Source organism: Semicossyphus pulcher, unplaced genomic scaffold (genome assembly GCF_022749685.1).
Source record: "Semicossyphus pulcher isolate SPU_LCO1_2020_fin unplaced genomic scaffold, fSemPul1.0.p SCAF_22, whole genome shotgun sequence".
Classification (NCBI taxonomy): domain Eukaryota; kingdom Metazoa; phylum Chordata; class Actinopteri; order Labriformes; family Labridae; genus Semicossyphus; species Semicossyphus pulcher.
Window position 1 is genome coordinate 12152329 of NW_027211696.1, and position 141967 is coordinate 12294295.

At 40.9% G+C, this 141967-nt stretch overlaps 9 protein-coding genes across 19 annotated transcripts in view; 6 read left to right on the top strand and 3 right to left on the bottom strand.

Moving 5' to 3' along the window:
• Window positions 1-262: 262 nt before the first annotated feature.
• grp (gastrin-releasing peptide) lies at window positions 263-1428 on the bottom strand. The gene is made up of 3 exons (XM_069672960.1): window positions 1272-1428; window positions 511-737; window positions 263-395 (listed from the first exon to the last, which is right to left on the bottom strand). Exons 1-3 carry the CDS (start codon window positions 1426-1428, stop codon window positions 342-344), a joined length of 438 nt encoding a protein of 145 aa, XP_069529061.1. The 3' UTR covers window positions 263-341.
• A 7009-nt stretch (window positions 1429-8437) lies between these two features.
• znf532 (zinc finger protein 532) lies at window positions 8438-19372 on the top strand. Of its 3 annotated transcripts, XM_069673765.1 has the most exons (10): window positions 8438-8464; window positions 9704-9764; window positions 11448-13830; window positions 14043-14224; window positions 14832-15008; window positions 15646-15808; window positions 15946-16254; window positions 16459-16571; window positions 16815-16953; window positions 17074-19372. In XM_069673765.1, the coding sequence occupies exons 3-10, from the start codon at window positions 11479-11481 to the stop codon at window positions 17575-17577; spliced, it is 3939 nt and encodes a 1312-aa protein (XP_069529866.1). In that variant the 5' UTR covers window positions 8438-8464; window positions 9704-9764; window positions 11448-11478; the 3' UTR covers window positions 17578-19372. The 3 variants fall into 3 exon arrangements, with proteins under 3 accessions (XP_069529866.1, XP_069529867.1, XP_069529865.1); XM_069673766.1 differs by lacking the exon at window positions 9704-9764 and having other exon boundaries at window positions 8444-8464; XM_069673764.1 differs by lacking the exon at window positions 8438-8464 and having other exon boundaries at window positions 9541-9764.
• Window positions 19373-21367: 1995 nt separating this feature from the next.
• On the top strand, window positions 21368-26822 carry oacyl (O-acyltransferase like). The gene is made up of 15 exons (XM_069673866.1): window positions 21368-21524; window positions 23087-23220; window positions 23315-23393; window positions 23486-23621; window positions 23724-23926; window positions 24012-24221; window positions 24301-24403; window positions 24507-24608; window positions 24717-24882; window positions 24963-25042; window positions 25708-25818; window positions 25943-26066; window positions 26217-26403; window positions 26479-26621; window positions 26718-26822. The coding sequence occupies exons 1-15, from the start codon at window positions 21368-21370 to the stop codon at window positions 26820-26822; spliced, it is 2040 nt and encodes a 679-aa protein (XP_069529967.1).
• Window positions 26823-34335: 7513 nt separating this feature from the next.
• On the top strand, window positions 34336-43075 carry alpk2 (alpha-kinase 2). The gene is made up of 10 exons (XM_069673868.1): window positions 34336-36183; window positions 37404-38952; window positions 39039-39186; window positions 39557-39684; window positions 39782-39826; window positions 39933-40231; window positions 40425-40513; window positions 40603-40820; window positions 41553-41601; window positions 41683-43075. Exons 1-10 carry the CDS (start codon window positions 34336-34338, stop codon window positions 41888-41890), a joined length of 4581 nt encoding a protein of 1526 aa, XP_069529969.1. The 3' UTR covers window positions 41891-43075.
• A 4629-nt stretch (window positions 43076-47704) lies between these two features.
• Window positions 47705-103465, bottom strand: nedd4l (NEDD4 like E3 ubiquitin protein ligase). 6 transcript variants are annotated; one of them, XM_069672929.1, is made up of 32 exons: window positions 103158-103465; window positions 100362-100435; window positions 93134-93215; window positions 91586-91624; window positions 90215-90268; window positions 80116-80151; window positions 79397-79447; window positions 76379-76440; window positions 75946-76048; window positions 74795-74949; window positions 73433-73568; window positions 73131-73319; window positions 72905-72982; window positions 70233-70292; window positions 68154-68291; window positions 65775-65975; window positions 62325-62522; window positions 60366-60443; window positions 58734-58788; window positions 57112-57170; window positions 56701-56766; window positions 54704-54933; window positions 53199-53320; window positions 52987-53057; window positions 52668-52763; window positions 52515-52588; window positions 52341-52401; window positions 52084-52143; window positions 51841-51948; window positions 51266-51362; window positions 50807-50879; window positions 47705-49669 (listed from the first exon to the last, which is right to left on the bottom strand). In XM_069672929.1, the coding sequence occupies exons 1-32, from the start codon at window positions 103200-103202 to the stop codon at window positions 49567-49569; spliced, it is 3054 nt and encodes a 1017-aa protein (XP_069529030.1). In that variant the 5' UTR covers window positions 103203-103465; the 3' UTR covers window positions 47705-49566. The 6 variants fall into 6 exon arrangements, with proteins under 6 accessions (XP_069529030.1, XP_069529029.1, XP_069529033.1 ...); XM_069672928.1 differs by having other exon boundaries at window positions 93122-93215; XM_069672932.1 differs by lacking the exon at window positions 80116-80151.
• A 9040-nt stretch (window positions 103466-112505) lies between these two features.
• prlra (prolactin receptor a) lies at window positions 112506-119428 on the top strand. Its single transcript, XM_069673268.1, has 8 exons — window positions 112506-112575; window positions 113415-113547; window positions 115218-115387; window positions 116192-116358; window positions 116516-116657; window positions 117875-117971; window positions 118056-118125; window positions 118228-119428. Exons 1-8 carry the CDS (start codon window positions 112506-112508, stop codon window positions 119308-119310), a joined length of 1932 nt encoding a protein of 643 aa, XP_069529369.1. The 3' UTR covers window positions 119311-119428.
• Window positions 119429-120588: 1160 nt separating this feature from the next.
• LOC138602086 (alanine--glyoxylate aminotransferase 2, mitochondrial-like) lies at window positions 120589-129332 on the top strand. Its single transcript, XM_069673477.1, has 14 exons — window positions 120589-120690; window positions 121645-121733; window positions 121885-122075; window positions 122191-122314; window positions 122406-122500; window positions 122880-122973; window positions 123227-123320; window positions 124043-124143; window positions 124385-124477; window positions 124806-124938; window positions 127178-127266; window positions 127417-127566; window positions 128360-128458; window positions 128854-129332. The coding sequence occupies exons 1-14, from the start codon at window positions 120594-120596 to the stop codon at window positions 128953-128955; spliced, it is 1551 nt and encodes a 516-aa protein (XP_069529578.1). The 5' UTR covers window positions 120589-120593; the 3' UTR covers window positions 128956-129332.
• Window positions 129333-130885: 1553 nt separating this feature from the next.
• Window positions 130886-139949, top strand: LOC138602126 (alanine--glyoxylate aminotransferase 2, mitochondrial-like). 3 transcript variants are annotated; one of them, XM_069673524.1, is made up of 14 exons: window positions 130886-130920; window positions 133618-133706; window positions 134637-134827; window positions 134935-135058; window positions 135157-135251; window positions 135330-135423; window positions 135538-135631; window positions 135912-136012; window positions 136157-136249; window positions 136338-136470; window positions 137490-137578; window positions 137907-138056; window positions 139387-139485; window positions 139740-139949. In XM_069673524.1, the coding sequence occupies exons 2-14, from the start codon at window positions 133671-133673 to the stop codon at window positions 139839-139841; spliced, it is 1401 nt and encodes a 466-aa protein (XP_069529625.1). In that variant the 5' UTR covers window positions 130886-130920; window positions 133618-133670; the 3' UTR covers window positions 139842-139949. The 3 variants fall into 3 exon arrangements, with proteins under 3 accessions (XP_069529625.1, XP_069529624.1, XP_069529623.1); XM_069673523.1 differs by lacking the exon at window positions 130886-130920 and adding an exon at window positions 130945-131016; XM_069673522.1 differs by lacking the exon at window positions 130886-130920 and adding an exon at window positions 132532-132678.
• A 1158-nt stretch (window positions 139950-141107) lies between these two features.
• The window catches only part of dnajc21 (DnaJ heat shock protein family (Hsp40) member C21), a 5812-nt gene continuing 4952 nt past the window's right edge, over window positions 141108-141967 (bottom strand). For both annotated transcript variants that reach the window (XM_069673526.1, XM_069673525.1), the window contains exons 11-12: window positions 141906-141967; window positions 141108-141763 (exon numbers count right to left, since the gene is read on the bottom strand). The exon at window positions 141906-141967 is cut by the window's right edge and continues 26 nt beyond it. In XM_069673526.1, coding sequence (XP_069529627.1) covers window positions 141602-141763; window positions 141906-141967 — 224 coding nt within the window. In that variant the 3' untranslated portion in view covers window positions 141108-141601. The remainder of the gene's footprint in view (window positions 141764-141905) is intronic.

Consider the following 141967-nt stretch of genomic DNA (forward strand, 5'->3'; position numbering starts at 1 on the left):
TTTACATGACTGGTAAATGTACCACCATGAAGCAGAGAAACGACAGACGCGGCTCATGTGCACCATCTGGTGGTAGAAACTGGTAACTGCATATGTAGAGTTAACTACATATTTTTTTAAAGGAAAAAGTGTGTAAAAAAATAAATAAAAAGCCACAATGCAGTTATCACAATGTTGCATTTATTCAGCATTCTTATTTTATGTAACATAACTGTGCCAAGTCAGTCAGAAATTATTGTTAAATAAACTTATATTGTGTGTTTATACAGCAGAGAAAATATAGGATGTGACAACAGGGGACGTGTCCAGTAGATAATGATGGATTGTAATGTGTCTTGCATTCAGTTGGAGTTATTGTCTTGCAGTTCCAAAGCCAGCAGAAGCAGCTCTGACATCTATAAACAGAGATAAAAAACATGTATTAATAATATCATATCCAAAAAAAAGTATAATCAGACGGTAAGACTCTGATAAAGAAGTTAAAGAAGAGGTTAAGATCCCCGAACTGACCTCTCTGAGATATTTGTCTCTGTCCTCCTCCCTCCAGCCGCTGCGCAGTCGAAGCATCTTGTCTGCAATCATCTGTTTGTGGTTCTTGTGCTGCATCCGAGCCTCCATCAGACGCTCGTATCGCTCCGTCTCCGTGACCCCGGCCGCTTCTGAGGGTGTGAGGTAGTCGCTGTCTGTCTCTTGCAGCTCAGGCAGGCTCTCTGTGCTCTTCTTTCCCATCAAATGACCTGGAAAGAAGGACAGAATGGAATTACATGTTTTCCCCCTGGAATAAAGCCGTTTGTGGTCTATTTACATTAGGTTTACACAACAACATGATTGGTCTCAATTTGTAAATAAAACCCACAAGTCCTATGGGTTTGAAAACAATGTAATGCAATACAACAAATTAAGCAGGCTATATTTCTTCAATATAACAGCCAACAAGAGGTTTGCTTTATTCTCTTTTATTGTCCTTTTATTGACACTGATAAATATCTACTTGTTGTATAATATAAGAAGGAAACAAATAAGTAAATAAAGTTGAAGTAAAGTTGAAAATTAAACATTATTATCGTTATTAGTGAGCAAATATAGGTTCCAAAAGGAGTTGTAAATATGCTAATTATGTAGTTTCCGGCAAAACAGCTTTTTTAAAAATAGCAACCGTAGCAAAATATGATACATATGTACAAATTAATTCAAGATAATACAACACAACATGTAAAAAATGAAATTCAATATTATTATTTTTCTTATAATATTAAAAAAGTCCCTCTTACCTACTGCCCAGTGATTGCCTCGTGGATACATCTTGCCCACACCTGCAGCAGGTTGACTCTCTGAGCCGTGCAACATGCAGGGCAACGTAGCCAGAATAATAACAAGTGGCCACACCGGTCTGCAAGTCCATGAAAAGCACATGCACTCTCCTCCCATGTTATCAGAGCAAAATGTCAGATCTAAACAGCAGCCGGTTGCTATATTAGTCCGTTAGTTGCAGTTAATCGGTTTGATCTAACTTTAAAAACTCTCCTCCATCGTCGATATTTATGTGAGCAGAAACCGCGCAGTTGTGAAAGGTCTCCTGTTGCTGACTTGTTGAACTTCCTCTCCCGATGCCTTTAGTACAAGTGACTAATGGAGAAAGTTAAGACCCCTCCTGATCCAGCGGTGCGTCAGCGGCTGCTTTTAAGAGTAGCACGGTGCCAGCAGCCGCAGCAGGATGGGAACGTGATGGTGACAAATGATCATATGAAGCCTGTAATTATTATTGCGGCTCGTTATTGTTTGTCCAGAGATTGCAGGGTGACTACAGGAGGTGTCAACGTCATTTGATTGCTTCCGTGTCACTGTGTGTTGAAAATGTTATATCAGCGAGGAAAGTCAGTGGGCTCTTTGAGTTGAAGCTAATTTTTACGACTTTACTGTTGGGCAGTTTAATCAATAGCAATCCATCATCAGAGAGTATTAAAGTACCTAAAACTACTTTAAAGATAAATATTTAACAATATCAAACTCACAAGAGATAGTATTGGGGAAAAAATAAAATTTGATGCAGCAGTACATCTCAGATATTTGTATTACACATATCATTCGTTCTTGTCAACATTTCACGCTCACATTACCCACAATGCAACACGACTGCCAGAAAGTTCGGTCCGTGCGAGTAAGAGCTAATGTAGCCTTGACCTGCTAGCCTTAAAGAGAGATATGGAAGTGATGGCTACAAAATTCTAGTAACCTCAGTTTTTTTTATTAGCTATCTTTGATAACTGGTAACATTAGCATTTAATCACTTCCTAGCTAACTTTACATTTTGGTAGTGTTACAGGATACAATAGAAATGGTGTACATTTCTAGCTAACTGTAATTTAAGCAAGCTAACAGCAATATTAATGCTAACGAGTAATCAAGTATGTTGTTTAACCTTAAAATATCAGAAGCTGGTTAAGATTAAATACATAAATAAGCTAACATAACATTCCTTACTAACATTATAGCATATACAGCATTATATTTTCTTACTTTATAATTATTGTTAAACCAATGTGTGTAATAAGTCTACTCAAACTTTTGCATAAATATGTACACTACGTACGTACACTAGTTTTATTTTTATTTTGAGAACTTGACTAGTTTAAGTTTAGTTTTTATTAAGAGTTAGTGTTAATTTTAGTTTTTCAGGTATTATAAGAAAAGCCTTGATTCTTCATCACGATATATTTACTTTTGTCTACGACGTCCACTGCGTCGTAGTCAAAGTATTTCCATATAAGACTGTGTCGCTTTCTGCCTGCTACTAGTATCATCTTCTTTGGAGTTTCTACGGTAGCCGACGTCCACTATGTTGCTTTGCTGCCACCTTCTGGAACTAGTTTGTAACTGTGTCATCTTCACTCTAGGTTCTTATTATTAGGCCGAGGTCTCTTGTCAAACAGAAAAGGACAAAGTGGTTTCGCAATGAAAACTAAGCTGATTTGACATCAGCAATTCTATTTAGTTTTAGTTTGCGTTTCACTGTTCATTGTAGTTTATATATTTTTTGAAAACTGTCATTTTTATTTTTATTTCACTAAATGAAATTATTTTTTCACTGCTAGTTTTAGTCTTGTACCCCTCTCCCACCTAAATTTAGCATGTTGACACGGGTTTTTCGGACCCAAGAAGACCCACTTATAGATGCCGATTGTCTCTGTTCCCATTGCCAGTGGAGTATACTCCTGTCAGTCTCTTTTCTGCTGCGTCACCGTCTGACGCCACCAATGCGCCAGAGACAGGGTTAGTTAACAGTGAAGGTGTTACGGTGGTTAGGTCTTTATTGTATCTATTACTCATTCAGTCTGTTTATCAAACTGTGGGGTTTTTTGACCAGTGGGAAATGGTCTTTGGTCTTAGTTTTATACCTGCACTACATACACAAAGGTGTAAGTACAGGAGCAATATCTGCAGATAATGTATCAAAAAGTACTTATCATGTACATTGACCACTTATCAAAATGCAATATTAGTATATGTTATATTTTAAGAAACTTACTGATGCATTGGAATGTCACCAATGTTTCTGAGTGATGAATTAGCATAAATGTATTACTCAATTATAGAACAAACGCCTCAAAACTGAACTCACTTCATTATTAAATGTACATTTGTACTACAAGCTGTAGTCGAGACTTATCTAATGAAAAACAAATCAAAGGCTGAGGGGAAACCTGAAGATAATGAATTAGAAAAAAACGTAATAAAGGAGAAACATTAACGTTTGAGTATCCCATTGTGATTTTTATGGTGATTATCTCTGTCCGGCTATAATCAAGATGCACTCACTCCATTGTACCCGTGCAGTTCTCAAAGATAACTTTATCTCAGCGCAGAGGAAATGATGCAACAAAAAAAAAAAGCATGATTCCAAAGGAACAAAGGTCAAACAAGATGTCAGGGACGATGATGATGAATATTTTTGCTGCAGAAAACACCTGCCTTCTATAATATGACAATAAACATATGTATGATTATCAGGACAGTTAATTACAGTGTATTTATCCCTCTGGAAAGGTCAACAGTGTGAATATGGAAACCTCAAACACAACGAGGCGCCCGTGTGAAGTCCTCATACTTGATTGATCCCGTTAATGGCTGTATTGATGGACAGGGAGCTGGAGGAGGATTACACATGAGGACAGATGAGGAGTCCACAGTCTATGGTCCATGCAGGTAAGTAACATTTTGTACTGAAAAGGTTGAGGGTTTCCTCCGAGTAACCTCAGGTCACAACACCCTCAGACACACACATACACAAACACACACATCCCAGCCGGATATAAGAGGGTATCTCTGGCTCGCATCATATCCCCGTACAAGGATGACCTTAACAAAACAGGATGAGTCACTGGTGGTCAAAGAGCAGTATCAGGTAGGACACACAGGCTGCTGCCATCTGAAATATATGTTAGTTTACTTTTATGCAAGATAACAACATCCTGCGTGGGATCCTGTACCAAGCATTTGTCCAGAGAAATTACTAAATACCAGGGATATTAAAAGTACAACTGAAAATAAGAACGTAGTAAGTAAATAAGAAAAATATGTATGTACAAGTAAAAGATCTATCTTGTTTCATTTACCCTGATATTTCCGGCCACGGTCTGAGTAACAAAATCAACAAAATCAAAGTTTAAAATTACCGTATGCTGAGAGGTAAAGGAGCTTTTAATCAATCACCTGCCTGTTTAAGAGGTAATTATAAGCCACTCATGTCTGATGGTCCACTCTTAACCACAAATAATTTCAAGAAACAATCAAACCAAATCAAGTTTCTTATTAAAGGTTGAATAAGTGTGATTAGCTGAGTCACTCTGTAGTTTATTGGCTGCTAATTAAAGGTGTTAGTTAAATAAAATGAGCTCAGGCACATCTTATACGTGTGCTCCCTGCTATGTATACACTTAAAGAATATAAGTTAATAGTATATATAGTACAATAACTCTAATGCAGATTCACTTATATTATTTGTTTGGAGCACAAACAGCAGATGGCGCTGTGGGGTGAATTTAAGGGGAACTAATGCATGTTTTTTTATGATGAGTCATGTGATGAGATGAAGTCAATAACTTTGGTTTTGTATTATATAATGTATACAGATGTATTTATACCCTAATGTGCAGTAAGACCATTGAAAGGTAACACTGCTGATGTTACTGCCTGTTTGGAATATCTTTGCCTATCTATTCTTGCTGTATTATACTTCTTATGAAGCTATTTTAATACATAATTCATGTATTTTAATGCTTAATTTTTCTTCCTGCAAAATTGACAGATTTCCTGTACAACAAAGTGAAAAATAAGTGATCTCATGCTGAAAATCTCTATTTTAAAGTGGTGAAAATAACACCCTGTCTATGTTCTATTCATTCATTTCATTATTTTCAAATGTCCCGATACATTAAACTAAATGTTCTGACGGTGGTGTCACGGCTGTGATGATACTGGCTCTATAAAGAGAAAAGCAGCACAATGAGGGCCTTTCAGCGGGAAGTGTCAATTAAAAAGGACAGTTTGTTATTACGAGTCCTTTGCTGTCCGTCACAGTTTGGACTTAATCACCAGGCAGCTGACCAATCAGAGACCGCAAACGCACCGCTGGGATTTATAGAAACATAATGTTTTACCCTCATATTGTTCTACGAGAGACAAACAGGGAGATCAAGTATAAATGATTACTTCTTTTATTTGCTACATTGATACAAAATGTGCAACTATTCAAGCAACAACAAATGCCTTGCTGTATCAATTTGCATAGAACTTTCATTGTTAATCCTTTTAACCCTTTACAATCCTGTTTTCCCTCGATTTTTTCCCCCTTAAGCTTGGAAAAATTAAGCTCTTATTCTTCACTATCTGATAATATTGCATATATTTCCTGAAGCAACTTGTTCCAACTCTTCAGCAGAGGTAAAAAAAAAAAAAGAAACATTCAAACATGACACTCCATGTCTACTAGAAAAATATTTTCTGCATAAGTTTATGCACCTTTTCCCAAAAACTTGACCATTTCGGTAAACTTTGGGATCTCACATAGAATATATTATTAAGTTTTGTGGGTTTCAACATATTTGGCCTCACAACTTTGGTTTGTACTTATTAAACCATGAAGGAGTTTGGTCTTGATCTTGAAGATCTCAGTTTCGTTCTCTTTGGCGGCACCTGTGGCGATAAACGGTAATTGTGGGAGCACAGTTCCCAGATATTCCATGTCGCATGTGTGACGTCCACGGTTGGCTCCGATTGTCACTCTTGATTTTCCTCGCTGACGGTCGCTTTCCTTTTTAGACTGTCTGACTTCATTTGAGCGTCCAATTTGTGTCTTTGTAGTCATCTTTGTATCTGTAGTCATCAATCTTTTCTTTGTTTGTTCAGCCATAGAAGATTACCATTTACTCACAGTGACCGGAAAAGCAGTCGCTTACGTTGCGTTAGCTCCGCCTACCCTCTCTGGCAGACCAGCCACTGCTGGGAGATGAAAAAAGCGTCACTAACTGGCCACTGCTTGTGATTTTTTTCCGCTAAAGTCGCCAGACTCGCCACAGACACCCAGTCTGTAATCCTGCAGATGCAAAGGCTTTCATCAGTGGGCCATAAGCTCAATCGCCATTGTGTTACCTCATTCGGCAATAGATAGAGATTTAACAGAAATTTATTAACATGAAAATCTTCCAGATTATTACTTTAAATCAATATTTTTTTACCTGGGGGTCTGGACAGCCCCCCAAATGATCAATGTGGAGTCACAAGGGGATAAGAAACACAATTAGATGCTGGTTAGAGCAAAATTGTTGTATTTTTGAAGAGTTTTTTTCTTGTGAAATGGATGCATTTTCATCTTATCTCGAAAGGTCCCTCATATGAAACAGACCATGAAGATGGTCTTTGGTTGAACTGCCTTTCCACGGAAAGGCCATGATGAAGGTCACAAGGCAAAAAGAATGCAAACATGTGATTTAAATGGAGCCTAAAAGCAAACAGGACAAAAAGCTATCAGAGCTTTGTCTTTACATTAACCATTTTCCATCAGGGCAGATGATACGTCTTATACAAATATAGCGTCATATTCTGTTATCAAGATCTGTAATAAGTTCACAACAAAACAGGACTACTTGAAAGATCTCATGCAGGAAATTTGGGGGAAAAAATGAGACGGTAAGCTCTCTGCAGCAGCTCCTCTTTGCAGCTTCGCCAGCTTAGCCGCCACGAATGGAGCAAAGCGTGACGTCATGTGTCTCTGTTTGGGAGGGGAGCAGCCTCAGCTCCTCTCCTGCACCGTAGAGAGGCAGGAGGCACCATGAGGGGCCTTTATGATCTGTATGCACAAATCAATCTGCCATGCAGTGTATAACATGCATTTGTGTGGTGCTGATGAATAAATCTGGCATGGTTCCTTCATAATGAGGGCTAATTAGCTGCAGAATACATGGTTTCCTTTGAGAGGTCTGCCAGATGTATGACGGACTGTTAGCAGGCCAAAGAGAGGCAGCGTTATTCAGCTGAAAGTCTCACTGCAGCCTCCTGGGTAGGTTATGAAAGACTTGATTTGATTGTGTTTTGTTTACCAGTTTATCACACGTAATGTAATCTATGCCTTTTTCACGGATGTGTCTGTGCATCGCTGTCTGCGTTTGCAAAATAACAGATATGAGTTGCAATTCTTCATGTGTTGGGGAAAAGTTATGCTATTATTCGATGGTTTGTAATACCATTTTAAATGTTAAATGTGTGCATTTGTCTTGGCAGCTGGATTTCATTAAGCTCACCTCTTCTTAAGCAACAAAACATGCAGAGACAAGACTCCATGACCTTGGCGTATAATCTATGTAAATAGGCAGTTAGGCCTCAGCTAAGGCCTCTGCTTTCTGTTATATAATGTAACTAATCAATAAAGACACGTACAGCATTAAGGCTGCTTCGTTAGCACAATCCCAAATTTCCCCCCTCATCATACACGGCTATGCTATAACACAGGCCTAAATTATAAACATATTCAAGCCCTCTCCATACTGCTCATTTCCTTTTCTTCCTCTCCATCTCCCCCACCTCCCTCTGTCTCCCTCTCTCTCTCTTCTTTCTCTGCACCAGCTGCTGCTGCTGCTCCAGAGCCAGAGTGAAGAGTCCCCTCACCCCCCTGCACAGACTGAGACAAAAGGCCTGCTTCGCCTGCTGAACACTGCCCCCTTTCTCCATCCGTCCCTTCATGCAAGGCTGTAGAGGTGGTGGTGGTGGTGGTGGCTTCAGGAGAAAACGAGGCCTGGACTGGGACTAAAATCTAGGACTGACCCAGTGAAGGAGAGGGGGGAGGGGAGGAGGAGGAGGATGATGAGGAGGATGGAAGGGTTGGGGCTGAGTAAAGGCAGGTGCTGAGGCCTCTACAGGAAGACTATCTTTATCCTGAATATCTGTCTGAGTGGAGAAAAATCTGACAAGGGTATGCCACATTTAAATCTATATATGCATGAACGTGCATGCTTATGTGTGTGTGTTTCTTTATTACAGGAAGTGGCATGTGTTTGATGACAATCTGGGAAGGGAGGTGCATGAATGGCCTGTGTTTGCCCATGTCAGTGTGTCTGCTGTTACATACCTTGTCTTTATATCACTGTGATGCATTTAATCCTGCTAGGAGCTGCAGAAACGTTTTAAAGGGAAACTACCAGCGTGTCTGGGGGTGAAAGCACAGGGGGATCTGAGTGAGAAACAGGCCAAGGTACCGGATTGAGCTGCTACTACCATCATGGTCACCTAAATATCCTCCATCTTTCAATGTTTAGTCATCAGTCATCAATCATTTTACATAAAATGTTTTGAATCTTACCTCATGTTTTAGTTTATATTGTATGATTCACCTATCGTCTTATCTGTTGTCCTGTTTGATCATCTTTTCCTGCACTGTTGTTTGCATTTTGTGGCCTAATTTCACGGCAATGGGAGCAAACAGTGTATTAAATCGCCTTTAAGTATTTTAAAATATTGTTACACTAAATCTATATTAATACTGGCATGTAGTTTGGTTTAAAGTGTCGCAGTGCTTCCTGGGAGGTGGGCACACTGCTTCTGCCTGTGTGTTTCTGAGGCCGTATTGCAGCAGAGGGCTTTATGCTGGGTGACCGGAACCAGCTGAAACCGGTTTGAGGCAGACGGAGGGCTGACAGGAACAATGCCGTCTCTGTGCTCCACTGAGGGATAGAGATAGCCCAGGCTACTCCATGGCAGCCATTGACGGGCTCAGCCACTGGCTGCCATGGCACACAGGCACAGACCCTGCTGCTGCTGCTGCTGCTCGCTGCTTGTCGGTGTGCTACGCGGCACACATCATAGCGAGGGGGGCAGGGAGATTTGGGAAGGGACGAGGACAGGGGGACGTGGCTGGCTGGGAGTCTGTGAATCTGCAGCCTACAGCCTCACACGCACACACACACACTCACACACATATACAGGAGTATGATCCATCTGTCTGTTTGTAAGTCATTGTGCCGGTAGTGGTGCAGGGAATGACTAAGGAGAATCCTTACCAGGACCACCACCACTCACCAGATCCCTGGATGTAACCTGACCCTGTGTTCTGGGCCTTCGCCTGGTTGGGAAGAAACAGGACTGTTTTTTTCCAGGCAGGGTGGGGTTGATGGCTTTCAGTGGGTTAGTAGTGTTGTGACTGTGTTTGTTGCAGGATGGAAGGAAGGAAGGAAAGAAGGTTTGGCTAGTGGCTGGAGAGGGACGGAGGCAAGAGGGTGAGGAGTGGCTGATTAACTTGCATGTTTCCACCATTGTTATTTTACATTCATTTCACTGAGATTTTGGTAATCTTTTAAACAGTTTGTGCATTTCAGGTGGTAATGATGCATGTGTATTAAACTGCTGTTTTTGAGAGGTGTCCTGTGTTGTGTATTTTTCATATTTGTCTGTATTAAACCTTCATTTAGTGTCTACGTCAGGCTGCTGCTGCTCTGGCTGTCATGGCAGTGACTAGCTGTTCTTTCCACCAGGCCTTTCTCTCTCTCTCTCTGCTGCAGCTTCACTCAGCTCAGCAGCCATTTTGCCCCCTTCACTGCCTTTTTCGCCTGCCCTCTCCCTCCATAACATTTCTCCCTCTCCCTGTCATTTTGTTAATGCTTACCTCTTTATTAAAAGTATCATCTGGATTAAATCTGAGGATTGCTGTTTCTTTTTGAAACAAAAGATGAGTCTACAGGGTCTGCGTGGGTCTGTGTGTGCAGATGTGTTTGCCATGCTTTTGGATCAGAGAGCAGTGCTGGTTGAACTGCACGTACTGTAAAAGCAGAGCAGCTTTATGGATGTGCTTTTTGTCACATTAACATACATAAACATATCTCATTCCCATTATGTTTCATCTACAGTGCTCATGATTAAAACATAAAAACAGTCTGTTTGTGAGGAGTTCCAACTTTTATAAACATGTTGTCTTTGCTCGAACGAGTGACCATCGATAGATCGCCTTATCAACTGTCTTATCTCTTGTCCTTACTAATATGTCACGTTTCATTTAGTTGTGTTAATACGATTTATACCAGATTATGAGTGCCAATCCACTGAAAAGAAAATTGCTAAAATTAAATCTACACTGTAGTTTAATTACTTAGACCAGATGATTATGATTATGATTGCACATCCACAAATATCGATTCAGAAATAGAAACTCTCTGACACAGTCAGTACATGATGCAGGTAATTGCCTCGTTCAACCAGCAGCTTTTCTATAAAAGCAAAATTGGTTTCATTAGCACCCTGGTATTCTATTGTTTTCCTCCCTATTTAATTTGAATAATTACAGCAATCCTGAGTGATTGAGGAGGTTTTTCTGAGTACTAAGATTTAATGTCACCAAAATGTCACATCTGGTGTGGACCAGTGTTTGGTTTCCTGTTGTTGTCCATTGAAACAATTCAATGACGTAACCCAATGTAAGTCAAATGGGGCTTAAAAAGGACATACTTGTATGATTGCGATGTACGTCAGCTTGCTGTTTTATCAGAAGGTGGAGAGAGGGCTAACACTGTCTTAATGGGTACCTCAATACAACATAGAATTGCCCTTAAAATCATTGTCTTAGTATGAATGGCCTAATCAAGAGAAAGGGTCTCATTTGGGACTGATGATCGACTTGTCAGTATATGCTTCCATAACTGCTTACCATGCTTACCAATACAATTTGATGGTTTAAAATGTTCACTTGTATTACCAACACTAAGATCTGGAGGACAGTTTGCGATTCCATTTGAGGACAAAATTAAAAACAATGTCAATGAACTTTACATGCAAGACATCCCATAATTTAATAACCAGATAACACCACTTAATCTGATACAAGCAATACACAAAGAGAGTTTCATGGCAAAATGTGATACCTCACAGCTCATAATATAACACTGTTCTATTGAATCTGTGTTCCCCAGGTGAACTCCTCATCAGAACAGGAGCAGGACCATGGGAGATATGAAGACGCCAGACTTTGATGACCTGCTGGCGGCCTTCGACATCCCTGACATGGTGGATCCTAAAGCCGCTATTGAATCTGGCCACCACAATGACCACGACGGACAGCTCAAGCAACCCAGTAGCGTTGCGACTACGAATGACGATGAGGCTCAGAACTCTTCAACAGGACACGACATTGGCGTTAGCGTCATTGTCAAGAACACCCGAAACGCGGACACCAGTGACCATAGTGGAACCAAATCAGAGAACGATGGACATTTACACTGCCATGCCCAGCCCCATTCTGTTGGCACTGGTAATGTACATCAAAATGGCCCGTTGTCTACTATACCACCAGGTAACCATTACAACAAGAATGGATGGAAAGCTTTCAGAGAAGAAGGACAGCTAGTTAACCACCAATTGTCTACCTTTAATCAGTTCAGCCCTATATCCAGTGCTGAAGAGTTTGATGATGATGACAAAATTGAGGTAGATGACCCCGTGGGCAAGCAGGGAGGTCAGTCATCCTCGAGGTCTACTACTAAGAGAGAGGAACAGAATCCCAAATCTCCCGTATCAGTGGACAATGTTTCTAAGATCAGAGGAAACAGAGCCCAAAAACCCGATGAAAACAAGAACACCAATGGCACTCTTGGAGGTTCAAGGTCTAATGATCTTCCCCCATCAAGTTTACCAAAAGAAGAACCCATGGAAACTGTCCTCAAGACTCAAGGACAGGAGTGTAAGGAGGCTGAAGAGACATCAGGGCTTGTCAATGTGTCCAGTATGTCTCAAGTCAAAGCCAAGTCCTCTACAAAACTTTCATCTTGTATAGCAGCCATTGCAGCCCTCAGTGCCAAAAAGGCTAGTACTACAGACTTAGGTGTTTTGGATTCTTCTACAACACAGAAAGAATCCATAGTGTCCAATGATAATCCCAGAGCTCTAGAGAAGACACAAGAACCAGAGTCTGCCCTAGAGTTTGCAAAGAGGCTGCTAACAGGACAACCAGAGAGCCCCTCTAGCGTCACCAGTGAGGGTAGCAGCAAAGGATGCCCTGACTCAGGCACAGTGGTGTCTGTCATTCCAAAAGTCAGGATCAAAACAATCAAGACCTCATCTGGACAGATAAAGCGTACGGTCACCAGGGTTCTACCAGAGTTTGATTTTGAAGGTCTAAAAAAAGGAGAGAATAGCCCATCTATCATAGCAACCACGAGTGCAATTTTCTCATCTGCCTCAAGGCCCTCTATGGCAACCACAGTACTAGCCACGACTGGAGGCCCTTCACTGGAGATAACTAAGCAAATGACTATTAAACCTGTGGCGACAGCTTTCCTCCCGGTGTCAGCAGTCAAAACAGCTGGTTCCCAAATAATCAACTTGAAGCTCTCCAACAACACCACAGTCAAAGCAACAGTCATACCCGCTGCATCAGTGCAAAGTGCCAGTAGTGCCATCTTGAAAGCTGCTAATGCCATCCAGCAAAAGACTGTCATGGTACCTGCCTCCAGTCTGGCAAATGCCAAACTTGTGCCAAAGACAGTTCATCTTAGTAATCTCAATCTTCTGCCTCAGACCATATCCTCTGCTGTCTGTGATCTGCAACAGGTCCTGTCCTCCTCCAAACACCCACAGCATCAAAAATCACCACATGTCAAACAGCAGACAGTTCTCGCTGGCCGGGCCTCAAAGAAAGTCTCTAGGGTTCAAGTGTTCGCCAGCTCTCAAAGCTCTGTAGTGGATGCTTTTAATAAAGTCCTGAGCAGCATAAATCCTGTCCCTGTGTATGTCCCAAACCTCTCTCCACCCACCTCAGCTTGTATTTCTCTACCATCACGTGGCTACAAGTGCCTGGAGTGTGGAGATTCATTTGCTCTTGAAAAGAGCCTGTCACAGCACTATGAACGTCGCAGTGTGCGGATCGAGGTCACCTGCAACCACTGTGCCAAAAGTCTAGTGTTCTACAACAAATGCAGCCTCTTGTCCCATGCCAGGGGCCATAAGGACAAAGGGGTTGTTATGCAGTGCTCACATCTAATACTTAAACCCATCCCTGCAGATCAGATGATAACCACATCACCCTCATCAGGCCCACCAAACATCATTGGCAAAAACTCCAGCTCCCAAGTACAAACAGCCACTAGTCAAATCCCTGGGAAAGTTGCCGGTGGGGAGTCACAAACTGCCGTGATTTCTGCTCCTTGCAGTGCTCCTCTTGTGGCAGCCATGCCCTTGGAGGACGATGCATCGAAGCTCTGCAGGCACAGCCTAAAGTGCTTGGAGTGTAACGAAATGTTCCAGGACGACCGCTCGCTAGCTATGCACTATCAACAGGCACCAGAGTCCAGTGGGCAGGTTTGTTTATGTAATTTGTGAACATACTATGGTTCAATTCAATTTCAAATTTCTGGAAGTCTAAATATTCTGCTAAGATAATTGTTGAAATTTGGATGGATTGAGCCATATTTAGCACACAAACTCAATGACCAAGCGTATAAAACTTTATATCAGCGTCATAATAACATGTAATTAATGGTTTTCTGCATCTTCCCTTTTCTGTGCCATAGAAAACATGTACCATCTGCCAAATGCTTCTCCCAAATCAGTGCAGCTTTCTGTCGCATCAGCGAATTCACCAGCACAAGTCTCCTTACATCTGCCCGGAGTGTGGCGCCAGTTGCCGTTCTGTCCACTTCCAGTCACACGTCACCAAGAACTGCTTGCATTACACCCGTAGAGTCGGTTACCGGTCAGTATACCTTGACTGAAATCGTGACATTTTTTATTTGCATTGCTGTTTAGTGAAAGACCGTATTTCCAAGTTTGAAAGAAAGTTGTAATTTCAAATTGAAAACAACTTCAAGTTATTTACCACTTACGAGTGTTCTTCCTCTGTAAATGGCTTAACTCAGACTTCAGTGTCTCTTACTCTTGATTTTCTTCCAAATTGCTTCTTACAGTGTCATTTCTAATTGCAATTATTTGAACTTTATGTTTGCCGCAGTTTGACCATCAAATATGACGTGAAATTACTCACTACGAAATTCATCGGGACAAAATTGAACAATTACATTTTTAAGATTAGTCATCCAAGATACAAGCTATCAAAACTGACTCATCTGACCAACTGTGTTCAATTATGAGCCCGGTTGTTAAAAATGTCATGAAAAGAACTTTTTGTCTCTAAAAATCTTAAATAACATATTTGCATTCCTGACTGATCATATTTATATACATAGTATTTATATACAAACATCAAACTATAAGAAAAGTCTCTTAGTGTTGACCCCATGAGTCATATACCTAAATCTTAAATAAGACATGAATCTGACTTCTATTTATCCTTTTCCCTACAGCTGTGTTCACTGCAGCGTGATCTTTGCTGATGTTGCTGCTGTAAAATCCCACATCCAGAGTTCTCACTGTGAGGTTTTCTATAAATGTCCCCTCTGCCCCATGGCCTTCAAGACTGCGCCGGGGACGCACACTCATGTGCACACACAGCATCCAGGAATGAAGGCAGGAGAGCCCAAGTAGGTCTTCCTGTGCTGTTTCTATAATTACAAACACTGTGAACACTTGTTCATGATTTCAATGTCAGACAAATTGATTTTGGTTTATAGTCCATTAAGGACAGAATTTTGTTAATTATATTGCAAGCAAACTTTAGAAGAACAAAACATTTTCATGCACATATGAATATTTGAAAAATCAATATGCAGTTAAGAAAACATATTAATCTCAACACATTCTTACACTCTGCCTTTCACACAGGCATACACAAATGTAATCTAATACCCATGTCTAATTTGCTTTTCTAGCAAAAATAATCATTGCCGCTACACCAGTAGCAGGATTTGTGGGTTTTAGACATGGTGGCTTAAGTGTGGTTTGTTTTTCCCATATGGAAACCTTTCGCTGACCAAGCTGAGCGTCACCAAAGCAAATGATAATTGTTAGGAGCAGGTGTTTGTATACCATTGTGTGCGTTTAGCCCTGGTTGTGCCCCAAGCTTAAAGCTAAATAAACATGTGACACAATCTACCATTTATCTTAGAATGAACAATTATTTCTTCATATCACAATCCGTCCAAACCTTCCTTTAGAGATTCACATATTGGCTGCATGAGTGCAACTTTAGTAAGGGCCTTTTTTTCCTCTGTCTTTCAGGATGATCTATAAGTGCTCCATGTGCGATACCGTGTTCACTTTGCAGTCCCTGCTCTACACGCACTTTGACCAGCATATTGTCAATCATAAAGTGTCAGTATTCAAATGCCCCGACTGCTCCGTGCACTACGCACAGAAGCAGCTCATGTTGGACCATATCAAGGTGGGCATAAAAAGCTGTTATTTTAGGCATTCTTCACTTTAGTTATAGTCTGTTTTAACTATTTCAGGAAGTAAATAAGTATGTACACAGTATCAATTCTTTGTCATAATCTATCTTCATATGCTGATCATTTCCAGGCCATCCATGGAACCCTAAAGACCGTCGAGGGTCCACCCAACTTGGGCATCAACCTCCCTCTCAGCACCAAGCCCACGAACGCAAACTGCACCAACAGCCCGAGTAAAAATAATAAAGACGTTGGAAATATCAATGGTCGAGAAAAGGGAGAAAAGAAGCCTTCGCCTGCGCCCCCAAAGAAAACAAAAACGAACCCCTCAGCTGACCTCAAGAACTCTACCGCCTCAGGATACACATGTGGAGACTGTAACAACCTCTTCAGTTCAAGGGAGGTTTTTGTGGCTCACATGAGGCGCGAACACGGCAAGGTAAATGTTTGAAACCTTCTCGAATATTTATGTTTAGTCACAGGGTCCTTTTTTTAGATTCTGCTTAGAGTGGCGTAGACAACACGCATTAATAAGTAACTTGTAGCTATAGCTGGCAGACAATTGTAGTCAAGTATAGACAGACATGAGTTCCCGAGTAGAATCATGATCAATATCATGTATGTATGTATTCTCCGGATGCAGATATTGAAGAAACATCCATGTCGACAATGCGACAAGTCCTTCAGCTCCTCCCACAGTCTTTGCCGACACAACCGCCTCAAACACAAGGGACTAAGGAAGGTCTACACCTGCCCGTGAGTACACACATCCACTGTGGTTCTTCTCACAAGTCTTCAACATCTAAAAACAGTGTTTCAAGAGGCCCGTGCTGGGTCCTTGAAGCATCCCTAATTAAGTAAATCAGGAAGTGCAACCTTTCTTACAAACAAATCAAATTGAAGATCTTGTTTCCCTTTTCAAAAATACAAGCAAGTTTTAACACAAGACAAAGGCAGCTTACAAAGGTTTATATTCTTTATTGTACTGTATTTTGACAGGCACTGTCCAGCTCTCAGTCAGCCGTTCACTAAAAGAGTGCTGCTGGATCAGCACATTCAGCTGATGCATGAAGTCAAAGACCCAGAGGGGAAGACTGTCAGCTCTGATAAAACGGGGGCTTTACCTGACAAGAAAAAGGTACTTAGCGTATACATTGTGGACAAGGAAGTGCTTCTTGTGCACCTTTTTTTCTTACCAATTTTCTTATTTTCCTGATTCTCCATTCAGTCCTTACTCACACTGTGATCTCCTCTACAGACCATCAGCCCTAAGAGAAAGCCGGAAGAAGATGAGGGGCCTCCGGGGTTGAAGTCCAGGGGCTCTGACTCACAGCCGTTGAAGAGGCTCAAGGTGAACATCCTCAAAATCCTCAAGTGTGCCGTCTGCGGCTTCACCACCGAGGACATCACGGCGTTCCACCAGCACATTCCCCAGCACAAGTCCGACGGTTCCTCCTTCCAGTGTCGGGAGTGCGGCCTGTGCTACACGTCCCCGCGCTCGATGGCCCGACACCTCTTCATCGTCCATCGGCTGAAGGAGCCGCAGGCACTGGCTCGATACAACGGACGAGGCAAGGACGACGATGAGAATCAGAGAGAGAACCAGATGGACGTAACGGACGAGAACAACGACGGGACACCAAATACCAAATGCAAAGTTTGTGGGAAGATGTTTGAAACGGAGGGAAACCTGAATACTCACATGAGGACACATGGGATGGCGTTCATAAAGGCAAAGAGACTGAGCGCTGCAGAGAAGTGAGAGGAAAACACTCTAAATCATTCCATCTGAAGATAAAACTCTTTTTAACAAACTGTACAAGTTTAAAACTTGTGACCGACAACATCGCCACAGTATTGCCTGTGGTTAAACTGCATGTACATAATGTACATGTAAGGTACTACTATAAGTATGTATACACAAAATATGTAATATATGTCAAAGTCACTTTATGTGTCTTACAGTAAACTGAACATAGTTTTTTGTACACACTTAGATGTTTCTATAGATCCTTTTTATGGAAGAGCTTTTTTTATTTTGAAACGTTTCCATTGTTGTCTTCTCACTATGACTGTGTAATGTATGGTTACATTGTTTTCATGGGATAAATCCAGTCTGCAGTGTTCTGAATCTTCAAAGCTGCTAATGTCCGCCGAATGTCTAAAAGAAAAAACACACATATATAAAACGTTCCCCGGTACAACACGTTACCTCGAGCTCAGTTTCTATTATTATAACTTAAAAGTTTAGTAGAAGGTAAACATTCCCTACATTTACCTCTTTCTAATTTCATGGATAAGTAATATTTCTCTCTGAGACCTCCTTTACCCGTACACTAAATTCATCCTGAAACGATTGATAAAAACAAAATCTGAACATGAAGTATCACACGATTTCAGACAATCATACAAAGATATAATGTATGGCCTTCTCAAGTTAGCATTTTACATGATGCAACAAAAATCGGAAATTGGATAAGTTCAAGTTTGGGAATCATTATGTCACACATTTCACATGGTTCGTTTTCTGGAGACAAACATACAGGCCGAACTTAATTTTCTTTTATAGACATATATTTTTAAAGGATTGTCAAACTTTTTACTGCTTTATTCCCGTCTTAATATTTACTATATGGCAGCTCTTTGTGATTACAAATCAACTATAAAAAGTTACATATCTGATTATTAAAAAGAAAAAAAACGATGCAAAGCACTTACCTTTTATTTAACAGCTTGACAACAAGGCTCATCTGTTGTTACAGGACAATAAAAAAGTAAAGGCAATGTCACATATCTTCAGTTTGTGGTTTTTGGTTAATGTGAAATGAATGTATGTTGATTGAAGGGAAAAACACTGGGAAAATATCTATAAATGTAAACTTTGCTGTGAAATTCAATAATTCATACAAGACAACCAGTTTCATTAAAGCTCCTGTGAGGAACTTTTGGTTTGTGTTGATTCTGGCGCCCCGACAAAGCTGTACCTCGACAAAGCTGCACCTCTTATCTCTTTGCTGATTTTTTCCTGTACATGCTTAAGCTGTGTTTTTCATCCTGCTTTCTTTCATATGTAAACAAAATGTAAACAAAGGCAGCGTGCAGTTAATCACTTACTAACACCTTCCCCCACCAGTGGTTTCAGGCATTAAAAATAACTATATAGAAATAATCAATCTTGTCGCCGATAGTCTGGTTTGATTTTGTAGGTGATATAAAGGCATCAGAATTGTTTGTTTCATAACCAGCGAAAAACTCCTCACAGGAGCTTTAAAAGAACAAGGACTGAACGTTTGGAGGTTTTCTTTGTTACAAGCATTCCTAAAAAATATTCAGTTTTAGACAGTATTTTTTTTGTAATCTGACAATGAGACTTTCTCTGTCTGGCGCTGTAAAACTGCATGTGAGAAGCAGTCTGTGAAATGTCTGTTGATTAGAATGTGTCTTTCTGCTGCTGCTGTTTTTAGACATTTCTGATGCTTGTGTAAAAAGCTGTTGTTTATGTCAATAAATGATGAAACCTGCCAGGGGCGGGATCTGATGTCGACTGCACATGAGACATCTGGACATATATCAGAAATCCTCTTGTGATCATTCATACTTAGGGATGCACGATATTGGATTTTTTGCCGATATCCAATATTTTACAACTCATTTAGCCGATTACCGATATTTTTTTCCCGCACACCTAATTGCAGAGATCATCAACTCTCTTCTGTATTGGAATTAGCGTACAGTATAATGGTGATACTCTTTTGACACATTTGTTACAACGGTCGGGGTGACGGGTCTTGAGATGGTTAATCAAGTTTGTAGTGTTGAAAGACTTTGCCTTGGCTCCTCCTCGCATCACCGAAGCTGAGCAGTCATTGCAAATAGCAGTTTTGCTTTCTATTTCAGACACTTTGAAAAACTTCCACACCACGGACATTTTGGCTTCTAACTCTCTCATGCTGCAGGTAGACACACGTGACGTCATCACGCTGCGCTGCGCAGGTCTTCTTTGCGCTGGGGACATTGCGCCGAGGTCGGGCATTTAATCAAGTATGCAGCAGCCCATTATTTTATCGGTTAATTATATCGGCGTGTTGGCCGATATCCGATAGTTCATTTTTAAGCCAATATCAAATGATACCGATAACGTGCCGATAATATCATGCATCCCTATTCATACTCATGCTAGGAGAGCGCTGTTTGTGCCATGAATCATTATAACTTTGAAGTCTCAATGATACATTTTGCAACCACGCATCTAAATTTCACAATGTCAGTGGAAGTCTCAGTGGTATTGAATTATATGTTCCTTATGTTAAATGCCAACGTATCCTAAAACCTTGGTTATCAATGTACCTATTTTAAACAGAAAAAAAGTTTTGGCATCAGCAGAGGAGCAAAATGACAACCAATGTATTTGTTTCCCTGCGACATCCACATGCAGAGACAAAAAAATTAAACTAACTACAGTTTTGTTTAGGTAACTTGTGGCACCTGGATATCGTAAAAAATCTGGTAATTTTTTTTACATCCAAACAGCAATCAATAAATCTACCAAGCTACCTGCCTACCAGAACTCTTTACACATGAGCTAAGCTAAACCTAGCGAGCTAATAGCACAAGAATGACAGAGAAAGTTTGTTCGATACAGTTAACAATGACAACAATGCGCAGCGCTCATCTGCCCAACGCTCTTGCATACAGGTCCTGCGCTGTGAGTGAGGCAGTGCACGTTTGGGGGGTTTCGCTTTCCCACTTTTCAAGTTGAATAATGCTGGTTTCTTCCTCTAGTAGACAAATATTTGGTCGGTTTATCAACAGCCAGACCAAAGCACGAAATAAAGAGTTACTTTTAGCATGTTTTTACTTCACCAAAAGGCAAATGTTTCAATCATAGTAAGCGTCTACCTCTTTCCTTCATTCAGAGGCAACATATATATTTCACACTATGGAGCGAAATGACTCATGAGTATCTGATGACTTGTAATCAGTTCAAGTGATTGAAAATAGGGGATCAAGGGGTGCTCCCTAAAAAAAAGTCATGGAACCCCGTGTTTTTAGGACAAGCTCACCCTCTAGTGGCCATTGTTGAAATTATTTCAATTACTAGACTTTCATTGATTTGACACAAAAGGGGACTAATAGTACAAACAAATTCAGAAAAGAAATGTGATGTAATGATTGGAAAAGTGTATCTAAGGTTATTCTGAACAAACAACCAGCAATCCCCCATGTGATTAGTAAAGTATACAAGTTCTATTGTAAAACATCTGTTGTTCCAGTGGTAGAGATGAGAGTACTTGCATTTTAATTATCTTGATCCTATGTGATGACATAATCGCAGCCTGATACTTCTTCTGTTAGTCTCTCATCCTCATGTAACCAAATCCTGGTCACACCTGACGTAGAAAACCAGGTGGGGACAACCTGCAGTTGCCAAAACAGATTTTCATTCCATCCCATGTAAAATGAATTTCACGCTACCTTTGTGATGACGATGTCTCCCCTACTATGTTATTTAAGCACCTTCTCCTCTAAAAAAGACACAGTCAGTCCTAAATATGGCCCTGACCTGGGTGGGGTTCCTGTTGTTTGCGGGGTGTAGTGCAGCGCTGGAAAACATGCAGGGCTTCACTGTGTCTCAGAGATGTATGGAGGATACCAAGTCTTTCCTCTTGGAAATTAACCAGGACAGGCCGAAGGAATATGCTGTTCTCAGTAAGTGTTGCTGACTTCTGACAGGTTTTTTCTTACTGTATTTTAAGTTGTAGAGCCACTTGTCCTGAAGCCATCTAAGGGATTGTTATTAGAAAAGGTAAGGCAATATGAGATCTGTTGTACTGTTCATATTTGCAATACAACAAAGCACATAAAAGTTAATATACACTACAACAAACCTTTTATTTTCTGACCAAATGTATCAGTGCATGAATCAAATACACAACATACAGTCTTATTAAGTACAAAATCTCAGACAAATATGAATTAATATACCTAGGTTGAGTGCCACCTTGTGTGTTACCCTGTGTTTTATTTGGCATATATTTGCACACGCAAGTCAAAAACTAATTTCTGCCTTTTGCATGCAAAACGTAGACAGTTTTTTCTATTTTTTTCTATTATTAAAAGGATTACACTTCTTAATATGCTGATAAATATGATTTACATACTTTGTTATTTTAAAGCATCTATTTTGAACTGTTTATTTTATATTAGCTTTTAAATTGTATTTTAATATGTTGAGTGTTCTTTAAATGGTCTGCTCTTTCCTTTTTATTTTGTAATGCATTTGAGCTCAATTTTGTGCTTTTAAAAGTGCTTCACAAATACTATTAATACACAGAACACCTTAAAACATTTTTAATTTTCACAAGTAACTAGCTGACCTTCTGTTAATGCTTATTAATTATTACCTTACACGCAAACCAACAGGTAAATAAAAAACCTGTTTATGTAGCCTAAAATTGAAGACATTTGCAATTATTAACAGAACTGCAAGCTCTATGCCTGCGTGTTTGTAGACAGCACACAATAATAACACAACGGCAAGCAGGTTAATTTAGTATAAAACATGTTACACAGAACAACTAAACAGAACAAAGGTACGAAAACACACAGGCAGCCAGAGAGACGTTTAGACACGGAATATAACGGTGAGAAGAGACACACAGGCAGACAGAAAGAGGGATACAGAGGATGTATCTTACTTACGTAATTTACGGAGAAGAGGAGTTGTCCATTTCCATGCAATACATTGTACGAACACTTGTTTCTCGGATGGTATTTTTGTTTTTTTTAGCTAACGTGTCTCTTGTTTTGCTAGCTGCTAACTAGTCACAAAAATACTTAGCGTTAGCTAGCAACACTGAAAAACAAGCTAACTTTTGTGTCGTTTCAATATTAACTCTCTGTTGTTTGTCGTAGGGTTGAGTATGACTGGCATGAAAACTTTGTTTTAAGTTTCTTTACCTAGACCTCTCTCTTAACACTTTTAAAGCGGATTCATACGGACTGCATCTGGTTGTTTGATACTAAATTAAAGTGTGCTAACTTCACCTGTCGTACCTTCGTGAAAGATGCAATGCCGTTTATGACCACACTAGCCTGAGGGGGCTCTGTTTCACCTAATTGTGGCAACTAGATGAAAAAGGGAAAGACAACTAAATAATGTGTATATAACATTGGTCTATTTTGAAATCTATCTTTTTTTATTAAAATAAGAACGAGCCAATATATTTTTAAATATGCAATAATTCTACTTACTTGGTGTATGTTCTCAGTGTATGATTCATTTGGAAAGATGGGCAGTAATTTTGAAGGAGGTAACGCCAACCAGCCCGGCTTGCTGCAGCAGTGTCGCTCTGCGCACGGCCCAACCTTCTCAGGACAGTACTGCCAGGTGTTCCTGAGGCAGGTAACAACAATAAATGCAATTATAGAAGATGAAATAACATCTTGACAGATAGTGGGATTAGTTGTTCTTGAACAAAGTGTTTTTAACACTGCAGGGAACAGCCCAGTACTTTGTGGGTACTTGTGTCCCCGACTCCTGTGGAGAAGAGGATGTGCAAATGCTGGTGCTGTACGGTAAGTGATTCTGTTATATCTGGGCTCACTGCTGTCACGTTCAATCACTTTAATACTTGTTCTGATTTACTTGTGACTTGTTCTTTTAATAGGGAGACTTCAGTATGGTCAGACATCCCTCATTCCTCCTTTACCGGCGATCCTGGTCAACGAGTCTACTCAGGAAATGATCATGACCCACTGTTTGTCCAACACCATTTCCCCCGATGCATCAGATATCACCTGCCTGTCAGTATATGATCAGACTCTTTTTCTTTACCGTCTTATCTGCATGTGAAATGTCTCAATACATGCACCACACGAAATCACTGGACATCTCTCCTCCTGCAGGTTTGTGTGCTGTGTTATGGTGGCAATTCCCCTTGCTGCCACCCTGTTTACAGCTATAATAAGATGGCAGCGGAGCAGAGAGGTGAGTCCAGCAGCAGAGTCTTCCTGTTTAAACACTGGCCTCAACCTTTATGGGACCCTGAAGACCAATGGCTCCTCCAGAAGTGAAATTAATAGCAGCACTATAGAGGAAAATAATAATGGTGAGTACAATTTGCATTGGTGTCAGTAGATTGATGCATTCGTACTCTGCAAACATAAGATGTTAATTGAACATGTCTTTCCTAGACAGTACCAGGACCACTTCGCTGTGTTTTCCTAGAGGATGTGTGTCCCGGTGCCTTCAGGTGTTCTCCATACAAACTACCAGCCAGGGTGTCTTTAGCACCTCCTCGCCCATCCCAGGAGGCTTCTCATCCCTGAATGGCATCCGTGTTCTCAGCCTGTTGTGGATCATATGTGGACACTCGGCACAGTTCCCTGTAATAAACAACTTGGGTAAGAGAAGACTTACTGCCGCTTGCTCATTCAGTTTATTAATGACTTCTATATTCTTACACCACGTTGATTTTATCAGATAACTACAAGAACTGGAGGAAAACAGTTGAAAGCAACCCTCTGTACGTGCTCACCATCAGTGGACCTGTGTTTCTAGCTGTGGACACATTTTTACTGCTCGGGTGAGACTGAAACAACATGAATTTTAAAGCAGAAGTTTACTTCTTGTACTGTGTCTGTACAAAAATGTTGTATAGTCGTTTTAGCAGCAGTTTTGTGTTGTAGGGGTCTGCTGAGTGCGAGGTCTCTGCTGGGCTCCATCGACAGGGCCGAGGATAAACTGAGCCCCAGTTTGGTGGCAAACTACCTCTTCAGGAGGATAAAAAGGTGCTTTATGTTGATCTTTACGCCAAATAAAGTCATGTATAAAAAGGATGTGGAAGCCTGTCATTGTTTTTGTGATCTAAAACCAATGATGTCTCACTTTTTCGACAGGATTCAACCTCTGCATCTGTTCATCATGTGTCTAACCATGGGCCTCATCTCTCTGGTCCAGTGGGGACCTTACTGGTTCCCACTTATAGATACACTGATGGATTGTAAGACGTACTGGTGGGCTAACTTACTGTTGATTAGTAATCTCCTTCCAGTCCATGAGATCGTAAGTTTAATCAGTAATTCAGAGCTGTGCCATCACTCTAAATCTATTCTGACACATTTTATATCCTACTCTCTCCTCAGTGTATTCCTTGGACATGGTACCTGTCTCTGGACTTCCAGTGTTATGCCACCACTCCACTGCTGGTCTATTTTTACAGGCTGTAAGTCTTTAAGAAAATAGGGAAGTTTCAGTCCTTAAAATGGTAATCTCGAAGATCTCAATTTCATTCTATTTGGCGGCACCTTATGTCAAAAAATGGCTGGATGGTTGGCTCCATTTGTTACGGATGTAACTTTTGATTTTCCTCGCTGATGGTCGCTTTCCTTTCGTTTGCCTTCATCTGAGCGTCAAATTTGTTTCTTTTTCTTTGGATTTTCACTGATTTTTGAAGTTGTATCTGTAGTCATCCATCTTTTCTTTGTTTGTTCAGCCATAGTAGATTACTGTTTACTCGCAAGGCTAGCAGAGACCGGAAAAGCAGCCGCTTAGCTCCGCCTACCCTCTCTGGCAGACCAACCACTGCTGGCTGATGGAAAACGCGTCACTAACTGGGCGCCGCTTGTGATTTTTTCCGCAAAAGTCGCCACAGACACCCAGTCTGTAATAATACTATAGTATATACTGCAAATGCAAAGGCTTTCATCTCTAGGCTCAATCACCATTGTGTTACCTCATTCGGCGATAGATCGTGACTTAACATGACATGTATTTACATGAAAATCTTCCAGATTATATCTGTGACCATGAAGGAACCTCATATATGAGAATCATTATCCACAATAACAACTAGCTGTTGATCTTAATCATGCTGTCTTTGTGTATCAGAAACAGAGGAGTGTTTGCAGTTGTTGCTGGAGGCCTGCTGCTGACGACCACTTTGACCAGTGCTGTAATAACTGCACTCTTTCATTTGCCAGTTTTTCAGCCATCCACACTGTAAGAGTTGGTGATGATGCTCTAATGAAAACAGCTTATAAACAGACTGAGAGAGTACAGACTGAGTAGCCATTGTCATTGTTTCTGTAATATTTAAAACACATATTTGTTTATCATTTTGCAGGACGTCTGAGAATTACGTCCTGTATTACTATGTGAAACCCTACACACGATACGGGCCTTTTTTAATAGGAATCTTAACTGGAATATATTTGACAACAAAGAAAGATCAGCTGTTAAAGAAGAAGGTGAGAACCTAAGATGACCGGCCACAATCACACAGCTCGTTCTCTTTGATTTGAACACACCATTTGCTCTTTTGTGTTATTAACAAGCCAAACAGACTTACTCAGCTGTCATCACAATTATCTAATGATCACATGTTGCTGTTGTTCCAGTGGCAGGCAGCACTTGGCTGGTTCTGCTGTCTGTCTCTTATGGCTGTGTTGGTTGGATTGGCCTACATCCTCAGGGAGACCCCAGCCTACCCATCTGTGCCACATGCGGTCTACCAGGGGCTGCACAGGCCGCTCTGGGCTCTGGCTGTGACCTGGATCATAGTGGCCTGTGAGGAGGGCTACGGAGGTATAGATACAAATACTTTAATGACAAGTCGGCACGCTTCTGGTTAAGTAAAATAATGTGTTAATGTTTCTCCAGGTTTTATCAACCGCCTCTTGTCATTGGATGTCTGGGTTCCTCTCTCCAACATTAGCTTTGCCTGCTATCTGACACATCCTGTCTTCATCATCCTCTACATCGGCTTGCAAGAGACCCCGATCCACTACTCAGACATCAACTTCGTAAGCACTCCAAACAGCACAGTCCAGTTTACATTATCTGGCTCTGTTTCTCTAAGCTTCTTTAAAAAATGCGTTGTTTTCCCCTCTCTTCTGTAGATGTACATGTTCCTCGGCCACCTTGCACTCACACTGGTTGTGAGCTATGTGCTCACTGTGCTGGTCGAGAAACCCTACCTCCACCTGAAATGGAGCAGCACATGAGACGGAGTCAGCACACAAAAGATTTTTCCGATTAACATTCATCTTTGTTTGTTTGTGCCTGTAAGCTATGCCCGTGCTCTCTGTAAATTCTGCTTTTGTTGAAAATAAACCTGTTTGTTTCTAAGAAAGAAACCAGAAGGTGTGATGTTGTTACCAGTAATGTTCCTGCAGATCACGGAAAAACAAAGTGAGGTTATTGAAATCATTGAAACAGACGTCACTCTGAGTGAGTCTGAATTTACAAGTGACGCTGACTCAGCTGATGAGAGCATGACAAAGGTTTTTAGTTTCTTATGACGCGAAAACCCACAGCTACGTTTCCATTCCATCACTTGAGTAACGCAGGGCATGTGCACTTCAGAGTAATCCTCCGTGAGCAGCCTCAAAGGAATACTTCGATCCCTCTGCCGCTGTACAAACTCCTTATGTGGTGATTTTCACTGGTGTGGTGTCTTTGAGTTTAAAAGCTGTTTATAATATGTCTGTTTAATTTTCTGAACCTCCTCTGCGTATCATGTTGGACACCAAATTTAGGGTTTGATTTCCAGTCTCAGAATAAAATTAAATTTGCGTAAATCAAAGTTTTGGCTGGACTACTATGTGCTCTGTGGTCTTGCGTTAATGCCAAATTCGGTGTGCTATTTCTTTGGCATGGTAAAGATGTGTCTCATATCTATTAATCGCCTACTATGGCCTTCCTGCCTTAATGGGGTCTGGAAAAGCATCCTCCAGCCGACTCTCTCACGCACCCGTACAAACAAAACGTAGTCGTGACGCACACTTCTTACATGTGCAGCACCATTTTCCACCTGCTGTCCGGGGGAAGAGGGCAGACGCCAGGCTGAGGCAGACTGTGCAACAACACGGTGTAAAAATACATCTTGCTTTGGTAAGATGACACTCCCCTCACTCTGACTACAAGGGGTCCACGGGGCCACGTCCAACCTCAAAGCCCACAACAACATGCTCAAGATGGTGCAACATGTCTGAGACTGAGGAAGCATTTTCCAGTGTTAGTAGTGCTCAGATCCTTTGTTTGAGTAAATCGAGTAATATAAATAGTAACATTCATGCATTCAAAACTTTACAAGTAAAAGCGTTAAAAGGTGACCAAAGCATCCAAAGTAATAGAACTTATTGTGCTGCAAAAATCAGTCTCAGTTCAGTGTCAGTATTTTACTATTTTAGATATTTTTTGTGATTAATATTACAGACGAATTTATGTTTTTGAACTTTTGACTCTGCTGGGTATTTTTTTGTCTACAGCAATTCATCACACTCTATAGGATTAAGAACCAAGAATCTCTTTTAGAAAAAAAGTCTAAATCAGTCCCAATCCAAGGAGATTAAAAAATGTGTTTAAGAAGTAGAAGACATTTTTCAACCCATTAAAAACTCAATCTTATCAGAGAATAAGAACGTATAAGAATACACAGTTTCCACTGGACAGGAAGTATATTAAAAATAGTAATTTGGAAATAACTAAATCTGTTTGACAAATGTAGGGTCAAAGGTGCGTCTGACATAATGGAGTAGAAGTAAAAAGTTGCATAAAATAGAAATAATAATAATAATAACCTTTATTTATAGAGCACTTATCAAAATCGAAGTTACAAAGTGCTTTACAGAGGCAGCAAAGCAAAACAAACAGGTCATGAAGTAAAACAGACAGGTCATAAAATCAACAAATATAAAAAATTCATTTCAAAGAACTCCAATGACATAAAATTCCCCTAAATGAATGCTAAAAAATAAAATTCGAGTAAAATCCGGAAAGGCTCGCAGATAAAAGTATATACTGAATACTGAAGAAAAGTAACACTCTTATTTTCACTGAAGTACTGAACTTTTGTGCTTTTATTCCACCATTGCGTGTTGCCCAGTTCACCTGCCCAACATCATAAATGTGTTAGCTAGCCACAGAACCATGAAAATTCAGAATAACATACATGTTGGCTTGTTAGCTATCTTATTAGTGGTGTCCAATTTCTTCTTAGTGACTAAATATTGTGATGATCAGTTGGGTGGTGTGACACATTATGAGTAAAGCTTAAATTTAGTGGTTTAACTGCATCACTCACATCAATTTTACAAATTAATTAATTCCAAACACACCTGTCCTGAAATAATTTTAATAAGAAAACATCATAAGATCAAAGGCAAATCATTTAATCACAACACATGCCCCATTAGTCCGACAATATTCCCTCTGTTGCTTGGTAGATTTGTAAGGCTCCACATGAACAGGTGTGCAGACTTAAGTGTTACATAACTGTGTAGAAAGAGGAAGAGGACATTTTAATGGTTGTTGTCCTCAACTTCTTAGGTTTGTTGAAGTCGCGACATTTACTGAATGTTTGTAATGTGTGTTTGTGCGTGTGTGTGTGTGTGGGGGGGGGGGGGGGGGGGGGGGGGTGTTCATTCAAAAAACTTGCCACTGGTTAGTCATACACACACACACAAACTAACAATAGTGCCTTCACACAGTGCTTTGCCAAAGCGGTTGAAGAAGTGCCAGTGTTCTCAGAGAAGTAGTGGCTAAAAATAGTCATAACTGTTTTTTTTATTTATTTATTTTGTAACGTTAGACGGGAGACATTCCTGTTTTATTGGAGGGTCTTTGTCGTTAAACCTCTTTTTACAATGTGGTGATTTTAAGCAGTAAAACTATCCGCTGCCCTCACCTGTTGCAGCAACTCTTATGTAAGAGCCATAAATTACTCTCGGTTACAAAACTGCCTCCCACAGTCATTATGAAACAACATTTAGTAAGCAGTTTTTTTCTAATTAAATACAGAAAATGTACATGCAATTTAGTAGGGGCAACTCTGCCAACCAAAAGGAGGCAGTTGGTTAGCCTAGCTTAGCATAAAGACTGGGAAAAGGCTGAAATGGAAGCTTGGCTATGTCAAAAGGTAAGAAGAATCTTTGGACAGAGCAAGGCTAGCTAACTTCAGTGTTTAGGCTTTATGCTAAGCTAAGCTAACTTTCCAGTTAGCATACAGACACTATAGTAGTCTAAATCTCATGTATTTCCAAAAATGTCTGACTATTCCTTTAAATAGAAGTAGGTCTACTATTTATTCCAAAAGTGTGACTTCACTGACAGAACCCCCTTTTTCTGGTTAAGTGTCTCTTGACACTGAGAGCCCGAGAAGTAAAACTGTTTCATGCCTTCCAGTACAAACAACAGTCATGACGGCCATCAATAATTATCACTCTCCAACTGAATTACTGGACCATTCTAATTATTGGAAACTGACTTGCCATTTATGTCATCAGGGATTAGCTTGTGCTCACTGCTTATGAGCTCAGTTATTGCACCAAAAGAGAGGCAAAGTCACATTTAATCACCGTCACACCGGAGCGAGATAATTGACTACTGATAATCTTCCAGAAAAGCCAAGTAAGGTCTCATTAGTTTGTTTTGGCCACTGACAACAGTGCATTGTTGCTTTGCCAGGGTAGTTAGAGGGGTGTTACTGTTGCCAGAACAACATGACCCCAAATGTTGTGAGTGCAGTGTAAACACATTTATCTCAGACAAAGATTGTACTTTCCTGACGTCACACTTAGGGTGGGAAGCTCAAATGTTGTGGTGCTGTGTTCCTTTTTGTAGCTGTATAAATGCAGGGAATCTAAAAAAAAAAGTTATTTCATTATTGATCCGAAACTGAAAAGAGAATGAAAACTGAAAATCTGAAGGGACCCCAGCCGTATTTTAAGTTAAAACAATGTCCCAATGTAGCCGATGCCCATCGGCTGCCTTTAGACAACAGCTAACGTTAGCATTCAATCAATTCCTAGTTACTGTTAGCTAGGAAGTAGCTGAAATGCTAAAATTATGACCTTATTTTATAGCATTACATCATACAATCTTTTGGTAAACCTTATTGTTTGCTAGGAAATAGTTTTAAGCCTAACAAAGGACGTTGTCTAGCAGTAGCTAAGAGTTATCATATATGTTGTTTTACTTTGAAATGTTGCTTGATGCCCCCTAGATTTTCAATATCCAATGTCATTCACTATTACACTTTCAATTGTTGAATGAGCTACTGAAAAAAAAAACTATGAACAGTGAAAATCCATATGGACCCCCGCTACAGGCTACTTCATGTAAAAACAACACCTTTGATAACACATTAGCTACCTTTAGACAACAGCTAATGTTAGCATTCAGCCATTTCCTAGTTACTGTTAGCTAGGAAGTAGCTGAATGCTACAGTATATAACTTTATTTTATAGCATTACACCCTATAATAGTGAAGGTGTGCATTTTTAGCTAACTTTATTGTTAGCTAGAAAAGGGTTTAAAGGCTAACACAGGATGTTGTCTGGCAGTAGCTATGAGTTATCAATTATGTTGTTTTAGTTTGAAATGTTGCCTGATGCTGCCCGGATTTTCAATATCCATTGTCTTTCACTGTTACAATATCAAATGTTGATTAATGAGCTACTGAAAAAGGCTATTTCATGTAAAAACAACACCTTTGATAAGACATTAGCTACCGTTTGACAGCAGCTAATGTTAGCATTCAGCCAATTACTGTTAGCTAGGAAGTAGCTGAATGCTAACATTACCGTTTGATAGTGTAACAATAATATAGTATAGGCGTGCAATTTAAGCTACCTGTTAGCTGTTGGTTCTGAAGAAAATAGTCACTGCAGGATGTGGTAAATTGAAAGAATGTATTTAAACCTTAACTTTGGATGTAATATTAAAGTTTCTCATTATTTATTCTTTGGCAAGAGTCAAAAACTTCCATTAATTAAATTAAGGTTAACATATTTATGAATCACTTACTAAAGTAGGCCATCACTGAAACAGCCTGTAAATATAGGTATTGAGTGTTAAATGTTCAAGATCGGCACATGTCTACAATATCAGGTAACTGACTTTGTACTTGCGGGGGACAACAGTTAAAAATAGACTCACACCCCGAGACCGCCAGCTCTGCCTGAGCTCATTCTCAAGTCCTACATCATAGGTCTATATCCTCAACTACACGGCAATGAAAAGGGTACGTACTACCTGCATGGCTGGAAATCCCCTTCATGGGCAACTGTTTTAATGTCTTCAGTAATAATTATGATCTTATCATGTGTGAGTCAGCTGAGGGGAAACTTGTTAGACATTTGTTTGTGGCTTTCTTTTGGACATGACACAAGCTGTCAATTATACTGCTCTGCCTGTTACAACACTGCTGATCGGTTGTAAACATACAAACACACACACTCTACTGTGCTTAATACATGTGATCATGCTCACTTTGGAAATCACCAGAGGAAATTCCTTATAGTGATTTTTAATTATAATGAATTTTGATTAATTTTTGTTTAGTTTTAGCTTATTTTTAACTGTTACAATTAAGGAAGTCTGACATTTTGAGGCAGCATTTGTTGTTATTTTCAAAAGTGTGTTCAGATTCGAGCTCCCGTCTTTCATGCGAGTCGTTTACATACAGGTTTAAGCCTTAAAGACGCAGCAGGCTCTTTGGGGTGTTGTGTGACCGAGGGAGAGTCTATTTTGGCACAGACGCTCAAGATGAAATCAAATTACACGCTCTTGCTCTCCGTCACGCAGGTGCCGACAACTTTATTGTTTTTTAATGTCAGGACAGATCGAGCTCTATCTAAAACAGTGTCAAATATATCAACAACACTTATTTCTGTTCAATTTAAATTCCCTCTTAAAGTGAATTACAACTATATAAATGGACTGTTATCCTGCACGTGATTATGAAATCTAAAAACGGCGCTAGTGCACTACAAGTTGAAAGTCACTTGAAATAACTTTAAAAAAAAAAAACATTAGCTCAGTGACTTTTAACTCAAAGTAGGGTTTAATGTTTTTTGCAGCCTGGAAACTAAATGTGTATAAATTTGCGTTGTTTGTCAATAGACTTACTAAAATTAGGATCTGCATTCATAGTAAACAGTTCAGGCTTCGGCGCTCGGCTAGGTGTCCTTCACTGGCATGTGATGAATGCAGGTCATGGGTGAAGATGTTCTGGTATTTTTCCAGCATCTGTGCCATCAGTTCCACTGCTGCAATCTTGTATATCAGGGCGCCTCTTTTCAACACTTCATGTCAGGCTCCTGCACAGTGGGAAACTTTCTTGAAAGTCAGGTTCTTTAAAAACACAGTATAGCTTAAAAAGGCACCTTACGACCATGAAGAATTACTGTTCTGAAATATCAGAAAACACAGAAAGATATTGAGAAACCTCCCTGGTATTACTTATCTGGTGTACTGTCATTGTTATTACCAATATTTAAAGAGGTCTCCCCCCTATTTTACAATAATATTACTTTAAATATATATATATATATTTAAGCAAATTATGGAGTTAAAAATATCACTAACATAGTTTGTGGTTTAACAAACCTCCTGAGACCTTCTTGGTTTGGTATGCCTTTTTAGTTTCCTCTAGCTGTTTGGATAAGTAGGACCTGCTAAGCATAACATCAAAGCATTTAGCAGTGTCGTAGTTTAGTACTATTGCAATTTTTTCTTAAATTTGTATGCCGCATGCAAAGCATAATATATAAGTTTCAACCATAAAGTACCCTGTCCACTTCGCCTTGATTGTCTGTAGAATCATTTGGCACAGATGGCTGTCATCTTGTGTGGGAGATAATGTCCCCATATGAGGACGCAGGGTCATGGGGGGTTAATAAATATATCCTATCAGGCTGGCATTAATTAAGTGCTGCAGATTCTCTGCGAAGAAGTTCTCAAGTGTGAATCAATGTAATTATTTATTTAATAATTGTTTCTTTGAACTTTAAAGTACCGGGTTTTTAACCATTCTCTTAATATGTTACAACATGAAGCCCTACGTTTGTGCTGTTGTTTCTTTCTAGCAATTAATTACTAGTAACTGGACAAGCTCAAGAAATCTATAACAATTTAATAATTAATCGTGTCAAATCTTCACGTCCAATGCAATCAGAGTAGCTGATTAATATATTGCTAAATAGACAATATTATTTTACTTCCCCTCAGTTGTGCAACAGTAATAGGAGCATGTAGTCTGCAGCTGGTAACAAAACATCCACCGCACACCAGACATCTTATCACCTACAAACTAACAACAACAGGAAGGTTCCTGTTGATAAGGTATGTCAAGTGTCTTTAAAAGCTTCTTAAATAGATGCAACATGCCATTTAAAGGGGCATTTCCTGCAGCTAAGATAGACAGCTAGAGGGAGATATTGGGCCTCACTTTAACTACTTCAGAACCAGGAAGTAAACATGCACTTGAGCCTGTGATCACAGGTTCATTTTTAGTCTCACCTTTCTATGTCATTCTTCACTTTGCAGGTGCTGTATCTAAAGACTCAAGGACACACTTTCATCCAGGACGAAAGGACACCAGGAGAGCCAAGCACAAACAATGTGGGTGCAGAACTTTATGACATTCATCCCAAATGTTGACCTGAAGTTGCCGTTTGGCAGCTGGAGTCTTGCTGCTGACACTCTCCTCAAGCAGCGCAACTAGAAGTCCTGATGGATCCGTCACTCCTTTGCACGGATGACCAAACACGGTCACCACCAGCTCCCACAGACACTCAAACTGATAACAACTCTCTTTGTCCTGTGCACAGTCCTACAGACGACATGCTGTCTACATACGAGACACTTTCAGATCTCTCGGATGTCACTGACAAATCAACCAAGACTTCGTCAAACGCTTCCAATTGCCTCCCTCAGGAAGAGAGCAAGGACTCAGACTTCAGATCAGATTTAGAGTGTTTGTCACTTTGCTCAGAGCCTACACCAAAGGATGATGATTTCAGGGTTTGTAGCCATTTTGGTTCATCGAAACCTTTATTACCTCTTTTATCTCACTTCTCTCATGACCTTATTTCCCCCCTATCTGAATATATTTCAGACATTAAGCAAGAACAAGTTGTGCAAGAAAATAGTCTAGCTCAACCTTTTGAGGCCTTGTCATTTACTTCTGAGGGCTTTATGAAGCCATGTGTCACTGAGCCTCTCTCCATCCCCAGTTTCAGTCCTGAAAGTAGTCAAGCCACTTGTCTATCAAGGTCTTTATCCCATCAGTCAGATAGTTTAGAGAGTGATACAGCCACAGCACCAGTGTCAGAGCTCTATATCTTTGAAAGTGAGACACAGGACTTCATCCTGAGCTCTAACGAAGATCCTGAGGAGATTAAATGTCCTGAATACCAGCCATTATCACAAACCGGGGTAAAGAAGACAGACACTGACTGCAATACACATGTCCTGATGGATGATTCAGAAAACATTGTAACACAATGTCATCACGGCTCTAGTGAGGAACGAGCTCTGGCTGACTATGAGTCACACGTGAGCCATCATGCAAGGCTAGAATCACCTGCTGTGGATGCCTGTGAGGCAGGCTTCATGTCAGTAAATGATGCAGGACCAGGGAAAGTGGAGGTCACTGATGTAACACAACAACCACAGCAAAGTGACAGCCCTACTGAGCTTTGGCTGGACGCATGCCAGTATCTAGCAGGTGAGGATACAGAAGATCGGGATGTTTTGGACAAGACGTGTCATTCTGTGGTACAAGAGGTGCTTACGGATACCAGTGACTGGCCTTTTCCCCCAGGAGAGACACAAGTGTCAGGTTACTACACTGATGGTAGCGAGGGGATTGGCTGGTCCAGTGATGACACTAAAGGTTGGGGGCCACCGGTTGAGAGGTGGTCGTCGGTGGACAGCTGGGCAAGTGCACTCTCAGACTGGACAGAGATCATCGCGGCTCCACCAGAAGACTTTACTGCTGCCTTCACAGAGATAGGGGCTGAGATAGACGCTTTGACACAAGCCCTAGTAGAAGTAAATACTCATTTAGATACAGAGACGTCTGAAGAAGGAAAGGGTCCAGACACAGCAGTGCAGACACGTTTGCAACCATCCATGGGTGTCCAGGATCAGCCTCTAGTGGCACAAAACATCCCGGAGGGCTCAGTCCTCCCTGGGCAGAGTTTTCTCTTTTTGAGCCTCGAAGCTGCTGGACCAGATCTCCAAGATACCGACGGCTCCCGGAGTGTTGAATCCTTGTGTGATTCAATACAAGCCACGCAAGTACAAAGGGAGCCGGAGAACTCTTCATGCCCCTCACATCAGCACTCCATGGGATCAACTGGTGCTATGTTGGCCTCTCCTGGAGGATTTGACGTAGGCGTGGTCCCCGGATCAACTTCTTCTACTGATCTGGACCTTTCTCACTTTGGTGGATTTGTTGCGTCCTTGGAAACTAATAGCTTCATCTGCAATGAAGACGATTCAATCATACTGAATATAATAGAGGATACAGAGTTTGAGGGACGAAATGCACCCGAAGAGCTGATAACGGATGAGGTAAGATGACTTACTTAATCGATTTTTTGATTGATTCTTTGGTCTTCTTTTGTCAATTTTAAGTTCCAAAGGTAATTTGTGCTTTGTGCTCTGCGTTATGGGAATAGCATTAAATACGATCCCACACAATTGCCTTTACAAACGTTCTACCACACATCATTTTCTCTGAAGTGATTGTCAGAGAGAGAGAGAGGGAGCAGTGGAAAGATTCAACCTTCACGATAGAAAGAATAAGAGCAATCACCTTCACATCAGTCGTGCTGGCCAACAGTCACATACTTTGGAAACATGGCCAGAACATTGAGAGACATTCCCACTTCTGCCCTTGTCAGTGTTGTCATACTTACTTAGAGTATTGATAGCCAGTCAGGAGGTACGGCGAGTACTCCTGAGAGTGAAATCCGCGTTGGTCACCACACGTCAGACTCGCAAGCATTGTCACCTTGCTTTGGATTGGAGCCATTCACTTTGCACCCAAGAGCCGTCGCCTAGGCTTGATTCTGTATTATTATTGGATAAGTCCTTTGGCTCCCATCTCAAAGACTGGCAGCTGTGTGTGCTGGAGGAAACAGGAGTGCCTGAGAGGAAAACTTCAGCCCGAGAGAAATGGCGCCTAATAATAGCCAAGAGTTTGTTGATAATAGCATGCATCCGTGGCGTGTCAGGGCGGAGGGGTGAGAGGAGAGCACAGCTGAGGATTGAAACATGATTCCACTTACACTCTCTCTCTTTTCGTGCTCGCCCTTTAACACACCCACTCCTACCCAACTCCTTTAAAAACCCAGGATCAGAATGCCAACAGGTCCGTGGTCCTATGAGGCTGCCTTTGCTTGGGTTAGGTGCGTAAGGAATAGCTGGAGCAGCAGTAGTGTGGCTCTGACTTGCATGCAGTACATATGGACTGTGGGATTGGATATAGAGGCATGGTGTTTCATAAACGTCTGCTTTTTGGCTCTATAGAAAGGTATGTGTTGAAGATAAGAATTCTGAGATAGCACGTTCTTGTAGTCTAATATCAGAATCTGCCTTGAACTTCTTAGTGATGGTTATGCCAATGCTTTAAAACCAATGTAAAATATAATCTATAATTTTACAGTCTCAGTGGAGTCTGACAATCTTATACTGTCGCGTATGGTCAAAATGATTGTGGACAAATATGTCAAGTCTCAGAACTTTACATTTTCTTAAAATAACCCCAACTTTTTACCATTTTTTTGCAGCCCTTTGGAGGTAAAGTTTGTGAAGTGACAGATGAACAAAGTACCTCCTGGCCAGGCTCTACTGCCGAGCAGGAAGCTAAAAGAAACAGCGGGCCAGCCGGGGTTGAGCGTGAAGGAACCGAATGTTCAGCAGATCCTCGTTTCCTCAACACACACACTCTGACAAACTGGCACGTGCAAGATGGGGACTTAAAACCTGGCCTGCATATTAATGTTTCTGGACACGTGTTAGCTGACACTTTAACGGACTTTGACGGAGCGTGTCAGTTGGAGCCACAGTGGGGGAGTCCTAAGTTTATTATGCCCTTGGCTCCTCTCGCTATCGGCTCCTCCTTCATCTGTCGGACAAGCAGCAGTTTGGACGGAGATCAAACTTGCGCCAAAAGGAATCTCAATGACAACAGAGGCCTCAGTTGTGGTCACATACAACCTTGCGCTCTCTGGCCAACCTTGGATGGGATTACTGGCAAACAATCTTTGGAAGGTGATGAGGATTTGGTTAATAAAAAGGAAAATACAGTAGAGTCTTCTGAGAAATCCTCATCAGAGGGACAGCTGGTCTCTAACACTGAGTGTTGCTTCACTGCAAGAAAAACAGTAACTGAGGAGATTAATGACATCAGTAGAGAATTATCAAACTTGGCTGTCGTCCCTGCGGGTCATTTTATCATCTCAGAGAAGGACCGTGTTGCATACTTCACTTTAGATTTGAATGACCCGTTTGTCTCTCGGCCCATCGACACAGACGTAAGATTTGGGAAGGCTGAGTTGAACCATAAGACAGCCGAAAAGATGCCTCACAAAACCCACAAGTCCACCTCCGAAGGCAAAACACGTTCCAAAAAGGACAAATCAGCTGGCCACCATCATGGTGCACAAGCTTCCAAGAAGCAAGAGAATTTACCTCACAATGTTTCGGCCCAGCAAGTTTGTAAACTGCAGGAAAATCAGCCTCTTACCGGAGAAAACCATACCAGCGAGAACACTCCAGTTGCGCTTGAGGACAAAGACGCTAAACTGGTTATTGATACTGGAGTGGCAAATGAGAAGGCTCCAAGTAAGCCACATGGCAAGAAGAAAAAGAAACATACTCAGACTGCAACAGGAGTGAAAAGTGTAGGGGAGCCACTGGTTGAAGTGGAGAATGGAGCAAAACCAAAGACTGCGAAAGGAAGGATTGAAATGTTTGAGGCCAAGCTGGATACTACAGCTGGGAAAGCCCAAAAGGACAGTGACAAGTCTCAAGGTGCTGAGAAAACGTCCCAGAAACCAGAGGCCAAAGCTTCCAAGGCAGAACTAACACTGCATCCAACAGGCCATAAAGACCACCAACCAAAAAACTCCCCCAGTCCTCCGAATGATGATATTATCAAAAGGCGACGCCTGTCAGAGAATAAGTTTGGAAAGATTGTCAGTGCTTTGGAGTCTAAACTACCGAAGCCAGATGTTTCTATCCATGCAAAGGGGGAGGAAGCCAAGACAGATGCAGGGGCAACTCGTAAGAAGGCATACAGTGAAGTGGTCAAGCAGAAAATCACACCAACAGAAGGTAAGTGATACTCATCAAACCATCTGCAGTTGGCTTGCATTGCATAGTGTTCATCTCTTAATAACAGCACGTGACAATCTCTGCAGAACCCAAGGTGGTGAAGTCTATCCAGGCCGTGTCTGTGAGCGGGGACCCTCAGAGTTTGTGCCTGTGGTGCCAATTTACGGCTGTGTTCACTAACTACACCGTCACCTGGAGCAGAGACGGCACAGTCCTGGCCGAAATCAAGAGAAGGTATATGGTTTGCATTATTTTTACAATGCGTTTTCTCATGTTCTACCCTCTTCTGTACCAGACGAAAATGTATCTGGGGCGGCTGTGGCTCAGTGGTAGGGTCGGTCATCCTGAGCTCTAGTCACATGTCGAAGTGTCCTTGGGCAAAACTATGAACCCCAAATTGCTCTCAGTGGCATAGCCATTGGGTATGAATGGGTATCAATCCTGATTGGAAATTGGCACTTAGACCTTTGCCATCAGTGTGTGAATGGGTGAATGTGACATGTAGTGTAAAAGCAGCTTAGAGTGGTCACAAGACTAGAAAAGCGCTATACAAGCCTGTGAAGCAGCGTTTGTACCTTTCGTCACACTGCGCCTCTCTCTTAAGTGCAGGGGACGAGAGCAGAGTGTCACTGACCATCTCCAACGCTTCCCACAAAGACTTGGGCAAGTACCAGTGTCAGCTCGCCAGTTCACAAGGATCGGTCACCCTTGACTACCTGCTCACATACGAAGGTATGAAACATGACTTGACGATTACAACTATCTTTAACATGGACAAGAAAAATATGCAGTTAAAACATTGCATTTATTTATTTTCACTATTTTTCAGTGCTCAGTGAGATTGTCATCCCCTCATCTCCAAAGACCATCACATGTAAGTTATCATCATTCAGCATGCTTCGTGATGTAACACAGCTGAGCTTTTGTTTTTGATTTTCACAAATATCAGATTAAACATTGCGTCTGTTTTTTTTTTCTAGCTGCCCCTGTAGAGGTTGGAAGTGAGGAAGAGGACGTCCGCTGTTCCAGGCTGCTGTTCAAAGAGGATTTCTTATCGGACCAATACTTTGGAGAGAATCAACCTGCCAGTATCATCACTGAAAAGCTCCACTTTGGGGAGGGGATGCACCGGCGGGCTTTCCGGACTACGCTGCAAGCGGGTGGGATACCGCTGCTGGTACCCGGCCACTCCTGTGTGCTCAAAGTACACAACGCTATCAGCTACGGCACCAAGAACAACGACGAGCTGGTTCAGAAGAACTTCAGCTTGGCTGTAGAGGTAAGAAGGACACAGGACCCTGATGTTAGAGTCCTTTATAAATCCAAGTATAACATCAAACACAAACTTTCATCAAAGTGTTTATGAGATGTCTTCTATTGCTCGCCCCACACTGTTGACTTTCTGTAGATTAAGAGATTGTGTGCAGATTTCTTTATACATACAGCGTTATAATAGACTCTCTGCTCTGTAGGAGTGCCAGGTCCAGAACACAGCAAGAGAGTACATCAAGGCGTACACGACTGCAGCCCAGTCTGTTGAAGCCTTCGGAGAGACCCCAGAGTGAGTGACTGATACCGCATAATGAGCTATAACTTTTGTGCACAATAAAGTTCTTCCGAATAATGTTGAACACTTTGTGCTCACACTAGGATAATTCCCATCTACCTGGTCCATCGTCCATCCAATGATATCCCGTACGCCACACTGGAGGAGGAGCTGATTGGTGACTTTGTCAAGTATTCAGTTAAGGATGGCAAAGAGATCAACCTGATGAGACGCGACTCGGAGGCAGGACAGAAATGTTGTGCTTTCCAGCACTGGGTCTACCACAACACTGAGGGCAACCTGCTGGTTACTGATATGCAAGGTTGGGGAAATTAGATATTTTCTTTGTGTGCGAATTAGGGATGCACGATATTATCGGCACGTTATCGGTATCGGCCGATATTGGCTTAAAAATGAACACGCCGATATCCGCCGATATAATTAACCGATAAAATAATGGGCTGCTGCATACTTGATTAAATGCCCGACCTCGGCACAAAGTCCCCGGTGCGAAGAAGACCCGCGCGGCGCAGCGTGATGACGTCACGTGTGTCTACCTGCAGCATGAGAGAGTTAGAAGCCAAAATGTCCGTGGTGTGGAAGTTTTTCAAAGTGTCTGAAATAGAAAGCAAAACTTGTGGGTATTGTTATGATTGTCTCAGGGAGAGCATCATCCAAGTTTTAAGTAGGATGTATCTTTTTGTATGAATTTTGTTTGAAAGCAATTAACATAAATAAATATGCAGTTTTAAGTATTAAGTATTTCTCTTATTTTGCACAAGAAATGAATATTACATAACAAATGTGATAAGAGTATCATCATTATACTGTACGCTAATTCCAATACAGAAGAGAGTTGATGATCTCTGCAATTAGGTGTGCGGGAAAAAAATATTGGTATCGGTATCAGTATCGGTAATCGGCTAAATGAGTTGTAAAATATCGGCATATTGGATATCCAATATCGTGCATCCCTAGTGCAAATACAATTTCACTTTTATTAACTGTACCAAAAATGTAGCATATATTTCAGTCTGATGGTTTTGGTTTTCAGGAGTGGGAATGAGGCTCACTGATGTTGGAATAGCTACCTGTAAGAAAGGGTGAGTTATCTCTTAGACTGAAAATTAAAGCAAATTGTTGTTACATGTAATTTTGTATATTAATAATTAATTTATTTTTAGATATAAGGGCTTCAAAGGAAACTGCGCCACCACCTTCATTGACCAGTTCAAAGCCTTGCACCAGTGCAACAAGTACTGTGAGATCCTGGGCCTCAAGTCCCTGCAGCCCAAACCCAAAAAGCCTGCGTCGGCTCCCAAACCCAAACCCCAACCGGCTGCTGCACCGAAGAAGAAAACATTTGGGCCTACAGTGAAGAGCAAGTCATAGTAGGAGGAGAACATTGGACTGGGGTTTTCTTTTTTTATTGACACGGTGAGGTTTTTGGTGATTTGCTTCACTTACTTTGGACATTGTAAAGCAGAGTCAGGGTCTTTCTAAGAGCAACATTTTCAAGGCTTTTGCCGACGACAGGCGACATCATGGAGGAGCTGGATTATTGACTCTGAATGGAGCAATCGTTACGCAACCAGTGACATAAGAGTTTTTGCTTAATCTCATGTTGAACATTTGAGAGATTTATTTTTATTATTGTGAAGATTTCAACAGAGATGGTTTCAGTATTAGAGAGTATTATATTCTAGGGGCGGACACTTTATTTGGGAAGCCGGTGACAATTTTAAAGCAACACTTGAAAATGATGTTTGTGGGGACAGTGTTGAACTGTGATGTCTTAGAGTTTGCTTTATTGATGAAGTGCAATGATTCTTTTGTTTTTTTTCTACTTTGGTGATGTTTTCAAACTATTAGTTCATTAAATTAATGAACTTATTAATTAATTGATTATAGGAAATGTCTTCCAAGTATAGTATGATAAGTACACACATCAGAGGACATTTATTGTTTTGGGTTCAGTGATGCAGAGTGAGTGAGTAGTTTATGAGTGCGGTTTGCAAGGAGAGGAAGTTACTTCAATTCAATGTGACATTATTTTAATGTTTGTTTCAGGATGAGCTCAAACAAATACTCTGAAAAGAAAGACATTTTGTACACACAAAAAGCTCATATAAAGTGCGTCTTTGAATGTATTTGCGGTAAAATGTGAAGATTTATTGATTTATTATTTTAATATGTAATAATGTAATCCTGCTTTTTGGATTGGTTTTGGATATCTGGCATCGATTCAAGCGTCTATATGGCACCAGTCTGACAAATAAGTTAATAACACCCAATAATCACATCATACAAACCTGGCATTCAGAGCAAAATGTTCTTACATACACAACCCATTTGATCTCAGTAGCATGCCAGCTATTCAATTACAGTCTCTTTATAATAAGCCGCACTGTCCTGCTCTCACGGCTGACTTTTAAATCCCTGACCCACATTGCTGACACGGCTCTCAGGTTTCAGCTACGGCCAGTGTGTAAGCAAACAGTAGATGTTTGTTATTAAAGAGATGTTTCTAGCTAAGAATGCATTTGGATTTCTTTTATTAACTTTTGGCAGGTTTGAGAGGGGAGGAGTATTGCATCAGGATGTAAATATGCAAATATGTTTGACCTTATACATACGGCTTGGTTTTGAGGTTTATAAAGTGTTTGTATTTTGTGCAATTTTTTGCCAAATTATTTGCAAATTTCACTCTATAGCAACAGGCAAACAACAACCACTGTTTATTTATGTTGTTTGCATGCATGAAGACAATCATAAAAAAAGAACATTACATTGAATACGGTGACCTGTTTACATGTTGAAAGAGTTGGCAGCAGCGTGACAACAAATGGTCCTCCTATTCGTGTCCAGGAGATCTTCGAGAGGCAAATTAACACCTGAAATGCACGAGTAAGTGGGTCACACTCAAAGGCTCCAGATCATGTACGACGTATCAACACATGCATGTCTATTTTCATCTCTGCCCCTCCTGCATGGTGTAACATGTCCCAAGCTATAGGAACAAGATGGCGACACATTTCTGGACATTACATTTTGAATGAGGAAAGAATTACAAATCTTCACACTGAAAGTTTTACAGAAACAAATTCAACTTGAAAACACAGGAAATTGTAGAGTATATTGAGGTCCTTTTCACACTGTAGCTATTTAGTGTGATAATGGCGTTTGACACACAGGACACAAACACCATTGTCACACTCCACAGCTCTGGAGGACAGCATTTCCTGTAGATGCGGCCGACGCAGAGGCAGGTAATACAAAACCAGCAGATGGACGACCTGGTAAAATAAAGAGAAAAAGTTTGGTTACTTGTCGAGTCAATAAAGAGCGATAGAGAGAGGAAAAGAGAGAAAGATAGTAGAGAAAATGTTAAGAAAACAAGGGCACACGGTGATAGTAAAAACACTCAAAGACGGCTAAAGTCACACTTATCTTTTATTTATTCTTGTCTAGGTAGGACTTTAATTTTTACACATGAAAATCCTGAAAAAAAAGTGTGTCCAAAGTCCTGTCAAGTCTTCTTCTAATCATTGTGGGACGACTGCAGCTGTGCGTTTGTGTGTGAGCAAACAAGGTAAAAGACCACCTGTTTGATCCACTTATCTTTCAATAAAAACTTTTTCTTAATTTTTTTTATGTAGTATAAAATCGAGCAAATACCTATATAATACTAGATCTTAATTTTTCACTTTTTAACAATATGCATAACATTTCTGAGCTGAAAATGCCACCAAAATGTATCATCGCCCATGTAGCCCAACCTAAGTCATAAAATAGTGACATAAAGAGATCCAGACTTATCTCAGGAAAACTCACCTGAAGGTTCTGAAGTGGATCCTCTTCCCAGTTTCACTCATTCATAATGAAAGGTTAGCCTCCTGCTTCTAATTCTCCCTGTACTCTCTTCTCACTGCCCCTTCCCTCTCACAGCGGTGCATCTTTGTCTCTCCAAACAGGTAAAAGTCCAGTAGCGCGTCCAGAGTCGTTCATGAGGTGATATGTGGTGCATTTGGGTTTGATGCTGTTCTGTCCAAGTCCTTATGTAGACAGAGCAGGGTTTGGACAAACAGCCAGTTCCACATTAGTGATAAGCTACAGGGGAAGTATTGATCGACCCTGACCAGAGGTAGAGGGTGAGGGGTGGAGGAAGGGGACTCCAAAAAAAAAAAAAAAGGCCTGGTGAGGCAACAGGGCCTTAGTGCCAAGGTTTCAATGAAAGTCACCCTGAGCTGCATGAGTCCGAACTGGAAAATGTATGGGCCAAAATTCCACAAGGCAACATTTGATATGTCAGAATGATATGTCCTGGCCCACGGATCAGTTTCATAATAAAACCTGTCACTTATAGGGCAGATCATGAAACAGCATCCATTTAACTGGAAGTTTGATATATGTGTCTCTGTGGTACGTTTTACCCTCTGGAGCCGTGATGTTAAATCAGTGATTCCAAATAACATTTTGAGACAGCTGACACCTGAAACACCAGTTGTCCCAACTGAAAAAGTTTGCTTAAAGTAATGAATAAACTGTTGAAATTGTTACTGTTGAAATAGCCTAGGTAGGTTAAAGTATCCTAATGGAAAGACGGTTTACATTTTTAAAAAGTAATGATAAACTGTTAAAATAGCTAGCTTAAATTGCTAAAATAGTTAGAAAGAAGCAATGGCTAGACAGTTAGCTAAAATGTAGTCTAAAAGTAATGAATAAACAGTTGAAATAGTAAGCTAAAAGTAGCTTAATCTATAAACAGTGGTCTAAAAAGTATTGACAGTTGAAAATTGTAACAGCTAAACATTTGAAATAGCTAAAAGTAATGCATTAACAGTTAGCTAAAAGTAACAGCTAAACATTCAGTTGAAATAGCTAGAAGTAATGCATTAACAGTTAGCTAAAAGTTACTGCTAAACAGTTGAAATAGTAGCCTAGCTAAAATTAATGGATAGATATTTAGATAAAATAGACGTATGGATTAATTACTCAAATGTTAGTTAGAAGTAGTAGATCGACAGATTAAATAGTAATCTTAAAGTAATGGATAAAGTGTTAAAATGGCTGGCTAAACAAAATGTATAAATATTTGAAACAGCTAAAATGATGGATAAACAGTAAATGAAAAGGTTAGCTAGTGATAGTTTAATGGATAAACAATTAGTTGAAATAGTTAGCTAAAAATAATGTCAGTTTAATTGATTGAAAGTTTAAATCGTTAGCTTTAAGTAATGGATAAACATTTAGTTAAAATAATTCCATATAAATGATGGATAAACGTTTGTAATAGTCATCCAAAAGTACTGGTTAAATGGTTGAAATAGTTAGCTACAGATAGACTGTTATAATGGCTAGCTAAAAGTAAATGGTTAGCTACAAGTAATGGATAAACATTTAGTTGAAACAGTTAGCTAGAAGTAGCTTAATGGAGTATTGTTAGCTAAAAGTAATGGCTGAACGTTTATTTGACATAGTTAGCTAAAAGTAATGGATAAATGGTTGTATGCTAATTGTTTGCTAAAAGTTCTGTAATAAAGGCTTAAATAGTTAGCTAAAAGCAATGAACATTTGAAATAGTTAGCTAAACTAAGATCTGTGACAATAGCGACATACCCAAGAAAAAAAACTCACTTGTGTTTGAAGCTGAATACTTGTTCATTCCAGTTTCTGCAGTTTCTATGGCAGAACCACAGAGTAAAGACTGATGACTGCAGACAAAAACACTTTATAAAAGCTGCAAATCAAAAGACACAAATTCAACAACATGCGAAGTGGCCTGCAGTGAGGATCACAATACCTGCAATTACGGCTTATCATGAAAGGTGCCTCCAAAGACAATGAAACAAAGATCCTCAAGATTGTGAATTGAACACATTTGGATCACGGCAGCTGGTGTCAATGAAGGGATAGTTAGAGTACTTAGGAAAGGGGCTGTTTTGGTACCATCAGCAAATACAGTGAAAACTGAGCCAAATCAATTATAAAGACTGCAACAACAATGGTGATTTTCCTTTCTTAAAAAATATATGGATTTAATGATTGAGTTAAACGTTTCACAGGTTTTCCAGATTTTAGCAGAGGAGCAACATGGAGTTGAAAACATGAATCATTATCATCTACTTCAGGCCACAGTTATTGCTTAAACTTGCCATCAGGGTTTCATTAAGGTCATTGCTGTGATGTAACAGAAACAAAGGCCTGTGAGTAACGGACATGTATACACTAAACTGTCCTATCTTCAATAGAAGACACTGGAAAAAAATATGTCTTATTTATTCTCATTTGCACTTTGTGACATTTATTTGAGCAGGTGGAGTGTTTTAGAAGTTAGATGTAAAGACGAGTTGGCTCCTGGTTTGTTTGTGAGCAGATTGAGGGTAGCAGGGCTTGATAAAATGTCCCCGGACTGGCAGGGTGGCTTTTATTTGCTTGTCCTTGGAGCTGATAACTCCTAGATTGTGATTGTGTGAATGAACTGAGGTCCCTTCACCACACCACGTGCGCACACACAATTACAAAATTCGAAAGGGGACACAGGAAGAGTTGTGAATTGATTAATATTAAAGGCTCTGAAAGTGGGTTTTTATCATACAGGTGTATTTAATAGAGCATCTGTATGTTCATGTTTTAGATTTAAATGTGGATTTAAGAAGATAACTAGCTGTTGCAGCAGTGAAATAAATGGAAAGTGAAGTAAGTGTATTTCTCTTTTTAAATGTAGTCCTGTAAAAGTACTTGGTTACTCTCCACCAGTGCAAAGGACCAATTGTGGAATTAGGCAGTTTTTTTCCAATGAAAACATGAATATCATAGGGCCGGTTTCACAGACAAGGCTTAAGCCTAGTCCCAGACTAAAATACCTGTTTGAGCTGTCTTAACTAAAAGCGACTTGCATGGCTTAACCCTGGTGTTCTCTTTTAGGCTTACTTACCTTACTCCAGGACTCCATAGTCGCTGACTAACTAAGCTAAACTTAGACCACGTCCATGAAAGCCACTTAAATTTCCAGGTTTAACTAGTTCACATTAAGGCCTACTCCTGGCTTAATTAAAGCGTTGTCTGTCAAACCGGCCCATAAAGAAATAAATAAGTCAAATACAGCTTCTATTTTTGTCCATGTCATATATTTTCATGGACCTTTTATGTTTCCACTTGTGGTTTGAGGGAAGCTGGACTCACATTAACTCAAACGACGCACACTGAGAAGTTTCATTTTTATTTGACTGAAGTTAAATGAACCACAAAGAGTTGCAGAGAGTGGTGGAATCTTTAACAAAAGTGATATTTTCCCGTCATTCATGGTAATAACAAAACCCTCTTAAAAAAAAAAAAAAAAAAAAAAGGGACTAATCTTTACTGGATCTGTTTGAAAGGGGAGAATCACAGAAAGGAGCAAACAGAAGGGAGGAAAAATGGAGAGAAAAGGAGACAAATAGAGGAAAAAATAAAGAATACTAAAGGATGTGAAGTCCATGCTTCACTTCTGTCAACTTTTTCTACCATAGCAGCAGCCCAGATTTACAGACTATTTATATTGCACCAGGTAAGTGCTCCGAATGAAAAAAAAAAGAAGAAAGAATCACATTCAAGTTAATGACAAAAGACATACAACAGGTGACATGACCTCAGAGTGATCTATAAAGTGCCCTTTAGGTTCAATGGTGTTAGAAAAAGGAGAGAGAGAAACAAAAAACATAAAAAAGAAAACAGTTTTTTCTCTGTAAGAAACGTGCTGCTTTATATTCAGTGGCAATCACAGCTTTTCTCTCAAACAACCGCGCACGCACACAGCTTCATTTTAGTGTCGTTGATCAGTAATACTTCTGTTAAATGTAGTTCATACATATATTTATATATCATGAAAGAACTGAAAATGTGTTTTTTTTTCCAAGAACAATTTACAGCATTATGAATAGCAACAGGCATGAGAATATTAATATAATCATGACGCAAACATCTCAGAGAAACTCCAACAGGCTTTTAGTTTTCCCTTCTCGACCTCGAGACAGATTACACGTCCAAATTACTACTACAGTATGTAGTCAAAGCAAACACAAGATACAGTTTCATGCTGCTTTCATAGCACTACAATAAAAACCATTTTATTCAACACATTTGCTATCACCATAACAAATGATATGGATTAATTATGTCCCAGACTAGCCAGATTTACACTTCACACACCATGGCATATAGAATTGTCAAAATAGTAAACAACATTGTTCATCAGTACAAATACGTTTTGAGTATTTTCCTGCAAGAATTATACCAATGATTAAAAAACAACAACAAAAAAAATCTCTTCCATGATGACAAAAACTATAAAAATCATCTCTGGGGATTATCTCATCCCCCACTCTTGAATCCTTTTTACCAGTGGCTAAAATAACAAAATCATTACTCTACAAAAAGGCTGCAGTGGCGGTTTCTGATCACACAACAGGCTCTACGGAGGGGTGTGGCCGATTTCCTGAAATGTGATTGGCTAGCATTCCTAAGGTAATCTGGTGTTGGTCTAAGGATTTGAGAGTTGTGATCATAGTGCCATTGCAGTTTCTTAGAAATAGTGCATGTAGGAGCCAGATTAAGGCCATGCTAAGACCCCTCCATTGAAGGGTGCTTGAATACTGTGCTATAGTGTACGTAAAGGAGCTATTGAAATGCATTAGTGTTTTCCAGCACTGTAGATTTTCACAGAACGAGGGGGAAGAGGGGAAAGAAACGGCGGATCGGGTAGGGGGGCCAGCTCTCGTCATTCGTCGCTCATGCCTGCAGATAATAGATTTCAGCATTCAACGTGGGGCCACTCTCCCTTTCTTTCCCCCAGCACCTTTAAGGAGCGAGCAACCCGCACTGAAAAGATATAAAGACGTAGGCATGTTGGCTCGACAAATCGCTGTACAGTCTCAAACCACCGTGCTGTGGAGGTGGCTCCCGTTCAGGCATTACAGTACAACATGCTCGCACAGATCTGCTACTACAGCAGCTGGTTTGACATCCCTGTAGCTTTTTGTTTATTTTTTTTATTGTTGGTTGGTTGGAGGCGGCCACGGGCTGCTTCTTTAGTCGACCCCCTCGAAGCCCTGCGCGTTCTCCACCGCCATGAGGAGTTTCTCTCTCAGGTCCTCGAACGAGTCGTAAGTGGGCAGATCCAAGCGGTTGAAACTGGGAAGAGAAACATTGGATTTTAAAACAACTTGTTAATAGTTTAAAAAAGCAGAAATTAAACTTCAAAGTGATGGAGTATTTGTGTTTTTAGCCATGCTAGCAGATACAGCAATGGGGGTGTGACGGCCCACTTTGGTCCGGACTAAAATATCTAAACGAGTACAAGATGGATTGCAACGATATTTTGAGCGGGCATTCCCCACATGATATATTATATTACGACTCTGGTGATTCTGTGACTTTCATTTAGCTCCACCATCGGTGTCAATTTTGTGGTTTTAAGTCAAATGTCTCAACAATTACATTTCCAAAGGGATTGCTTTATTATTTGTATAATCATTCATGTTCTCCTCCTGGATGAACTGTATTAACTTTGGCAATCACCTGACTTTTCCTCGAGCAGGTAAAATATTCAAATTGTCCAATACTTTCCCAAATATTGGCAAAACTGAGTACTTGCCCATCAGCTGCAGCTTTACTTTCTATTAAATGCTAATGTAATGCAACTGTTAGCACGCTAACACGTTAAAGTGGTCATCATTGCAAACACCTAGGCCATGTCTACACAGCTAATTTTCAAAACGTAGCCTTTTCTCTGCGTTTTGTCCTTTCATCCACACAAATGTTGTTTCAGGTCACTGAAGATGGATCTTATATAAAACCGTTTCCACGGAGACGTGTAGACGTGGACACAGCGTTTTTGGCTCGTATCGTCAGGCTGTGTGCCGTTACCTCCTTTGTGAAGCGTCACAAATGAGGCGACATTCCTGGCAAAATGACGGGCTTGACAAAAACAGTGATGCTTCTAACCTTGCTAACAGGACTTTTTACACGTTTACACATATATGTACAGCTACTCGTCCTCTATATTGAGGAACACTTTTGATTGGCGGCTGTTTTCTTTTTCTTCTTTGCATGAGTGGGTTATATAACCATCTGTTGGGGTGGCCTTCTCATGACAGCGTTTCTGTTGTGTTTTTGCGTTTGCGTCTGGAAAGGGATTTTTATATAACTGTATTTGTGTGGACGGGGGTTTTTTTAGCATCAGCATGTTAGCATCATCACTGTGAGCACGTAAGCATGCTAATGTTAGCATTTAGCTAAAAGTAGTGTGTGTGTGTAGTCGTGACATACCATGTGTGAGCTCTTGGCAACTTATCTGGTGTTCCCCACTGCTCGATGGTGAACAGCTGAGGTCCATTAGAACCTGTCACAAAGAAACAAACAACAGATTCAATCATTGCTAGCTGAGGGAGGGGAACAGGAGCATTTGGGGCATTATAGCATTTTGAATGAAACATTTAAAATACTTTTAGAGATTAAACAATTTAAAGCCTCGTGCCTCCTTCATAATTCTGACACTGATGCTTTGTAAAAACAAACGCCTGAACCAAACTTCGATCACATGCAGTTTGTAGAAGCAGAGAGTAATTCCCTTCTTGGAATCGTAACTGTTGACTCATCTTTTCTCAGAAAACTATTTTAGTGTCACCGTTACATAAAGCTCAGGACCTGCAGTGTAAACAGATAATGTGTGATTTTTAAGCTGAAACACAGGCATGAAACCTTCAGCTATCCGTTGGGGTAACGTACCATAAAGCTCAGCAAAGCCATTCATTGGCACTCGAGACGTTCCCGTTACAAACTGGAGGAGTCGGATTCTTTTTTCAGCATCCATCAACAGAACAACCTGAGGAGAGAAAACGTGACGAATACTAAAATTATATCACAATTGACAGAATTATATATCAAATATCAACCTAATAAAGTACTTTAATTGTCTGTGTTTGTGTGGGTGTGTGCGTGCGTCCACACAGACACAAACAGAAGCTGTTCAAGCCAGTTCATTAATCAGATGACATGTCAATGTTGTCTCTCTCGCAGTGTGTGTGTAAGCATGTACTACTTTGTGTGTTAAAGCTCAAGTCAAGACACATGATAACACGACTTTAGGCTCTTTCATCAGAGCAAACACGCTTGTTCTTCCAAACAGACTTTGATCTTCAAAAGCGAGGCCAGCAAACCAGACGCAGGGCGGATGGAGGGAAGGACGACTGCAACCAACATTTACTATGTAGCAATATGTGGCTGAAGATTTACACAGCGAATGTCCGTAAAAATCTGTTGTGCCTGTGCTTGTGAGTAGTATGTGTGTATCACACAAGTACCTTCCAGAACCACTGTATAACAGGGTGGTTGGGGCAGTAGCCGTTCTTGTAAACAGTGTGTTGTCTCCAGTCGTTGACGTCAACGTCACCCAGACCGCACATGAGCAGCTGCACGGAGATAGAGGGCGAGGACAAGAGAAAGAGAGCGTTAGAGTTGATGTTAAAAGCTTAAGCTTAAGTATAATTTGCACAGATATAACAATCTGACGGATTGTTGCAAATGATTAAATAAACAATGCATACCTCCAGCTCGTTTTCATCAAAGATCTTGATCAGATCTACGAGAATGAGTTCAGTGAAGCCCTGAAGGTGAAAGGAAAACAAATGTAAAACATAAATTGGATGGAAGTTCAAAGAACATCCCACTAAATAACAGAGACGCTAACAATTTTTGAAAGCAACAAAGAGGTAGGATTTAAACTGAAGATCTCAGACATGCAAACACAAAGTCTGAGGTCACAGTGCCCCCAAGTGGCCGCTGTATTATTGCACATAAATACCTCCAGGAAGGCGTTCATCTGCTTCTGGACCCGATTGACAAACCTCCACTGGATGACCAGGCTGAGGGAAGATTATTGAGACGTGAGTACAAAACAAGTTTGAGTTTTATATATAATTATCTAATGACGAGCCTGTAAAAAAAAGAAAAGGAAAAATGCTGATAAAGTCCTTACTCTATGTATTCCTTCTTGTTGTCATTGGTCACCACCATGTCGGAGCCGCTGGGCTTCAGGTCGACCTGGTACGTCTGAGAAAGAAAAACACAATGAGGATTAAAGGCCAGGAAACATGACTTTACTGTAAGTGATTAATCAAAGCCTGCATACCTGTCCGAAGTTGTCCTCATCGATACAAAACCTCAGGTCCAGCTCAGTGGGATCGTTCTCCAGAATCCACTTAAGAGAGTTGTAGTATTCACTGTCCTGCAGGGAGGCAAACACGAGCAGATCAAAAGGAAGCATTCACTCATTCTTCATTTGTTTAAGTAGAACCATGACAAATACCTTAATATAAATGTGCTGATCGTTAAAATGATTGAACTTAATTAGCTAATTAAAGGCCCAGTCATCTATTTCAGAGCCAAACCTAATGACTCATTTTCTAAGTAATGAATCAGTGAATAATTTAACAGCAGCGACGCCGTACCACAGACTCCATGTCTTTAAGGGAGATCTGTTTTCCCAGCATCATCTTGTAGAAGGGTCGGATGAAAAAACCTGAGAAAGGAGAAAACAACACTTTGCTTTAACAGTATGTGTATAATTGTTCTGACACATGACACACCCAAAGACACACGTAATAAAACTTAATAATAATACATTATATATTAAACAGGACTGAACATGAAGCGAGCTCACCATCCAGTAGTTTGCCATGAAACACAGCCATTCCTGCCACACGCCCGATGAACTTGAAGTAGGAGAGGTGGTCCTCGTTGCACAGGCCGGAGTTGGGATTGATTTGGAGAGTGTAGTTGTCCCTGCACAGAAGAGGTCAGGTGAAGTCATTCTATGGCTTTATCAACAGGTTTCTCCATGTTAGCACTCGTTAACACCCAATAGCTTTATTTTGCTTCATCCATGATACACATGAATATTATATATTATTATATTGATGCTAATGTCGAACACTGCCTGCATCTGACTGGGCACACAAAGGTTTTTTCACAGCTGATCATGCATGCATACGTCTTTTTTTCACCACCCCTCAAAGCATGGTTAAGGGTAATATTTATTTTCAACCGATTTTCAACCGCAGTCCTATCATGCTATTATGGGGAGCTAATGCCATTATGGTAGAAAAGAAATGCAATTTGGCTCTGTGCCTTTTGGAGGACGCTATCCGCTTCTCCAATGGGCCCTGGAAAACCTCCGCTAGACTACGTAAAATGCCTCATCTGGCGGAGGCCAGAGAGCTTGCTAAACTACATTTCCTCAATCCAGGACGCCCGCCTCCGATGTCATGTCTCGTTCAAAATCGTCAGGTTTTAAATGTAGACTGCAGACCTGAAGATTTTTTAGACGATCCACCGGTATATTCTCGTCGTATTTTGGATTCTGTACAGCCATTGCCTGGGCCGTTCCTTTCAGAGGGAGTGGCGCAATGCACGCTGGGTGTTGTAGGAATGTAGAATGGGTGACACCACAAGCTGTTTGTACAATTTTCTCCACAGCTATGGCGCCAATTTCTAATATTATTGCTTCTATCGATTACAGAGAACACCAGCTTTGACTGACAGCAGCTTTTTCCAGGGGCGAACACAGAAGTGGAAACAGAAGAAATCAAGGTGGTTGCTTAGCACCTGCATGATGATGATGATGATGATGATGATGATGATGATGATGATGGTGATGTTGAAACTAAATATAAAAGTTGCTGCGATGAACAATCACAATGTGGTAAAGTTTTAATCTATTGTTTTTCTTCAATTAAAGTAAGGTTTCCTTCTTTAAATTTCCTTGCCTTTAAATAGCTGTGTTTGTTTTATTGATTTATTTCTGCCTACATCGTAAAAATGTGAAAGGAGTTAAAAGCGGTGCCAAAAAAAAGAACAAAACATATGGCGCCTTCATTATCCTAACGCCTCCTGTATGTGGGAAACATTTGTTGCAGGATGGATTTTTGAATGAGAGGAAAAGTTAATCAAAGTAAAAGGAAACTTTAACAAGTCTCACAGGGAAACAATACAGCAGCTCCGCCCTTCTCCATAATTGTGGACAAAAATATAAGTAGAAAAGGAGTCTTTTCCACGGCTGCAGACTTGTGGCTGACACTGACACTTTGTCCTGTGTGATATCCTGTTATAAACCCCAAAGGTTTAAACCAGCTATTAAAATCTAAACACGAACGAGCAGAGACTTACGTGGCAGAGTATTCGAACAGGCCGTAGTAAGGGTTGAACATCTCCTTGGATAAGAGGAAGAACCACTCTCTGGCCACTCCGCCGTAGTCCAGACCTTTCTCTGACTCAAACTCGATCCACAGCCGCGCCTTCAGAACGTCCGGCCTCTTTAGGGACATGATGCGACGGTACGACTCCTCAAAGATGTTGTTCCTGTGTAGCTTCATCTCGAATCGGTTGGGGATGTCAGCCTGGAAGAGTTCACAAAGATTTCTCTTTAGAGGAAAACCTTTAGACAAAATGTATTACATTATATTTCGTTCATGTAAGATGGAAGCATGTAAGCTTGATAGAAATGGGGAGGAGGTAAAACACTCAGGATACAGGACTGTGATAAAATTTATGTTCAAAATGATGATAAACTTTAACCAGGAAGGCCAGACCTAAAAATGTTTCTAAACGACATGTTGTTAATGTTTCAATTCAAGTCACAGTTTATCACTAAACATAGTCAAGAATTTTAATTATTGGACATCTGAAAGATAAGAGCTAAAAACGTTAGCAGCAGCTCAGCTCGCCACCCGTGACGCACCACCAAAAAGCGTTGGAGCAACACTAATTCTCAACATGAAACTGCTTTATGCAGTTTATTTATTAGATTAAATCAGCAGGTCTGTTTCTTTTGAAGAGGAGGAGAAGTCTGTGGTCAATACAGCTCCCATCGAAAACAACATAAACGATAAACACTGAAGCAATCTTAACCCAAAACTGAGCTAACATCTTTGATGACTCCCGCTAGAAACTTTGCAAAGGATGAAAACTGAAGAAATCCTAACTTAAAATCTGAGGAAAACCCGCCTGATATTCTGTGTCTGCAGAAGAGCACTACAGAGACACTGATTTTCAAGATGCTTTATTTATTTAAGTAATAATCTTGAAGATTTTCATTTAAATAAAAGTCTGTTAAGTCACTATCTGTCACTGAAAAAGGTTACACAATGGTGATTGAGCCTATGGCCCACTGATGAAAGCCTTTGTGTTTGCAGTATTATGGACTGGGTGTCTGTGGCGACATTCGTGGAAACAAGCGGCGCCCAGTTAATGACGCGTTTTCCATCGGCCAGCAGTGGTTGGTCTGCCAGAGAGGGTAGGCAGAGCTAAGTGCACTCTGCAAGTGTTAAACAGTAATCTACTATGGCTGAACAAACAAAGAAAAGATCGATGACTACAGATACGACTTGTGAAAGTGAAAACAAAGAAAAAGAAACAAATTCGACGCTCAGATGAAGGCAGCCAAAAAAGGAAAGCGACCGTCAGCGAAGAAAATCAAGAGTTACAACCGGAGCCAACCGTGGACGTCACACATGCAGCACTGTCTGGATATCTGGGAAGTGTGCTCCCGCAATTACCGTTTATCGCCATAGGTGGCGCCAAAGAGAACGAAACTGAGATCTATGAGATTATAACTGTAACTTTTATAATCTCTAGCTTAAAAGAAATGTATGAAGGACCTCTTTAGTGCATGTTACTAGTTTAAATAATAAAAGCCTCTGGTTTCTTCTGGCTTCTGTTGTAAGCAGGACATTCTGCACACTTGCAGAATTATTACATTACATATCAAAAGGGAAAAAATATCATGATCATACTTTTTGCAAGATTGTCCTGCTTCACAAAACCTAATATTGTCTGCACTGTGTTAAAGCTAAAGTTACAGTCAGGTCATCCAAGATCAGATTCCAGCATTACAAAAGAACAGTAGGAAAAAAAACAGCCACCCTGCTCTCCACCTACAGAGTGTTAATCACGAGAAATGTGAAATGATTGCAATGAATATTTAAAATGCGACAAAAATGTCAAACTCAGTCACGCGGTGCCAAGGCAGTGTGAAGAAACCTGATTAAGAGCAGAATGCAGCAGAATGAAAATAGAAGCAAATCAGACCTCCTTCTTGTGCAAGGAGACGCTGACTGAGAGCTGTGAAATGTAGCTTTTGTTGCATGTCTGCGTTTATTTCTTACCGGTTTCTTCAACTTCTTCCTGAAGTAGTCGTATTTCTGCTTGAACTCTCGGGAGTAGGGGACAGCCTGCACAGACAACAACACAATAAAAAGGGTCAAAAAGAGATCTTTAAAAATATGATGTAAAGGTTTTAACAGGGAAGCTACATATGCTTCTCCAAAACCTACATGGCGTGTAGGCTGAGGAGGAGAGTTTGCAGTAAAGAGGAACATATCTGAAGTGGTGCGTATAGTAACACGAAGGTGCCGGCATGTTAAGTGACAACCTCAGTGACAAAGTGATTTATCTTAGTTGGACAGAGACACTGAGGCGACAGCAGACAGAACCGCAGTGTTAAAAGAGGAACTTGTTTTCATGTAGCAACACTTCAGCGGCTGAAGGAGAGAAGTCAGCCAGAGGAAACTACTCACAGGTCCTGTGATAGCTGGACTCTGCAGGCGAGGGTCCTCCCACTGCGTGTTCTTCGTGTCTGGATCAAAACAAAGACAAACAACAAAAGCCCTTTAGGCGACAATACGGCAGACTCAAATCATTTATTAGAGAGAAGCAAATCTTTACATTTAAAAAGCTAAAACAAGCTTGTTTCTTTTGTATTGTAGGAAACAAAATCCCTTTGCGTTCAGTTAGACAAAATAAGTGACTTGAAGAGGTCAGCTCTCCCGGACACATAAGAGTTTTTTAATCCTCTTTGGACATTTTAATATTGGTTGGCTGCGTTTAAATTTTCAGTGTCAATTTTGGCAGTCTTAGTCTTCAGCTGAAAATGCTTCTTAGTTTTACTCACATTTTTACCCTTTATAGTTTTAGTCTAATTTTAATCGACAACAACTCAAAACATTTTACTGAAAATGTTTTCTCTCTTTAAGTAATATGACCCCCCCTCCAGTCTCCCTCTTCTCGTTATTACCTGTTTGCTTCAGGTAAAATTAACAAATCAAATTAATATCAGCAGATCATCCAAAGAGGAAATGAACGATGAAGACACAGCATCAGAGGACACTGGATTACATGTTTATGCTTGGTCCTAACTTTTTATCATCGCTTCTCTGACTGAAGCAGACAGACGATGATGGCTCCTTTTTGTGCAGAAGAAGCGTCAAATGACGCGTAAAACGCCCCTTTTTTCTGTGAGTGCGCACAGAGCATGACGCAGGTTAACAGAGAACGTCCATTTCTTTGTCATACCAAGTATCTCTAACTGGTGCTTGAGGCTTTAAAATATCATGAATTTTGAATGTCTGACAGGCCACCACTAACATTTTAGCCCCGTCTCATTAGCGAAAACAAAACACGTTTCTACAGAGTTTTTATTATCAAAGATCTATTTTTAGCTCGTCAACGTTTCGTCTTCATCATGGAAAAAATGTCGTTCATGAAAAATTGTCATCATTATTTTTTCAACAAAGTTAACACTCAAAGTTTTTCAACTGCATTGTTGCTAACCTTCAAAGCTGAACCATTGACATAACACATGTATGTGACGTAGGCAAATGTGTCAGACGCAAGATGTAGAGGTGTTATAGAGAAACTCATACTGTGTTGTCCTGCAGGTTGGCAGCAATATCTAACAAAATAGACTATCTTGTGCTGTTCTTAGCCTCTGCAAGTGGCGCTATGCTCTCAACAGCTAGCCTGCAGTGAGCGAAGAGCAAATTACTTATGTGAAGGCTATATGGCTACAGCTTCAATGTAGGAAATTATTGAGTGGGTGCCGTTTAAAATCTAAGATAAAACCATAAACAGCTTTATCTCAAAGTTAAGAACACCTTCTCATTTCTGCTCGAGGAACACGTGAATCAACCTTTAAATCGTAACTTTTTGTCATGTATATTGTGTTTATGTTAAATCTGCTGAAACAAACCTTTTCTTCTATCAATACAAAATAAAAGCTTTTTTGGGGCTATATTACTTTCCAGATTCTACAGCTATATATATGTAGACATATCTATATCTACACACTTTTAAAAATCAACTTAAGAGATAGATAAGTATCATGCTAGAGACAGGAAGTGGTAAGATAGAGGCATCTTACTGTGGTCAATGTAGAAGGTGCGTCCGTCTGAGTGAACTCTTTCCTCCCATCCAGGCTAGAAAAGGAGCACAAAAAGAGAAGAGTTACAAAGACGCACACAGCCGCTGTAAGACAGATCATTAAAAAGGACATGCTCAAATAGTCATTTAAATCCATCCACTTTGTTTCCTTTTTAAATTTAAGTTTGATTGAACTTGACCGACCATTAAACGGTCCAAACACTGACAGCCCTGCGGCGCCGCGGGGGCGAGGCAAACTCAATCAAACACCTCAAAGGAACGGAACGGATTTTCTCTCCTATTTGAGTCACGTCCGAGACGTCAGCAAGGCAGGGGTACGACCACAACATTAAAAAGGTTAATCACCACCACTACCAGCTCAAACCAGTACACCACCACTGACACGGTGAGCACTCAGTACGGTGTCACAGGCCGATGACACACACTCGTACGGCACCAGCAGTCAGGCAATGACAAAAAGTAACAGTAGATTGAGAGTAGAGGGTCGGGGGAAAGGGGAGTCTGACAATGTGTCAAACTGTGTGTAACTAAGGTATGTGTGTTTTCTAAGTATGCTGCTACTGCACGAGTGGAGAGCCCGGATTGGAAAGCTGATAACATGCAGCATACAGCCAGTTCCTTCCTCTAACATACAGCTCCTCTTGTTTCCTCAATCCCTCCCTCTACCCTGTATTTAATCCCCTCCTCCAGCCTGTCTATCTTCTCTCTTATAAACATGTTCAACCTGTCTATCTGTGCCTCAGACGCTGGTACAGGAGCACAGACATGGAGCAGTCTGAAGGGGAAAGTTTGGGAGCTCCGAATTGTAAAAAACAGGGGATGGTGGTGCAGGGAGGGCACACAGAGAGAGGAATTGGTGTAAAAAATACTGATGAAAAAAGGAAGGGAGAGGGTACAAGTCCATCCATGCCGGTCATGAGAAAGAGAACAGATAGAAAGAGAGAGAGAGAGGAAAAAAAAAAACAAGAACAAAAAAACAAAAGAAAGCGCAAGGCTGTCTGCAGGCATTCGACCAGACTGGACCGGACCAGACAGGTAGGCAAGGCAGGCAGAGGGAGGGAGGCACCAACCAACCTCCTCTGGTAGGTTCTGCCAAACAGACATGGCCAGGTGTAGAAGAAGTAGCATACATTAGATCCACCAGAACGGAGAGAAAAAAGAGAAAGAGGGAGAGAGAGAGAGAGAGAGAGAGAACACACACACATGCACACACCACACAAGCCTGTGAGATGTACGAACCCATGAAGCTTTGATTATTTAACAGCTGATAACGGTAACGTTTGGCCCACTAGCTGAGAGTTTGCTGACCCCAGGAGGGACTTATAGGGAAAAGTCTGTGCGGTCTTTTCCCAGTGATCATGTCTCAGATTTAAGTGCAAATTCACATCGTTCAAATTTAAATATGGATCATTGATTTAAGCATTTTAAGCGGACAAAAACCACAACAAAAACATGCAGAAATACCATCTTTAACTCAGAGCTCAGGGAATTATACAACTTGTGAATGAGCAAACAAAGCTAAGTCATTAATGGGATCTTTAAGGTTGTTGTTAATCTGCTTTGTGGGCCAAAGGTTAAATATGCAGTCGCTCCTATTGTGACTGTTACTTACAGGAAGAGGACCGAGCTCCCCGGGCTCCATCGAGTTCTTGTTCCTCATGTGGACTGGATATTTCAACCTCGGGTCCTCCTGGTTGTCAAAGGAAAGAGGGAGGGAAGTTGAAGTTATAGAAATGCATCAGAATTATTCTAAAACAAGGGAAGGAAAACATGTAAAATACATATGAATATTTATAAAAGTTTTACTTCACACCACCAGATGTCAGTAAAAGATCCTGGAAGATCAGCACTAGATTTTAAGTGCCTCTATGTTATAACTTACCAAGCAGAAACAAAATATAACCCTTGTTTTTTACTGTTTGTGTGTTATAGCTTAGCTTAAACATTTATTTTTATGATCAAGGACCATTGCCATTTTCATTGCCAGTGGAGTATACTCCTGTAAGTCTCTTTTCTGCTGCATCACCGTCTGCCATCACAAACGTGCCGGAGACAGGGTTAGTAAACAGTGAAGATGTTACAGTGGTTAGGTCTTTATTGTATCTATTACTCATTCCGTCTGTTTGTCAAACTTGGTGCTGACAAATTTTGAACGATGTTCGAGCGCTGCTCGGATGGAGACGGGCGGAATTTGTAGCTGAGATGACAAGGAGTCGCAGAAGTTACAGACGGAGCATAGCATCGCGCCGGAAAGGGGGCGGAGATTAGTGGAGATTAGCCCGACACGGGTTTTGTGTTGCCATCAATGCCGATCAGAGCTGAGGCGATATTTACCCGGCCGGGCCTACTGCAGAGTCATCTGACCCGGGTGTGAATACCGATTGTAGCCTTTCCCACTAAGCAAAAAAGCCGGTTGTTAGCAGGTTTTTTGACCAGTGGGAAAAGGGGCTTTGGAGTCGAGCCTGTGATCAGTGCATCGAGGACTGTAGCCTTTGTATAAGGGGCACCTGCTCTACCAAATGAGCTAAACCAGCGGCCCCTACTATGTCAAGTTTATACAAAATAAAAGACAAACAAAGCCAAAAGTTGTTTCAGCTGTTTGTATTGTATTTCTCTAGAGTTGCTGATTTTTTCGAGGAATTTCCTTGAAATTTGAACTCGAGTAAATCTCATTCATTATTCATTCATTATTGGAAACTTAATACATCTTCATATATGCTGCTTTTTGTCTGCTGACTTTGTGCTGACCTGATGTGCACCAAGATTCTGAAAGCAATTGATTGGAATTGAAAACTGTCTCTTATTTTCCCTTTACTTAATTATCAGCAAATAACATGGTTGTTTCCTGGACTGTTACAAGGAAACTGTTACAGAACTATAAAATGAAGCCCTTGATTCATATTTCAAAAATCCTCTTCTACCCTATAGTGCACATCAGCCCAGAGAGACTGTAACGGGGAATCTACACAGGCAGCGCATTTGAAGTGCATTTTTGACACATTGGTGCAGGGACAGAACCGCTCCAATGTTATTCAATGCTGCAGTCTCCGCCAGCCGGGTATGCTGCACGGGAGGCGGGCATTCGTTTTACGCTTCAAGTCTATTTCCCCCCGCTGCTGCACGTCAGTGAAGTGTAGAAAGCCATTGACTGCTATGTATATGTATATAACTTCAATTTCAGCTTCCTATTGAAGTTATTGATCGGCTAGATAAGCAGGCAAGATTAATTTGAAAGAGGAATGAATATGTACATTTCCTCAACATTCAGGTTTACCCATCCTATTAATCAATTCTCATTTGACTTCTACATCCAACAAAAACACAGAATTTATGTAAAATTAAGAAATAAATCGGTTGCAAAGTTGTCTTCTTCTACTGTTTCCGGCAGACTGCACACTTTTTGGCACCCCTATTTATGGCCAGGAATCGCAACTACCATTGGCTAACATTGAGACTCATCTTTGCTGTAGTCACACTCAGTGTCGATCGCAAAATAGATGCTGCTGTGACGCTTACGTGCCACGCACGTTCGTCTGACGCTACCGTGTCAGACCGGAGTCTGTTGGCTCACCCAGGTGGTGTTTCTGCTGTTGTGGTCGATGAAGAAAGGCCGTCCGTTGGGTGCTATCCTCATCTCCCAGCCCGGGGGCAGGAAGCTCTGCTGCGTCTTGTGCTGCGACTTGGGGGAGCTGTAGGGGGACGGCTGGGGAGACTGCGGGTTGGAGAAGGTGTCTTTTACAGCCCTCCGCACCTGGATGTTGTTGGCTCCCTGAAACCACAATGGAAAAATATAATTAAAAGATGAAGTGTAACGTTATCTCTCCCATTAGACTAACAGAGTGGATTTAATCTGTAACTCAATATGGATGACTGACAGCAAATAAATCATCAGTGATCCTTTGAAACACGAGGAGCCTCTGTATTCTGTTAGAAAACTTTATCATGTTAGCAAAGATCTAGGAGAATCCATGTTATCTTAGAAAGACAGGCACCAATTTTTCCCCCATGAAAATAAGGAGGGAGCTACATAATCAACATCCATGCTGCACACTCCATCAGCCTGTCAAGTGGTGCATCAAAATGTCAACAGAAAACTGCACCAAGGATTAATGAGCAGCTTTTACTGATTCCCTGGATGATGTTTCTGCGGCCCAATCGCACAAAAACAACATATTTTTTGTAGATTTTTACTGGATAACCCAAATGCAAAGATACACTTCAGATCACCCATCAGAATTCATTTTGTTGTGTTTATGTGGTAATAGCTGGTTGAGGCTAAAAGGAAAACTAATGACAACATAACACCACTAATTAGGAGAGATGTTTACAGGAAAGAGATGCTTACAGGAAACCAACCATTTCTGGCCTGTCTAGAGCAACATTAAACAGACAGAGTCTGCTCAAGCTAATGACTGTCCCTGCATTGCATTATTCTTGTAGCGGCAATTATCACTGACTGATCTGATTTCTAACAAGAGAAGAGACTGTGTTAATTAATCCACAGACCTCCCACCTCCTCTGGAAGTTGTAATTACAACAGCGAGTGTTTCACTTTCTTTTACTTCTAAACACACACACAGAAACACACACACACACTCACACCTTAATTAAAGCTCCTTCAGGTCTGTTCCCCTGATAGGAGCACAGGAACTACAGCAGAGACATTTAACGCAGTAGGAGGTCAGACAGAGAGCGTGCTTTAAAGATACACTTTGTTGATCTTAATTAGCTGAGTAAGTGTGTCTATTTATAGCCACTGGGTGCATTTTTAAGCTTAAGTTCTATTATATTATATAATATATTTAGCATAGATGATAAATGTGCATAAATGACTAACCCAGCGTGCTACAAATCCAACCCAAAAATCTTTCACACAACTTTAAAAGCTGTGACATTTTGCATCGTACAATAAAAAGCCTGCCCGCTCAGGTCAAAACAAAACGTACAAACCTGAAGTTACTAAGTGTGAACTCATTTGAGTAACGCATTAACCACCTGCGCTGTCTGATGATTAAACCAGTGAGTAAGAAACTGGCGGAGTAAAAGACAGGAATGCTAACAACATACTGTGGAGGGATTAGAAATAACTATTATTTAATATTTAATCCGTCCACTAGGTGGGCAGAGTCAAACACTTCAAATCCTCAGCAGCTGCTTCAAAGTTAAAGCTCTCCACTGATGCATTGACTTTCATTAAGATATCTGAAGGTGAGGAGGATTTCACAAAGGCTGCATGTACAGGACTTACAGCACATGAAGTGATTGAGTCCTAAATGCTCACTTATTCCTTTATAAAAGTGTGTGAACTAGTGGTGTCAAAAATGACGTTCAATTATTCCTTCTAAAAAACATATAGGTTCGAACTATTCGAATATCTATTGTTGCGAAATATGTCCACAAGAGCGTCCCCATTTTTGCCGTTTATGGAGCAAAATCCCCAAAACCTTCAAACGGGGCTTTTTAGATTAGTGAATGTGAGAATCTCTCTCTCTCTGGCCGGGCTGGGATTTGAATTCTCCGCCCTCATTACCACACGCAGCAGCGTAACTACCATTGATGCAGGTAATGCAGCTGCATAACGGCCCGCGGCAGAGGAGGACCCGGAATCAGATGGACGAGCTGTTGTTTTAAAGCTGCATTTTTACTCTTCTTTCATTCGTTGCTGACATTACGTTATGTTACATCTGATAGTGATATGGTGATATTGAGCAAGCTGCCGGTGAGCAGCACACAGGTCCACTAACGGCTAATTTATGCTTTAATCATGCTTTAGTCCCTTGTCATGACGAAAAAAACCTTGAGGATAGCACCGCTGAGCTTTCAGGCGTTGTCCGAGGTGGTGTTGTTGTAAACGCTCACAGGTGCGCAAAAACGTTACACTGCTGACCACACAGCACACGGTTGTTGTAGTAGCTCGTTCCAGCGAGAGTAAAGTTAATTATTAACGTATAAAGTGACGTCGTGATGCATTCAAAGACGCTCCCTAACCAGAGTGCGCGCGAGGACATACTAGATCCCCGCGAGAACTCGCTAGACAGTCGCGGTAGTGCTGATTTTTCTAATAATCGCAAAAAGGTTTTTTTTAATTTTTTATTACAATTAGGTTATATATTAGAATTTAGAATATTCGATGACAGCCCGACTGCGAACATACTTTATATCTTCTCTCTGTTCTTTAGCCAAAGAAAGACTCACTGCAACTTCTTCTTTGTGGTATCAAAGTCCTTGAGCATGTAAGAGGGATTTGTTACAAAAAGTTCTTTAAAAAGGATCCAATGCTGTAAAATTAATCTTGAATGCCTCCCATAACATCTAACATTGTCATTTTTATTTGCTTTGTGGCTGCCTTTGAGTTTCATAAACGACCTCTGTATTTAAGGATATTAAATTACCAAGATCAATACCATTGATTCCCCACCAGAGTTTGCTTTAGCAAATTAAAACAATTGTTTTGGACCTGTGATCGATTCAAATAATGTCTTCTTGCAGCAGTAACTGAATCTACCATCACCACACCAGCTTCATTCAGCTACTGTTATTGTTTTAAAGAAGAGTATGCGGCAGAAGGAAATGCTGACTGTGCCAAAGTGCATATTGTATACACCAAACGCATCGTCATGAATAACAAAGCTTTATGTGAAAAATAATTCATTTGCAGGTGAAGATGGGGGAAAAAAGAGCAGTGTAAAGAGAATGTGTTATCAGTGAGGAGAAAAGAAGAAGAAATGACAAAAGGATAAGTAAATGATGAGATTAACATATTTCGAGGGTTAGCGAAGATGAAAAGAGAGAAAAGCAGCATGAAGATAGACCTGAAAGAATGAGAGATAACATTAGAGTGGTGGGATTTAGAGAAGGAAATATGGTGGATGTGGATGGGTAAGGATCATGTTTGGGTCTAAAGGATGGAAGGTTGCAGTACATAAAGGAGAAAGAAATAAGCAGCTCTTAGGAAGTGGAAAAAAGAAGAAAAGGATGTGGGAATGGCAGAAAGGGGGTGGTACAGGTGTCTAATTATTACCTCCAAGGGGGTGGAAAGGGTGACAGTAGGGGAGCTGAGGCTACGAGGTCGTCGGACTTGGGGCTCATGGAGGTGGTTGTTGGAAGCATTGGAGGAGGAGGAGGGGGTGGATGGAGGTGGCAGGGCCGAGGCTCCTCCCGGGGATGGTGATGCTGCTGCTGCTGCTGCTGCTGCTGAGGTGCTGGCTCCGTCTTCAGTCAGCTGTTAGTGAGAGTACAACTTTCAGGGTTATGTGGGGTTGGAAAAAAAAGACTTGTTCTTAACATAAGACAAAAGGCTGTCACAGGTGCTTGTCTGCCACCTGAAAGGTCTTGAGTCAAGCTTTTCTATCAGGAAAGAAAGTTCCTAAAGTATGGGTCATCTGGGCCGTGTGACAACAATCATTTTGTAGCTTATAATATTAATGATATAGATAACATTATGCATCAGACTAGAGAATAGGGGCAAAGGCTTTGGATCAGTAACATTAAGTAGAGGAAAATTGGAAGTTATTGTTTCTTACAACCCTAAACCATGTTGTTGCTGTAGGGCCCTGTGATTCCAATGATGCTGAAAATATGGACATCACATATTTATTTTCTGTTTTCCCAAATATTGTATTATTATTACTATTTTTATTATATATAATTACTATTATACAATGTCTAAGTTAAATAAAGTCTATGTTTTGGTGTCATTTCCAGGCTTGCTGCTTCTGTGCGCTCCTCTCACACACACATCACATCATGTCACGGAGGCCCTCTACGACAGCTAAAGCCCCGTTCAGACCAAACAATTTGCAATTAGACAAAACAATTTAGACATTGCAGGGAAGAGTCTCACAGGTGTTGGCTGACACACAAATGGCTTTGCCTGCAACTCAGCTATTAAAGACCAGCTCCAGTCATGTTTTAAGAATTATAAAATGCTCTGCTTGAAATAATAAATTGTGTCTGATATTTTATTTCTGCAAAATATGGTTAATTAAGTTGTAAAAATCCTCCGAAGGCATCTCCTCCTTCTCCCTCATTAAAAATTCCTTAATCTGCTTAGGCCCCGCCCACTATGTGCTACGTTTCTCCTTTCGGGAAATTACAGCCGAACAAAACACGTCTCTGCCATCGTTTAGCGGCAACTTGTTGAAACTTAGTGAGCTTGAAATTTTTAGTAGTAGTAACGTCAACGCTAGTGAAGTTGCTAAAATTAAGATGATACAGCTGAAGTGGTTGCCATAGGTTGCACATAATGATATGCGTAGCATCACCCCGTCCATTAGCGGGATTGGCTCCTTAGGTTTGTGATGTCACAAACCTGCCAATCTGAAAACGTGTTGTTCAGCCTGTCCTTGATACACTGCAGTTTAAAAGCAGACAGGCCCAGCCATGGAGATGACTGCTGATGTTGCCTCTGATATGTCTTGTAGCTCATGATTTTCACTAGAGGGGGTCTTTAAAGAGTTACCAGGGGCTAGTTTCAACAGCCAATCAGCTTGTAGCGAAGTCAGCTGGGAAAGTAAGTTTCAAAAATAAACATGAGGAATTCAACAACAGCCATATTCATGGGATATTAATCAAATTTTGAATATTTTCTTACTGTTTAAATTAAGATTAAACACTCTTTATGCTGAATAAAGTTACTTAAATCATTAAACACAGAATTCAGAAAAAATAAAACATAAACACCAAATTTAGGGTACAAAATGAGGGCCCTACTGCTGCAATGGGAAACCCACATTTAAAATGGACCACAAATATGCACCAAGGACAAAAGGAATACTGTGATACTGTTATATAAAACATTTGGCAGCATCCTCTCCTTCTAAGTAATAACAAAAACAGACGAGAATCAGAGAATGAGAAGACTGTGTGATGAAGGACAAAAGACGAGCACAGTGTTCTGATAAAAGCAGAAATGAAAGTATGGGTTTCAAAGGAGGAGAGACACGAGCTTTAAAACGTACACCCAGTCCCATGAAGCCATCTCCCCCTCAGCTCAGACTATGTGGAGCTGCCTCAGACAGGAAGACAGGGGAAGACAAGTGGAAAAACAGGGTCGAAATGGGAAAAGGGAGGAAAAAGTGGTGGTTGCAGTCCCATGCCAGGGTTTAGAAAGGCGTGACCAATACAGACTCCATCCAGAGTATCAAACAGAATGCTAGACAGGAGGAGGAAGACACACAATAAAGTTGGAAAGGACTGGAAACCAGGACAGAGAGAAAGACAGAAAAAGAGACTTTGAGGTGGCAAAGCTGCGTCTCTTTGCGTCATTCTTTGAAAGCTACACAGAGGGAGAAACACAGATGGGAAAAAGAGGTCCGACACAGGCCGGGGCCATGACAGGGGCCGAGGAAAGGGTCCAGTCCCATGCATAGAGTCCAGCCAGCCTTCGGACCTGCTGTACCTGCACAATGGGCCTAGTCCAGGTAGTGGTTTTGCTGTTATGGTTGACGTAATAAGTTCTTCCCTTGCCGTCCTTCCTCTCCTCCCATCCAGGGGGCAGGCCGGGGGTGGTCAGGGAGTAAGGAGTCGCCGAGGGAGACTGGCCGAGTGTAAAGAGAGAGCAAAGCAAAGACAACTCATCAGTACAGGCTGGCATGTGTAGAGACATGTGGAGGGAATCATTTCAAATGACTCTGCAGGAAAAGAGAGGGCACAATGTATGGTCTGTTCAAGTCCATAGAGACTGGTAGTAATTCCAACATGTTTTAAACATTCATAAACACAAGACTTTTTAAACCCTTTCCTTCTTGGAGCTGCAGCACAGCGACAGAAGCAGTTAAGAGCAATATATGACAACAGAAGAACTCTGATAGAAATGTAACGGATCACATGTGAGATTAACCTTCACAAACATAACAGTGAAACTCAGAGTGGGACTAAAGTAAACAGCACATGGGGGAAAATAGTGGATCATTACTACATTGCTGAGTGAACTATTAACAAACCAAACAAACTTTAACTGTTTAGATGTGCAAACAGAGCACCCTTTAACCTGGTTCATTATCGTCTAAAATAAAGCTCATCGTATTCCATCCTTTTTTAATACTAAACATTTGATTGTATGAAGGTGAAATCAATCTGGCACACTCGTGTTCCTCTGCTCTGACAGAAATTATCATTATCATCATCATCATATCAGCAGTGTAGAAAACATCAGACAGCATAACAGTTCCTTTACCAGTTAAAGTGAGGAATGAGGCGGCGAGTCATATCAGCATCTAGTTGTTAATGTTAGTTCAGAGAGGAAGATGAGAGTAGGACAACATTAAAGTTGTCTGTTTGCTGGTTAAAGTGATCTCTGCAGCAGGTGTCTGTACTGAGCCAAAGATCATTTGTGTAGTAAGACGCTCCACTCGAGTCAGATACGTATTCCAACAACATTTAAGTATATAAAAGTATTGGGTCGGACAAACATGTTTAAAGAGGGGGTATTATGCTCTTTCTTATTTTAATATACCATATACATATATATACATATACATATACATATACATATATATACATATATATACATATATATATAGAGAGAGAGAGAGAGAGAGAGCGTTACAATGTTGGACGTTCATACTAAATGTGAGTGAAGTTTCAAATCTGTAGGTAAAAGTATGTTGGAGTAATCCCCAGGCTTCTCAGCTCAGTCTGCTGTGAACGCCAGGTTTCACACAGTTTTTTCTACGCATTGCACTTTGTGACGTCACAAAGCTGGCCAATCAGAAAAGGGCAGGCTTGTAGGGGCGGGGTTTCTTAAAGCGACAGAGCTGACTGAGTCGTTTCAGGCAGAGGCTGTATGAGGGCCTGCACAGAGCACCAGTGTGAGAAAAATGATTTTTTTTTAAACTGTAAATTATGCTAAGCTACTCCACAGGTATCACAGAGCAAAATATGAAGCTTGAAATGAGCATATTTCCCCCCGTTTACAGAGCTGGTATTTGGATCAGGAGCCTAAAAAATGTGATTAGGACTTCCCCATTGGACTCATATCATAACTGTGTTTTATGGCCTTTTAGCAATGGCTAATGTAAAGCTAACTACCAGGTTTCAAGGGGAAAAAAAACATTTGCACCCACAAACACACATAAAAACTACACTAAATGAGGAAGGATTAATTTGGCTTTATCAGCTGATTGTTTAACAGAACAAATAAATCACCTGCCAGCAAGAATGTTTATATTTCAATGGATGTTTACAAAAACACCTTAAGTCAATTTTAGAAATAATGTTTGCTTTATCATTTTTATGAATTGGAAATGTGTCGTGTGATGTGTAAATGTTTGTGTGCTGCCTTCTTACATAAAAAAACTAAACAGATAAATCCTGAAAAAAAGTATTGAGAGTCCTCTTGTGGCTTTCTCCCCATGTGAAGGCTTTTATCAGAATGATTCACAAAACTAGTCTGGGGACATATTTAGCCTTTCTCTGTGGTGTCTGGGAATTAGAAGTGACTGTTGGGTTTTAAACTGTATATAAACTGTGACATTACCATCGACTCCTCACCACCTGAGACTGTTTGAGCTCTCGTTCTTCTGGCCTGGGATCCCTGCTGGTGGTAGACAACAGGGGAAGATGGTCTTTAGTTCACAGTGCGTTATGTTTTCAATGGAAGTAACGGGGCAAGGGGGGTGTTTGGGAAGCAGTGCAGGTCGAGTGAGGAAAAAAACTGATTGGACAAAGGTGGGAATTAAATCTCAAAGGAGGTGAGGAGCGACAGGAAGGGTGGAGGAGGTTCTTGTGATTATTTGGTGGGAAAGTGTGGTGGCTGTGAATGTAGAAAAACAAGAGGACACCCACTGAAGCGTAAGAGCTGTGAGGCTGAAGGAGCACAGCAAATTTGGAGAGTGCAGTCGGGATTTGTTTGATTACACAAAATGTAGGTGAAGGAAACTTTCAGCAGTGTGCTGTCTGGAACGTTTGAGCGAAAGTAAATCAGCTTAAATATTGAGACGCACAAAGAGGAAGATCAAGAGAGTCTGAGGTGCAGAAGTGATCAGGGTTGCTTTTCCCTGCTAGAGGGAAGACGGATGCTTTTCCCTGAACTGACGTTGAAGCTAAAATAACAGCAGCGAGAGAAAACAATTCTGTGCCCTGAAAATGTTACAACGGCAGAAAAAAAGAACTACTGTGCTGAAGTTCAATTAAAGTTTACAGTTTGAGTATCAGACATGAACTGTAAGAAAATGATCAAATGCAGGAAAACAAACTAAAGTCAGTCGGCAGTGTATGTGTACCGGATGTTACTGTCCTCATTCTAAGCTGCATAACCTAGAAGGCTGTTAACAACCTGATTTGCACTCAATAGTCCCCTCACTACCAACCCTGTAACGGGAAACAACCTTATAACTCCAACATAACTGTGGACACATGCTCAGATCTGTAATGAACCATTTTGACGGGGAAAGTCCACCCACAACCTCCTATTAAAGGATAGGTGTGGTAATGTTCCACACTCTCATTACTGTCAACAAATCCCTGAACCAACAATGAATTAAACACTAAGAAATATTGTCTGTGTAGCAAAAGCCTGATAAACAGCTGCTTAATCCTATGTGCCAAAGGCCTCAATTGTAGTCTTAATAGTATTTAAAACACATCACTTAGTAGCACTGTTACAGTGGCTCTGAAAACAATCAACGAATTGTGTTTCAATCCACAGCTGAAAATAGTCGCTAACTAAGGCACTCTTTCCTGCTGTTCCACCAATATTTTGCTAAATACTTAAAGTTATAATCTCGAAGATTTCAGTTTTGTTCTTTGGCGGCACCTATGGTGATAAACGGTAATTGTGGAAGCACACTTCCCAGATATCAAGACAGTTTCGCATGTGTAACTCCGGTTGTAACTCTTGATTTTCCTCGCTGACGGTCGCTTTCCTTTTCAGACAGTTTGCCTTCATCTGAGCGTCAAATTTGTTTCTTTTTCTTTGGATTTTCACTTATTTTTGAAGTTGTATCTGTAGTCATCCATCTTTTCTTTGTTTGTTCAGCCATAGTAGATTACTGTTTACTTAAAGCGAGGAAAATCAAGAGTTAGAACCATGACAAAGGCAGCCAGCCGTAGATGTCTGGTTAAATTGGGAAGCACGCTCTCTTAGTTACCGATTAGCGCCAGTAGGAGGCACTCAAGAGCACACTAATTTAAATCTTCCAGATTGCATCTTAACAGAGATTTATTTAAATGAAAATCTTCGGATTATCACTTTAAGTGTTGAGGTGCTTTAAGAAATTATTTTGAAAAATAAAAGTAAAATTTAGATGAATGACAGCCTAATCCTTTACAATCAAGTAAGTTCTAATAACAAGAACAGGCTACCTTTATCAAAGAGGCAATCTAATGGCGTCCATCCACCTACATACTGACTTAATAGCATTAGGAAAAGTGTGAGTGTACCTTTCCTAAGTCCACACGCTAACACAGTGACAGGAAACTGCTCAAACACATGGTTTCCTCCGATGGCTTTTTAATGAGCTTACTGTCGTCCAGTCCTCACAGACGAGTCATTCAAGGGAAAGGCTGACATCAGCACCTGTACTTTTCCTCGGCTGGACAATGCCGGGCTCACGGCTGTGACTCAGCTAGGTGACAAACATCTGACTCAGATCTTGTGACAGTGTGTTGAGCTGAATCTCCCCTGATGCTATGACTCAGGAGTCCCTGGGGAGCGTTTGATCTGTTGCCGTGCTGCCCTTAATCTTATTGCCAATGGTTTCTACTGGAATGGTCATTTCTGCTGGCACATAGCCTCGAGGCCCGGCATTTCTACAATACGAGCTGCGAGTGAATCACAAAGAGAGGAGAGTAGTAGTGGGGGAGGAGGTGGTGTTGTAATCCTACAGAGGCAGGAAGAAAGGAGCCAACAGTGAAGCCGAAGAGAGAGCAGGAAGGAGAGGTGAAGAGGAAGCACAACCTGCCTAGTAGGAACATTTTTAATTGAAGGAGGAGCAAAGGAGGTGATTTGATGAGTGGTACACTTACAGCACTGATACATGCCAACAGAGAGGATGTAAATGAGATATCAGGGCCTGGCTGCTTGAGGAAATCAGTGCAAAAAGAAAAGGATGTGCACAATGCTGGCAGCGATGTAAAAATTAAAGAGAGGAAGTCAAGAAAGACAGAAAAAAGGACGAAGGGAAAATGTGGGAGTTTAGAAATATGTACCATAAGAGGAGGAGCCTGGGCCTGATCGCTGACACCATCCGTCATACTCGAGGATCGGAGTCTGTTCGACAGCTGGCTCTGTTAAATAAAGGTAGAGAAAAGAATAATTGCATCTCTCATTTCAGACAAAAAAACAGTGCCTGGAAGTTAATTACTCTGCCTACGCTGACACCATTAAGTCATTTAGGTTTTGACTGCCTAAATATTTTATTGTTCCAACTCTCACCAGAGCAGAGCTGGGCCCTGCGACTTCCCCGTTGGTTTCTGGAGTGAGCGACAGCCTCAGATTTAAATCTTCGGAGAACTCCTGGGTGACGGGCGTCGGCGGGTGTTGCGGCGTTAACATGGAGGAGGGGCCCGGCAGAGACTGGGCCATGCTGTCGTTAGGATCCTCTTCGGTGATGAGCTCCCAGGACTACAGAAGAAACAAGGAGACGCAACCATGAAGAAATAATATTATATTATCACTTGAGGCGACTTTAATCAGCGTCTACATGCTGCATGTGTGTGTATGCTCTTCTCGCTCACGTTGTCCAGGTCCCTCGGCTCCAGGTGCTCATTCTCAAGGTCTTCACTGATGTGGCGTCTTGAGCGGAAAACGCGGTGAGCTTCCTGATGGATCTGCCGCTGTTGATTGTCACTCTCAGTCTCTGAAATCACATCCCTGGAGGAGAAGTGTCGGCATACAAAATGAGGTGTTAATAAGTCACAAAAAAGACTAATAATAATACCCCAAAAATAAGATTAAGCCAGAGAACTGTTACGTAAAATACCATACCGTAAAACTCTTTTAATCAATTTTTTAAAGACTAAATAGTGATGATACATAACATCTGTTACATTTGGGTCAATTAAGCTATTGTCTCAACTGCGAAAAACTTGACATTTTGAGAAATACTCTTATCTACTTTCCTGCCAAGTGTTAGTTGAGAAGACAGAGATCACTCTCATATCTGTCCTGAATATGACGATAATACCAGAAAGAGATAAGCAGAGATTAGCATAAAGCTTAAAAACTGCCTAACAGCAACTTTTGAACTCACTAATCAGAAAGTTATATCTTTTTTTGTTTAATCCAGAAAGTGAATCTGAAAAGGACACGTTGTCGTTTTATGGTGAGTTATGCAAGGGACTATTTCATGGCAGGAAGTAGAGGGACGTCTTGGAGTCTTCTTGTCACCATGAGCTTTGTCAAGCAACTAGCGCAGACTGCAAGAAGTCACCGTGACATAGTTATTTACCTGTCTTCAGTTTTTTTTGTGCCTTTATTCGATAGGACATGAGGGGAGTAGAGAGTGGGGGAATGACATGCACCAAATGATCGGCGGACCGGGAGTCGAGCCTGCGTGCGTCAGGGGACTGTAGCCTCTACATGGGGTGCCTGCTCTACCAACTGAGCTAAACCAACGCCCCATTATACTTCAGTTTTTGTATGTAATAAAACAAACAAGATATAAAGTGTTAATAAATGCTGGTAGCACTGGTAGGTGGATTTTGTTTGCTTTGAGCTTTGGCTAAGCTAGCTGTTAGCAACTGTTTCCAGTCTTTCGCTGAGCTAAGCTAACCTACTTCTTCTATGTTTAAGTAAATAGTTACCAAACAAATGAGTGACATCTGCCTTCTTAATTAACTCTTGATGACAAAGGTAACAGGCATATTTACAAAATGCTTTCAGCAGAGACAAAGTGTCTACAGAAATAATAGTTCTGCAAATATTTAAAAAACAGCAGGAAAACCTGCCTCACATGTGAATTAAATTCTCTACTGTGGTTTAACAGATCTAAAACTATCACAGAGATAACATCTTACAGATATGAATTAATACAATATGTAATAATATCTAATGTATAATGTAAAAAGAAGAAACATGAGAGGAGAACCCGTGCGTACATGTTGGAGGGCCGTTTCCACTGTGTAGAGCGGTTGTTGTGGTTAACGTAGTACGTGCGTCCCAGGTTGTCCACCTTCTCCTCCCAGCCTGGCGGCAACGGTGGCAGCAACTGCTGGGGTCGCTGTGTGCCGTTGTCCGCAGACTCATCCCATCCCTGAAAGAGACACAGTTCAGACTTTTTAACATAAGGAAGCATGAGTAACTCGGTGGTAGTTTTGGCTAAAGATCCCGCGGTCACAGAGATCCCGGCGAGCTGACAGCCTGTCAGACACGCATGAACATTGGACACCGCTCCGATCTAAGAGGGAGCTCAGGCATGGAAACACATTAAAGATGTGGATTCACTTGTGGCCGCTTCGAAACTTTCAGAGTTCTGTGTTGTGGTATAAAATGTTTTTGCTCACATTTACTGGCGTTTATTTTTGTCTGACAAGCTGCTGGCGGTGTGGGATATCTCCACAGCCACAGGATCCAAGATTGAGCTAATGTGCATCAATATCACTTCAAGCGATGAGGAATTGAACTCTCTTTTTTTAAGTCAATTTGGCTGTAACCAGGACATAAAAACACAACCAAGCTAGTGTAATAAATATAATTTCAAAGGTCAGCGTACGGAGGTAAAAAGGGCATCTACAGAGGAGTTTTTAAAAGGAGACATGCAGTAAAGTGAGGTGAGGGAAATTGCACTCAAGTTTTAGTGCTGCTAAATGTCACCTTATCTGTGAAGCTTCTCACTGTCTGAAAATTTACAGCATCTCTAAAGCGCTCCAGAAGAAAACCACACTTGAAAACACACTCAAGGAGCGGAGAATCTCCTATTTCTCCAAATCACAGGCAGCTTTGTAAATGGTTTTTCCATACGCTGACCTGGAAAAGACTTTCACCAGATTCTTAGAAACAGAATAAAAAGAAAGAACCCTCCTTTCTTTTCTTCTTCTTCGCAAAAACCACGCTCACATTTCTTTTGGTCCAAACTGGGAGCTCACTTTCATCTTTAGGCTTAGATGTGTGTTTTCTTTGTGTGGAGGAAAGTAATAAAACTAGAGTCTGGTTTGGCTTCAGGTTAATAAGGAGATGGTGAATAGGATGCCTTAGCTAATGCTAACTCAGCAAGTTCAAACCAACTCAACTGTAGCTGCCAAGACCTTACCTCAGCCTCCTCCCTCATGTCTCCAGCCTCCTCCTCGTGTCCTCCTTGTTTGGGCAGATAGGCCATCTTCAGACGCAGGTAACCTTTCACCCTGGACTTGTGACTGGAAGGATAACATCAGCAAAAATGAACCCAGTTGGAAAACACACACGAAACCAGGTGCCCTGCAGCGTCAGAGCTCCTAGTAATGCTTAGACATGCAGGGGAGTTTCCAAACTGCCTATTAGCACCAGATGGTTTTTCACCTTCAGTGTTCAACTGACCGTCACATGAACTTACGACACCAATTTACATAGTGTTTTAACCAATCTCTGTGAGCCTAATTATCTGTCAGTCTCTATTCTTTCTAAAGGACACACTTTACCTTCCTACTGATATCCTATTTCACTGTTTACATTTCACACCCTGTTTGTCACAGCTGGTAAAAACTGACCTTCGAGGCCGCAGCAGGAAGTCTTTAAACGTGTAGGGACGCTCCATAGCCGGGTCCTCTGTCTGCAAATTAAGAGGAGGCATTTGTTGACAGAAATCAATTGAACACGCAACAGACAGATACACGTCAGAGAGGATCAAAATATCAGTCATGAGTTTACAGCACGGCTGGAACCCTCTGCACAGCCATCCCAGGACCATTATGCAACAGTGAGCTTCTCCTGTTACATATTGAACAGCAGAAAAGGTCTTTTGAAATTCATTGCAATCTCCCACTGCTCTGTGACTGAGCCAAACCAGTCCGCACTGGCTGCACACCACATACTGCTCAGGAACGCAGCACTGAAGCAGACTGTCAGTTTCCATTTCAGCAGAAGATGAGGGCAAACTTTGTCAAAAATATATATAGCGTGTGACGTGATGAAGCTGTTGGGATTAACTCCGCGTAACATCTTTTATTACGAATTTATATCAAGCTTGGTTAATAATGCATCCTAATGAAAAGTCTATGGCGACATGAATGCCGTCTTATCTGAGACCAATCCAAAACACGGCTGCTTAAAGCTGCTGTGAGGGACTTTCAGTTTGTGTCGACTTTAGCGCCCCCTGTGGATAAAGAAGTCTCTCTTTGCTGATCTTGTCCTGTACATGTGCAAGTTGTATTTTCTGGTGAAAAATCTTCTGCTTTCTCTCATGATTTCATCTTTGTCGTGAAAAAAGTAAACAAAGGCTGTTTCGCCCACGTGCTGTCAATCGCCTGATCTGACACCTACACCGCGGCAGCAGTTACAGGCACTGAAAATATCTAAAGAGGAATAATCAATCCCGTCACTATTTGTCTTGCTTACTTTTTTAGGTCATATAGATACAGCAGTATTAATTTCAGTCTCTCAACAAAACCAGTAGTTTCTGCTTAGATTTGTGCTCATGATCTGGCACCTGGTTACTATGTTTTCATAGAGGCTACTGGCTAAGGTTGACCTCCAGAAAAGTCCCTAACACAACAAAATACATCCAGAGGGCGGGTTCAGATACAGACATCACCACACACTCCTAGAGGGTTGTAAGTAGAGTAGAGTAGAGTAGAGGTTTTTCTTTAGCCTGACACTGAAACCAATTTTTGAGAGGAAAAACTCAGATTACCAGTATGGAGGCCAAAATAGTGAATTTCTCAGCTGGTATGAAAATATGTATTTTCTATGGGGATTGTGAACCGTTATTGTACAATAGGGCTGTGCAAAGATACTCAAAAGACTGCTTCTCAAAAAACATAATCCTAAAGATCCCCTCCAGTGAGAATCAAGTGTTAACCTTGTAAACATCTCCAATGCTGTTTTTCAAGACATATCAGGGACAACATAAGTAGTCATCTCCATGGCTGGGCCTGTCTGCTTTTAAACTGCAGTGTACCAAGGACAGGCTGAACAACACGTTTTCAGATTGGCAGGTTTGAGACATCACAAACGTTAATGGACGGGGTGACGCTGCGCATATCATTATGTGCAACCTATGGCAACCACTTCGGCGATGCGCGAGCCAGCTGTAACCGTCAACGTAATTTTAACTAACATTAACGTTACTACTACTAATTAGTACATTTCAAGCTCGCTAAGTTTCAACAAGTTGCCACTAAACGATGGCAGAGACGTGTTTTGTTTTCACGACAGAGGGGGCGGTTGGAAATTTGCATAGTGGGCGGGGACTATGCAGGTTCGTGAATTTTTAATGAGGGAGAAGGAGATGTAGAAAAAACATATCAGACACAATTTATTATTTCAAGCAGAGCATTTTACATGTCTTAAAACATGACTGGAGCTGGTCTTTAATTAAGAACATGTCACATTATTATACATCATCAACCAATTCTATTGCAGACCAGCACCTGCTCAGCTGTGCTGCATTTGCTGCAGATGGATGCTGATTGTGCTTATAAATGATTTCTGTATTATATGTTCTCTTAAAAAAGAAAATATATATGCCATTACCAATATATCTGTGATAGGCTAGTAACAGATATATTGGTCAGACTCTTGTGACCATTGGAAGAAAGTCTGTCTTTTTCATTTCTTATAGTAAAATCCTCCTCATTCTGCCAACATTAGATGAGTCAGCAATGTTGACCTGAAAACGTAAAAACTGAGTATTTTGGAAAAGCTAGTCCAGAAAAAAAGATGACTAAATCTTATTACAGCAACTATGAATAAGTCTTCACTTCCCACAACTTGTAATCAGGCATAAAATCAAGTAATCAAATCCAAAACCCACATGAAACGCAGACCATAACCTCCACACGAGCATTACAGAAGCTTATTCATGCCCGGCTTAATTCGTTCGATGGCTAAATTAAATTGACTGCATCAGGACCAATGGCTTCATCTCTCTGCATGACTCAGCTCTGGCTTTTATCTACTGCTAAACTTTTGGACTCATGGGAGCCAAAAAGGACATTAATAATTAACCCCGACACCTTCTTCTGATGTGCTCTTAAGGTTTACAACTTAGACAGCACTTCAGAGAGCCACTACAGGTCTGACAGCTCTGCACTGAGCAGAGGAGGAGCTGCTTTAGAGAGGTTTCTATGTCTATTTGCTTTAGTTTCAGGAGCTGTTTACTCACATCAACCCTTAACTGTACAAAATGACAAACAGCAAACAGGTTCTGCATGTTATTGTTTACAGAACCTGATATCTTCCAGCAGTTTCAACGCAAACTTTTTGACGAGTGTAGCTTTTTCCATTGGTTCTGAGGGTCGCACGCCCTCAGGACAGTCACCTCTGTTTACATGTTAGACAGCCGGCTTCTCGTTTCCAACAAGGAGTGTGATGTTTGATCACAACGCTACTTGTGTGGCTAGCACTTTCTCACACTAAGGACAGGAGAGACACACCCAAACACACTGACTCTTTGCCTGACTTTCACAGAGGTTAATCAGGCAGAGCGAGGAAGATAAGAAACAGCTGAGTATTCAAAACAGTGTTAGAACAGCCAGTATGGCCACACACACATGCAAATAACTCACCGGCAAATGGCTGAGCGGAACGTCAACCTGGCCCAGGAAATCATCTCTGGTCTAGGAAAGAAAACAAGGTCACCTTCAGCAGCTTAATTTTAGAAGTAACAGCTTTTCAGTGTGTCTGGGGGAAAACCCACATTTCCAGCAGGGGAGGAGAAGGGAAAGAAACACAATGTGAATTACTTAATGCACCACAATGTCCAACAGCCCTTTGTGTTTATTTGCCACAGAGTGAAAGTGACAAAGATTTTCTTTTTACGGACAGGCCCGTCCAGAAATAACATCTAGCTTATTTTGTGATTTGAAAATCTCAGATAACGAGCATTTAATTCTTCCAAATGTAACTGAATTTATCATCCAGTATCTGCTAGCTTTTTTCTCCTCATGAGGCCAACGCTGCTTTTATCTTCCCTGCCGTGTCCGGACAGACGGCTCAGTCTAGGATTGTATTTATGAACAGGCCTTTTGTATCATTTTGTAGGAGAAGAACCCGTGAACCCAGCAAGGAAAAAAAGAACAGCCACCAGATTGAAGCCACACAGAGGGAGAGAGAAGCTTTGAAGTGACAACAGGGGATAACCAGGGAAGGTTTGTGTCTCGGATTCAAGAGGCCCAGAGAGGTGTCCATCCTTTTGTCTTAATTAATGAAGACTGAGAGGAAAAGGGGGGAGAATGACGGTCGATTGGGCACAGCAGCAGCAGCGCCCGGTGGGAGCAGTGATTACCTGTGCCAGATGGAAAAGGCCATTCTTGGAAGCAGCCTGTGTGTGACACAACTGATTTAGACAAAAAGCAATAACTAACAATGATGATTGTATGTAGACACTGGTTTGAGAGGAGAAGGCTGAGTTAAAATAATGCTTAATACTCAGTGTTTCCCATTTTGAGTTATGGTCCACCTGCAGGTTGAGGGAGATTTAGAGCCTGTGTCCACTAACGCCGCTTTTTGCGCTGGCAGCGCTTATGACCTCAATTTCAGAGCACTTCTCGCCAGTTCTTACTGTTGCTAGGTAACGAAAGTTGTCTGGCATCACTTCCGCATCCCTCGGTGGTGATCATTAAGTCTGTTTTAAATTGCTCTGTATGCTTAATATTTGCTTTATTCAAGGACATATTACAAAGAAAACATAAAAACAATGTAAAGTGTGTCCTGTTATTAGCAGAAGCTCTACAACTGGAAATCGTACCCTCGAAAAAATGAAAGGATTAGCTTCTCCTCCGCCAATGTTGATATCTGAAGTCCCGCCCCTTTTTGATGTTGATTGGTCGATGAGGGGGAAGTGACATTGACGAGCGCAGCGGTGTTCCAGAAGTTGAACTATTTTCAACTGAGAGCGCTGTGAGCGCAGCGACAAAAAAACAGCTGACGCTGAGGGCGTTTTTTGCTCTGAGGACACTGAGCGCTGATAACGCTGAAGCGCATTGGTTTTGTATAGAAAACAGGTGCTGCCAGCGCAAAAAACATGACACAGACCCTTAATGTGTTGTCAAAGGGGTCACATTGTCATGGTCAACTGAAGTTTGCTTTTTGGAAGATTCTCTTTCATTCTTCATTTTAAATATAACAGGGCATTTCAGTCATTGTGGCATCTGTAAATGTCGCTACACTGTGGCACAAAAGTAGTGTATATATAATAAAAAAAATATCAGTATTAAGTAATAAAAGCAAATTTCCAATTGAAGTTTAAGTGTATGTCTTTTTTAGATTTGAGCAAAGTTTGTGTGACAAAAAATGTTCAGAACCACTTCTTAAGTTTGAAGTTTTCCTAAAATCTCATTAAATGTGTTATATATGGAAAAAAAACAAGAAAAAGCACACTGTATTATTCTAAGAAGAAAAGAGTAAAAGTATTGTTGGGTGAACTCCACTTTCACCTCTGTTAACAGCTGGAATCAAACGCTAAAAAGTTACAAATGAGACACATACCAACACTAATTTATTAATAAACAAAAACAGACACTGAGTCCAAGTTTGCGCTCACTCTCTCTAAGACACACACACATACACACAGATTAAACAAGTTCTTCTCGGAAATGCTAGAGCCTTTACTGTGGAAGTTACATCAGCATCTGCTTCCATTACTAAACCAGACAATTCACTTAGTGATAACATAACGCTTAAGTACTTCAGAACATAGAATTTACATGAAATAGGAACCTAAATGCAGCCAAAGTATGACAGAATCATAGTGTGTTGATCTGAACAATTGGTGAACATTTTTGAATATAAATTAAGTCCATAAAGCCTCTCAGTGCTCATGAGTCACTATGAGTACCCTGCTGGAACCCATAAAAAATTGCAGCATTGTAACCTTTGAAACAGTCAGTGGTACTATCCTATGGGACACACGTACTCATGGGACACATGGCCGTTTTTTTTTCAGTCCTCAACAATAACAAGCATTTTAAGCTGTGGGTTATGTGTGTGCAGGGGGATATAATTGCAGAGTCATCAAAGGGTCACAGTTGAGCCTGCAGCTGCCTCTCAGGGCCAGGTTACACTCAGAGAGGGAGGGTGTTACTAAAGGCCAAGAGAGCGAGAAGAGTGGAAGACAGGAAGGAGATGAAGAAGAGTAAAGCTGACTTATCGGTGAGTTAATTCAAGATTGACCACTTTTCGATGACGAATGGCGACTTTCTCTTGGACAGATAGAACAATAAATGAACAATATGTACTTAAATTTGCAGTTGTCGTTGACAAATTTGCAGTTGTCGTTGACATATCTTGTTCATCAGAATGGGTCATATTGACTGACCTTTGACCACCAAAATCTAACCAGTTAATCCTTAAGTCCAAGTGGACATTTGGACCAAATTGGAAGACATTATTTGCAGGCAATCCGGGTTCAGAAGGATGGAGAAAACAGGCAACCCAAAAACATAATGCCTTTCGCACCAGCCATCACCGGGACGGGAACATATAAAATGTTGTTTATTGGATAAACCGAACTCTCTAAGATAGCTGGAAAGTAGATAAAGTGATACGAACGGACCATGCCCATAGCACTTGTGTTGAAATGACAGGTATCTCCAGGAAGAAGTGGCAACAGACTGAGAGTTTATGATATAGAGGGACCTGGAACATGTCCAGGCTGCCAGTGAAGTGTGAAAAGGTTGTCACACCTACTCAACAGCCTCCGTGCTGACACAACTGAATTACAATGCCACGCAACCCTGAGAGATCAGAGCCGACAGAGAAAAGCCCTTCACAACAATAGCAATATGAATCCCTCTCACATGCTACTGGACCAAAATAAAAAGAGAGCTCCCCCATCCAACCCCCACCGGTCCATGCACAATACAGTCTCAGGTAAATATAGCAAACCCAGTGGCCTGCAAGAGCTCTTTGTGAATGGCAACTGGGGGGCGCCGAGGCAGGGCTGTAACAAGGGCATGGCACTGTGGCATAGCTGTCTGCACATAGTCTAGCTGGAACACGCACAAAACACACACACGTAGTATCCCATGCAGGGCTTTAAAAAGGGGCGCTCCAACGCCAGACGACCAGTTGGGGAAGACCTGTCATTATGGTCTAAATGAGGATTTCCTTGTTGCATGAGAAACGGGATGCCCTGGGGTAACACAACACTACGTGTCTCAAAAAAGGAAACAGAGATGGTGTGTAAAACACATTCAAGTATGGCTTAAGTGCCGTCAGAAATATGACTAAAAATATACCAAGATTGTAGATGCATTTATAGATGGCAGCCGATTTTAGCAAGCCAATCCCATCATACAGATATTAACAAAAAACTGCACCAGCACTGGGGCACAGTATCACAGCATTACAGATCAAGTTCATTATTGCTCATCAAGAGGCATTGTGTTTTTTGTTGACGTCTACCGAACGTGTTGAGTGCATTTCCTTCCTCATAAGACATTTGTTAACTTGCAAGCAGCTAACATGCCTTCGCTAGCGGGTCGCTTGGCACATTATTGCCACATGTCCATCAGTGGAATAATGTGAATCAACTGGCAGGACTGTGTACCGCGTACCGCGTCCCCCGCCTTGTGCACACGGCAAACAAATAAAATGCTCCACAGCACAACTAAGATTACGAAATTTCACAGAGCACCTTTAAACCTGATTCATTGTAATTCATTAGTGCAGAACAATGGTTCCCGGCCTGCTGGGAAGGGACCACCCAAGGAGTAGCAAGAAAAATCATGAGATGATCAACAAGATAGGAAGGAGATAAAATACTTGGCTATAACCTTTAAAAGTCCATTAGACAAGTTAAAAATTACTCTTTGGGGAACTGGTCACAACTTGAAAACATACAACCCCCTGGACCTCTGATTGTAAATAGATAATACTTATTTTGAGGGGTCACAAGCCAAAAAGGTTGGGAACCACAAATGTCAAGGTTGTACCCATTAAAATAGTGGAAGTAGGCACAAGATTCGAGATTCTGGTCGACTCCTGGAAGCAATCTTGTCATTAGAAACCACCAGGACTCATCCTTACATGGTCTTTGACCACCCTACAATCTCTTATATTGAGAAAAAGGGGCACATAATGTACCGCTGCTGACAAGTCCAAAATCTAATAAATGGGGACGACAGTAACATCAAGAGACTTCGGGCTCTCAGGAAAAAGATACTCATAGATTGTTGTACGTCTTTATCGTGGTTTGGGCCACAACAACACCTCAGGTCTTAATCACTCTTGGAGCAGCTGCGAGGATATGGATCCATACCAGCCTGAAGCCAAAGAAGACATGCCGCCTGCCCGCTCTCAAAATCAACAACCACACTCGAAACAGACTAAAGATAGAAACAGCCAACTCTCAAAGAGCACTGGCCGCAGTTGAGGGTATTACCAAACTTAAGTGTCACATTTCTGCGAAACAGAAGGCAACAAGTGCACGGGGAGAAATGATCCATTCACCCTGTCCCTGTTTTCCTTTCGTGACTGACTGAATTGGCCGTTGTGTGTAAAATTTCAAATGCCTGTGGTCGCAAAGTGAAAGAAGGCCAGTGAGTGTGATTTAGCTCAGAAAACCATGTCTGTGCTCCTCACTTCCCAAAATGTCACCACCCTCTTCCAACACCATACGGATCTCTCCTCATCTGGGCGGGATTCAGCCAGGGAAGGGAGTGGAATAGGAGCAACTTCACAAATTAGATGTGATACATTTAAGACATCCAACAATGTTGGCAGAATTCAGGAGGCACAAATTTCATCCTGATTTTAATATTTTTATGCTCAAGGCCTGCCTGAATGCCTCCCATTCTTTTGGCAGCGCAACATAAAAGCCATCACATTTTCAAACAAAATGTCCGATTAGTGAGATGACCTGTCCACTATTTGTTGTAGCAGTTTACTCCCTGCAAATCCAATTGTCAAATATCAGAACCATATTTACTAAATCTTTTTCCATTCACCTTTTTTTACCAAACCACGCAGCAGTTCTAATGATATTTTCAAGTAATGTTTACCTTGGGAGAATTCCTCGTCGAATCATTGCCAAGACTCACATCCTGATTTCCAGCTCCGCCTGGGGTAAAATATATCTTGAAATGTGGCTGCCTTCTGGAAGAATCCCTACTGATTTTGAAAGTACAACCATTAGATCTGTTTCTTGCATCCATTCTTTGTGTCTCCGTGTCTGTTTGGTCGTCTTCCATAGTTTGGCCATCTTCGGCAGTTTGATTCTCCAACAACAGCCTCTGATGAGACGAGCCCCTCTCCAGGCGAATTCTAGGGTAGCGCACAACTCGGCCACCTCGGGAGCTGGCAAAGCCAACATCTGTGCATTCTTCCTGGGATGCAGCAGTCTGTTCCCTGTCCTGGCTCTGATCCTGGTTCTGGTTTTGCTGGAGCTGAAACACCAGTCTCTGTGTTCCACCATTAACAACAGAGCACTGGTCCAGGCTCGGCTGCTGGACGGACCAGCCGGTACCACCATTATGTAGAATTCTAAAATGCTGGACGTCAGAACCGTCAGGAGAGTTCCTCCGGATAGAAATTCCACCAACACTGAAACCTGGTTGGCCTCTGCAAGAATGGCCATTGGAACCAATACTAAAGACCCTGCGTTTGGGCAGGTTCGGCTCTGTCGGAAAAGATTGTGAGTTTAAGGTATCTGGTTCGTAGTATGGAGGAGGCGAATGTCGTGGAAAGTCTTCTTGGATCTGCGTTTCGTTATAGGCAGGCGCAGGTCCTGGAGGAGAATAACAGGGTGGCGGGACATCATCAGCTTGACCGCGGGTTTCTCCATTACTTGATCCATTTGAGCGCTGGAGGGAGATGTTTATGGAGGAGCTCTTGGTGGGCCGCGACTCAGCGTAGGCGGCAAGCTGGGGTATGAACATAGAGGAGCTGCGTTTAAGTGAAGGCTCCGACCGCAAACCAAGCTGCTTCTGTGGGACTTGCTGCTCAGCCGACTCCTGAGAAGGCCTCGATATTGGGGGTGGATGCGTACGGAGTGCCGCAACCACATCATTGTCTCCCTGCTGCTCATCAGAGTCTCCTTCCAGTATCTCCGGGGCTGTGTTACTGCGGCCTGAGCCAAAGTACAAACGCAGACGTTGTGCCATTTTCACCCCACGTCCTACAGCTCCCGTTCCCTCTCACTTTCTCTCTGACTGGCTGTTTGGTTCTCTCCTCTGGCTCCAGTCTCACTCTCTTAGTGTCGCCCACTTCTCTCCTTTGGCTGGCTGGATGACTGATCCCCCTTTTTTTTTTCTTCCACTCTTCCCCTCCCACCCTCTCTCAGTCTAGTCCACAACTTTCCTTCCCTCTGTAAACTGTATGGAGGAAAGAAGTCACACCACAAAAACTCCACTGCAAAAGAGCTGACAACTTTGCACTACTCACTCGGAGTGGAGGCTAAAGAGAGAAAGGGTGAAGGGGAAAGAAAAAGAAAAGAGAGAGAGACAGATCCCTGTATGTCAGACTCTGAGCACTAGCGACAGACAGCAGAAATAGCCTGGGCCTAGTGACGGCTAGCATTCCTTACATGATTGGATAAGAGCGGCCAGCGCTCCTGGTTTCCGAGGTGACAGTAGGTTGCTTGTAAGTCATGTGACTACAAATGGCCACACCGCCTCTTGTTGCAACCCCATGCTGCCCTCAAGTGCCAACTGGTCCCCCAAACACACCCTACTCACCACTGACCAACCCTTCGTCCATTCACATGAACTCTTTCTAGACCCTGCCTATTCCCCAGCTTCAACACCACTTGATCAATGTCCTCGCTGCTTGGTCAACGCAATTTGGTAATTTCACCACTGACATTACCTTTCATCTTCGTTGTTTATTGAAAAACTTGTATCCGAGTTCCAAGAATAGATCCCTTAAAATTATAATTCAGAATAGTATTAAAGCTGGCCAAAGTAACCTTAGGACATCACTGGTAAATATGACCTCTTCCCTCTACAATTCTTCAAAGGTGGGGTAAGCAACTTTGGAGAAACTAGCGAGAGTTGGCCACATTTTTAAAGTATCCATCCAGAAAAATACAAAAGCCATTTCCCTCAAACACATGAACGTACTTACTTATGGCACAGCACAAGTCCAATAGTGAGCTTTAGGCATTGTTGCCATTGCTAACTGTATCAAACTACCTTTCTCTGCTATTCTTCTTCTACCAGCTAGGCCATCCAATCACTTCCTTTGGTCCAAATTAAGACTTTTTATTACAAAACTGCGACGGATAATGGCTGTACCCCTTTTATTCCACCAACAGAGCTTTTGATTTATTGACCGCTGCCAGGATGTTTAGAGAATTTCAAGTTATACAACAAAAATGCTTCCCAAATAAATTGCCTTCCCTAACTTTAAAGTAATGGCTTAAGCCTTTCTGTGGTTACCGAGCATCCCGCCATGGCCCCAGGGGAAGGAAGGTAGAAAACAAAGGAGAAATTACAGAAAAATAACCAATGTTGTATAAACACACAACATTTATAAATATAATGCTCAATTCACCAACAAATCTGGAGGACAAATTGTGCCCGGTTTCTTCTTGTAGCTTGGAGACATTAAAAAGCAGAATAAGGAAGTTGTTGCTAAAAATGGACCAGGAAAAAAAAAAAGGCAGCAGCCAAGTGAAGAGCAGAATATCTGACAGATTGCAGCTTTGATAAGGCGAAGAGCACTGTCCTCTCTGGGGAAAGATATCCAAGTCTTTTTCAAACTGAATCGACAACGCTGTCTCCAACAGACAGCCAAACCCTTATCTGTCTGCGGGTTTTATAGGCCACTCCGTTTGCATCCAAAAAACGCCCAAGACACGACTCAGCTGTGATCTTAGTCTGCATGGCTGAAATTAGCCAAATAAATTATGAGGCTTAAGCACTTCTAATGCACTATTTGGCTGAAGTACAAGGCAAAATAGAGAGAGACATTTCCACAACATATTTACATGCATGAGGGTTCACTGCTGGGTAGCAGTGATTCCCCAATTGATCAGCATGGTTACACTTTAGGCTACTTTGCCCTGAGGCCAGAGTCAACGAGGTAGCTGCCTGCCTCCAAGCACAGAACTGTCAAAGCCCCTCTGATAATTTGGTCTTTCAGACTGTATCATCCAGAAATTTGTTCCAACTTCTATGACTGATTCGACCTATGGTTCAGCCTTCAGTGCGTCACCTAATCTGTCTCAAACAGCGGGCCGACTGCCAAGCCACTGATGGTGCACCACACTGGCAAAGGGAAGAAAAGAAGGAGACAGAAACAAAGAAATGAAAGTTCCCCATTGTGGTCAAGAGGGCATCAAGGAGACGGCAGTATTGACCGGAGGCACAGAAACATCCAGAAGGGAAGAAAGACTTCAGGGCATGAAGAAATCGTGGCTTGGCAGGCTGTTAAACCTAGTGATGACACACTGCCTACAGTGTTAGGCACAGTCAATAAATGTGTGTGTGAAATGTTATGGAGAATGTTCTGGATAAAAGAAACAAAATGCCAATGTGTGGTCCTATGGCAGCGAGCCCAGCTTGCAAAATGACATAACATGCCTGCTTCAAACAAGGCGCTACACCGACGGCCTATTCAACCTCTTTCTTTACATCCTATGCTAACTGACAGTTACATATATAGCTCTACTATATTTTGTTTGCACTTAGAGTAGTTGATACTGTTGTATCTAGAGTGTTACTATTTCCTTTAAGTACACAAAACAACACATTACACCTCTATTTTTCTCAAGTGGGTTTTAATTTTCTTATCTTATATAATGCATTCTATTTTTAGCTTGATCTGTTTTTACTATTTTATCAATTGGGTTTTACTGTTTATCTCGTTGTTATGACACTTTATCATGTGAAGCACACGGTGCACTTATTTTGTTATTGTGAAGCACTTTGAGATGCTATAAAAATTATCAGAAAGCTTAATCCAACGTTTCAACTCTTTGGACAAATCGGACATTAACGACGGGATGCAAGAGAACAAGCAGCCCCTTCAAAGACATACTGGCGGGCGGTGGAGGAGCTGCCTTGGCATGCACCTAGAGACAGAAAAACACCTCCTCAGACATATAAGGAGAGGACCGAGCTCGAGGCTGCCTTGTGTCATCCTCTTCTATATGGTAACAATAAGCTCCCACTGTAGTGAGGGGGGAAATTACAGCTGCCCTTTTCTTAGTGGGATGAGCGCCAGTTATTCCTCCTCTGCAGAATGACTGACGAACATGCACACGAAACAAGTTCCAGTCTATGAAACATGCAAATAACAGTGACTGAATAGGATTTATTTACAAAATCTACATTTGGTGAAACTATCAGAAAAACAGAATGTGGTGTTACAAAAAAAAAAAAAAAAAACCACTCCACAATCGCACAACCTCCCACGTCGGTTCTCCGTGCACGAAAGCAGTAGCCCTGAACCTGCGAGGCCCAGACAGAATGTGCCGTGTCCAGCCAAGAACATCAACGCTGTTAGGCTGCATTCACTGTTTGTTTTATCAAACATCCAACTGTAGATACAGACTGAGAGTTACTGCGAAGTCATTAGAAACAAACATCACTGCAGTCTCTCTTCCCTTTTACTTCTTCCACTGAACAAAGTCTTCATTATGTCAACAACCGCTTCCCTCTCCTCTGAAGATCGTTTGCCAAGGTGAACGTCGTACAAGACCTTGAATTAGTGAAATTTATTATGAAGACCTACTTGTGCTGTTTTTAATTGCTGCAACTCTTGACTTTGTGCAGACACTTAATCCAGTTGTCATGGCAACTGAGGGCCTACAACAGGCATCGTTTCACAAGTCAAGGAAGCCAGTGTTCTCGTCTGTGGGGGAAATCTGAGAAATCTGACTTAGGAGGAATGTGGTGGTTTTAAGTGGACTAAAAGCAGGGCAGAGAAACAAGCAGGCTGCACACTGCATCGGTCTACTTGTCTGCAATGAAATTCTCTTGTATTTCTTTAGACTGAGTGTCCAGATGAAAAACGGTGATAGCAAATCTGGCAATGTGTGCATAGAGTTTGCAAGACGATGATTGTGGGGATACAGGTGTGCAGATAAAGTCGGTAAAAAACACTCCAGGTTGGTGGCGATTCCTGTGGTGATATTAAAGCAGAACTATTCCGGGAAATTTGCTTGGAACGATTAGTGGCACATGAATGTTTTATTGGCATATTTAGACCATAAAAAAAACAGTAATCCTGGAGAGCCTGTGATCATCAAAGGAAATCAAATGACATGTTATCAAAAGCAGCAACAAATTACATGAAATAAATTAAAAAGAAGAGTGAAGACTGCCGTGGGTGGAGATACATAAATCAACTGCTGTCAAAACATGACAGAATTTTAAACAAGTGTGATATAAACAACTGAGGGAGTGAAGGGAAAAGAGGTAACAAGATGTGCAGCTTACCAATCTGTTTTCATCAAACACCTCAAAGAGTAGCCTGTGATTCTGCGGACACACCTGTGTGGGCAACAAAATGATGGGACAGGTATTACAGCAGTCATCCAGTGTTTATGTAGCATGCAAAGCCAAAGCCAATGCACAAACATACAAACATTATGTATGCATGTGCCTGCAGGCTTTTGCACATGATTCACAAATAGAGTAGAAGTAGTTAAGCACCACTTAAAGGATAGCAGTCCCCTTATCAAACAGATTTGTTAAATACTCGATTCTGATCGATCAAGTTATTTCTGTACAGCAGAGCAATGTCGTGAATAACAGACCATTGCTTAATCTTTGGAGCACATCCTTTCATTATCATTCATAGAAAATACAATCAGTTTATTGTATGCCTGTTTGTATGCTGTAAATATGTCTGGAGAAGACAGACCCAAGCTGGAAGTGAGAGACATTAACAAATGTGAAGAGCATTGAGTTGAAGTAGGGCTAAACCTTAACCAGAACAGGCTACGGGCTATGGCGGTGTTTAAAGACAAAAATGACACTAGCCCTGTTTACACTGCGGTTCCGCCTCATCACCGTAACAAAGCTCCGCCGTCATGCAGCCTTTGCCATTTTACACTGGACCAAGCAACGGAAGCAAAACGTGCGTGAGGTGTAAACAAACAGCGCTTGCTTCACATACACACACACGACGCTGTTCCGCCCTGTCGGCTCTGCTGTTTACACAGACGCCGTTTCGCCTCTGCTACGCCTCTGTTACTACCTCCGATACCTGCACCCCACTAGTCCACCTCACCCCACTAGTTACGCTCTGTCTTCTATGTAGAACGCACGGAGGCGGACGCTTGGAACTGGCAGTGTAAAAGGGGCTTTTGTAATTTTGGGCCAAAAACATCAATCAGGTGCTGCAGTCATTCATGCAGTCCTGTTCACCTTAAAATATGAAATATTACAAGTAGGTGTATTCAAAAAGTCTACACAGTTTACTGTTGGTAAGTTGAAAGGGACTGCTTTTTTTGCTGAAGTGAAATATCTATTTAACCCAATAAAATGTACAGCAACAGGGCCATAACAGCAGACATAAAGCCCTTCCTCTGTGGGGAGTATATTTTCGCTACAGTGACCCGCTAGCTAAACATTATCCTTTACATATAGAGGAGTAATCACATGCGGCCAAGCCTGAGGTCTAATATGGTCTGAGATTGCAGTGTTGCAGGAGGTGGGACTCCGCTCTCAGTTAGCTGCAATCAAAGATTAACAACTCAAACCCTAACACTCCAGAGTAAACATCTGTAAAAACAGAGCACCATGGGAATAGGGTGAATCTGACACATAATGAGGCACAAAAAAATGGTTAAAATCTGAACTCACTCTGAAGTAGAATTCCTCGTTCCATTTTGGATTGAGTGTCTGCAACACAAGAATAAACATGATTAGACTTGTTTGTATTTATGCACAGAGAACAGCATCATTAACTTACACAGAAATCACAACAGACTTATTAATCCTACCCGACTCAGACTGAGCACAAGTGAGACATTGGGCTGGATTTTGTGCGTCAGAACGATGCTCTTACGTCGTTAGAAGGAGTTTGAGGCTAACAACACGTCTCTGGGATTGGCGTTAGTCCCTAGATTAACAGCCATGAGGATTTTATCCCACTTTCTTGATGAATCAACCCACTGCTGTGGAAGCGCAGACGCTCTTCTTCTGCCTCATACAGTAGATATTTTATTGGACTGAGAACTACGTGACACATGTCGTTAAAATTCCTCCGGTGATTGAATTGACTTAAACACTAGAATGTCAATGAAGTCTTAATTTCACAAGTGAGTTTGATTAATAAACATTTAACGGCGGCGACAAAATAACATCTCCGTTAAAACACCTGCTGATGGACAGGAATTACAGATGAACCCAGTGCCCTTTGACAGAAAGTAACACAAAAACCTTTCAGATTCTCCCTCATTAAATAATGACAATTTCCAGAATGCTAAAAATATCTGTGCATGGGACGCGCAGGCTCGGGGTAACTTCTCGTACTGATGTTTTTTAAAGCCTTCTCGCCTCAAGCCGGTCTCTCAGCTTTCACAACAAAGATGCCTTCAAAGGTGTCCCACTTAAAGACACATAGAAGCCCATAGAAGAGCCGAGCAGTGATGCTTCTTCCTCTGCTGCTCCACATAGCGTTGCATTGTCAGCTATTTATATCCAATAAGAAGGCAAACGTGGCCACTGGCAGCATATGTCTGCCTGCATGGAGGCCTGAGCTGCCTGACTCCAGCAGAGGGCTGGCTGACAGCTACGTGTAGCTAACCTTAGCAAGCAAGAAAGAGGAAATTCACCAAGAAAGAAGAAGCTGCTTGCAGAATTACGACTATGCAACCATTTTAGCAGCAAAGCCAGTTATGCAGAATAAATACAAGCTCTACATTACACATGAATAAAGACTATTTTTAACCATATAGCAAAGCACATTCCAGAATATGAGCACAGAATATAGATGACAGCCCATTCTCACATTAAGATGTCCTCTGAATGGACTTTACAATAATAGCAAGTAATAGCTCCCCCTGCTGTGAATAGACTTCCTCCCCAAAATAGGCCACTGGGGGAAAAGAGCCTGCCCAATGTCTCCCTCTACACTCCGCTGAGCGGGAAAGGAAGCAAAGCCTTCTGGGGACTTCCTGTGGTTTCTGTGATGCATTACTGCCCTGATTTGAAGGAAACATGCTGCTATTGTTGAGGGTGGCAATTTTGGGAAGATTTGGTGATGACAAACGTAAAAGGATGTGAGCAAAGCTAAAAGGCTGTACGGTAAACGTGGGGTGGAGGTGTGGGAGGAGAAAACAGGAGTTCATGGAGTTCATGAGGTGTGCAAAAGATGATTTCAAAGCGCCTTCTTACCTTTCGACCTACCTTTTTAATGGTTTTTGTTTGGACTAAGGCAAGCTCTCTGTTTTCATCCGCGACGTACAGGGAGAGTTTGACGTAAGGATCGCTGCAGAAACAAACACAAAAGAATACGATAAAAAAATCTGTTGCACAAAAAGTGATCTTGAGACATTCGCAGCTCTTATTTTGTAACATCTTGTGTAAATTCACAGGTACAAACCTGCTGCTCACATTCTTTTGAGTGTTTATCAAACAATATTTCAAAATACATACAGATTGTATTGCGGACAGACTTCATGCATTTCAGAATAGATACACAAATACTTGTTTTTTCTGAATGAGAAAAGAAATATGTTTTTATCCTTACCAATTAGAAAAAAAAAGACAAACAAAGATGAAATCAGGCGATATCTGTCTGCACAAGCACTAAGTGGGAGTTTGACAGTACATCACATTTGAGGTCTTAAATAGAATTATGGATCCCTATCTTGTACAACATAGCACGCACAGACTTGTCTGCCTAACCTTAGTTGATCCCATTTCCAATCTAACATCAAATTAGCTGTGGACACAGGTGCACGAGCTCATCCTGCTCGACTACACTGCTCGTTTCCAGACCTGAAACCTGAGCCCTCCACAAACAACCCAGCAGGGAGAAAAACTGCTTACATTCAGGTATTACGAGATAAGGCTATAATGTCTTATTGACAAAGCAGAGGGCTAAAAATAGAAAGTGCAAAACATTTTTTCATGAGACCAGGGCAAATAGTAAGCAGGGTGACTGTGCTATTTTAAAAACAGCCGATTGCTTTATTTGAAGGTGCTGACGGGGGGAGAAACCCCCCCGTGAGTTCTGGACGGAGAGGCAGAGCTGTGCTATTCACCAGACGGACCAATTTACTCCACTGAACTCAGTCCCTACAGGCAATCTGAGGTCCAGTATCAGGTCAAAACCTTCTCAGAGGGAAACTGTGTGTGGTGACAGTGCACATTTTTTAACCTGTAGCTTGGCACAATCCTACATGAAACCTTTTACATTACATTTTTACACATTAATATTAGAGTCATCTCTATTTACAGAGAGACTGTAGGAAGGGACGTGGATTTTAGTTACGGCAAGTGTTCTGGTTTCTGTTCGTACTAAGCTTGTAGTCCGAGTAAGATTGACCAATCACGTATCAGCAGGCTGTGGCGTATGTAGGAAAAACAGTCCATGTAGAGAGCAAAAGCAGGCGGAACATAATGCGCCGTAATGACATCCCGGCTCCCATCAGCTTCATCTGATGATGATTTAGCTTCTAATTAAACTCCATAAACAGACATCTGCATGCTGACAGCTAACAATCTGTTCTAGATTAAAAATTCAACTTTGCGTCACAAAAGCTATTCAGCGTTCAGATTTCCCAACTTCCTTGAATGCATCAGATCGATCCGACCTCCGTTCAACAAACGAGCATTTTAAAAGCAGTTTTCTTCTCCTCTAGAGGACAGGCCTGACAAAGCTTCATTTTTACAAATCTGCATCATGATGTTGAAATTTCGGCAAAGTTCAGACCTGTTAATTAAAGTAAATCACAAGAAAAACAGGTTCTTTTTCTGTAAACAATGCACCTGCATATCGAGTAATACAAAAATTCACCATAGAGGGTTACAATTGAATATATTGCAATAATGTGATACAATCAATGTATTGTGATATTTTTAAACCTAATTAGGGGAAAAGAGTCATAACATAAGAAACATGCCACCATATGCATAACATTTTGATCTGAATTTGTCCCTGTAACATCAAATAACCTTTGTTCAATTTGAGCAAAGGAATCAACATTTGCTTACATTAGTAATAACATCTTTGCATGTTAAGCATTTGGTAAAAAATTGGTACAGTGTTTTTTACAGTATTAAATTGTAAAAAAGTGATATTTTCTTACCAAATAACACGTTTTCCTGTTGTATATTTTTGTCCGTTTTTACGCTCCATATGTCTGGAACAAACTTCTGCTGAAACACTGTTCTTTTAAATCAAAGCTGAAGACTCACCTGTTTTCAGCTGCCTTTTATTACTTTATTTTAATACATTTATTTGAATAACTATTTTAAATATTTATCACTGCACTGTAACTTTTAATTTTATATCTTAGAACTGCCTTATTATATTTTAGCTTCTGTTTTAGCTGCATTTTTCTTCACTTTGCTTTTTTGTTGTGTCTTAAAATCTGTTTCTTTGCCCTTTGTTATGACGCATTTGTTGTCTTTTGTAAAAGGACTTTGAATTGTCTTGTTGCCGAAATATGCTTTGTAAATAAACTTGCCTATGTGCAAATACGGCCTTTTTTTTTTTTTACACATAATACATAAGTTATAGGGATGCACGATTTCCAATATGCAATATTTTCCAACCCTTTTTGCCAATTGCTCATTTTGATACCGATATTAGGCACACCTAATTGCAGAGAACATCAAGTCCCCCCTGTAGTGGAACTGATATCATGCCTACTCTTCTTGTAGCGGCCCACTGGCAGGTTCTTGAGATGGGCGAATTAAATTGGTAGTGTTGAATAAATAAGATTTAGCCCCTCCTCACATGACTGATTCTGAGCACAACCTTTGCTGTCTGTTTTGGAAACTTTAAAAAACTGCCATACCGCAGACATCTTGCACCTCTCTTCACACTTGATGGAAGAGGGGTGGAGGATGCAGTGCACGCACACTCACATAAGGTTAATGTCGCAGCATTACATCAAGCTTTTTTAGGGAATCATCGAGCATTTAGGCAAAATTAAAGCGTCGTTTTAAGGCTTCCTTAAGATGATTCTGACGGTGCTCGAAACACAAAACATAGCTAGCACTACAGGCAGAGCTCTGAATGGATAAGGGAGGGGAGATGAGGGCCGACGACAGATTGTGCTCAAGTACTTCAGAGGAGCCAAGTGGATGGGAAACTCCGAACATGAGAGGTCTGACCCGACCAGACTGCATCACGATGCATAGCATGTGTGCGTTCAACAGTGCATTTCATGTATATTTATATGCACATTAGACATCCAAATTTTGACTCCAATATAAAACTTGAATTTTGAGACAGGCTGAAACTAACTTCGATCAATTGGCCAATAAAGAAGAAGCAAAAGAAAATCAATTTCAAGCTCGGTCTGACTTAAACATATATTTTTGCACTACAGGGAGAGAAACTATTAATCAATGACTCCAGGAGTTGCTTATCAATTTTCTGTCAATGGCCTAATCAATCATCTACTTAAGAGAAGTCAATGTTTCCCATAAAGCTACTGCGTGTCCTGAAATAACTTCAATCGATGTATACGGACATAACAGATGGAGTGTTCCTCTGATGAGGAAGTAAACAGCAACACGTCATCTAATTCCACACACTAACACAATATGGAGCTATGGTAGAGCTTTCCATCTTCCAAAAACAAGTTAAGATGTCTTTTTTTTCCCACCACGCTCTGGTTGAGACGTTACTGTTCTGTGTTGCATTTCCTGTGCAGCAAATGATATTTTGATTGCAGCGGCTACCCTCATCACACAAGTTTAGAAATTCAATTTGATCCGCATTATAAACCGTCTCTGAATGTGTTTTAAATCTGATTTAACATAATCAGTTTTTTTTTGGTTGTTTTTTTTTTTTTGCCATGGAGAATTGATATGAGCAGCAATCTAATTCCAGTATGGATATGGCCAAAATTAGATTGGGCCTGCCAGCTGGAGCGCAGCCTCACATTGATTTTACGGGAAGCAGTTGCGAGGGAGCAGAGGAGAAAGCCAAGAGGAATAGGAAATATTGTAAAAATGAGCAGCAGACTTAACCTAAGCAAAAAAAAAAAGCTCTCGCTTGATTGCTAATTAACGTCTCCGGGAACCCCAGAGCTTCTAATTGTGTGTTGTGTGGTTCTGTGAAGTGCTGTGACTAAACAAAAACAATGGGTCCACTGTATCGCGACGACACTGAGACTCCTTCTTGTCTCCTTCCTCCTATCAACAGAAGTCCTGCTGAGGGAGACGGGCTACTACAGGTCAACGCCGGGAGATGAACGCTAGCGTGAGCAGCTGGCTCGAATGGCATTTCAATCCACTTGTGTGGTTGCGAGTTTTATCAGCACCTTACAAGAAAAACAAAACCTAGCTGTGTTTAATGTAATCCAAAATAACAGTTTAAAAACAAAAGAACAAAAGGAGCTGTATGACAGCAGCAACAGGAACGCAAAAACAAGAGAAGAACAGGCCAGCTCTGTTTGAGCATCTTATGAGGTGACAGACTGCCAAGTCAGCACTGTCTCCTCCTGTGGTAGCTCGCCACACACCCAGGCCTCATTCAGTGTTTCTTCATTACAGTTCAGATTTCTCCCGAGCCAGCCTGAGCTGCCCTGCCAGCAGGACATCAGGATGCTAACACATGCACTCTGGCATGTGAGGAGCATTCACACAGCGCTAAACATGCCAGGCTCTCTATCTGACAATGTTGGCTTTCTCATCGCTCAGATACAAAACATCACTATTAGACACAGTAAGAGCAGTGTTCACATGGAGATGAGGCTGACATGAATCATTCTGTGATTTCAGCTTGATACAAAGTGCACTAAAAATGCAGTTTAAAAATGCTGTAGCTAGGATAAAATGATTACTATAGGTAGACCTCTGTGTGCTTGTTGTTACCCAGCAGAAGTTACTTATGATTATTCAATTAAAGAATAATAATATGCTATTTTCAGTGGGCAGCCTGTTCTGAGCATCTCCTGGAATTACATTACTGCCATTCTGCGACATGTATTTGCATTATATTTTCAATTCAGGCCCAAGAGCCAACTCTTCGACAAGAATCCGGCCATCTAAGAGTTTCCTCTCAAAGGATGGTGTTGTGGAGTGTAATACAGCAACATAATTGCAGACAGTGGCCCTTTTAACAGTGAAATTCCACCACAGCGCCATTGACATTTTACATTGGACCAAGCAAAAGCGGCGTAAAGCAGGCCCATTGTGTGTTTGTGCATAGCGATCCGGCGTTGTGGAAGCAAAACGCACCAAAACAGCGTGTGCTTCATGTACACAAACACAGCACCACCCTGCCGGCTCCGCCATTTACACTGACGCCATTTCGCCTCCGTTACTACCTCCTTAGCCCCACCATTCCGCCTCCGTGCGCTTTACACAGAAGACGAGGCCGAACTGAGGCGTAATAATCCCGCCTCGAGCTGGCAGTGTAAAAGGGGCTACTGAATAACATGGCTATGCTGGCTCCACAGATGTTACAATTTAATTTAGCAGACGCTTTTGTCCAAAGCGACGTACATCTGAGAGTTAATACAACACAAGTAATGATCAAGACAGGAGCGAACAAGTCACTAAGTGCTAACAAACAGCTTCAAGTGCGATCGGACACTGGTGCGGACAGGCAGAGCACAGAGCGCTATTTTTTTGTTTGTTTGCTTTCATAATAATCATCATCAGCAACATCAACAAGGTCAATATAGTCATCATTATCATGAATATCTTAATCGACATCAACAACATCCTCAATGTCATCATCATCAATAGCATCAATATCATGAATGCAGAGGTGTTCATGAAAGAGCTGGGTCTTTAAAAGGTGGAAAGGGACCAAATGGAGTTTGGTAACTCATTCCACCACTGGGGGAACAACGGAGGAGAAGAGTCTATACAGGGAAGTGGGTTTGCACCTATCCGATTCGTAACTGATCTGCTACACAAAAAAAACAAGTTGTTAAACTGAAAGTCAATTCTTCTGCGCCGCTCCAACACAGCAAGTTGCGCTGTGCTGCCACCATGCATGTTTTATAGCTTCCACTGATAACCGCCGATTTAGAGCAGGAAAGAAGAACTGATTTCAGTTCATTTATTATGTGACGATAACAAACAACAACAGTGCGATACTGGTGGAGAACACAACATTAGTCAGAGCAACACAGAATAAAACAGTTACACTGTAAAAAATCTGTGTTTTTCCTCACAAACCTCTGGACACAAAAAAATCTTCTCCATACTGCATTGTTACTCTGTATGGCCTGAGCCACGCCATTCAACACTGATAGCAATTATATTACAGGGTTAATAGTAAGAGATGTAAGAACATGGTACCTGAACATCTCTATTTATGACAAGCTTATGATTTCTCTCTTTCTGTATGCCGTACTTGATTTATAGGGGTGTAACATTTATATTAGTGTTGAAGCAATGCCCGTGAAAGTCCAGCAGAATGTCACCCACTGTTTTAAATGTGACTTTGAAGACAATGTCAGCCTTTGACTTCCTGAAGGTAAAACAAATCTGCAGCAGAAATGATGGTTTCATTTTTCCGACTGAAGCAGGAAACAAATCAGGTCTTACATTTAATCTAAATCAGGACAACAAAGGAGCAAGTTTAAAAGGGTTTTTTCCATTTAGCACATGAGCATAATGAGAACACTTTAGCAGTGATTGATGGTCACTTGGTGTATTATTTATTGATCACAGCGTTCTAACACTGCAGGTACACAGAGGTATGTAATTAAAATTCAGAGCGCAGGAGTCGCAGCGCTTAGCCATGCAAAAAAAGAAAAGAAAAACTAAACTTCAAATGCAACTCCACAGAGCAACATTATGTAACGTCACATAAAAGTTGTGATAAAAGTGGGTTACGCTTCATCACAGAATTACACACGGGAAGGGAAGTCTGACAGAGTAAGACAAAGGCCCCTTGATAACCGAGACACTTCAAAGATTGTCTAAAGTTTAACATCAGTGTCTTCTGACGTGTGAGAAAGTTTATGGTAAGTGTCATTATTAGTTGCTTTGCTTTGATCTGAAAACACGGGAATCGGGGTGGGTTATGAGGAGGACAGGTGAGGCAGGTGGGTAATCATTAATAAACACTTGAAGTTAAAGGTCTTTGTAAGCAGAAGGAATGCAGTAAAAGTGCATAACACTGTACTTCCCAAGGTTAAAGTGTAAGAGCCCCTCAGAGTCTGAGAGCAGGATGCTGCATGCCAAAAAATGTCTACAGGCTATGTGCCGTGTAATGTTTGGCTTTTGTCATGTAAATATCCCCCAAGTCTCTTTACTGTTAAACCGAGTTGCTTGCTTAAATATTGTATGTTACGCAACAGTTGTAAAAATGACAACACACAAGAGAAGAAACATCAGGTTTGCTTTTATATCGCTCTCACAATGATGAGATTAAGAAATGGCACAGCAGTGCAACTGCACAAAAAGCCCCAGAGTCTCTTTTTATGCTCACCTGGCTCCAATGATGTCTTTCTTCGCCAGATCAATTCCTGCAATGACCTTAACCCGCAGCACTCTCGTTTCATTCTGCAGAAGAAAGAGACAACGGAGCGAAAACTTCAATTCAAACAGGAATGATCTGATAACATCACAATCAAGCCTTTTCAGAACATTTCACGCTGCTAGCTGCAATAACCTGCCTTTTTAAAGTCCATAACCCTGACCTAGATATGAAATGACTTGTATCTGAAGCGCTCTCGGTCCTGAGTGACTCACATTAGAACCTGGCAGATGACATGACATAAGCTTAATTGAAATACTGCAGGGAACCATAATGAAAGAGAAACAACATTACTTCAATCTTACTTTGAGTGTCTCTATGTTGCATGAGTAGGGCTGTGTATTGGCAAACGTGCAGTAAGATGCCAGGAAATAGGGGTTACAATTTATTATACTGCAATATATTCCAACATTGTAAGCAAAAGGTATACAGGCTAACGCACCTTGCTTACAATATCGCCAGTTTCATAGGCCACTTTTCTTTGTGTTTATGCTAGTTTTTAGGGATGCACGATATTGGATTTTTTTTGCCGATATGCAATATGCCGATATTTCCCAACTCTTTATGCCAATTGCCGATTTCGATACCGATACATTATTCAAATGTTTTTTGTCCACCTAATTGCAGAGAGCATCAAGTCTCCCCTGTAGCTGAACTGATATCATGCCTATTCTTATTGTGGTGGCAAAAAACTGCCATACAGCAGACATCTTGCACCCTTCTTCACGCTTGACGGAAGAGGCGTGGTGCAGACAGTGCACACACACACTTAAGTTAATGTCATAGCATTATGTCAAGCTTTTTTAGGGACTCATCGAGCATTTAGGCATAATTAAAGCAGCGGAAAATATCGGCAGAAAGCCAAAGCAGGTACCGATAACGTGCCGATAATATCGGGCATCCCTACTGGTTTTTCATACATACTCCCTGTTTCACTTTACATTTTAACATTGCAGCATTGTAAGATAAATTACAACACAAAATTAAACACTGGCACTAATCTTTGCATGAGAATATTAATCAAAAAATATTTTTTCTTAATTGATACAGTTTCACCAAGCATATCGGGATACTCAACTATACTGATATTTTCTTACACCCCTTTTTATCAGTATAATGAAACTTAATGTTTGCATCTTATTCCAACAGCGCCTTCTCCTGTAGAAGAACTGACAGGGTTCACCGCACAGCATACTTGCTTTACTGCTTTACATACACTTCCCTCTATTTCGATGCAACTTAAAATGGGGACTGAAGTAAAATACCTGACACACTGCTTCTGAGTGGAGAAATTGACATAATGCCTTGACAAATATTCTGTCACAAGTTTATATTTGACAAGTGTTAGAGCATGCAGCAAAGGAGGGAGTGGGGGGTGGGTGTCCAGGCAAACCCAGCTGATACCTCAGGCCATGGCTTTCAGCTCAGAGGGTGTAGCATTACTGAACGTTTACCTCATAGTTACAGGAAGTTAGAGGCTCGTGGAATGCAGACCCTCAATGGTCTTTAAACCTTTGCTGGCAGAGATTAAATGATGTGATTTAACGCCTTTAATACGGTGACATTAACCACAAACCATCCAACCCTTTATGAAATCGTCTGTGATGCAGTGTGTGGAGTTACGTTACGGGAATGCCTCTCCTCCAATAATAACAGATTTGACAGGGGCCCCACTAAGCTATGAAAGAGTTAGTTCAAGAAAACTGATTTAACACAAACACTGGTTGAGTTAGGTTGCTTATATACCATGAAATAAAGTTTGTCTTGATCTGTTCTGATTTTAAAATATGTTAAACGTCAGAAATTTATCTAGATATTGGCCAGGTCAATGTTCATTGTATCCAACAAGAAAAACACTTTGTCCACTAAACTAACATAGAAAATACAACTTGCAAATCTCTCCTCCATCTTGGTAAAACAGTGACAGTTTGGCCTGCTGATTAAAGCAGTTGGCAAACTCCAAAGCCCCAGTCACGCCTCTATTTTTCTCAGAGATCCATGAATGAACAAATGAAGGAATTTATTTTTAGTCCTCCATCCGGATCATCCAAAAAATCCCCAGCCTTACTATTTCTGACTGCGTTAGTAATGTCTGATAAGCAGTTGGTTAATATGACAGCTGCTCGGTTAGCAAATTATTGTGTTTGCCACTCAGCAGTGTCCTAATGTTTGACTCGTGACTGTCGTGCAGACATGCAGAGCAACACTGTGGCATTAGGCTACTTTTTGACAGGGCAAGTACATGCACCAGCTTCTGTCTTCAAACTCATTTAATGGTCAGATCACCATCGAGCAGCTTTACCCACAGACAAGAGGCGGTATTTAAGTCTGACAGAGGTTAGCTTGACACGCTGTACAGCCCTCCACCAAAGGAATTTATATATTTCTCCCCTGCACATCTGGGCTTCAAAATAGCACTTAGATGCTACAAGTCTTTCATGTATGAATTTACATAGGGGGTGTAGCGACAAAATTAAGCCTGCTAGTTCGAACTGTATTGTGTAATTTCGTTTCTATGAAGGAAAGTGTGCAGGTATTATTTAAATTAAGGTAACTAAGTAATGGACACGCAGACAGGGGGCAGGAAACTGACAGCTGCCTGAACACTACTATGGAATGTAGCCGTTGGTGAGGGCTTGTTAGCTTGAATGTCGGCTAACGTTGAGGATAGCTAGTTGAACCCCCAAGTGAGACACATATTCATGACTGCCGTCAAAATACTGTAGTATTGTTTTGAATAAAGCTTACCTCATCTTCAGAAAGTCCATATATTGGCTCGTAAGTCGCAGCCATATAGCCTGCTGTACACACAAAAACAATCCGTCTGGCAAAGCTAGCTAGCTAGCCTTGAACAATAAAGTCCCACTTTCCTCTCTCTGACGTGCGGTGGTGGTCTAGTCCGCGGTGAGACCGAATCCTTTGCTCGGCACAGGGGTGATGTTCGCAGCCGGTAAACGTAATCCTCTCCAGCGTGGTCCACACGGGACACAACTACGAAATTACAAAAAAATAAACTGTGCCCAAAATGTTTCAACTGAGACAGATCGCTTTTGTCAACTCCGAGCTTATCCCCCGAAACGTTTTGACACTTGACTTCCTCCTAAAAGCTCACCCAATCGTGTGCCGATTTCACGAGATTGCTTTCAATATCAACCAATCAAATACTTGGTGAATTTCCCAAAGCTTCTCAGGGGCCAATAAAATATGCAGAGGGCGTGGTACTCGGGTGTGTCGTCTGTGTGTGTTTTTTTCCCCTCTTTTTAATGGTATGAAGCTGTGTCTCGTAGAGCAACTAAGTTTAACATTTTAATGATAATTTTTAGATTATTTCATAGTATTTAATATCACAACCTCCATCTTACCAGTGCCATAAAGGTGGTATTTTGCTGTGGTCGTTCCCACTCAGTTCTGAGCGCGTTCATGTTGGGGGCGGGGCTTGCACCACACAGCCAATCACAGGCTACATCCAAGAAAAAAAAAAAAAAAAAAAAAGATTAGAACGAACTACTGATCCGCATCATGAATTTAGGTCGATGCAGCGGCAAAAGTAAGAGGAGTCACCGTGGGAATTTACTTTAAATCTGGCTTCCTCTAGCTCTGCTTTCATTAATATTCACAAAAACATAATTGGCTGAAAAGGCCCTATAATTTGAAGTGAAATACTATATGTAAAATGACAAGATGATTTATTGATAGCTTAGAGATATAGTCCTGAAAGAAAATGAATCCTTAAAAACAGACCATAAAATTAAGAGATTTTTTATGTATTATTTATATATTTATTTTATTAAATTATTACGGTTCAGTACCAACCACAAGTGCCAAAATGTAATTCCCTAAAATTGTGTTTAGTATGACTTGATGAAATCACACGTACTTGAAAGGCTAAATATATACTATTTTATTGATTTTGATATCACTAAGAAACAGTTTTAGAAGGTTAAATATTGATCACTTGTGTTTTTTCATTGTAACTCAGTGTTACATGTGGGGACTATGGCCCTCGGTGTTGTTTTTGTTGTGGTGATAGTTATTAGTCCAACTCATTGATCCTATATGTGAAGAATTTTATTCGTAGAGGTTATCCTCCTGCGAAATTGTGTTGTTTATTCATTCAAAAAGAGAACTCGTTTTAAGCATGGCCTATTTTAGCCTACTAGCAGTACATGTAGGGTGACTCACATTAATGACACAGTGTTGTCATTCAGCTTTATTATTCATTCACAGCTACCTTACATATCCAGTGAGAAGTGACTGTGATGTTGCTTTAATCACTTTTATAAGCAACACTGATCCTATACCGCCTCCTAGACGCCTACTGCACTAACTGAATTCTACCAGCCTGAGTGATGGCTCTGTCAAACCAGTTCCCAACCCCGCCGCTAGATGTCGCTACGTGGCCATGATCACTTCATCGTCTGACTCTGTATTCTGAATCCAGATGCCAACTGACAGGGGATCAATCTCACATGGACACAACCCGATGTTACACGTTACAGTTTTGATGAGGCAGGGATGGGCCTGAGTCCTTCACCTCTGACAGCAGGTTGTGCTTCTGTCTTCTTCTTGTTCTGCAGCAGCGCCAGCATTAGCGAGCACGCGCAGACATGCATGCTGTCATACCAAAAATCGCAAAACATCCCCAAACACGAAAGCGTCTATTATGACCGGCAGACAAAAGAATCATTTAAAAATGGGAGGAATAAACCTGTATATATTTTTCTGTTGAGGGCATCATGTCCTTGTTTAAGTGTTCACTGGCATTCGCCATGTCTCATAATGGCACTTTTAAATCATTGTGAGGAGCAGATGGCCATATTATGTAACATTATTGCTTCTAAGTAGAGCTGAAAAGGGAGGGCCAGAGATCTCCCCTGCCACTCGACATACATGAACATCACTCAATCAACACTGAATGTCTCTCTTTACCTACAAATAGCTACAATTATTCTGCAGCAGACCTTTTGACAAAACAGCCACCCAAAATGTTTAAACATTTTATAATTTGATTTGTTTATATTCATCCATCATCATTTGTTTTATATAAGGTGCTTTAACTGCTCTTGTGGAAAAGAAAAACTGATGAAAACAACAAAAGATTCACTAAAATGTTACAGACAGGAAGTCAGTTTCAAAATAAGAGCATATGTTGAGCTCAAGTTTGCCTCTATTATGACTTTGATGATAATTAAATAATCATCCAATAATATTTGCTCACACACTAACATCTGAATTCTTACTCCATCACTGTTTGATAGACACCTATGCAGTATTATGCTGGATATCTGAACAATAATTAACTAGATTTTTTTCTTCATTTTAAGTTTCCTTACATGATACAGATGATTTTATTTTAACGCCAGACAAGCACACATTGCAGTCTCATCATTTTTGGCTACCACTGTCCAGGAATTTAAATTCTCTCAGCCCTTATCTCTTAGCTGAGTGTTGGCATATTTGTATTTCCGTTTCTAAGATCTCTGTAGGTTTGGCTTCCTGGAAAGCAAAAATCAAAGAGCAAAGAGGAAGTTCAGCTGAGGAGACCGGAGACAGAGATGGATCCCTAAAGATCCTACCAGGAATATATTCACCTCTGTGAATATGTGCTGAAATGTGTCACCCTTTGCAGACTTCTCTTTGTATATCTGAAGATAAATTAGTTTTCATATCAAACTGTTGATGCATAAATAAGAAAGAGTAAGTCAGAAGCTACAGCGCATGGGAGGGCTGTCAAAAACTGGGATACCTTACAATGTTTACAGCTCCCAGTGAGAGGACCTCACAGCGTTGTGGTCGTCACAACATGCTTTATAATATTTGTTCATACCTGAGCGAGCAAAAATCTCTAAGGTAGCAACAAAAAAAAAGGCTAATGTTTTCTCACCAAGAGAGGTGTCTTTTACTGCTCTTTAGAGGAACAGAATCACACAGGATATCTTATATTCTATAGAAACACACCCACACACGAATACAGTGGGGAAATATAGCCAACTAAGTATGTTTACTCAAGTACTGTGGTTTTGTACAAACTTAAGGTAGGTCTATATGTACTTGTACTTTTCTTAACCTTTTGCTTTCATTCCACTTTCTTACTTCTACATCTCATCTTCTACATCTTCTACAAGTGTACTTTTTACTTCCCTACACTTATTTGCTACTTCTATAAAGATTGTGTGCAATAGCTTAAAACACAACACTGCTCTCTTAGTACTTTAACTTAACTTTAATTTATTTATTATATAGTTACCTTTACCACAACCTGACTGTAACATAAACATGCACAAACACAGAGACACACACGGGTATCCAAAATTAATTATTCTAATATAAATCAAATTGTGTAGGCATAAATAAAATCAACCTGCACGATAAGTACTTAGGCGAGCCGCCAATCTTGATTCTGTGACAGCCCGGGCTCAGGGCGGAGCTTTCGCCCCGCCCCTCATCAGGATCACAGGGCACTGAGAGAGTGGATGGATGTTGCGTTTACTTCGCTTAGTGTCGGGACGGCTAAGCTGCCCGTGTGGGCTGGTAATGCACATGCCCTTGCCTCTTGTCCTCCCGGTGAACCAGTCAACAAGTCCGCCCTGCTGGGAGCCGGTAAAGGACTCAACACGGCAAAGACACCGAAAAGGAGACTGGAAACTTCCGCCAGCTGCTGGTAAGACTCATTTCTATCTCTGTAGTCTGTAACATCAGGACCGGCGGTCTGAATGAGCTCTAACGCAGGGACAAAGTAGAGTTTACTGCACTTATTGATGGCCAGTCGAGATGCAGATGATGTAACTGACCACATTGGCTTTAGAACCACATTTTAATGGATTTCATGTCTCACTTTGAACGTCACAGGTAATGCCTTAGAGTCCCAATCTGTTCATTATTGTAGCAACATCCCTCAAAGTGCAGGAAACTACAAACTGATTTGTAAAGGACCGAAAACGAGGAAAAATGAAAGAGAAAAAAATTAATTTTACTGGAGAACTTCATCGAGTAGTCTTAAATCGATTAGTCGATGGATACAAAATGCATTGCTAACTATTTTAACTGATTATTCCTGTCATGAAAAATATCAGACATTTTCTGGTTCTGGTAGAGTTTTTGGGGTTTAGGAATGTTCGACATCTTATAGACTAATCGAATAATCGTGAAAATGATCAGCAGATTAATCAGTAATTGATATCAGCTCCATGTGAAAAACCGAGAAATTTCTGTTGAGGCACCAATTAAAAAACCTTAACTATATCTGAAAACTGATTCATAGCAAACACTTAGATAAAGTAGTTTGAAATTAAAAACAAATAGTGAGAGTAAGTTATCTTTTTGTTCTCCTCTGGATGATTGACAGCTGATTGATTGGCAGGTTACTTCCTTCAGCGTGGGTGGATGATGGTGCTGGGTCGTCAGAGGTGTAATGGGATTTCTATGTCCATGATCTGTACCTGTTTTACAGCTACTGCTAGTTGGTCATTAGAAGGGTTAGCAAGAGGTGATAGGAGCTGTTAGCAGTTATAGCACCAAGCTGATCAACTCAATACCGGATGACAATTTTAGGTGCCTGCAGCTTACTGACTCTTTCCACTTTTAGTCCTGGACCTGGGCTGTATATAGTCAAGAGTTGGGCTAAGCAAACTAACTGCAGCTCTAATTATTTGCTCCAGCAACTTAATTGAAGCATGATGTCTATTCAGGATTGTGTTAAAAAGTCTCCCATGAATTTATCAATTGCGTTGAAAGGATACAGTTGGTAAGTTCTCAAGATCAGGAAAGAAGGGTGGCTTTGGCCTTTTGTTGCACCGACAGGAAACAACAATTGCTCATTTGATAGAACAAAAAGTGCACAACAGGCTCTACATTTAAGGCCCAGCCCACATCCAATGACAGACATCAAATCACATTTGTGTGACGATGGCTGGAAGAGAACCTGCAAGCTTTAAGGCACATGTCACAATTGGCACCAAATAAGTTGTTCTCCTAAAACAAATCTCCCTCAGAGCCTTGTGCTAATTGCTGTTTTGAAAGTAAACTGCTAACTAATGCCCTCTGATTAATTCTGTTAATTCTTCCTCTTACCTTTCACATGTACATAAATAACAAAGCTATTTCACTCACTTTTAGTATTTGAAAAGGCCTTCAGAAAAGCAGATGTCTGCAGCTGCAATTAAATCCTGGCAGAGCTGCCTACGTCTAATCCTTCCCAATTTAAAGCACATGCAAAAATGTGTGACTGAAACCCCGGCAAGCCACTCCTAAAATCCCATATCTGTATGTAGGGAATACTGCTTTACACACAGGAAACACAGTAAGCTGTATTTCCATTCTATAAATACAAGTTTCCCTTGCCTTACTAACCTATTTTATCTCTGCCCCAAGATCAGCAGGATCTATGCTGTTGCGTAGGTGCTCAAAAAATACCAGAGGAAACAGGATATTAGCCAAGACTACAGAGGAAGTACATTTGCACAGGAAAGTGTGAAGTAAAAATTGTTACTTACATTTACTGTAGGTTGATCAGTGCTGAAATAGGCGACACGTTTTGTGGTTCAGAATGTTCAGTTTGTGGTGTAAGCTGTTTAACGCTGTCATGTGAAAGGTGTCAAGACTCTCCACTCTGATTATCCCAGCATGTTGTTTAACCATACATCCATGTGTGTGTATCTTAATTTGCAGAGCTTGTTTCCGGTTGTTGTACTTTCAGATTCTGTGGATCTTCAACCCTGCTACATGATATTCTGAGAATAAAATATCGTAACATATAGTGTAACGTATCGTGTAGAAGTATTCAAATATTATTACTATTTGTTCCTGGATTTACGAACTGGCAGTTAAAACATTAGTAAGAGGTTAAATTATGACTTTCAGCCCTTAGAATAGGTACTGTTCCTTTAAGAGACATTTGCTGCAGGTACAGCGTCATAGAACTAAATATTTGTCCCAAATGTAACAATAGTTCAAGGCGTTCATCTCTGTGCTAGCAGTTTCATTTCAGTGACATATTTTCAACAACTTCAACTCCCAGTCTTGTTTTCTGTTGCTCTCAGATCTTGGTCACTCCTATATGAGAAAAACAGTGTTCATAGAAAGGGGTTGTTGCCAATAATCTAACCGGTTTTTCACAGTTCTTGGAAGTCTGTTCCAGCATAAGCAGGAGAAACGGTCAAGTTTATTATTTGAAATCATTGTGCCCGATTGCTGAAACCTGTTTTACATAATATTTTCACCCAAACTGCGTGAGACACAAGGCCAGATTAACAATGAGCTACATTTCTGTCGGGCCAAAACTGATAATGAATACAGTGATGGTCCATAAAGTTCTGGAAGTCAGGAGGGACTGTCACTGATTGCTTTTACAGAAATACGAACAGGCACCAGTGGCGCACTCATACCCTCACCTACTCTTCCTTTACCTTATTTTATTTATGTAGTATATATTATGATATAAATATTGTATACCGGCTCTTAAAGATAGGACTTCTGTAGCTAATGAGTCTGCAGTGACCCCGTATTAGCAAGCCACATTCCTTGTTAATCACCTTTGCAACGGTGGGTGGTTGTACAATCACGCCCCAGGGAGTCATCTTCCTTCACTGCTCAACATGTCATTTGACACATCCCCTTCTCACCTATTGTAATTGAGAGGCCACTGACAGACACATGTTGTTAATGATTCATAGTAACTAATCTGAATTTAGGCCCTATTTTGTTTCATTGCACTCTTTGCAACACAAACATTCGGTTGCTTTTGTATAGCTTCTCTTCTACATGAGGTAACCATGCTGAACCAGTGCACAACAGTGTAGCAGTGGGCAAGCAAGCAAGCAACCTAAAATGTAACAGTGTAAGAATGACCAAATATGAGTTCTCCTGAGGTAAAATCGATGTGGTATCTGTGGGAGATCTGTTGGTCTGCACTGTTGTCCGACACTTTCCCAGCTTAGCAGCTTATTCAGTTTGGGCTATTGGTTACGTAAGAAGGCTATATGCAGCAGGAGGCTAATCCAGCGCCTTGACCTTAATGCCAATTATCAGATCATGGTGACGTTATTGAAATTACGGCAGTATAAACAAGAGTTGCCAGTCACCTGCCTAAAGTCTTTATGGTATTAAGGACGTGTGCCAGGCAGCTTTGAGACAAGCTGCCTGCCAAGGAAAAAGCTTTAGTTTTTTTTCATCATGTGGAATAACATGACTTTTTTTAGTTAATTAAAAGTAAGCATTTCAGTGGACTTGAAATAGCAACACATTACAGTTTTGCAGCACATTATTTACTTAGAATTTACCTACAGCTTTAAATTTTCTTATAAAGTGTTCAAGTCAACAAGATACTAAGCTGAAAATTGAAAGCTGGCTGTAAGAATAAGAGTAGTCTTTGCTGCCTTGATAGAGAGATTGAAGTTTCACACAAGGTGTCGTGTTGAGATTCTTAGTAATACCACATACATTATTCTATTTTATTGTGTCATCCATATATTTCCAGCTTGGCCCACTGTTGATGTTTTAAAGACAGTGTGCACATAAAAAGAAAAGCCAGTAAGGAATACGATAATATACCATACAGTACGATACGATACCATACAGTAAGATACCATACCAGACAGTATGATACTATACCATACAGTACAATACGATACCATACAGTACGATATGATACCATAAAGTATGATATGATTACATACAGTACCATAAAGTACGATACGATACCTTACAGTACGATATGATACCATACAGTAGGATATGATACCATAAAGTATGATATGATACCATACTGTACAATACGATACCATACAGTGCGATATGATACCATACAGTATGATACGATACCATACAGTGCGATATGATACCATAAAGTATGATATGATACCATACAGTATGATACGATACCATACAGTGCGATATGATACCATAAAGTATGATATGATACCATACTGTACAATACGATACCATACAGTACGATATGATACCATAAAGATACAATACCGTGCAGTACGATACGTTATGAAACAATAAGATACTATACGCTACAGTACGATATGATACTATAAGCCACCACACTATACGTTACAATACAATTTTATACAATACAGTACGATATGAAACAACATGATTCTGTACAATATAAATTCATTTCTTTTATTCTACTTCCTGGAATAAAGCAGGTCTTTTGTTCAGTTTTATCAAACGTTGATAAGAAGTAATTGTGGCCTTGTTTTATATCCTTTATCCATGTTTATTATTGACGTGTGTTTTTTGGTGTACCCTGCGTGCTTTGGGGTGTTGTAGAGAGGAGTCTGAGAAGACTTAAGCCTTTTTTCTGGCGCTGATGGACTAGAGCAATTCAGGTCTCTGTAATCAATATGTCAAATCTTTCAAATGAAAGCAACAACCCCTCATCAGTAAAGAGAGGAAAAGGCGGGAGCATGTGACAGAGCATGTGCTTTTTGCCAGCTTATCATTTTCAGAGATGCAACAGCTCATCACCATCCCACTTTTCCTCTGCATCATCTCCCCTCCTCCCTCTCTCCCTCCTGCTTTGCGCTCCATGTGGGTTCAGAGATGATGAAGGGTCATGCCGAGTAATAACTCAAACATCTGCACATGGCTGGTGAAATGCAGATTTCCAAGTCATGTGAACGGGAGTACCAATGGTTGGCAGCGACGCAAACGAGCGTCCCGCTGTGTGTGAATCTGTTGTAGAGCGAAAAGCCTGAACGCAGGTTATGTAATCGGTTACGCTGCCTGTGCCAGCTGGTAGAGGTAGACACAAGCAGAGATGATGTTTTTAATCCTCAGTGAAACAGCATTCATTCTGTGAAGAATCTTTTCTTTTAATTCATTACATTTAGTGTTCTGTAGTTAGATTTTTGTGTCATTTTAATACTTGATCGTGTCTCTTTTGCCATGGTAGTTAAATTTGTAATGTCATTTCAGTAATGTTTCAGTACTGCTTTCCTTTTCATGGAAGCATGTTGTGACTAAATACAGCTTTTGTTTTGGCAGACAGCATCAAGAATTGCCGGTCATGTGGCTTGTCAATTGCACATACCAAACCGTTCCCCCACTCTTATTTCCCAGCAGCTTGCCAGGCTTTGTGGTGCCACGATGAGGAACACCCTGGAAGTCATCCTGCTGTTGCTGCTGATATTCTTCACACAGCGTGCAAAGGGAATGCGTAAGTGTTATATAGTCTCAATATCAATAGTTTTTGGCAGTGCGATAAAACAGTTTAGTATTGTTGGAGACTGACCTAATAGAAAATTACATAATGTAGGGCTGTAGGGCTGCGTCAATATAACGTTACACAGAGCAATGTTTGAGCAACAGCATGGATTCTGAACTTACAAACCGCATCTCAAAATGACCCTTTTCCTGATTGGCCCAATTATCCGTAGAGGTCGCCCCCTCTCCAAAACAAATGCACCCAAAGATGTAAACAGGTAAATAAAAAAAACACTGAATAAAACAGTTTCACTTTAAAAATGAGCTGAGCCTCTTGGCTTCAGGGTTTGAACTAATTCTGTAAAACAATAGATAAAAACGACTTGGACATGACTTTAAAAAGAGGAAAGAAGTTGTCTGGACATGTTTTGATGTCCAGCTGAAAACCTGTTATTAGTGTGTTTCTTTTTTTTTTTTTTAAGATTCAGTTTTTTTGGCCTATTATGCCTTTATTTATAGAGAGACAGACGATAGTGTTGGAAACAGGGGGAGAGAGAATGGGGATGACACGCGGCAAAGGGCAGAGGGTGGGACTATAGGCCTCTGTACGTGGGCTGCCATTTTAACTGCTGAGCTAAATCAGCGCCCATTAATGTGTTTCTTACAGGTGAAACACACATGAAGTCTGATAATGGGTATTTGTGTGGCGCTGAAAAGAAAGATAGAGCAAGAATAGCCAAAGCTTCGTATTGAACGGCTAAATATAACTTGCATGACAAACTTCTGAGTCATGTACAGCCCTAGTAATCTAGTATTTGCTTTAAATTCTTTTTTTTCTCTGTGTGTCTTTAGGCTACAGCCCGCCGGGGAAGCCCGCACTGACCAGATGTCGTTCTCCAGAAAAAGAGACCTTCACCTGCTGGTGGGAGCCAGGCTCTGATGGGGGGCTGCTCACCACCCACTCTCTGTACTATCGTAAAGAAAAGTGAGTAAAGTTAGCGAATATGCGGACGTCACATTAACATTTATGTTGGGGGTAGAAAAATAGAGCTCACTTGTAGCAAACACTCGGTCGTATTCACACTCTCAAGGTCGGCGCTCTTGTCAGTGAGCGGCCTACCTGGTTGGGCAAAGAACTCAAGCCACCAGACAGGTGTACAGTAAGAGGATAAAGATTGAAGAGAGTTATGTGGCACCGGTTGTGCCCGTGGCCATGGATAAAGCGTCATTCACTGATTTAGCAAGGTTGCATGTTAGGAAAGAGGCTGATGGAAATGAAGGCGTACACTCAGGAGGATAAAGGTGAGGGTGGCAGAGCGGGTACAAACTCTTAATGTAGGCTACAAAGTGTGTGTAGGGCACGACAAGGTTAGTGCTTCAGAAAAAGGTAAAGGTGTATTAAAGGAATAGTTGAACATTTTGGGAAAGTATTTGCTGCCTTGCAGAGATTTAGATGAGCTCGATACCACTCGAATGTCTGACTGTTACAAAGAATATAATGATAGAGCACGTAGCCGGTTAGCTTAGCTTCTACATTCACTTCCTTTTTACCCTTTATTTCCCAGTGGAAGAATGTGGATGGCTGCAGAAAAAAATCAATTTAGCTAAATGAAAGTGCTCCTCAGCATGTTTTATTACATGAGTCAAAGCAAATTGTCCTTCTTCTCTAACATGAAGCTGTGAAATTCTTCTAACATTCATTTTCTTGTAATTGGTCTTGGGAGGTTGTCAAATACGATACACCATTCTCTCAGCAGTTGCCAGTTACTTGACCCTATCCCTGGGTTCGTGTAATTCATGCAGAAGCGGACACCATACTGTATTTCAATTACAATGAACATTTTCCCTGGTTTCTACATATAAACAACCAGGTTCTTTCATTCATCATATTCATGCGGCAGCCATTTTGCTCTGATGTCAACAGCAACTGAAAAGCAGTGGTTCGTGAAAATCCAGAGGGACATTTCTTAGCTACTGTTAGACAACAGCTAACGTTAGCATTTAATCACTTCCTAGCTAACATTTCAGTTTGATGTTATAACACGATACGATGTGATATGATAGGAAAGACAAAGCCTCCTAGCTAACTGTAACGCTAACTAGCTAAGTGTGATGATAGATAGCTAATAGTAAGGTTAGCTAGGTGAGGATAATGTTAGCTAATTAACAGTGATGTCAGCTAGTGACTAAATGTGAATAAAAGGTATTGGCTTCCCAGTTGCTTATTAATCGAGAAGTATTAATAAAATTACAACAACTTTATAGATTCTCTATGTTTACACAATTTTCAAACCACAAAAACAGCAGTAAAAACATTTTAGCTTCCCATCCTGAGCGTGACAGCAGAGAAAAAAACGGCCACTGTGGGAATAGCTGAGTAACTTTCAATGTTTTCCTGAAAAAAATAAAGCATCTTAGAGATGAGGAAACATGGCTTTTTGAGAGCTACCGACAGTGACAAGGCAAAGCTTGATATTTTTCCTACTCTGTCTCAATTCAGAAAAAAATGGCATCCATTCATCAGCAATCTAATTTTTCCCCTCAAACACACACTTGGATTTGGGCACTGAAGCGTGAAGAAAGCACGTTGTTCCTCATAAACAGCAGAGAACAGTGCAGAAACATTTCATGCTGTTCTTCCTGCCTCTCTTGCAGCTCTGAGACCGTGTACGAGTGTCCCGACTACCACACCGCTGGAGAGAACTCCTGCTTCTTTAACAAGAACGACACGTCCATCTGGGTCAACTACAACATCACTGTGGTGGCCACAAACGCACTGGGCAGCACTTTCTCCGACCCCGTGGATATAGATGTTGTGTACATAGGTGAGTGAGTGCTGCTTGCTACGTCTTCAACATTTATTTGGGATAGCTTTTTGTTCTCATGGTTTAGCGAGAAGTTCAAGGCACAATATCCCCATAAGGATTAGATAAGTGTGTTTTAATGCACACTCTCACAGCTGCTCAATGGCACATGAGGTTACACTGGGGCTTATGCTCTTGAGTGAACTAACCCTCCCCCAGCTGTTACTTTGCACTGAAGGTCACTTTTTGGAACTGTGAAATAAACAAAAATACATTTGTCAGACTGTTGAGTAAAGGTAAATTATGATAGAACCAAATGTAAGAGAACAACTTACAGATAAATTTCTTGCTATTCTTTATTTTTTTGTCCATTAAATATCCAAAGCACAGACTTATCAGCTTTGTCCTCGAGGCTCTTATCTAAAATGGCTTCTCTTCCCCTTGTATTTGCCTCACAATTGTCAATTTGTGTCTCCAAGATCTTAATCCAAAGCATTAACATTAATCTTCACCATGTCCTCAAAAATCTGACGCACGTCAGCAAATATTTGGAAGGTCACTCCTGCAATGACAGTGTTCATCCGCTGGAGGTGTGCATTGGTTTACTATTACACAGAAGAAGACACACAGACACACTTCTGTTTATGGGGAATAGTGCAAACGGCTGCTGTAGTGTTTGGGCCTGATGCCACACACAGCCACAGTTGCCTCCTTTTCTTGAACTGTGTTACAAAAATTATCATCCACCTCTTGTCCCTTCTTCCCTATCAGCCAAACGCACAAAACAAATCCGCTCTCATTCACAATTTCTCTCTCCCTCTTCAGTCAAGCCTAATCATCCGGAGAAGGTGACGGTGACTGTGATGGAGGACAAGAGCTGGCCCTTCCTCCGAGTGTCATGGGAACCGCCACATAAGGCGGACACCCGCTCCGGCTGGATCACTCTCATCTACGAGCTCCGGGTCAAACTGGAAGGGGAGAATGACTGGGAGGTACGTTACTCTTTACTGGTGCAAAGGAGTGTGCTTAAGTTCTGAAGGTGACTTTAACCTTTGACCTCTTTGTGGATATCGGGATGTTGGCGACCCTACAGCCTTTAAAGTGTAGGCCTTTGCATAACTGTGTCAATTGTGTTTGTTGTATTTCCAGATGCACCTTGCAGGTCAGCAGAAGATGTTTAACATTTTCAGCCTGCGGTCAGGTGGGACATACCTCGTTCAGGTGCGCTGTAAGCCCGATCACGGCTTCTGGAGTGAATGGAGTTCTACTTCCAACATCAAAGTTCCTGACTGTAAGACATCTTCAAACAATCATCTTCAGCACACTACACACAACGCATACTTTTTTATAATATATAATACAATTATCAAAGAATAGCTCAGCATTTGAGGAAATAAGCTTATATGCTCAAGATCGATCGTCCACTCTCGTATTTGTTGTAATCTTGAAGATCTCGGTTTTCTTCTCTTTGGCGGCACCTATGGCGATGAACGGTAATTGCGGGTGCACACTTCCCGAATATCCAGACACGGTTGGCTCTGGTTGTAACTCTTGATTTTCCTCGCTGACGGTCGCTTCCTTTTCAGACTGTTTGCCTTCATCTAAGCGTCGAATTTGTTTCTTTTTCTTTGGATTTTCACTTATTTTTGAAGTTGTATCTGTAGTCATCCATCTTTTCTTTGTTTGTTCAGCCATAGTAGATTACTGTTTACTCGCAACACTTGCAGAGACCGGAAAAGCAGCTACTTAGCTCCGCCTACCCTCTCTGGCAGACCAACGACTAACTGGGCGCCGCTTGTGATTTTTTCCATGAAAGTTGAATCAGACACCCAGTCTGTAACACTGCAAATACAAATGCTTTCATCAGTGGGCCATAGGCTCAATCACCATTGTGTTACCTCATTCAGCGATAGATAGAGACTTAACAGACATTTATTTACATGAGATTTTAACTTTAAATATGAAGCAACAGCCAGAACATGGCAAGCTTAGCTTAGCATAACTAGCAACTGTAGTAAATAGTTTGGCCCTGCTCAAAGCTTTAAAAATCCCTGCTCACTCAAGCTTACTAATTAAGACATAATATCTTGTTTGTTCAATCTGCAGAATAACAAAAGTATGAAAACAACACGCTTGAGTTTTAAGAGTATTTGTGTAATAATAAGAATTAATCTGGAGCTATTTGTTGGCAGGAAGCAGTGGTTGTCTTGAGTTTCCTCATAAAACCACAACTCAATGTGTTCATTAGTGAGCTTTAGAAGTTCTGGCGGACGAATTTCCAACAGATTGATTTAAGAATGTTGTCAATCTTCTAATCCAGCTTTCATCAGTTAAGCATATTTCCTATTTATTTAACTAATGCCACTGGGATAAAAGCAGGGACATTATGTCGTTATGCAATAAACTCTGTATATAATATAAATCAACATACGAACCAATGGATAACTAAGGCTGTACTAGTTTATATGTTGTGTCGAAGCACTCACGTTGTTCTGCTGTTTCTTACAGACTTCCATCGTGAAAAGCCGATGTGGGTCCTCATCACATGCTTTTCTGCCTTCATCTTCCTCATCCTCACGTGGCTGCTACACATGAACAGCCAGAGGTAAAACATGATCATGACTTCCATTTTGAGCACATTATTCAGAGATGAGAGCCCTAACAATGATTTTTCTTTTCATGCATGAAGTTTGAAGCATTGCATTCTGCCACCAGTCCCCGGTCCAAAAATCAAAGGATTTGATAAAAAGCTTCTAAAGGTAAAGCTGCAACATATGGAGCCATGTTTTGACCTATAATAAGTTAATACGTTAAAGATATCCCTTAAACTGCTGTGACTGATTTATACTTTTTGTGTGTAGAATGGCAAGTCTGGTGAGATCTTCAGTGCGCTGGTGGTGTCTGATTTCCCTCCTACCACATCATCTCACTGTGAGGACCTGCTGGTGGAGTACTTAGAGGTGTATGTCCCAGAGGAGCAGGAGCTGATGATGGAGGAGAGCAAGGATCTACATGATGTTTGCCTCAAGTCCGAGGGCTGCACATCAGACAGCGACTCTGGCCGGGGCAGCTGCGACAGCCACACTCTGCTGATGGATAAGTTTCGAGAGGCGAAAGAGGACAAGAGGCAAAGAGATCAGGAGAGCGGTCAGACGGAGAGCGAGAGGCCCCAGACGGACTGGGAGGAGGAAGGGTCGACCTTTGCCAATGAAGACATGGTCAGTCCAAACATATCTAGTGGCAGGGTGAAGACCTGGCCTTGTGTGTTCTCTCCGTTGCCCCAGTACAGCTCAGTCCGACTGGACCAAAACAGCTCACTTGAGAGGGCCAAACAGCACTGCCTCTCAGACAGCCTGTTTCCGCCAGGGTCCACTTCCTCCTACCTCACCTCACCCAACACCAAGGAGGCTCTCAGACAGAACAACTGGGAGTCCAGCTTTAGCAACAATCAACCTCATCTGCTCCATCCCCAGTCGCAGGCCCGCCGGCAACTCCAGGCCCACAGCGATGTCAACATCTCCGGCATCGGCCACAAACGGACACCTTCTGGTCTGCGGTCGCCTGCTCTCCGGTCCACTGAGTACGTAGAAGTCCAGAGGGTTACCGAGGAGAATATGGTTCTTCTTCAGCCCATAGATTCAGGCCGTGGCCACACTGAAGGCTGCTCCCAGATGCCCCTGGGGGAGGACTACAGCAAGGTGAATGGGGTGGACAGGGACAACAGGCTGCTGCTCCAAAGAGGGGTTACAGAACAAGACAGGAGCTCTTATGAGACCCAGGACAAGATGGGAGAGAGAACAGAGAACTGCTACACATCATCCACAGTTAGCACAACACAGAAGCCTAGAGCCTGCACTCACAACATGCCAATACAGGACGAAATGGTTCTTGCAGGAAATGGTTATGTTGACACTGCCACTGTGTGTGCACTACCCACTTACTAGTGGCTCCATTAGCCAAATTAGCAGGTCCAGGACATTGCAGGACCTGTTTCAGACTGGGGCTGAGACAATAATAAACACTTATACTGTGGTGCAGAGACAATATTTTGATATTACAGAGTTACAGGTATTTCATGTAATAGATGTATTTAACCTATTACACTGCAGTGACACTTATTTTGAATTTGAATTATGTGAAAAATTATCTTAATAAAGAATATGATTGTATAAATGATCTCGTTCTGTAAGCTGTTTCTGATTAATAACTGTATATCTCTGTATATCCATCACATGCACTCCGTTTCATGTCATGAACTTTTTTTTTATCTTTCATGAAATATATTCGTGTATACTGGTGTTATGTGAATATCTGTTAAAATAATTTATGTAAAATCAAAACGAAGCTCAGACATAAAATGATGGGAGTGTAGCGACGTTTTGTTGGCCATCATCAACAACCACAACACTAACCTTAATTAACTCTGTCTCTGTTGTTAAATGGCAATAAATTGTTGTTTTACCTTTTATCTTTTTTTGCATCTGTGTGTATAGATTCATAAACAGCCAGCCAGCTCACATACTAAAGGCAATTTAAAAAAACAAAACGAAAAACAATCAAATCTTTTTGGAAGGCTTGCCATAAAAAAACATGCTTATAATAAATTTGTAATAAACAGTATGGGGATGTTTTTTTATTTATTGTCTGTTAGTATATTGGTTATTATATACCTGTTATCATTACATGTATGTAATAGATTTAAAATGTATAAACGCATGGTTTCAACAGTTTACAATGTGCATTTTTAGTGTTGTTTCTATTTAAATGAAAAAATGAAGAGAGCTAAAACTCAATAAGAAATGAAGTTCTAACTTTTTGTCAGGAGGTTGTTGAGTTTTGATTACTTTGTTTACAAATACAACTTGTGTAGTGCACACCCATCCTGACATTGCAAAGGTATGGAAACTTTCCATACCTTTCCATTGGAAAATCAAAGGAGTCACAATTTACTCCTAATACAATCGGCAAAATACAATCGTGATGAAAATACATTTAATAAACGCCAGGCGGCGCATTAACGCCCAAAGGCGTTGATGAGGATGAACCAAAGGGAAAGCAGATGAAATATGAGTCGTTTGGCTTTCCATACAGAGGAGGCACGTTAGTTGAAACGGGGTCATTGCCCTGTCCGCCCCTCACAGTCAGTTGGAGAGAGAAAAGTAAGTCTGCTGCTGAGCCACAGACAGTGAAGTTAAGGATAGCTGTTAGCCTTATGTGCCTGGTCAACATGTATAAAGTTGTATCGTGTCTAAGAGGCCGCTGTGCAGTTTTAACTGGACAGTCCTGCTTTCGCCCCGGTGTGTCCAAATTCCACTTGGCAAGTGGTGAGTTACCATGGAGACGAATAAAAGCCAGAAGCGGAACTTATTATGTATTTAGCTCAAGTTAGCCTTTATGTTTGTCAACCGTTAGGTGAAGTGACTTACAAAGATAACAGTACTTCATACGCGTTAAGTAAAACGTTTCGTCTTTCAATTAACAAAACCCAACTCGTTTAAAATGTTGCTAATGCAACTAAATTACTTGTAACAAGCGTGAGCTATAATTTAAGCTAGTTGTCAGTAGCAGCTAGATAATACTAAGGCAGCATTACATTTGTCCTGCAATACATCCTACATACCTGAAGTTTATTCTAAGGCGGTGGTGGAAGAATGACTCATATCTTTATACTTAACTAAAAGTAGCAATATCTCTCTGTAAAGGTTAAAATGGTCTAGTTATTAAAGCCCTACAAGTACTGACTTATAATTTAGAAACGTATATCTTCCTGGATAGTTTAATCTATTGTGCAGTATAATATTCTTTTAATCACCCATTTTGTTTGTAAAAATCTTGCCCATTAATGCAACTAGTAACAATTTTCGATTCAACTGCATGTGCACGTGTCCTGTGTGCACAATTGTTTCCAGCCAGACTCGTGCAACTTCTACCTCACATTTTACAACCATGTGTAAACAGGCAGTTTTGTATCCCATGTTGCACAATGTGAGGTCTAAGGTGAACTTAATGTGCTTAAAGTTTTAGCTAGGTTTCAAGCTGATTACTTAGTAGCGAAATTCTGAAGTTATAAAAACATTAAAAGCACCAGGTCTAATTAAGATTTATACAACGAATGTGTGTGTGTGTAAGGGCTAAGGGCTAGGTAAAATACAAGTTGTTTCATATGACTCCCAAAGTCACTTAAAAGTCAACCTAACTCAACCAGGTCATGCAGATCCTTGACGAACATCTTTCTCTTTAACTTTGCTGTGCTAATTTTAATTGCAATTATTTTACAGGTGCATTATGTCAGAAATCAGCCTTCAAATACCCTACAGCAGACATCCCAGAAATGCCCCCATGCAATTTCAAACCAGAGGAATACACGGTAAAAGCAATAACTTTTATTCTGTATTCTGTAATCATCTCAGTAATGAATAGAAATTGCTTAAATATCAGACTTTGTCAATATAAACAATGTCATCAATAGAGGCATTTTTAAAGGCACACTCTTCTCTTGTGTATTTATATCTATTCAGGGTATGTCCAAAGAGCGGATGATGGAGATTCGCAGAGTGAATATCAACCCCATGACCATGAAGGTTACCTCCTATAAGAACCCAGTGTTCATCCACCAGGGACACATGCAGTGGCTGTGGGATGTGGATGGGAAGCGATATCTGGATCTCTTTGCTGGTGTGGCTACTGTCAGTGTGGGCCACTGCCACCCGTAAGGTCCTTGTTTCTTTGCTTGTGTCACAAAGTGATACCCCGATCTTCTGTGATACACAGATTGTTTTAAAAATTATTCCAGTTAATCATTGAAGTTCTTGTATCTGGTACAGGAAAGTAACAGCTGCTGCAGAGCATCAGTTAAGGAGACTGTGGCACACTACAAACATCTATGTCTACCCTCCTCTCCATGAGTATTGTGAGAAACTAGCTTCCTGCTTACCAGATCCTCTTAAGGTACCTTGGTGGCTTTTTTCATTTTGATCACAAGAGGGCAGAAGCCATTTTAATACACAAAGTTAAAGTGGCCACTTGTTTCCCTGTACAGGTGGTTTATCTGACCAACAGCGGCTCAGAGGCCAATGACCTGGCTATGTTGATGGCTCGACTTCACACAGGCAACTTTGACATCATCACTTTCAGGTATTTTATGTAACTTATGTAAGAGTCAGTGTTATCATTTTTTCTTTTTTTTTACCAGCCTGGAAATAGATTTATATTTGGTTTTGCATTGGTGTATCCTTCCCCCATTAATTCAAGATGCTATCAGGAAAAAAGTAGATCCTTTTAAGGAGGCGCAGACAGCAGAAGCACATAGTTTGATGTAGTTAAACAACAAGGTTCATGATTACAGCTCGGCTTACTCAGGAATATTTTTATGAATATTTATTATTCTGTATTCTTGTATTTATTTAGCATGTCACACCTTGTCTAGCAAGATATCAAATCTTGCTTATCAAAAAAGTTCTCTGTAATCTAAATGTTCAAAGTGTTTCTGATTGAGATTACTTTTATCTTGCAGAGGATCATACCACGGTGGCAGCCCACAGACCATGGGTCTTACCTCGAACGCAGCATATAAATACCCAATTGCAAATGGTTTAGGCTGCACAAATGTATGTATGCATTCATGTATAAAAGGGCCATACATTTAAGAAAATTATACAACTGACGTTGCATGCAAGAATTTCTAATTATTTAGGTTAATTTACTGTATATTAAAGTGATGTAAATGCACATGCATGTGTAAAAAATGTGCATCTCACAAAGTCCGATGGGGAGGCTGTGTTGTGCTGAGCAAGTGGGAATTACTCAGAGACTGTGGCGGCGAGGTTGACCCAGCTGACTCGGTTTCTGCCCGATAAACAGACCATGTGTCCTGATGTGTTCAGAGGTCCATGGGGAGGAAGCCACTGCAGGGACTCTCCTGTGCAGACCATCAGAGACTGTAGCTGTGCCCAAGGTACACAAACACACGCGCACATGGCTCGACACACTCGCACTGCTATCTGAAACTGGAAAAAACAAGACTGTTTTCTGTGAGATTAAGCATTATGGTGCCTTTTGCAAGATTCCTATAAAACATTAACCTTATAATCGCTTAATGTGTTGTGTTCATTGAGGGGCAGGAAAAAGCTGATGTTGTTGCTTATGAATTTAAAATCAGCACAACATTCAAATGAGTAAAGCCGCATCTTTTGCTTACATGAAGGCTTGACATTTGAGGGTGTCTTTATTCAAGATGAAAAACAGGACAAAGCTCAGCAACAGCTTGAATTGCATAAATTCATATGCATTAAAATGAGTTGCAATTCTAAATCTGCCTGAAGTCAACAGGGTAAAACAGGTCAGCAGCTACACCACAGTTTTGAATTGCTTGTATGAAGTTCAAAGTCTCTCACTGTTGATCATTCACCTCTTATGGCTTTTTGCCATTTGCTGGAAATTTAGCTAAATGTTATCCATCTCCCTGGAAAGCTGCAAAATAATAACATAAGTCCAAAACAGCCCTACAGCTGTCTCCTCTGTATACTGGCAATTATCACGGCCCTAGCTTCATTTACAAAATACAACTATACTATTATTTTTGTAAAAACAAATTGATTTGGAATTTCCCGTTTGCATCCACATGCTTATGTCTGTAAAACTTGAATCTAAAGGACTTCTCTTTGTTTGAACCCACAGGTCATTGCATGGCACATGACCAATACATTGGACAGCTGAAAGAAACATTCGCTACGAGTGTCCCGAGTCAAATTGCTGCTTTCTTTGGAGAGCCCATTCAGGTGCTGTCTTGTTGTAGAGTATTACAACAGTCTTAGAGTCAACATATTGTAAATGCTTTTGCATGCATTGCTTTGCAACATAGAACACAAACAATATCAACTGTGTGTCATATATGTTAAGTAATATGAGCAAGTAAATCAGTCCTTTGTTAGCATGTCATTCATGTTCATTGTTACCTCGTGTTCAGAGCGACGAGTGCTTGTGTCACTTTGACTGTGGGATGTGTTTTTGTTTGTACAGGGAGTCGGAGGAGCTGTGCAGTACCCGAAAAACTACCTCAAGGAGGCTTACAGACTTGTTAGAGAGAGAGGAGGGGTCTGCATTGCTGATGAGGTAAGATACACATTATATACATATACATTTTTTATTTAGATTTTTACAAAAATATTAGCGCATTGTAAGTTAAGAGTTATGAAACTCCATATTCGGGACATATATGGATATATAAATGTTACACAATGCTCACCAGTGTGATTTGTTGTGTCTGTCTGTTGTTTGATGCTGAGCAGGTAGTGTGTTTTAGAACTAAAAGCAGCTGCCTTTACCCGAACAACAGTAAAGTTTTAGGCAGTAAAACCAAAACAATGAGCTGAAAGAGGCTTTAGAGCAAACAGCATGTAACAATGGTTTAAGTCAAGACCTATTTGACTGCACCTAACAGGTCCAGACTGGATTTGGGCGAACAGGAACCCACTTCTGGGGTTTCCAAGGTCATGATGTCATGCCTGATATGGTTACTATGGCGAAGGGCATTGGTAATGGATTCCCAATGGGAGCTGTTGTGACAACACCAGGTGAGATATACATACAAATTGAGTAGATTCTCAGTGTATTACTGTTGTGTTACTACTTACCCCTTGAGGATGGCTGGCTCTCTGCAGAAGATGTAAGATGCACATCACTTGTTTATGAATACCTTTGATGAGGATGGGATGTTGTGTCAAAGTGCACGAGTTATAGAGATCAAACCATTGTGAGGCTTTCTGGTACCAGCTTCCTTAACACAACAATACTGTAGACCTTTGGGGAGTGTATAGAGAAGAGTCAACACTCTTGACTCGGGATGCACCGATACCACTTTTTTTCAGACCAAGTACAAGTACTTACATTTGGGTACTTGCTGATACCGAGTACCAATATGAGTACTTAATAATATCATTAGAGTTCTCATAATGACTTTAAAAGCATGTTTCATTGTCATGAGATGTTCCTCACTTTCTGACTGTAACAAAGTAAATAAACAGAATGATGTAACTGTTGCTGACATTTTAACACTCAACTTTGTTTTACTTAACAAACAAACAAGCCACTGCCACACATTTTACTTTTGTGTAACCTTTAACACATTGAGGGGATTTCAGTATAACACGACATACCACATATAGTGCAAAAAAGGTCACGTGATAAACACTCCCATTTCTGAGCACACCTGAACGCAGCACTACACAGCTCATGCCCCTGAAACACTGCAGTGAGGGTGACATTTCCAGACTTGTTTACTGCACTTACTAGGAGACATCAGAGATCCCTGGCGTACTCTTTTTGTCGTGTGTGCGTCCATGAATATGTAAGTTAGTTTGCCTTAATTTTTATGTTACACTCTTAGCTTCAGGGGTCCGTTTCAGAAAGCGGGTTTAGTGAAAAACCCGGGTCTGTTAACCCTGAAATGAGGGGAAACCTTGGGTTTGCCGTTTCAGAAAGAGAGGTAACTTCAACTCTGAGTTGGTTACTATGGTAACTGTGTCTGTGAACCTAACCTGTTCGGGAGCAGGTTTTCCTCAGGAAACTCTGAGTTTCGCTCTGTCTCCTCCCTAGGCTATAAAACCCTCATTCGACTTCCTCATTCATTCAGCCCGTATCGCGCGTGTTTGAACAGTTGCCGGATTCAAAGAAGAAACGTCTCTGTGCTGCTCTGACCCCTTTGCAAAAGTCTTTTATAATTATAATAAAATAATCAAAAGACAAATCTGTGTCAAAGTCACCGTTTGTAGATTTTCCACCACCACTGCCGAGAGCACTCAAATAAGACAAATGATCATTTAGTTGGTCCTCTTCATTTCCTACGAATACAAAAGCAGCCGTTAGTTATTGGAAATATATATTTTTTAAAACTAACAATTCAGTTTAATCAACAGGATTTAGATGAGAGGACATACTGTATGTGAAATCAGCATTATGTTAGGGATAAAGCTAATGCACCTTCAAACAGCCACTGATGATATTTAATTTGTTTAATATTTAAAATATGATTGAAGTGAGGTTCAGCCTGAGCCCTGTTCTGCCTGAGCCGCACCTTTGAATAATTATTTGGTATTTTATTTTTAAATCCTATCATTAACAATTAATATAAATTTTAGCTTCTCTTCCAGTCGTGATTAAATATTAAATAAAGAGACCAGTTCAAACTTGCACCTTAGCTCGAGCAGCAGTTTCTTCCCACACCGCTTCTCTCTCTTTTGCAGCTGCAGCCGTGTTACTTTATTTTTCTATAGACATGCTCGAACGTCCGCATGTGGATTTCGAGCTCCACTGGTGTGACGTAGGAGGACCTCTTTTTGTGTACCGTTGCCATGGTGAATCGTGGTATCGGGGCTCCATTAATGCTGGCTTTTTATAGTCAGCGTGCACGCACTTAACTCTGGCTGAACCTACTCAGATGATTGAACTAACTCAGATCACCTGTTCTGAAACCAAAAAGCCAGCGACTTTCAGCTCAGGGGAAGTCAAACCACAGTCCGGGGTTAGACTGAGGGTTTGTTCAACCACCTTTCTGAAATGGACCCCAGTTTGGACCTGTGTTGTCTGTGAGGACTAAGCCCTATCTGAAAGTGCTCCCTCTCGACCTACCTGCTTAACTAACGGGAGGCTAACGTCAAGCCGTAAAGTGGTATTCGGCTGCGGTATTTGTCGTAGTAACAGATTAACATGAAAACAATATTATATTTGCACAAATCATTTAAAATGCAAAACTTTCGGCTGAGATTTTAGTTTAAAGCAGATGGATGTGAGCTTGTTTATTCCTGTGTTTTCCAGAAATTGCTGCCTCATTTGCGAAGGGGGTTCACTTCAACACCTTCGGAGGAAATCCTGTGGCCTGTGCCGTTGCTTCATCAGTGCTTGACGTAAGAATTCATCTTCTCTTTGACCATCAGACCTGTTTATCAGGAAAGAGATATTTCTGCTTATTATTATTGTAGCTGCATCTGAAAACTTCACAATCATAGAGGGATACTGAATGATAATTCACGACTTATGTATTGTTAACCTAACAGATTATCAAAGAGGAAGGCACGCAGCAGATCAGTCTTAATGTGGGCACCTATCTGATGACAGAAATGGCAAAACTCAGAGACAAGTACGAGATTATCGGCGATGTCCGTGGAAAAGGCTTGATGATCGGAGTGGAAATGGTCAAAGACAAGGTACTGAGTAACAGAAGTGACACTCGCCTCCCCTCACATGCTTGAACAACGTGTGTGTGTCTGTCTGTGCTGTGCCCCCTGGGGGCATGGTTCAGCAGTGCCCCAGTTAACCATTAGCCTGAGCAGCAGTGTCCATCTGTAATTCTGAACAGAAAAATCTCAGGTGCAAAACAAGTATAACTGACTGAAGTCTGACACATTTTCATTTATTTATTTATGTTTTTATTTATTTTGTTAATAAAAATGTCTGGCAAAAAAAGACAGCTGATCAGGACTTAATACAAGGAAACAAGGAAAGCTGTGTCAGTGTTGTTAAGGTTATTATGACCCTTTTCTGATGCAGATTTCACTGCATACATACATTGCATTATTTTACTGTTTGTGCTTTTTGTTTATGATGCCAAATGTACCATGAAACACTAAAAATTTTTATTCATTAAGTCCCAAATTATATAAGGTAGCATTTAGAACGATTCCACAAAGACTAAGACTATCTTAAACAAAGTTGGTCTAAAAATACAAACTCCATCCTCAGAAATTACCATGAAATAGATTAAACTACTCTGACTATCAATAACACCATAAAAGGATTATGAAATTGTCTGCAACCAGGTCTGCCTATCAAAGAAAGAGGCATTTATTTTGGTTCTCTGGACCTTGTCTCTCTTTTTATACGTCTGTCCTCACAGACAACTCTTTACAAGGACTTTGGTAATTCATACTGAGAAACTTAGATACCCTACCGAGAATCTCATCCTTATTGAAACTCTCACCTCTTCTGTATCATCCCCAGGCCAGCAGGGACCCGCTGCCTGCTGATGCAATGGCGGAGATCTTTGAGGATGTCAAGGACATGGGAGTCCTGATAGGGAAAGGAGGACTCTACGGACAGGTAATCACGCCTTGTAGCTTTTGGTAGTGGTTTGACAAAAAGCACTCCGTTATATATTTTAATATATATATTAAACTCTAACAACTTATTTCACAGTATGACAAAGACCACACAGCCAGGTTGCTTGTATCTGCTTTAGATAATAAAAATAAACTATATGTATTTTATGTTTTTTACTGCATATTATACAAGAGGAAAAACAAAATGTTGGCAATGTTTTTCATTTCATTACCACAGTGATTCACAACTTATCTTGTTATTTGACAAAGAGGAAGTCTTAAGAACCTCTGGTACCCAAAATACTGGGAAACCAAGAACCACACTAAACACAAGAATTGTCAAACACTCTCTCTAGCGCTCCATAATCTCCCCGTTTGTTTTTTTCACCACTCAAGACCTTCCGCATCAAACCCCCCATGTGCATCACGATGGAGGACGCAGATTACTTCCTGGCAGTTTTTAACAAGGCCGTCCACAGCTACATGGAAAGAAGATGAAGTCAGATCAGCAGAGTACAAAACCTGGATGATTTGAACAACTTTCCAATTGTTAAAGTCAGTATTAATCACTTCAACCTTCTGAGGAAGACTATCTCTGTTATCGGCCCTGCATGGCAAACTTAAAAAGGGAACTTTTTTAACTGTTTTAAACTGTGTTGTAATTAAAAGACTTAATTCACTTTATATACCGGAGTAATTAAATGAGAAATAATTATGTACAGTGCCTTCCTAATAAGCAGCAAACGTCCATTTTGTTGTTTGGATCTGCTTAATTATGCTTGGATGTAACGTTGTGTTATTGTTTTAAAAATTATAATTGAAGGATCCATTGAAGGGTATCAGCTTTGACACCACTTGATAGAGCGGAACTTGTATGTGTGAAAATACAGCAATAAAACAAGTAAAAACCACATTCAATAAGACGCTGCTTCCTTATTTCTCATGATGCTGTTGCACAAACAATGGATCACATTGTCTGAATACATGAGCACGTACTTATTTATAATGAAATATACAATTGAAGTGAAATAAACCAACTTGCATGCAAAATGCTGGCTTTCTTATCTGTCAGCTATTTCAACAGGACTTGGACAGGAAATGACCAAGTCCAAAGTTTGAAAACCACTGAGCTCCAACCAGGACGTCTAAGGCCTGGATTCCAAGAAAAGTGTCAAAACATCAGCCTGATTCTTGTGCCACATTTACTATCTGCTCTCTGCTTTTGTCGTTCATTAACTCGTCTGTTAGTTTAGATGCTTCCACACTTCCATGCCCTGCAATAACCCTTTAGTGGCTAGTTCTTCATTAGCCTTAGGATACAGTATGTCATACTGAAAACACAAATTGTAGTTCGATGGACGTAGCTGTGTGACTGGAAATATAGGCTATGCAACCCTGAGAATCCACAGTACACTGCATTTGGATGTATAGCAGCAGCCTGCTGTATCAAATGTCACAATATCTTTCATAGCCAACAACAGACTATACGGTTTGTTCACCTAAATCACAAATTAAAAGATTAGAGAAAAAGAAAAATTTAGGCGGTGGCCTAAAAACAAATTTAGATATCCATTTGAACGCATGAATGCTCGTGTAAAACCAAAGCAGAAATGAAAAACAGATGCCTGCTGCAACTGTTAGCCAAGTTTTTGAGAATGAGTCATACTACATTCGTCAATAAAAACTTGCTTTGCCACTCCCTGTGGAAATAGTATGTTTTCTGTTGTTTATTTGCGTGACCACCTTCATTGCCTATAATAAATCTTGCTAAACAGGATTACGCTTAACTAGCGTGACCCAACCTGTCAATGGAGGTTGCTGTGATTGGTTAGGTTCAGACGATGACAAACTTGCCAGGAGCATCGCCGTTTTTTATTGACAGCTGATAGGCCTATCCTATTATTTTGTATTGGAGGGGTTGGGACATCTGTGTATTTGATTGAATTGAAGTGTGAAGAGGCTTTCAAGGTGCATTTATTGTCGTCGGACTTTTTTGTACTGAGTCTTGCGAACCTCATGGCGAGCTATTAAAATGACAGACCTGTTGGGTGGCTGGGTAAGATTAGTCTGAATTGGGAGTATGTATCCATTTTTTTAAACAAATAAACAAAACGGCTGTGAATACCAATCTTGGCAATTTTCACGCGGCATCATGCTCAAGGTGGGAAGCTCAAATGTGTTAAAATGTCAAACTGCTGTGTTCCAGGTTGCAAATTATATTAATGTAGGTATTGGGTCAAATAGTTATTTCACTAATTCCCAAGTGATGAGCAACTGAATATACAATAAAAAGTGAATATCCAGAGGGTCATCAGGCCACATTTAATCTTGAAAAAACTATATTTTTGATAATCTAATTTGTGCAAAAGTGTCAGGTAACAGGAAGAAGAATGAACAGTGACGTTTAACCACTTGCCACTCAACGACTGGCACACATCTTGCGCTGGTTAATCGAAAGTTGAGGTGCGTATTTAGCTAAATTAGATGTTATTTATACAGTCTATTGTTTTAACAGAAGCTACGTTTCAGTTTACAGTTTGTGTTCGTCGATGACCACAAGTGAGTGCTAATATGTCTATTTATTGCAAAGACTATAGTTTCTGGTGGCAATTTATTTCATGTAAGTTAACCAGCTGTTTATGGAGCACTTAACAAGCTAGTTTATGTTAAGTAGTATTTTTATCCGTCCTGTATGTAGCCTATTAAGAAGTTTTTTTCTGTTATAGATTATAGTCTCTAATACCTGCTTAGCACTGTTTCTTATGTATAAACCTTTAAGTCTATATTGTGAGGTTTATGTTAATTGTAGAGATGGCATAACGTGTATTTAGCTATCGTGGAATTATTTTGTTTCCTCTTTATTTTAGAACCACACTCCCACCTAATATTATAAACAAGAACAGTGCCTGTGCATCTGTGTAATTATAATTTAGTTAACAATAAATGCTCAAAGGAATCCCAGCCCCCCGTGTCTTGACTAGACACCCCAAATTGATGACCTAAATTCCTAACCCCAAGAGCTTCATTACACAATAGCTAACTGCTAATGTTAGCATTCAGCCAGGTCCTAGCTTATATTAATGACTGACAATGTAACATTACTGTTTGATGTTGTTATGAAAAACGGTGATAGAGGCTTCAAGGTCCTGTGAGGATTTTTTCTCTGGTTATAAAACAGACTGAGATTAGTTATTATTACTCCATGTAACCTACAAAAGCAAACCAGACCATCAGCGATAAGATTGATTATTTCTATATAGTTATTTTTAATGCCTGAAACTGCTGGCAGGGGGAGGTGTCAGATGAAGCGATTAACGTGCACACTGCCTTTGTTTACATTTTGCAGGGAATAAATTTAAAGTGAGTGATACATATGACACAAAAACACACAACAGCAATGAGATAAGAGGTACGGCTTTGTCAACAGGGGGCGCCAACATCAACACAAACTGAAAGCTCCTCACAGGAGCTTTAAACTACTAGCTAACAGTAAAGTTAGGTAGTTAACAGTAATTTTAGCTCGCTAAAAGTACATTTGGCTAGGAAGTGGCTAAATGCTAAAATTAGCTTTTGCCTGATGGTAGCTAATGGGTTACCAAATCTGTTGTTTTATCTTTGTCCCCGAATAAATATCAACACTCCAGAGAAGCAGTAAAATTCGAATAATTTGTCAGATTTCCTATGTTTGTAAATATTACAACCTGTGACACAGCAATATTAAATTATTACAGAATTTGAACTTCCCACCCTGAGCGTGACGTCAGAGGAAAATAGCTGTTGGCTTGGCAACAAAGAGGGTCCTGGGAGAGCACTGACCTCAGAGTTAGGATAGTATCTTTTTAAGACTCCAACAAGAAAGAACCAGAACTACCCAACATACCTGGCCTCCTTTCCAACGTCAACTCCCAATCAGAGAGCATGTATGGAAATCTAATTACAAGATGCCACTGGTTATATATTTATCAATGTGACGCTGCAGAGAAATCATTGAGGGGTTGGTGGGATCATGGTACCATTGGCTAATCACTGTCCTCCCATCCTTGTGACCTTGTAGAAAACAGAAAAGCTGAAGTGATTCTGTTGTTGAGTCTCAGACAGTGAAGATCGATCAAAGAGCTCCTCTGTAACTGCTCAACATGCATAAGGTTGTTTCCTCTCTGAGTGGCCGCCGTGCAATTTTAACAGGACAGTCCAATTTGGCCAAATTTCACCTGGCAAGTGGTGAGTTACCCATCATGTTGCTGATGCTTAAACAGCTTGTATAGGTGGAATATTATGTTTTTCATTTGTTAGAGTAAATGAAATATTTAGGGGATATTTTTCAAAGTATTTTCTGATTCATATTTTGAAATAAATTGCTAATATAATTTTTAATATTTTTTTTATATATAATTTAAGAAAAGTCTGTATAGGTGTAAATGGGAACCATACAAATCAATGGTGTAGCTGTTTTATTATATTATTAAATTATACTTAAAATAAGAATTGACACTCATTTTTTTCTGGACAATTCAAGACAATGATCCGAAACCAGTTCAGATCAGTCAGCTTGCACTTATTCTCTGTAGAAGTTAGTAGTGAAAGTGTGTTTTATTATTGCAGCTGAGGGAAATCTAAACCGTTTTCTTGGCTTTAATAAAGGTTTGAATGATTGAATGAATGTTATGTGCAACATTTCAGTGAAGTACTTTGGCATATTATCAACCAGGTAAAATCTGACCTTTTCCAGTCATCACTAGACTGGGAAAAACAGGAAGTATAGTATTGTTTTTAGTGTTGCACAGTGTGAAGTTAATGTTAATGTTAAATATTCACCAGACTATTTAGAATGTCGTGAAAACAACTTCAGATTTTCTTCAGTAAATAAGTAGCCTGGTTACAGAACACTGAATCCATGCCCACACAATTTCAGCTATTCCTTAACAAATCATTGCAAAATGGCGATTTGATGTGAATACCAGGTGACACTACAGGATGTAAATGAATAGAAAGTTAAGTTGTTTAAGACTTTGGGGAATTGGCAACGCAGCTCGCCAGTTAACAAACCCCAAATGTCACAGAGCTGTTGTTATAAGTAATTAATCAGTGAGTTCTTTAAAAGCTAAACAACAGTCTCCTTCTCTCTCTGTCTCTGAATGTAAACCAAAAACATTTCCACAGGAGCAGTGTGTCAGAAACCAGCCTTCAAAAAACACCATGAAGACCTCCCGGAGATGCCTCCGTGCAATTTCAAACCACAGGAATACAAGGTGAGAGTGATGAGGCATCAGACAGTGTCTATCTTCAGGGCTGCGGTCTTTATTATGTAACGTCTTATTAAAGGAGCAGTTCGCCCCTGGAAAAAGTCACTGTCAGTCAAAGCTGGTGTTCTCTGTAATCCATAGAAGCAATAATATTTGAAATTGGTGGCGTAGCTGCGAAGAAAGTTGTACGAACAGCTCGTGGTTTCGCCCATTTTACTTTCCTACAACACCCAGCGTGCATTGCGCCCCTCCCTCTAAAAGGAACGGCCCAGCGAGAGTTTTCAAGGCAGTCTGGCTGCAGACCTGTACTCTCAGCTCGGTTCCGCTGCAGCCTCCGCTGTCAGGCCTCCTCCACTGTGAGGCCTCCTCCACTGTGAGGCCTCCTCTACTGTCAGACCCAGAAATGGACACAAGAAATTACAAAATAAAATGGACGCTTTCTATATTTATTAATTGTTCAACTTTTACGCTGGCTATTGATGTATTCTGTAAAAAAAAACAGACCACTGTCAGTATTTTGTAGGACAGAAGACCCTAATATGTCAACACGTACTGTAAATCTGAAGACCTTTAGAGGAAATAAAAATTATTTTAATTTACATTTTAATTTGAAATATATATAAATAACTAAAACACGATTTTATTTAGTAATTTCTTGCGTCCAGTTCTGGGCCTGACAGTGGAGGCTGCAACCGGACCCCTCTCCAAGTTTTAGCAGTTGAGAGAAGAATATCGAAACAATAAGTAGACAATGTTTTCAAGAATTGCATTGTACAAACATTTGACTAAAGTTTAACCCAATGTGAGAGTTTCACACTTTTTTTTGATCCTCCAGTGGCCAGGCCTTTAAGAGACAACTTTGACCTGCTGTTGGCGCTTTAAGAAAAGCCCACGGATCAGCTGATTAATCATGATGTCGAATGTCTGTCCATCCAGGGTATGTCCAAAGAGCGGATGATGGAGATCCGCAGGCAGAATGTCAACCCCGTGACCATGAAGATTACCTACTTTAAGAAACCAGTGTTCATCCACCAGGGACACATGCAGTGGCTGTGGGACGTGGACGGGAGGCGGTATCTGGATCTCTTTGCTGGTGTCGCTACTGTCAGTGTGGGACACTGCCACCCGTAAGGCCCTTGTTTCTTCACTGCGTCACACAGCGCTAGCATGTTCCTTTCTGACAGTTTGAAGTCACTGTAAATTGTTGCTCCGACCCTGACGCGTGTTTGTACAGGAAGGTGACAGCAGCCGCGGAGAAGCAGCTGAGGACTCTGTGGCACACTACGAACATCTACGTCCATCCTCGTCTCCATGAGTACTGTGAGAAACTAACGTCCCTCTTACCGGATCCTCTTAAGGTACTGCAGTGGGTTTGATCAATAGAGTGCAGGAGCCTTGATAAATATATAAGCTAATATAAGCTTAAGCATCCGCTGGTCCGTGTCTCCCTGTACAGGTGGTTTATCTGACCAACAGCGGCTCGGAGGCAAATGACCTGGCTATGATGATGGCTCGACTTCACACCGGCAACTTCGACATCATCACCTTCAGGTGCAAGTCTGACATATTTATTTAATAAAAACATTTAAATTTAAATTATTAAAGTTTGCTTCAATTCTTATCTTCCAGAGGATCATACCACGGGGGCACCCAACAGACTATGGGACTAACCTCCAACTCACCATACAAATACCCTGTCGCCACTAGTTCAGGCTGCACAAACGTATGTATACATTAACACAGCACTACACTGCTGCTTTTTGTTGTGCCGGATTACCTCTGACAGACTGTGGCAGTCAGGTTGACCCAGCTGACTCGGTTTCTGCCCGATAAACAGACCATGTGTCCTGATGTGTTCAGAGGCCCGTGGGGAGGAAGCCACTGCAGGGACTCTCCTGTGCAGACCATTAGAGACTGTAACTGTGCCCAAGGTACACAAACACACGCACACATGGCTCGACACAACAAGGTTGTTTGTCCTGCTGCTCACAAAAATAAGCTCATAAACTCATCACTGATGTCTGTGGGACTAAATGCAGTAAGTCAAAGTGACATTTAACTTCATTTAGACATGGTGATTCATGCTTTTGTAATAGGAGACCTTTGCCAATACTACTGTATTAAATCGTATTTCAGGGCTGTGTTGCAAAGTAAACTATTTTAGAAATATAGAAATCTATTATTATGTTATTGTTTATCTTAAACCTGCAGGTCAATGCATGGCAAATGATCAATACATCGGACAGCTCAAAGAGACGTTTGCTACGAGCGTCCCAAGTCGAATTGCCGCTTTCTTTGGAGAGCCCATTCAGGTGTGTTTGTTTCTGGTCTCAATCATACGTCATGGGTGTGAACAAAACATGAAGTTTCATTACATCTCTGTTCAGTCTTAGTTCAAAGTGAGAGCTTGTGTTGATTAAGGTGGGACTGTGACGTGTCATATTGTGTTTGCACAGGGAATGGGAGCAGCTGTGCAGTACCCGAAAAACTACCTCAAGGAGGCTTACAAGCTTGTGAGAGAGAGAGGAGGCGTCTGCATTGCTGATGAGGTTAGCTAATGATTGTGTGTATTTGTATATTTTTCATATATCATATAAATTTGAATGTTTAGAAACTAACCTGCTTTGCCCCACACAGGTCCAGACTGGATTTGGGCGAACAGGAAGTCACTTCTGGGGTTTCCAAGGTCACGAGGTCCTTCCCGATATAGTGACAATGGCGAAGGGCATTGGTAATGGATTCCCAATGGGAGCTATTGTTACAACACCAGGTAAGATAATACTTGCAATTTTGAGTTTATACAACACAAGCAACGATCAAGACAGGAGGGAACAAAGTGAGTGTGTGCCAACAAACTTCAGGTTTCAAAATTCAAGTGCGACTGGATACAGGTGAACAGGGCGATACTTAATAATAAGATTAAACTATAGATAAAAAAAGATTCAACTTCAGAAGGCTGACTGGTATATTTCCTTTATTCTACTTTTTTTCCTACTCCAAATAAAATCTGATTGTCTTGGAAAAAACCTTTTTTGTTTGTAATTATTTGTGTCCTTTTTCATACATATACTTGAAATCGAGTAATCATGCCGGAGTTGAATTTATATCTGTGCTGACCTGATATAAAAGTAGAATAAATTGTCATTCGAACTAAACAAATTCAGCTGAATGAAATGTTGTTATTCTTAGGGCCAGGACATAAAAACAAACAAAAAATTAGAGATAGACCGATATGGTTTTTTCAGGGCTGATACCGATACCTATTATTAGTAGTCAAGGAGGCCGATAACCGATATTTGGAGCCGATATTCATTTGCAGTAAAAGTGAAAATATTGGCGTCAAAATTTTGAATAATACAAACTCCAACACTTAACTTTGTTTAAATGCCTTTAAGCATATGCATCAGAGCCAAAATAACCCAGTTTTAAATTGATCTGTTAAAATCCGTCGGATTAAAAAAAAAAAATATATATTTTTTTTAAATTAAAAAAAAAAAAAAAAAGGCAGATGCCGATATGCGTCAAAATGGCGCATATCGGCGCCGATAATTGGCCCAGCCGATAATCGGTCTATCCCTACAAAAAATAAACGCACAAACATTATTAGATAAAATACATCAAATTGAGAGACATAGATTCATGTGTTGATTTCCGTGTTGCCGCCTTGGAATTAGTTCATTTATTTCTTCTTGTCATGAACCATGTCATGTAAAAGCCTTCTTGGTGGCATTTCTTTGAAGGTTCAGAAACCAACATGATAGTCACGGTATTCTGTTTATGTTTTTCCAGAAATTGCTGCTTCTCTGGGGAAGGCCTACCACTTCAACACCTTCGGGGGAGGTTCTTTAGCTTGTGCTGTGGCTTCATCAGTGCTTGATGTAAGAAAGAAGCTTTTATTCTATATACATATATTTTAACATTAATTTGTCTGGATACCATTTTGTTTTGCTTTTTTATTTTTTGAGTCAATATACTTTGTATGTTTTAATGAACATCAAACCTGATGCCCTGTTAGTGACTAAGGTAAGCTAACTAGCTTGCTAACGGACAATAGTCACAGTTGTTAACTTTCCACTGAAATCTTTTTTTTAAATTATTTTATATATTTTTTTTAATAAAAAGGTTTAATAGGTTGAACAAATGCCACAGGGGAGTAAACAAAAAAAAAGAGAGGAAACAGACTAACTGACAGATTTTTACCCACAGACGATCAAAGAGGACGGTCTGCAGCAGAACAGTCTCAAAGTGGGCACATATCTGATGATGGAACTGGCAAAACTCAGAGACAAGTACGAGATAATTGGTGATGTCCGTGGAAAAGGTCTGCAGATCGGAGTGGAAATGGTCAAAGACAAGGTATTGAGTTTTCTTTTTAACAGAAGTGACACTCACCTCTCCTCACATGAGTCCGATTTGTGCTTAATGCCTGGTTCCGCAGCATCAGCCTGAGAAGCAGGGACCACCTGTAACCTGTGAACAAATCGGTCATAGCATACATGTAGTACAGACAGAAGTTCTGACATGTTTTATTCAGTTTAGTCTGGTAGATATTGTAGGCTATTGAAAATGAAAATAACCAAACCAGACCGATAAAGCATCTGTTTCACTGGTATAAAACACTATCTATCGCCAAATGAGGTAACACAATGGTGACTGAGCCTATGGCCCACTGATGAAAGCCTTTGCATTTGCAATATTACAGACTGGGTGTCTGTGGAGACATTCGCGATAAAAATCACAAGCGGCGCCCAGTTAGTGACGCGTTTTCCATCATCCAGCAGTGGTTGGTCTGCCAGAGAGGGTAGGCGGAGCTAAGCGGCTGCTTTTCCGGTCTCTGCAAGTGTTGCGAGTAAACAGTAATCTACTATGGCTGAACAAACAAAGAAAAGATCGATGACTACAGATACAACTTCAAAATTAAGTGAAAATCCAAAGAAAAAGAAACAAATTTGACGCTCAGATGAAGCAAACAGTCTAAAAAGGAAAGCGACCGTCAGCCAGGAAAATCAAGAGTTACAACCGTTACAAAGGGAGCCAACCATAGACCGTTAAATTGGGAAGTGTGTTCCTTTAATTCCCGTTAATCGCTGAAGGTGCTGCCAGAGAGAACGAAACTGAAATCTTTGAGATCACATCTTTAACTCACTTTGTCTATTTTGCGGGTAAACTCCTGCGCATGCACATCAGGTTTTGCCCGATCAAGGTTGAGCGCTGAAATGTTTCAAGCAGATGTATTTTCTGCAAGTTGGACAGTGTGCGGGAGTTTACTTGGATTTTTTCCTCTCCTGTACGCACTAGGAAACAGATGTGCAAAGTTTTTCTCTACTGCTAAATTTGTCTTTGCAATTTACAGTATTCCCTGATAGACCTGCTCATAAATCAGTATTGATTACAGCAAAATTGCAATGTAGCAAGAAGAGGAACATAAAAGTCACAGTTAACTTTACCAAACTTTGTACAACTCTGTTAACAAAGAGTTGTAGTAATGAAACGAGAGACATTCACCAAAACCTGTAATGGTTAACACTTTTAAACAGCAGTTTTATACATGACCAATGACTAAATATGCAGTAGCCTTTTAGTCCATTTAGCATAAGTGAAGTGGTTATTTGCTTGGAACAGTGTGCATAAAGTTAGAGGCTTGATTATGGTCTGACAACGCGTGCCCCTTCTGTACTGTCCACAGGCCAGCAGAGACCCGCTGCCTCCTGATGCAATGGCAGAGATCTTTGAGGACGTCAGGGACATGGGAGTCCTGATAGGGAAAGGAGGAGTCCACGGACAGGTAACGGCACTCACCTCGAACATAGCCTGTTCCTGTGTCATGCAGGGTCAACAGGATGTGGTAGATACACTACAAGAAGGTCTTAGGGCAATTACTGGGGGAAGAAATGTAATGTTATACAGTAGTAAAAACAAGTCATGCCAAATTGTCATAGCCCCTCTGTAGAACTGAAACTGTGAAACCCTCTGCCTTCAGTATGTTACAAAGAATAAAGCACTAACCTGATCTCGTCTTCTGTTTTCTCTCCACTCCAGGCCTTCCGCGTCCAGCCCCCCATGTGCATCACGAAGGACGACGTAGATTTCTTCCTTGCTGTTTTCAACAAGGCCATCAACAACTACACGCAGAGACACTGAGCGGGTCAGAGGGGTAACTCGATGCCTGGGACCAAACCTGGAAACCTGCTCAGCAGTAGTGTGCAATTTTTGTAAATCTTTTTTAAAATGTAAAAAACTGTCATTTTAGTGTTAGACATTTTAGCATCATGAAGACACACGCTGTTCTTTTAACGCCAGAACGACATTCTACAACATCTTGAGCCGACATCACTTTTTTTAAGACATATAAAAGGACAAAATTAATTAACGCCATAACCATTAAATCAATAGTGTTGTGATTGTTTCAGTTTTAGTTTAAAGAGGGGGTATTATGCGGTTTCACATTTTAAGACATATATATAATGTTACAGTGTTGGGTGTCCAGTTTAAACGTGGGTGAAGTTTCAAATCTCTAGGTAAAGGTATGGGTATGAGTAGGGATGCACGATATTATCGGCACGTTATCGGTATCGGCCGATATCGGCTTAAAAATGCCAACACGCCAATATCCGCCGATATAATTAACCGATAAAATAATGGGCTGCTGCATACTTGATTAAATGCCCGACCTCGGCGCAATGTCCGCGGCGCGAAGAAGACCTGCGCGGCGCAGCGTGATGACGTCACGTGCGTCTACCTGCAGCATGAGAGAGTTAGAAGCCAAAATGTCCGTGGTGTGGAAGTTTTTCAAAGTGTCCGAAATAGACAGCAAAACTGCTATTTGCAATGACTGCTCAGCTTCGGTGATGCGAGGAGGAGCCAAGGCAAAGTCTGTCAACACTACAAACTTGATTAACCATCTCAAGACCCGTCACCCCGACCGTTGTAACAAATGTGATAAGAGTATCACCATTATACTGTATGCTAATTCCAATACAGAAGAGAGTTGATGATCTCTGCAATTAGGTGTGCAGGAAAAAATATCGGTATCGGTAATCGGCTAAATGAGTTGTAAAATATCGGCATATCGGATATCGGCAAAAAATACAATATCGTGCATCCCTAGGTATGAGTAATCCCCAGGCTTCTCAGCTCAGTCCGCTGTGAACGCCAGCTAGCCAATCAGAAGAGAGTGGGCTCGTAGGGGTCAGGGTTTCTTAAAGGGACAGAACTGACTGTGTCGTTTCAGGCAGAGGCTGTGTGAGGGCCTGCACAGAGCACAAGTGTGGTTTTAACTGTAAATTATGCTAAGCTACTCCACAGGTATCAGGTACCTTTAAGACTCTTTTTACAGGGTAAATAGTATATCTGTAAGAACAACAAACATATTTGCTTAAATAACAGTTTTTGTTTCTTACACACCAATAAATGGAACAGAAAAATGTTTACTTCATGTGTTTTTAAAGACATATTTTACAGTGGTTATTTGTTAAACCTGGTTTGAGGCATTAATGCAAGTTATTTCAGAGTTGTTGTATAAATAACAACAAGCAGTATCACTTTTATTTTTGTAATAGAGTAATACTTTACAGAGTTCTTAACAACAAACTGGGAGAGACACTTCCTGACACAGTGAAGGATCGGATAAAAGGGATAAAAGGTGTATCGTATGCACACCCTGCTTGTTAGTTAGTGTAGGGAATTTCATAATTTACTGGGTGAGGAACAGAAAAATTGCTCGCAAAGTTTCAATCAATGCATTCTGGGAGATTCACAGAGGTAACATTTTGCTCTCAGTCAGAAAATCCAGTCCATTAAAGTCCACTTTTTCCTGGTTTATCTTCCTCCCGAGAGCTCTGCTGCCCGCGTCCCTGCAGAGTCCAAACCTTTCAGGTTCATGAGCCCGGCTGAAAGATGTGTTATCTGTTCTTCTTCTTGTCTTTTTTGCTCTTGCTCGCGGAGCTGTGATGAGCGTTTGAGGAGAGAGGGCTGGCGTGGCCGCTCGTCTTCAGATGGTCAAACAGCTTGTTTCTCGTGGGGAACTCGTTGTCGCAGGTCACACAGCGGAGGTTTATTTCCATCTGGAGGTGGAAATAGAGATAACAGTTGTAATAATATAACTATAGATTAGAGATTTGTAATAATAGAGATTTGTAAACAATAGATAATGGCAAACGCAAATTGCATAAAACCTTCATAAACTCTGGGCTTAACTGTACAAACCTCAGGAAGCTGTTCTCCTCCTGTGTTTGACTTGACATTCTTCTGTTTGTCTTTTCCTCCTC

What these genes read in the sequence shown, in the direction of transcription:
- grp (XM_069672960.1), bottom strand. Translation starts at nt 1,428, where the DNA reads ATGGGAGGAGAGTGCATGTGCTTTTCATGGACTTGCAGACCGGTGTGG. An exon ending in AGGCAATCACTGGGCAGTAG is followed by an intron (nt 738 to 1,271) that starts GTAAGAGGGACT and finishes CCTTCTTTCCAG; the next exon opens with GTCATTTGATGGGAAAGAAG. An exon ending in GAGACAAATATCTCAGAGAG is followed by an intron (nt 396 to 510) that starts GTCAGTTCGGGG and finishes CTCTGTTTATAG; the next exon opens with ATGTCAGAGCTGCTTCTGCT.
- znf532 (XM_069673765.1), top strand. Translation starts at nt 11,479, where the DNA reads ATGGGAGATATGAAGACGCCAGACTTTGATGACCTGCTGGCGGCCTTC. An exon ending in AGGAAGGTCTACACCTGCCC is followed by an intron (nt 16,572 to 16,814) that starts GTGAGTACACAC and finishes GTATTTTGACAG; the next exon opens with GCACTGTCCAGCTCTCAGTC. An exon ending in CTTTACCTGACAAGAAAAAG is followed by an intron (nt 16,954 to 17,073) that starts GTACTTAGCGTA and finishes TCTCCTCTACAG; the next exon opens with ACCATCAGCCCTAAGAGAAA.
- oacyl (XM_069673866.1), top strand. Translation starts at nt 21,368, where the DNA reads ATGGCCCTGACCTGGGTGGGGTTCCTGTTGTTTGCGGGGTGTAGTGCA. An exon ending in CTCTTCAGGAGGATAAAAAG is followed by an intron (nt 24,609 to 24,716) that starts GTGCTTTATGTT and finishes CTTTTTCGACAG; the next exon opens with GATTCAACCTCTGCATCTGT. An exon ending in TCCTTCCAGTCCATGAGATC is followed by an intron (nt 24,883 to 24,962) that starts GTAAGTTTAATC and finishes CTCTCTCCTCAG; the next exon opens with TGTATTCCTTGGACATGGTA.
- alpk2 (XM_069673868.1), top strand. Translation starts at nt 34,336, where the DNA reads ATGGATCCGTCACTCCTTTGCACGGATGACCAAACACGGTCACCACCA. An exon ending in CTGGCCGAAATCAAGAGAAG is followed by an intron (nt 39,187 to 39,556) that starts GTATATGGTTTG and finishes CTCTCTCTTAAG; the next exon opens with TGCAGGGGACGAGAGCAGAG. An exon ending in GCCTTCGGAGAGACCCCAGA is followed by an intron (nt 40,514 to 40,602) that starts GTGAGTGACTGA and finishes TGCTCACACTAG; the next exon opens with GATAATTCCCATCTACCTGG.
- nedd4l (XM_069672934.1), bottom strand. Translation starts at nt 85,933, where the DNA reads ATGGCACAACGTCTGCGTTTGTACTTTGGCTCAGGCCGCAGTAACACA. An exon ending in GGGAGCTCGGTCCTCTTCCT is followed by an intron (nt 58,789 to 60,365) that starts GTAAGTAACAGT and finishes CTCCTTTTCTAG; the next exon opens with CCTGGATGGGAGGAAAGAGT. An exon ending in CACCTTCTACATTGACCACA is followed by an intron (nt 57,171 to 58,733) that starts GTAAGATGCCTC and finishes GTTTTGATCCAG; the next exon opens with ACACGAAGAACACGCAGTGG.
- prlra (XM_069673268.1), top strand. Translation starts at nt 112,506, where the DNA reads ATGAGGAACACCCTGGAAGTCATCCTGCTGTTGCTGCTGATATTCTTC. An exon ending in TATAGATGTTGTGTACATAG is followed by an intron (nt 115,388 to 116,191) that starts GTGAGTGAGTGC and finishes CTCCCTCTTCAG; the next exon opens with TCAAGCCTAATCATCCGGAG. An exon ending in AAGGGGAGAATGACTGGGAG is followed by an intron (nt 116,359 to 116,515) that starts GTACGTTACTCT and finishes TTGTATTTCCAG; the next exon opens with ATGCACCTTGCAGGTCAGCA.
- LOC138602086 (XM_069673477.1), top strand. Translation starts at nt 120,594, where the DNA reads ATGTATAAAGTTGTATCGTGTCTAAGAGGCCGCTGTGCAGTTTTAACT. An exon ending in TTGCTTCATCAGTGCTTGAC is followed by an intron (nt 127,267 to 127,416) that starts GTAAGAATTCAT and finishes TTAACCTAACAG; the next exon opens with ATTATCAAAGAGGAAGGCAC. An exon ending in TGGAAATGGTCAAAGACAAG is followed by an intron (nt 127,567 to 128,359) that starts GTACTGAGTAAC and finishes TATCATCCCCAG; the next exon opens with GCCAGCAGGGACCCGCTGCC.
- LOC138602126 (XM_069673522.1), top strand. Translation starts at nt 132,594, where the DNA reads ATGCATAAGGTTGTTTCCTCTCTGAGTGGCCGCCGTGCAATTTTAACA. An exon ending in TCTTTGGAGAGCCCATTCAG is followed by an intron (nt 136,013 to 136,156) that starts GTGTGTTTGTTT and finishes GTGTTTGCACAG; the next exon opens with GGAATGGGAGCAGCTGTGCA. An exon ending in GCGTCTGCATTGCTGATGAG is followed by an intron (nt 136,250 to 136,337) that starts GTTAGCTAATGA and finishes TGCCCCACACAG; the next exon opens with GTCCAGACTGGATTTGGGCG.